The sequence below is a fragment of the Nyctibius grandis genome, chromosome 9 (assembly GCF_013368605.1).
Source record: "Nyctibius grandis isolate bNycGra1 chromosome 9, bNycGra1.pri, whole genome shotgun sequence".
Taxonomy (NCBI): domain Eukaryota; kingdom Metazoa; phylum Chordata; class Aves; order Nyctibiiformes; family Nyctibiidae; genus Nyctibius; species Nyctibius grandis.
In genome coordinates, this window is record NC_090666.1 from 9199213 (window position 1) to 9309210 (window position 109998).

Sequence of the window (109998 nt, forward strand, 5' to 3'; positions counted from 1 at the left end):
GGGGGCTCCTGATGCTGCAATGTGCACTCACCTTGTTGGCTGCTCCCAGCGAGCCCCAGTGAGCCGCTGTCGAGTGCTGGGGAAGCAGCCCCGGGACCGTCTGCATGAAAATCTGCACGAGAAATTAGTGTCTGCAGACCAGCTCCTCAAGTATGGCTTAAATACCAAGCATCCTTTCTTTTGGAAAGCCCAGTCCTTACAGCTGTGGGTGTGCACGCTCCCCTCCCGCTCTGCTCTTCCCTCTAACCCCGAGGGCTACAAATGTTTCGTGTTTCCAACTCACAGCCATGACCAACAGCCCTGAGATGCTCCTGGTTCCCAGAGAGCTGCAAGGCAGCATCTGACTGCAAAGCACTCCGCAAGCCGCCCACTCCCGGGATTTGTATCTATCTCCTGGCCAACTTCTGGGTTGCGGAGCAGTGAGCGTCGCGGCGTGCTCACCCTGGCCGGGCAGCAGGCAGCCTGCGCCCGCACGAGCTGTCACACCAGTCCTGCCTGTGGGAAAAGGGGTGGCTGTTGACTTCAGGTCTCTTTGGCAAGATAAGTATTGATTGCCCTGCTTTCCCCCCTCCATTAACTGGCAAGATTTGATATAAATGAGTTGCCATGCAGAGCTATATACAAAAGGATATTATACGATAGGGAAAAGCCAAAGCCAAGCATTTGGCTGAGTTTAGGCTGTTCTGTGCCTTTCCAAGCACGATAAAATTAACAGTATTATCTCTGTGTGTGTGCTGGCACTTTCAGAAGGCTAATGGTGTCAAAAAGGCAAAAGAGAAACAGGTTTGGGAAGACAGCAGAGTGTTATCCCTAGAAAAGAAGATTTGTGGTTTAATTTGAATGGCATCATGTTGGAAAGACTGCCCTGGATGGAGAGTAAGTTATTCCGAGTGAGGAACTTCCCTGTCCATTTCTATCTGTAGGAAGAGGTTAAGGAGGACAGTGGCAAGGACGCTGCCGGAGAGCAGCACATGGGGACCTGAGGTTGCTTAGCGGAGAATATTTCCTCACTTTTATTTAGCTCCAGGGCATGGATGATCTCTAGCCCTCTGCCCACCACACCTGTCTCAATCTGCCAAATACATTTAGCTCTTCTGGTAGCATAAGCAAACAACTAAAACCAATGTAAAGATCCATGGCAGCAGTTTGGTTTCATTCATGGATGCTTTTAGCAGAGAAGGAAGAAACTGGACACTATCTACCCAGGTTTCTTGCTGAAATTCGGAGTTTCAAGTGAACTGCATCTGGATGAATCTTGATTTCTGAAAAATGGAAATGCAGTAGAAACTCTGTAGTTTGCAAAGCCATAGCCAGATCTGACCTCCCTCCTGATGTCTCCCACCGCAGATTCTCGTGGTTGACACGAGACTCCCCGCCCTGTTACAGCATTTTTTGTGCTCCTGAGCACCGGATTTAATTCTCCTCTCATTCTCTGGCCTTGCCTTCACTGCCACTTCCATCATGTAGTTGATGGCTACAACATCAACTACAACATGTCAGACAAGAAGGTGGGATAAATATCCCAAAGCTGCTTTTGGCTTTGAGGCTTGGCAGCCCTTATGATTACTGCGATTTGCAAGGAACGGGAGGGATCATGAGCTATACAGTGAGAAAACAATGCAGCACTGTACCATTTCAGTGCCAGATTTTCATGAGATGGCTGACACAAATGTCTCGGCGAGTCAGAATCGTGAGAGCCACAGAAACGCAAAATGCAGGAGGAAGCACAATGCTACAGCCCTAGCTCCTGGGAAATGCTGTTTCTGTAAGCACAGCACTGGAGCTCTGTTAGAGCACGCTGACCCCAGTCCAAGGGGAATAACCTCGGGTTACACACCTACGAAGTCCAGATAACCTGGGGTTAGCTTCGTCTGGAGGGCACTGGGCTGGATGCTAGTTACTTAGCCAAGTTAATATTTGGATGCTGGTTTCTGCACTGTTAGGCTAGATCACACGAACTACCCCAGGTCAGCTGTCTTGGGGAGAAGTCTTTTTTTTCCCAGCACTGACTTCTTTGCACTGGATCCCTGCTTGCTAAGGACACCTCACCCCACGTGGGCTGCTACACAGCCATGAGCCTGTCAGTGCTTCGGAGCAGTGTCTGCTGTGCCGACGTTTGGAATCATAGCTCAGCTGCCAAAAATCCTGATAATAACATTCTTTGATCATTTCTTTCCCCATCATTCCTCTCACGTCATCTCTGCGGGGAGGTATCTCAAGTGATGAAAAGTTTGTGGGGAGAGGGGATATTTCTGATCTGAACAAAGGATGCAGTTGGGAAAACCAGGCGGCCTTTGGGCCAAGCCCTTCTCCGTGCTGCCATGTGGCGTGAGGCAGAGGCGGCTGCCGAGGGGCCTGCGGGAGGCCGGCGGTCCCAAAGCTCCACTATCTGCTTCCACTGCAGCAGCAGGTCCGACGGAGGGTATACCCTTCCCCTGCAGATCTGGTCTCGCTTTTGGGAGGGCAGGAGCGGGGTCAAAAGACAAAGCCCAGGCAGAGGCAGGACCTTGCTTCCCCCACCCCTCCCGCAGCCGCCCCTATTCCCGCAGCTGGAGGAGCCTTGTTGGGGCGCGGGGCGGCTGGTGGGGCACCTTCCTGCTGGGGCTCTGCGCCGGGGCACGCTGCCCTGCTCTCCCTTGAAACGCCCGTGAGAACTCCGTGCCCGGTGCTGAGTGGGACGGGGCTGCTGCCCTGCGGGATGGTACCCTGCGGCACCATCTCCCTCCCCAGCACCGCGAGACAGCTTCTGGGAGACCAAGATTGTTGGGTTTTTTTCCTCCTTTTAAATATTCCAAACAAGAACTTACGTGCAGCCTAAGCAAAAAGTTCTGAGGCGGCAACTAGCAGAGAGAAGAGCTCTAACGACTGTGTACGTTTAATGGCAGATCGTAAATGACTGGTGATGTGTCAGCTGGAGGTCTTCAGCAGAGCAAGACTTGATCTAGAAATGGTAGCTGCCACCCGTTATCTGCAATGAAACAAATTGAAATACTTTTGTGTCTTTGCTTGATGCCTTTTTTATGTTCCAGGTTTGGAGATTTTCTGTGTTCCTGCGAAGCAGACTGTGCTGACAAAAAGGAAAACTGCTTGCAGGCGGCTTCGTGTTGCAGCCTGAATGCTCCCGGGCTGCTTTCTGGGGCTTGCTCTCAGCTCAGCTTCTGCTGCCCTGCTTCCGCTGCCCTCAGAAAAGGTGAGGGCCTAAAGACAGAGGCAAGCTCCTTCAGCTCCTGCTCCTTCAGCTCCTGCTCCTTCACCTCTTGCTCCTTTCTAACTCCTTGTGAGGACAGTACAGTCCCGAGGGGACAGCGCTGGCCGACAGTCTGCTTCAGACAATCATGGGCACTGGCAATGGCGCCTGCTGTAACCTCGGTCAGACCAGGTTACCTCTGTTCCATTTATTTTCCTTCCTACCTTTGACCTTATCCACCTAGACTTGTGCTCATAAAGAAAAGAGTGATTTCTTACTGTGTGTTTTCTCTTACGCAGTCTGTGGGGTCGTACAAACTGTATTTTCTGACCAAGTCAGGGAAAAAGATGTAGTTCAGATCAATCCAGATTGTTTTGGCTGGGACAGCCCCTCAAGGCTTGGAGTTATTTCACCCTTTCTAAAAAAATCCATCTATAACCAATGCAACAACAACAACAATTGTTTTGAAGAAAAATAAAAATATTTTGATGCTTTCCCATTTTCTCTGTCACTGTGAGTGCTCTATGAGAGTCACACAAACATCTCAGGACTTCAGACACCTATTTCTCGGACGCTCATTTTGGGGTGGTGTCTGTCCGGCGCAGGTCCTTGGCTCGGCAGCCAGCGCCCGCTCCCAGCACAGCGCGGGGTGCAGCCAGGATGGGATCTGTCTGTGGGAGCCTCTGGGGGGGCTGTGGGTTACCCCAGCATGGCTGCCCCCCGCGCAGCCCCGCTGCACATGCATTATCGGGGCAGAGCTGAAGATGGCAGCAGGAATTTGGTTTCCCTTACCGTGTTTTGTCTCCTTGGGAAGCAGAGCTGTGCGAGGGGCTGCTGCTGAGTGCAACTGGGGCTACGATTCGGGTTTAATTACATCGCTCCTGGGGTCACTGCAGAGAAAGACAAGCTTTTCTCCCCTTGCATTTAACTCTATTATTTCATGCATAAAGAACACTGAAGAAACCCAGAAATCTCCATGTGGTTCTTGAACTGAGGTGATCGCTTTTTCTAGGGATCCCCCATCTGGTGCGGGGGCCATGGGCTGTACCCCCAGGCTCACGAGCCACCTGCTCACCCGTGCTCCTGGCCGAGTGACATCTCCATGCTACCTCCGATGGCTTTCAGGAACGGGCACCATGCGGGTTTGCAGTGCACAGCTAGAAAAATAAAAAAGATTTCAAGATAAATATGCTTTTAGCATGCCGGACGCCTTGCTCGCAGGGGCTGGTTGCTAAGGGACTGGCTGCGGGTGGCTGGGGAGGGGGCCCTGCCGAGAGCCCTGGGTACTGGTGTTTTGCTGCTCACCGAAGGGGGATCGTGGCATGAGATCTGCCCGTTCTATAGCAGTAGGCAAGGGAGGGATGCCTGGTGCTCTGCCAAGTACGCAGTCGTGAGTGCTTGACTCTCAAGCCAACAAGAGAGAGGCCAAGGAAGACAGCAGGAACTTTATTCTGCATCTTAATTTATAGGTGTTTCCTTAGTTCTCTCACAGACCTCATCTGTTTGAGAAATCAGGTTCACATGTCATCTGTAATGTCTCCTTCCACACAAATAGCAACACAGCATCTGCAATTTCCATAAGTATGTTGCACTTTGAAGACGGAGGTACATGGGACACTTCAGCATAGCTTGCTTTTAAGTGCTGCAGGATTTGCCTCATCAACATGAAGGTCTATTCGCCGTTCAGTGCACGCCAGTATTAGTTTCAAGTTGCTCAGATGCATCAAGAGCAGAGGAGCCCGTTGCTCAGGGAAGGCACCGTCAGCTGATGCGTTGCCCAGATCCTCATTTAGAAGGCAGAAGTTGAGAGAAGGCCTCAAAAAAAGGAAAAAAAAAGAAAAAAAAAAAGTAACCCCATAAACTTTATGTAATTTCCTGGGTTTCATTCATTTTGCTGTAATTTTACACGTCTTCACATTAAGTGCTTATATTGTCAGAGGAGCACTCAGGATAAGTAATGTCACTCAGCGAGTCTCAAATGGAAGCCATGTTGGCTGGTGTTGCAAAATGGATCTATAACTGGCTTTTTGTCCCTCAATTTGAGATGATCTAATTAGATTTCTGTGATTTACAGCTAGGAGGAGGGCGCTCATGGTCCTCCTGCTCCCTCTGTGCTCCCGGGCTCGATGTCTTCCCCTCTTCTGAATACCCCGGGTTTTGAAGGGAATTAGTCTCTGAAAGGGGAGTGCACATATTTCCTGCCTAAACTGATTTATACACCAGAAACTGGACAAGGGAAATTTTTTACCCGTCCTTACTGACAGCACGGGATAGCATGTATCACGCATGCCAGCCCTGAATTTGGATATCATGGTGAAACTGCACGTGTAAGAAAAATGAGCGAGGTGTTTGGGGTGAGTTACGGAGACCTGTAAGAATTTAACACCGCAACACGGAGCTGCCTGCGAGGGCGGCAGTGCCTGGTGCCAGCCCAGGCTGCTGCTTGGGAGCCTCCTCTCCACGTGTTTATTTACTCACCGTAGCTCTGACACAAAATCTCCTGCATCTGTGGGTTTCCGTGGGATTCAGCGGGTTTTGGATCAAAGCTGTGACATATAAACGTAAAACGTCTATAAAATCTCACAAGCTACTACCCGGGCAAAGAAAGAATCGGCGGTTAATGTACTATGGCTGATTTAGCAAAAGAGGTGTTGCATCTCAGTATCAAACACGATTAATACTGAGATAACCATGCACATATGGCAGAGGGCCAACACATCCGGCTGTGTGGACGTAGCATGTGAAGGTCCCCGCAGCCCAGTGAGGTGCCCCCGCGCTCTGCCGACCTAAAGCCTCTCGTAATATTTGCAATACGCGGCGCTGTCCCTCTCTCGTGTTGATCTGCTACAGGGTGCGGGTACAAGCTTCTGACCAGCCATGGGGTCCCAGTGACGGCGATTTCAGCATGCAAGGAGCTCCCAGAGCCCCCGGAGCAGAAGGTGCCCTGTGAAAGGGGAGACGGTCACCCCTCGTCTTGCTCATCCCGTAGACACTCACATCGCTAGCTCTGTGAACAGCCCCAGGTAAGCTCCGTCCTGGCCTCGTGAGACAGGGTTTTGGGAAGAAAACCTGCAGGGTCACCTTTGTGCACCCCGTGCCCCGGCCGCTCGACAGGCCCCCGCACTGCGCTCCCCTAAAATTCGGGTAAAACTTACTGCTGGCTATCAGCAGTGGCAGGACAGGCGGACTCCTGCCATGGCCCTGGCAGGTCTCTTGCGGCTTCCTGGCACCCTCTTCCCTCGCTGCATCGTGCTCAAGTCATGAATATATGTATTAACTACAGAATAGTCTTAAGCAAACATTTTTCTTGCAGAGCAATGGCCGTTGTTAAAGACTCCGGGGATGGATGTTTAGGAAAACAAGCCCATTCGAGTGCAGTGCTGGAAATGAGGACGTTCTCATAATAATTTTTTTCCTTGGGTTAAGAGTTTCCAAATAAGCAGGTGAAATGGTCTGAGGTGATTAAAGCAATAGAGAAGATTAGTTTTGTTATATATAATCACCTTCACTTCTCTTTTATGCGTGGAGTGATTTTCTCAGCAGGATGTGTTATCTGTTTTAGGGAACGCTAGACTTCTTTTTTTCCCCTTTTTTTTAAGTGTAAATCAGGTTTTTAATCTTTTTGTGTCAATTTGATAGACTGTTATAGCAATTCTGTTTGGTGGTAGTAGCTTTCCCTCCTTCCCCAAGCACTTCTTTGCCTTTAATTGCCTTAATTGTTCTAATTTGAACAAAAGTGGGATCACACCTTGGCTTGCGGAGATTTGCTGAGGATCTGTGGTGTTCTGCGTGGAGCCGCTCCTGCAGACCCTTCTGTCAGCTCTCACGGGTGGGGTGTGGGGTGTAGGGGGTAGGTGGAAAACCCAGGTGGTGCCTGACCTCGGCAAAAAGAGGGTACAAATGCTGGACCCTGTCTAGGATGGGTTACGGCTTCATCTCAACTCTATGTCACTCCTGCTGCCCCAGGGTGTGGACACCTCCTCTTTCCCCCTGGCTGCCTCCATCTTCTCAAAGACATGAAGTTTTGGGTTAAATGAGGCAACTCTCAAAACACATATGTGCTTTTTTTGACCATTGCAACTTTTTCTAGCGGCAGATGCAGCGCTGGGGCTCTCGCTCCTGCAGGATTTCCTCTCCCTGTGCCTCAGATGAAGGCACCGATTTTAAATTCTGATTTTAAGCAGCGCAAAGCAGCAACAGCCTTATTCAACGGAGCTTGGCTCTGCCACCCTCAGCCCCCTCCTCACTTTGGGAGGAGGACATGGCTGCCTGTAAGGGGATGTTCCCATCTGAACCCTGTGGTGCTTGCTGTCTCGGGGAGCTGCAGACCCTGAGCTGCCGCTCCACTTCGGAAGGGAAAGGTGTAATTTGGCATCCCCATGCATTGTGTTGGTGAGCCAAGATAATTTCACCCTGGTAAAATACGTCTCTCCATCAGTCCCTGGGCCTTGGTGGGGCATCCTCGCCAAAAGACGCAACATGGAGAAATGCCTCCGTCAGTACGGGATGTATTCATGACAGCGATGCAGCCTGTCAGGTACACGACGGGGCGCAGAAGCACCTGAGAAATTATTTCATATAGACCTCGTGGAAAACCGTCCCCGGAGTAGCCTGGATGAGAAGGGCTCCCTCGGGAGCATTCATCTGTCAGGGACATCTTTAGGAGAAGGTGGAGATGGTCGTGGGCTGCCCTCTGCACTCCCCAGCCCTGATGGGGGGACCTGTGGACAGGGACGGGTCCCTGCATTTGGGATGCTGCCCGCACCCGGAAGCTCCGAAATCAAGTAAGAGGCAGAGAGGGGATTTATTTCCAAGAAAATTGTGTCCAGAAGGCACAGGGCAGCCCAGAGAGTCAGTCCTCCTCGCTCATTCCCTCTCCCCAAGCCCCCAACCCAAAAGCTGCCAGGATGAGGGGGACGTGTCTTTGGATTAAGCCACCACGAGGGCACTCGCCAGCTCTGGGGTCACCACCTGCTTTTATAGAAAAGTTAAGCGTTATTGGGAAATAAAGAAGGAAAATGCTAGATGATTATCAGGGAGGAAAAAAGGTTACAGTAAAAAAGGGAATTAAGGGAAAAATAACAAGTTGACCATTATTAGGGAGGGAGATGCAAAGAGATAAGGGGCGGGGGAGGAACAAACATCTCGTACAGTAGATTAGACTTTGGCACGGATGTAAGTATAAAATGCTCCACAAGTCCTGTAATTGAGAAAATCCATCAAACGTCCTGACAGCTGTTCCAACACTTCCAGAAGCGATAAAACTTGAATTTATTTCACTTCTGGAAAGGGGGCAGTATCACCTTCTGGCGGCTTTAATGAAATGCCATAAAATTCGAGGAAAAACTGTGCTGTAAAGTCATAAAAAAGGGCAGTCGGCAGCGGGTTGTTTGTTGAAACACTGTCGGAGGGGACGCGGCGGGATGGACCCGCTCCTGACGACCACGGCACCCAACCTGCGGGTCCGGGGGGCACGCGTTGTGTCCTGCTCTGCTCCCCGAAGCCGGCGTGCCTGCAAGCGGCCGGAGCTGAGCCGAGCATGGCTGGGTCTTGGCCCTGGCCAGGAGGCACGGAGGTCGTGGAATAACCCGCATGTGCCAAGGCTCAGGTAGGGCTGCAGAGGACCCGGGAGAGGCTCGTGCGGCTCCCACCCACTGCCAGCCGGCCCCGACACCTGGGCGAGCTTGGAGCAGAGGAGGGCTGCGAGTGTGGGCACCAAGGGAATTGTTTAAATTTTTTTTTGTGTGTCATTTGGTGACAGGAGAAAAGGTCGTCGCTGCAAAACGCCTCCCCTCGTGCGATAGCTGCTAGGCAGTCAGCTTGTTTTCCTATTTAATTTGTTAATTGAAACTAAATTTGTAATACAAGGTTTATCTTATTTGAAGACTCCCGGACTCTGTAATTTAGCCCTAATTTGTTGGCAGGAGAGCACACCTTTTGCATACATTTTTCTTTCTAGCTCACCATCATCTTGCACATAATTGCTGAAACGGTTTCCTTCCTTCGCCTAATTTTGTGTAAATGCCGCAGGCACCTTGGGAGCCAGTATGACTACCCCCAGCTGGCAAATATTATGGATCTAGGTAATACATTTAAACAAGAGTGGGAGGAGAAGCCTAAAAATAGAAGAGAGGGAAGGAGCGGTGCTGGCCGTGTGGAGGGAGCCCTCTCCTTGTCCCCGCCGCTGGCAGGGGCTGGGAGCGGGGGGCACTGGTCACCCCTTGCCTTCCCCGGGTCACACAAGGGGAAGGTGGCCGGGAAAGCAGAGCAGGAGCCACCTACTTGCTCCCAGTTAGGGCTTAGTAATGCAAAATCCTCCGTGCCAAACAAAAAGCTCTGTGTGAGGCTCTAAAAACGATCTGGCTACCGTGCGCCCTGGTCATCGCGAGCAGCAAACCACTCTGTAAGGCTGGTTTCTGCTCCGTGACCCCCTTCCCGTGCTGCTGGCAGCATGACCGTGGCCACTGCTACGTTCCTGCCAGCACCTCACATTCTCAGGCACCTCCTGTGGCCGATGAACCTTTTGGGGAGTAACTGGCACAGCTGTACGGGATGAGAAATCTGTGCTGTGGTCAGGCTGCGGTTTCCAGCAGCTCGGCTGGAGGATGGATTACGGGAGTTGTGTGGGAGCAGGAGTCTGCGGGAGGGGCTCAAATCGAGGGAGCATCTCACCTCACCTCTTCTTATCGCCGGTGTGCACGAGGTGCGGCTGCTCATGCCCCGCAGCATGCCAAGCACTTTCCACCACAAACCAGAAAATAAAGACAAAACGGGTGGTCTGTGAAAGGACTGCGAAATCCCGAAGTGGGCTTGTCTTTTCAGGCGCGCTGGCGTGTATCGGTCAAACCGGAGAGGCTGAGCCCTGCTGGTAACCCCCGTGCTGTTTGCTCTGCATTCCCAGCCTGAGTCCCCGCTGCTCACAGGTGTGTTGAAACGAGTGAGGGAATGATCGCCTTCAGCCAGCGATGAGGATCCGGAGCCCTTTTCCCCCGATGGGCGACAGGCAGTGCGTGGCCTCGGCTCTCTTGCCGCCCGCTAAAGGCCTGGCTAGTGCGTGCGGGGGGAGCCAGGGCCAGCCTGTGGCGTGTGACTGGGCCCCACGGCCGTCTCCACAGCTCGTGGAAAATAGCTTTCCCAGAATAAGTACTCCGAGGCAGCCTGTGACTTCCAGTAGGAATTGTTTGAGTGTTAGGGAGGGGATTTCCCAAGACTTCGGTGACAGCGTATTAGGGGCTGATACTAACTTAGCCTTGGGAACGAGCGGGGCAGAGCCAACCCCCTCAGCGAGGGACGGCACCGTGCCGGCACTGTGCCGGGGGAAAACCCGGCTCCTGCCCAGCCAGGGGAAGGATCCTCCTGATCAACCCAAAGTCCAGACTTCTGTGTGAAGGTTCCCATGGCAACCGGGCTGCAAAGATTAAATATTTAAAAATATGGAAGCAATGCTGGTGTGCGAGGCGAATGCAAGAACTTTGGGGCAAGAAGCCTCTCCCTGCTCCATTGTGTGGCCGGGTCATGGTCAACAGCAGTGTCCTGCAGCCGTGCCGCTGCCACCTCGCCTGGCGAGGCTTCCCCAGGCTGGGAGCAGCCACCCTGCCCATCGCCCTGCCCGTCGGCATCGCTGCCTCGTGGGACATCTCCCCCCTCTCCACACGATTTTCCTCAACAGAAACTGCGGGGCACAAGGCTGGCCCCTTTTGGCAATTGCTCCCATTGCTACCAGGGCTTCTTAGCAAAGGAGGGGGGAAAATGCAATTTAAGTGAAGACCAAACCTTCCCCAGGCCTCTGCTCAGTGAAACAGCATTTGTGGAGAACTTCAAAGTCATTCCCGACAGTTTGGGGTGGAGGGAGCAGACCGAAGAGTGCTGCTGATTCGCCTTCATTTTACAGCGCTGTTTAGTGAAAAGCAAACGCTCTGTGGGAAGTGATCAGTTTAATGATATTTTAACGGAAAGTTTCTAACCCACTAGAAATCAGTAATCTGTTTTGACCTCCTTGGTTTGTTTCTGATGTACTGCTTTACCCACAGCACACCACACGCGTGGCACTGGCACTGCTCACTGCCGTAAGATCATCCTTCCGACTCCCAACGGTACCCATCCTACAGCCAACCAAAAAACACCACTTACAGCAATGCAGGGTCTTCACTGGGAGCTGCACATTTCAGGCTTTCACCTCTTTTCCCACCGGTCAACATTAATTTACCGATACAGTGATTGAGTAATAGTGGTAATACTAAAGGAAGGTGGTGCCAGCATCTGGGCATCCGCAGAGAAGTACAGATGGCCTCTCCGGACACGGCGGAGCTTTAACGGCACCACAATTGCAGCTCCTGTCTCTGGAAAAGAGATATCTCATTTCTGAAATCACTGGGAAGTTGGGGAAGTGGAGTTTTTAATGGCACCCACCATACCTATATCCACGTTTAACATTTCAGCCTTGTCTCTAAGGTAAAGAAAAGTGAGGTTCATTAGAGCCCTTTTTCTAATTAGCTGCTGCAAACAGATTTTCTTTTATAAATGCCTGAATGTAAAGTTATTTGTGTACCTAATTTCTTTTTTATGTTACATATATTTTTAAGTGTAATTCACTAAGGCTTAACATTTGTAATTCTTGCAGGGGCATTACAACCAACGATGTACATTTATTACAACCCCTTAAATTGCCGCATTTTATTTCCATATGCTTTTGAATTGCTATTGAGCTTGTTTTGTGCTCTTCCCATCGTTAAAGTGTATTTTTTTATTGTACATAAATGGTAAATAATTGATACCTGCCATCTGGTGCTAATCATCCTGCCAGCCCTATGTCTCCACCCTGTCCTTTTACTCCTTGCTAGCTCTCCCCGATCAGCTCTTCCTCTTTCTTTCCCAGTTTTCTCCACGTCTTCACCTCTTTGCTCCCCGGAGGTGCTTGCAGCGATGCAGTGCTGAGAAATGCGCTGCCCTTCGCCTCTGCTCAGCCCAAAGCCTCCTCCTCCTCCTGACGCCTTTCAGGGGAGGCGATTCCCCTGGGGACGCTCATCCCACCCTCCCTGCCCAAGCTCCCCTTGTCCCCACGGTCCGGCCGGTCCCATCATGCAGGGACCACTGGGGATCTCTTAGCTTGAATTAAATCTTTACAGACATTAAAAAAAACCCTCGGAGGCAAATTCTTGGGATGGAGAATTTTTGTCTAAATGGTTAAAAGTTCGGCAACGCTGTGAGTGACCAAAAGCAAGGTTTTATAATGGGAAATGCTGGGGAAAATTAGTAGCCAGCATTATCACCAGCCCAGCCAATAACACCAGCTCGCGCTGTGCAGAAATGTGACCGTCCATGCTGAGCTAATTGTTGATAAAATCCTAGGAGTTATAATTAGCCCCGGTGGGGCTCCTCGTGCTGCTAAACCGAAGCGCGTGCCTCCCTGTTTGCAGGGGGCAGCTGCAGGGCAGGGCAGTGGCCCAGCACTCCCGGGGTGCAGGATGCGGCTCGGCAGTGCAGACCCCGCTGGGCAGCCCCGGCCCCGGAGGAGGGGAGGACGGGGGCGCTTGGGGTGGGAGAATAAAAGAGCGAGTGCTTCACCCTGTCCCCTCTTACTCACCTTCCCATGCGATGGTTGAATTGGGCCGTTACACGACAATTTTGCCATTCTGCCCTTGCCAGAGCACAAGCCCTCCCGCTACCTTTACTGCGTGCTGCAGGAGGTTGCAGGATGCTGTACCCATCCATCCGTCCGTCTGTCTGTCCTGAGCACTGTACGCCAGGCACGGGTGTGCAACTGCTCTGGGCAGCACGGTGGGTGCTGGAGCGCAGCTGCCTGTACATGGTGCCTGACCCCTCCAGCAGCCCCAGGACAGCCCTGGCAGTGTCCCCGGGGACGGGGCAGAGATGGCTCCAGTAACCCGGCGCAGCAGGTACCGATGGTGCCTCTGCGGGCTTTTAGCTCTCCTGCAGCTCCTACGCATGGGCGAGCTGGGCTGATCCCTGTGTGAAACCCCGCAGTCTCTGTCTGCGTGGCCGCAGCAGGTGCCAGGCTGTGGGGACTGCCAGGAGACAGGGGGGCTTTGTGGTGGCAAAGACGGGCAGCAACGGGGCGGTGGGTGGGAGGGAGGAGGTGCGAGGAGAGCAGTGGGAGGTGGCAGAAGGGGAGAGAGGTGGGGAAGGTCTGTGTGCCAGCGCCGGGGCTCAGGAAGCCCCAGCTCTGCAAAGGGGAGGTCGCTGCCGGCCGTGGGTCAGGGGCAGCAGTCTTTGCCTCTGAATATTGGTGACCAGCAGTCCTGGGAGGTGGGAAATACGCTGAAGGCTGAAGGCATCCCTCCTGATGGACTGATGCCTGCGGTATGTTTAGTAATGAACTGAGCTCCTTTCCATACTGCCTGATTTTAATGCACAGGGAACAGCCCTGCTGAATGTGCCTTGAGCAACTAACTCCCAGAGAGCTGCAGATGGGCTTTACTCTGTCCTGAAACCCCCTTTTTGGCAATCTTGCTTCACTGGGATACCAATCGATCAATAATTAAAACATGGGATAATTAAAATCTCATTAAAACCTTCTCTGAGTCCTCGAAGTGAAATATATCAGCTATTCCTCTGGCTACGTCGCTTGTCCCGATTTTGCAATGTCCCCCAAGAAAGGTGATCTGACCATGGCATCTTGTGGCCGTGGAGAGCTGGAGACGACAGCCCCCGTGAGTCCCAGTCCCGGCGGCTCCCTCCGGGGCCCTGATGCATTTCCAGCGTTGGTTGCATCATTTGCAGCGTGGGTGTGCACGGGGATGTGGGCACGTGTGTGTGTGCTGGCTTTTGTTTGGAAAACAGGGCGGTTTTAGCTCCTTACAACCACCAGAAACTGGAAGCCCCGTGTCCCCTCGCAGCTGAGCAATGCACCCACCAGATATGAGCAACAGTCACCGTGAGAGTCCAGAGTCCAGTGAAATCCCACCACAATGGAGGAAGACTAAAGGCATTTTACCTGTTTGCTGCCCTTCTTTTGTGTGTTCGTAAATCTAGTGATGACAACAAAATGGCAGTTTTCCTACAGAAAACACAGACTTTTTCTGGGCATGTAAACGTTAAAACACACCAAGCAGCCTTTGTAGCCAGAGCTCCTTCTGGCAGAGCTTCGCCCCTCTGCCCAGGGAAGCTTTCCTGGGCACATTCAGGCCTCTGAAACACCCTGGCTAAATGGCATTCATTAGTGCGGGGGAATTTCTTTAGAGAAAAAAACCCTGTACTGGAGCCAGGCACCACCAACATGTGATTAATAGCAAGTGGTGGGGTCTGCCCTCGCCAGCGGGGTGGCAGAAATGCTCTTTCACTCCCAAATGTCTTTGGCACAAGATCTGGCAGCTTTTTCTAAGCTTCTCTTGAAAATAAGCTGTCTTGCAGGATTAAAAAATGCTGCTTACAGGAGCAGGTGAAACGCAGCCCTGATGTTTCCAGGTTGTCCAAGCAAGACAATTCCTGACCGCAGCTTTGGCTGGATGCTAATCTTGGCCTCCGGACCACAACCCCCACACCCCCCGGGCACACAGGGGTGTGAGCTGCAGGGTGGGGGGCTGCCACCCGCCTCCACCCGCCCGGCCACAAGCCCACCCCTGCAGGTCCCCTCGCAGGAGCTCGGGCAGCGCAGCCGGGTCCCTGGCGTTGGGGGCACGTCTGTGCCGCCCTGCAGCCCCCGCATCCCTGCGGGCCACGAGCATCCGAAGAAACGGCTGCGGCTGCCAAGGCTGCCGGTGCCCAGAGCTGGCGCCGAGGCTGTGGATGCGTCCAAATCTTCCCACGGCCCAGCGAGGCTCCGAGGCTGGCAGCAGTATCGCTGCCGCCGCGGCGTGCACGGCGGGGGGAACGCGACGGCTCCCCGGCATGAATTTTCTCGCTCGTGTCTGGTGGGCTAATTATTATTGATTGACGTTTTTGGAGTTTTCAGGGCACTTCAAGGGAAGAGCAGAGTGTGGGAAGAGGAATATGTTGACAACTTTTTCACATAATCCTTTCCAGCCCCCTCATTTTTCAGTCAGCCATGGAACGTGTCCAAATCTCTGGGATTTTAATGAAATTAAAAGCAAGCGGACCAAAAAACCCTTGAAAAATACAAGAAAAACCACGAATGGCCGCTTCCCTCCTCTCCAGCCCCTGTGCCGCATGGCTGGGATGGGCGTCCAAGGGGGTCTGGTGGTGATGCTGGGAGGCTGCCCTGGTCCTTGCTCCTGGCACCACACCGGGGCAGCACTCCAGCCCCATGGCACCACGTGGCCACCCTGCTTGGGTGCTCAGGTGATGTTTGGTGTGAGCATCTTCCCCTCCCTCCACGGCCTGACACCAGGTCCTGTGATAAGGGGTATTTATGCAACTGTCCTCTGCCCACACCAAGAGCCGCATGGCATCCTCAGTCCTTTTACAAGGCAGGGAACCGGTGGTTTTGGTCCAGCACCCCTGTGTGCTGAGCTGCCTTAAGCAACGTTCAAGAGCCATAGCTGCTGGTGTGTATTTATCCTAAGCCGCGAGCGAAACCCTGCTGGGAGCTGCACCTCAGCACACGCTGTTCAGGATCCCCAAAGGGCTTCAAGCAGGCCTGTCACAGGAAAAAAACACTCTTTGTATTAATAAGTAGCAGTCTACTTTAGCTTAACTGAGCTGAAGCAAGCAATTTGTATTGCACGTGCTATAAAAATGCAGGTAAAGGTGGTTACAAGGGACAAATGATTGTGTACTGGGATACATGAGCATCAACACGTGCAACGTGTACCTCAGCTGCTTTAAATGCATTTGCACAAGTCTAACCACTGCTGCTGGAGGTAACTCTCACATTATATTATGTATGATGCAAACCAGTGTACAGCAAATGCCTAACTAGCGAGCTGGATTTTAAACTGGCATCAAATTTTCCTTGGAAATGGCAACCTGAACTGCCTGCATGGCTGGGAGGCATCACTGCATCCTCAGTGCTACGGCTGCTGGCGCCGGGCAGAGCCGGCACGACGACGTCTCCGAAAGATGCTCCTGTTCCGTGCTAATGCTGCCGAGGTACAATCCAGACACAGCTGGAGCTCTGGCTCCTACAAGATACTCAAATCTCAGCCTGCAAACACATACTCTTTGTATTTTCCCCAGGCAGCCTGCTTAGCCTTTAGGCTTCCTGGGTTTTGAATTGACTCTGCCTTTTGAGTGGGAGTTTTAAGAAAAAAACCCCAGCGGGTTGAAAGCGAAGGAGCCGGCTGTGCTGACTAACCATTTTGATTAAGGAGAATGTGGGAAATACGGAGGGCAGAGGCAAAGCCTCCGCTTTGCAGGCAGCACATCGGGTCTCAGTAGCAGCACGCGCTTGAAATGGATCCCGATACCTGCTGTCCTCAGCTTAAGGTTATTAATGTTACTTAACCTAAACAAGACCGGACAGGAGGATTTTCCCCCAGCACGGATTAGTGAGTCAGGAGAAAAACGAAATTCAGCAGAAATCCTCTTAGTCATTTTTATCAGGGTTAGATTTTCACATCTGAATCTCAGCTGCCAATTTGCATGGATCATCTCAGATTAGCTTTAGTCCGTGGTTTATTTTTTTGTTCCTAAATAAGCACACTTTTGCAGTGACAAAGGAGACGAACAATTCTTTAGAAGAACGGCTGTGACATCTAAATAACAATGATAAAAAAGTCCCCCCTCCGCACTATGCATTATTCATAGTAGACAACAGGACCAAATGTGTACGCTCCCTGGGCAATTACCAGGAGAACATATTCAAAGACGTATGTTAGTGCCTCTTAGTGAAAGGAGATGTGCAAGTACCCATTATTTACCAGGCACTGTTATAAAATCTGCAAGTTTGACTCCAAGGTTGCAGCTTAATTGACTCCCCCTGGTAGCTCTTGTCATCCATCTAATTCAAGCCACGCGAAAGCGTGGTTGTTTTGTGTGTACACAATACACTGGCTGCTTTGGCACATGCTGGTGGAAGAAATGTGGTTTGCATCAATTAGCCTTATCAATTTGTAGCAAGGAGAGTGGCTGAATGACAGGGCATCTGAGAAGTATGTACAACTTCAGCGCTTCATTCAAAGCAAATCATCACTGAGGTCACCCGTGTTATCATCATGGCTGCATTTGGCCCTGCTCCTCCTGAGCACAGAAGCCTCGATAATCTGCTTAGTTTATTGCCTTCTTGATCCAATAAATATATTTCCTGTGAGAAAACTATTCTGTGGGATTTATTTAAATCAGCCTCCCCAAATTAATCTCTGCAAACTTCCTTCCTCTTCCTCCCACACCAGTTCTCTCTGCGTGCCATAAGCTGCAAGGATCTCTGCACTGATTCCTTTCCGTATCCCCTTCCTGGGCAGGCAGGACCTCTGTGCATGTGGAAATAATTTTCCTCCAGTCACCCAGACCAGTCCAGCTCTTTTTCTCCCCGAAGCACGCGCCTCAGAGATGCATGCCCCTTTAGAAATGAGGTACTGGTGGGTGGTGGCATAGAGGCACCACCAAAAGCACCAGAGGAGGGTGCTTTCCTGCATCCCCTTTCACAGTCAAGATAAAGAAATCTGGGGGTATTTATTTTTAATAGAGGTGTTGTTTGACATCCGTGGTACAACCACTGCTAGAATAGAGACCTGTGTGAGGGACAGGGAGGCTGGTGGGTAACTGGCCGTCCATCCCCACAACGATGACAAAACTCCCCTGGGTAGGGGGTTGATGCCGACAGGCGTCACTGAGGCAGCGACTGAAATGAAAGAGAGCAGCAAAGTCCCTGTTGCACCATCTGCGCTGGGCACTGGCCTGTTTCAGGTGGCTGCTTTGGCCAGGAAAGGGCTCTGCAACAGCACTGGGATCAGACCTGACCGGGAGAAACTTCCTCATGTGCCGCTGAGGGATGTGCCGGGGCAGCCTCGCTGCCGGGAGCTGCAGCGGGGCCAGCAGCAAGGCGTTGCCTGTGTCACTGCTGCACCTCGTCATAACTTATCTGCAGCTCCTCTCCCCTTTGCCTTCCTGTTCAGTCTTGCACCAAGCGATGTTTCCCCTGGGCTGCTGTCCATCAGGAGAGCCAGCCTCTGGCCATACTGGCACCGCAGAGGCCAGGCAGCCCACGGCACCTGGCTCTCCCCAGGCGGGACCCTGGGTTAAAGCAGCAGCAGATGTGCTGAGGATGCGCAGGGGTAGAAACGTGGCACCTCTCTCCTTTTAAAGTGGGAATGCCCCAAAAAAGAAAGGTCAACAGTTAAACCAAGTTTGGGGATGACAGTATCGTGCTATTCCTTAGGCGGTCAAAGAAATGTAAGAATCTGTATGGAAGTGCTCATCCTAATTTTGAATAAGAACAAATTCAACTAAATAGGCATATTTTGGAGAATTCATGTGAAATACGCACACTTACTTTAAGCAGCCCTGCTCTCTGCAGTGCTTTGGGAGGTAAAGCATCACTTCCAGTTTGCCTAGACAGGGAGGAGCGACAGAAGCAGCGATCTGGAGTGCTTTCCATGCGAATCCTTAATGTAGACGTGCTGCAGCACTGCAAAAGGGGAATTGACTTCACTGCAAATGAAGCAAGGTCTTAAGTGCTTTGTTGAACAGCAGCCGAGCTCTTTGGTAATGAACAACAGTGACAAAAGAAATAAAGCAGCAAGCCGTGATAGCCTGGTGTGGTTGCAGTGGAGTAGCTGTTCCGACGGTCGCTGGTGTGTGAGATGACATGTGAATACGAGCTATCTCCGCATGTTGCTGCAGTCTTTCACCAGAGGCTAGTTTAAAAACCTTGAAGACTCAGCAATTAAGAGGACCTCTAATTGAAACGGAATGATGGCAGCATTTTAATTGCCATGCAGCTCCCCTCCAGAGCATCGTGGTCTAGCTGAAATCCGATGTTTCTACAAGCAGGTTTAAAAGCAGGTTTTTAAAATCATACTGAAACAATGTCACGCGTGTGCTTTGCCTCAAGAGCAGTTTGCATCCGTGGGGAAGGGATTAGTTACTCCACAACACCAGGGCCGCACACGGGGGTAGAAAAGACACGTTGCTTCAGTGGGTGACACCTGCCCTGGAAACCATCGTGTTGGAGGACAGGAAAACCCACTGCAAGCGCTGGGCAATTTAAAATGCATTAAAACGTGCTCTGGAGCCCAGAGCTGAGCCTCCTTAAAACAAACCATTGGCTGCTAATGATTAGCAGCTGGACAGGGACAGGGAAAACCCACTGGTGTTGCGCAAGCGGGGATGGTGGTGTTGCGATGGCCCTATGGCGGTGCAGCAGAAGCTCAAGTTGCACCAAAGGAACGAGCAGAACCGGCGGTCGGGATGTTCCTTCCCATTACCCGGGTCACCCTGCGGCTTGGCGGCATTGACACGGGGCTCCTCAAGGAAGGGACGTTCATTCCTCCTACAGCTGGGAAGAAATACCACAGGTAATGCTTACGGTGGTAATAAACGGGATTATGGCAGCAGCTTCACCCCAGCACAGAGTCACTGTAACGCTGCGTGGACGCGGACCCTTTGGGGGCGGAGGGAGATGCCAGAGGTGTTGGGAGCGGTGCCAGCGTCCCCCGTGCGGGTGCCAGCGCAGGAGCCGCTGGCAAATATATGTTGTAACATATTAATACACTTTTATAATTCCTTTCATTTACGAGAGCCCCAAGACATGCCGCAGCAGATAATCCTGCTGATTAGCCGAATCAAGGCTTTGTGAGGAAGAACCGCACGCGGCTCAGGGAGCCGTGCGACACGCACCCCGTGTATGGGATGAGCACCCTCGACAGCGAGCGCTGCTGATTCACAGCCCTGTGGTGCCGGAGGAGCAGCACCCCGCAGGACCCCCGACACAGCTCCCCTTTGCAGCACCCATGGCGGGGAGGCACCGCCAGCACCCTTGTTTTCATCCCCCTCTGCCCCAGCAGCCTGATGCTCTGCCGCGGGAAGGACCTATTAGATAATTGGCTGCATCCCCTGCCAAGGCAGGAGGCAGTCTCCTGACAGAGGCTGTAACAGATATTAGACATACTGCTCTTGATCTCAGCAAAAAAAAGGCCACTGGAGTAAATTTTTTTTAACCCGCTAAGTAAAAGCTTTCTAGCTAATATGAATAGGTTTTATCTGATGAAAATGGTACGTTCATCAGGGAAGAGCTTTTCTTTTTTTTTTCTCCCCCATTAAACTTTTGAAGAAATGTCTTAATTTTTTAAAGCCGTCATTGATTTTTTTGTAAGCAAAAATGGACATGTTCAAGCAGAAAAAAAAAATCCATTTCATTGTAAACCAATTTTCATTTAGGAAAACATTTCAACATACAATTTCCAATTTGGTCTTGTCACATCCTCCTTGTCCCACTGTTACATGGGTCAAAACGTTACTGGAGGTTGATAAAAGTGCAAAAAAGTGAGCTTGTTTTAGCAGTGATTGGAACTTTTATATTTGTTTCCAGACAGTTTTGTCTTGCTGTTTTTCTCTTTTTCCATCAGCCCAAGAGGATAATGCCCTCAGGCAGCCGCATGCTGGTGCCAAGCCCATCACGGGGAGATTTGTCCCTCTCCCTCTTCCCATTTCTAAACGACCTCCTCAACCAGACATGGACTAAGACCCATACTCGCGTGAGCAGGCACCAGCACCAGCACTGGCACCAGCACCACCACCATGATGGTGACCAGCAAGTAACTCCCCTTTAAAACCAATCCCCTTGCCGCAACACTGCCTGTCCCACGCTCACAAAAGCCTTGGTGCCCTCAGCCTTGCCCTGCTCCCACCTGCCTGGCCGGGGGTGTACAGGACGTGGAGCGGGGCGGGGGGCAGCCGGGGCCAGACCCCCAGCAGGGTCCTGCTCCCTCTGGCTTAGAAACACGGGGTCACCAGCACGGTAAGCTGCTCCGTTCGCCCGGATAACATCACCCGCCGGGCTGTCAGATATTGCAACAGCCCCTTGGTGCCGGTAAACACCGGCGGTGCCAGCGCTGCGTCACCGCCTCCCTTGTGGCCCCGTGTGCCTTGTGGCCTTGTTAGCCCCAAATTATGTACAGCCAGCTCCATCTACGAGCCAGGCTCCAGCAGCCAGGGCTGCCCGCTGCCCACTCAGCGCCTCTGCCTGCAGCCTCGGATGTGTTCTGCAGTTGTTTCCATTTGGTACCAACTGAAGGAAAAGAGGGAAGAGGTGAAAAGCAAGGGAACGGGCTCCCGCATTGTTCGTCTCCAAAGGAGGGAGGGAAGCGGCTGCTACAGCCCGCAGGGGCACCGTCTGCCGTGAGTCAGCAACCAGCCAGATTTACTGCCGATTGATTAAATTAACATTTGTTATAAGCCAGGGAAAGGAGAAAGGGGGGAGAAATCCTCTTCATGGCTCTTGAATTATTTATGCCCTGTAAGCCTCCACGCCGTGCTCAGGGCAGGCGGCAGTGACGCAAGCTGCAAGTCCCCGTGCACGGGGACAGGCTGGGCTCCTGCAGGACCCCCTGTCCCCCGACAAATTACAGCAACGCGGGGTGGTACGGGGTGTGCGAGGTGCACTGCTCCAGAGGGCATTTCGCTCCCGTTACGTTGGCTATGAGCTCTGGTTTCCCAATAACAGCATGACGGATGGAAGCAAAGCACCGCTGCATTGTTAATGCCCTCCACTACATCTGCGCAAGAGCAAGGGCAGGTCCGTGTGGGCAGGGGCAGGCAGGGCTGGCTTCGCCCCGCTCGCCTGGCAGGGAGCCGGGAATGGGAGAAAAAACCCAAGCTGAATTCCCACCAATTCAATGTGATGTTGTTTTCCTAAGTGCCAGTGATGAATCTGGATGGAGTCAGCTGGATGCTCTTCGATCTCAGCGAAACCTGTCTACACGTGCAACTCTTCCCTCTCTCCTACTGACTCATGGCCTCTGCCCAAACACTGTCAGGACGCGTTTCCTTTCCGCCGGCTGACCCGCTGTACGGGGACAATGCCGTGAGCCCCTCGTCCCCTCGCAGGGTCACAGGGGAGGGAGAAATGAGGGGGATGGGAGAGTGGAGGAGGGAAAGGAAGAGGCACCGAGGTGCGAGGGTGGAAGCAGGGGTGACATCAGGAGCGGTGCCACCTCCTGTCCTCACCAAGCCCTCCTGAAGCCCAGCCACCGGCTGCGCCTTTGCAGGGTTTCACCCCACAGCCCACGCTGGCACGTGGGGGCTCCCCAGCCCCCCGTAGCCCTGCACAGAGTCCCCAGCCCTCCTAAGCCCCAGGCCACCGCGCAGCTCCCTGGCATCACAGCCGGGCCATGCAGCAGGGCAGGGAGTGCGTCTGTACTGGAGAATAAATTTAGGTATTTAAGCTCCTCATTAGTCAGCTATCAAATATTCATAGTAACAGATAAACGAGGAGAGGAGGGGTAAGCCTATTGCACAAGGGCTGAAAAGGGAAATAACTTTTTACAACCAGCCGATTAAGTTATAAATCTGGAGACATCCAGGATTTATTTAACGTGCTCTCTGGATGGAAGCACGCCGCAGTCTCCAGGGGAAGCCGCAGCTGCGAGCGAGGGCAGAAGGCGTGCAGTTTGTCCAGCCCTGGGATGAGAGTCGGCGGGGCTGGTAAGAGGAGGGGGGGGTCAAGGAGGAGAGGAGCCTGGTGTTGGGGGTACAGGCAGAAGTCAGTGAGGAAATTGAGGAAAGGCCCCCCTGCACAGCCTGCAAGGGGATACGGGGGTGCAGGGCAGTGGGGGGTGGCAGCAGGGCTGATGCCCAGCGAGCCGGGGCACCAGGCAGGTCTCTCCCCTCCCACTGCCCAGCTCCATCCAACCTGCAGGACACTATAACCCTACCTTCTGGGATTTAAGCTGAGGGCTCTGGTTGCTACTGCAGCACAAGATGAAGAAGGTAGCAAAAGCTGAGATGTGGGCTCAGGCCACCAAGCCCCTTCCCACAGGTGCCCAAAGGGCCACTGCCCAAGGACCATTTCCCACCACCATCAGGTAGGAGGCAAAAGGCCTCTCTCGCCAACTCCTGCTGCAAGAAACAGCCCTGCTGTCCTGCCTTGCAATGGTGTGGCTTGAAATATTGCAGGGAAAAAGCCTCGTCCTTGTCACGAAGGGATGAGATGCCGCACTAGGGAGGGCCCACATCTGCCGGCACCAGCCAGAAGATGCTCAGGCAGCCCCTCTGGCCCCGACTGCACCATGGGGGTGGTTTGGGTTTCCCTTCCCCTCCGAGCAGCTGCTCAGCCTGAGCTCAACCTGCAGCGCCTGGAGAGACACCGGCAAGGAGCTGTTTCAGCAGATTTTCAGTTAGTGGCGAGAGGGCGGCGCAGGGAGGGAGCTGCCTGCTGCCCTGCGCCCTGCACTGCTGGCAGGCACAGGTGCCCAGCAGGTTCATGGCAGCCCCAGAGCTCATCAGCAGATTTTCCCCCATCACTGACAGGAAAAGGGGTGGTTGGTGTGGGCAGGCTGTTCTCTCGCTGCACACCCCTTCCCCAGAGCCCTCTCCCCATGCCCGCTCTCCCCAGGGCGCTGTGCCTGCTGCGGGGGCACCGGCTGGCACAGGAGCCCCGCTGCGAGGGGGGCCCTTTGCAAAGCTTATTTCTGCGCAAGGATTCTCCTCAGCCAGGCCAGGATTTCCCTGACCCCCAAAGGCCCAAAGGCATTGTGAAGGTCAGGGCATATCTGCGGAGCGCAGCGCATCCAGCATGGCCAGCGGATGCCTGGACTCCTCTCCCGGTGCAGGTTCCCGGACAACGTTGCGTCTGAAGCTCCAGGTTTTCTGCGTCCCAGGGAGCAGAGCCGGCAGGGAGGGTTGGAGGTGTGCCAAGGGGAGTTCAGTCGCTGATGAAGTTTCCAGTCATATTCTATTTTAATGCTGAGATCCTCCATTTGTTCAGTTCTTAAAGGTGACCCACAAAGGAAAGAACAATTTGGGCTCATGCCCATTGTTCCCTTCCCTGTGCTGAATAAAAAGACCTGGAAGTAGGTATTAGAAATGTGGATCCTTGCTTCACCTCAAGACTCTGGGGATGCAAAAGGACTCGCAAACGGTTTGGTTACAAAAATGGTAACAATGTGAGCTGAGCTGCAGAGGTGACTGGAGCAGTCTGTTTGCTGTACGGTCTTTCTGTTTGTTTTGTTATTAACATCCACCTAATTTCAATGACGAACTGACATTTTGGATAAAAAGGCCTTGTTAAAGCCTCAGCATCCTTCCCCCTGCGCAGCCTTCGCCTCCCGGTACACTTTCCACGACCTCCTCCTCCATCTGCTTCAGCAAATCATATCAACTATCACTTCCATCAGCTAAAACAGCAAAAAGGAAAAATCTTTAATAGCTTTTCCCCTCCAGGACTTTCATCACACAGAAAAGATACGTACGAGACAGCAACCCAAATAAGAGAAACCCAGCCCCAGGCCCCAGGTGCCCCAGGGCTGCCCCGGCTGCACGGGGCTCTTTGCTCTCCCATGAGCCGTGGGCGAAGGCGAGAGCTGTCCTCCCGTGGACACATCCCTTCCTCAGCACAGCCGCCCCTGTGCCCCGTTTTGGGGCAGGATTCATGGCTGCCCTCCCGCTGGAGGTATGAAGCCTGTACATCTTTGTGCCGCCTTTTGTCCTGATCTGTATGCGTGTCCTTGGAGCCGTATCTCTGTCACCCCTGCACGGACACCCCCACCCCTCTCCTCTCACCTTTCTCTTATTTCCAGAGCCACTGTTAAGAGCAGGGGTCATTTCTGACCCCAGACGTATGCCTATACACTTGACAGTAAAAACGCTCAGGGAATTTAATCACTAATAGAAATCCACTCCCCACGGGGCTGACCCCACTCTTCGACACACTGAGGTTTCCTTGTGATGCCCCCACCCTTCCCAGTTCTTGCTGTCAGGCCAAGGCTGCTGCCAGCCCCTGAGTGCCTGTCCCTGGGGATCGTGTGCCAGGCGTTCTGGCAGGGCGGTGGCGCGGGGCTGGGGATGCTGCTGCAGCTCTGCTGTGCTGACTCACGCCCGCCGGATGCTCCTGCAAATCCCTCCGTTTCCTACGCCGCTGGAAGGGTACCAAGAGCATTAGCATTGCGAGCCCAATCTCTGAAAAATAAGACAGCCTGATCCTTGCAGCAGCTCCTGTTACAGCCCACGGCTCCCTTTCCCGTGTCCTCCAGCCACCCGTCTTACCTGGGTCAGGCAGCCTCCCTTCTGTGTGTGCTGCGTGCCCGATGTTCAAAGCAATATCATAGAATCATAGAATGGTTTGGGTTGGAAGGGACCTGAAAGATCATCTAGTTCCAACCCCCCTGCCATGGGCAGGGACACCTTTCCACTAGACCAGGTTGCTCAAAGCCCCATCCAACCTGGCCTGAACACTGCCAGGGAGGGGACATCCACAGCTTCTCTGGGCAACCTGTTCCAGTGTCTCACTACTCTCACAGGAAAGAGTTTCTCCCTAATATCTAATCTAAATCTACCCTCTTTCAGTTTAAAACCATTCCCCCTCATCCTATCACTACATGCCCTTGTAAAAAAATGTAGCCTGTCTTCATAGCAGAGGTGCTCCAGCCCTCTGATCATCTCTGTGGCCTCCTCTGGACTCACTCCAACAGCTCCATATCCTTCTTATGTTGGGGGCCCCAGAGCTGGGCACAGCACTGCAGGTGGGGTCTCAGGAGAGAGGAGTAGAGGGGCAGAATAACCTCCCTCAACCTGCTGGCCACACTGCTTTTGATGCAACCCAGGATATGGTTGGCTTTCTGGGCTGCAAATATGCTTGGGCCTTCTCCAAAAGAAGCCTCCAGACCTGGTAAGCGGCTGTCATAGATTATTTACAGCCTGTTGTTCCCCCTCCCATGCTCCTGTCCTCCAGCAAACGCGGTGATGGCTCCCGCCTCTCTGCCCCATTCCATGGCACTGCCCAGCTGTGGGCGTCACCACGTCCATGCAAGGACCAGACAGATGCCAAAGTGGCCTTCAGCAACGTGAGAAACTCAGATGTTGGCCTTATTGAGGACACTTGCAAGCACGGGGGAGGCGAAGGCTGGGAAGGACTGTCCTGCCTTGCACCCTGGGATGCTCACATCCCATGAGCTCCCCTTCCTTTCAGCCACAGGCAAATGATTTATGGCCTTTGTGCCTCCACTTCCCTGCCTGGGACCCAGACACACATCCCTCCCTCTCCAGGCTGCTGTGACGGTGGCTGTGTTTAAAGCCTGAGGTTCCTGTACACTATGGCAACGGGGCCATACAAATACTGAGGGCTGAGCCACCCTTTGTTTGGGATTTCTGGAGCTCTGTTGTGACTGATGAGCTCTCACCAGACCAAAACCATCTCAAGCAGGCTCTGCCGGGGCCAGGCTCCTCTTGGCGTCAGTAGGATTTGGACCGGGGCCCATCTTTCAGAGGAGGCGAAGCCAAAGCTGCTTCTAAATGGTGCTGCTTCTGCCGATAGCAGCGAGGACAGAGCTGTGTGCAGGTCCACAGCGGCCCGGGTGGAGTCCTCCAGGGATGGAGCTCGACTAAATCTACTTGCTTTAGCTGGCCAGCTCTGTCCAGCATGATGGATGGCTGCTGGGACCACCACCTTCCCTTCGGGACCCCTGGATCCCTGGTGTGGGCAGTGGACCCAGCATGCTCCCTGGCCTGAAAGCCCCAGCTGTTGCTTGGGAAGACAGGGCTTCCTCTGCCCAGCTCCTCTAGCATCACCCGTCATCCCTCCACGTCTTCCTTTCCAGCAAGGTTTGCTGACAGAACAAGGTTACTGCCACCAGGCTCTGCTGGGACCTGGGGACTGAGGGAGACCCAGGTGCATCGGGACCAACTCCGATTGGCATTTGTGCTGTGGGAGACACCAGAAAGACTAGCAGCAAGACCTCATGATCCCGAGGAGGTCTCTGAGACAATACTGCAAATGCCAAATTACCAGCAGTTTAGGCTGTCCCAGGGGGCCTCCCTTTACTGGTGGGCTTCTCAGTGTCTCCCTCCCAGTCTGGGTCCTTACTACAGTGTCAGAGACAAGGGGAAGGTCTGTGGTAAGGAAGCAATTCCTTCATTGCCCACGGCATCTCCTCCCTAGCTTGCCCTCCCTGAGCCCCCGGGGCTGAGCTGCTCCTGGCTCTGGCTCCTGCTCTCCAGTTTTCAGTTTACACAGGGGCCTCTCTGGGCTCTCTCTCACCCGGAGGCTCCTGGGGCTGTCGGACCGCCAGCCAGTCCCCAGGGCTGCCAGAGGGGCAGTGGTTGTCCAGGAATGGCCCCGTCCGGCAGTGGGGAGCCCAGCACCAGCTGCACAGGCTGCTGGCTTTGGCTTTGTGCTTGCCATGTGCCTGGGGTCCTGCTCCAGGCCAGAGGCTCCCGGGCAGGATGGCAGCATCATTAATTGCTAATATTACTCCTCCCTGGATTAGTTCAGCTCCGCCAGGTCTCCCTGCCGCTGCTTCCAGGCATTTCATTGTCTCCCGGCTCCTTCCCGCTCACCCTCTTCTGCCCCAGGGCTGCTCTCCGAATCCACCAAAGCTGCTTCTTGGGTCTTACGCTAATTTTAACAAAGGCTCTTCCTTACCTTGGGGATTTTGCTAGTGTCTCTGCCAAAGCTGCCTTTGAAAGCTTTGCTACTCATGCTCGCTAATGATTTAGTGTTTGGCTTCTGCATGACTTCCTACTGTTCTCCTGGCTCCACCGGTCTCCTGCTTCACTCCTCTTCTTCCTCACTCAGGTTGGGAGCAGGAACCAGTTAATGCTTGATTTCACCCCTGACTGCCGTGTCTGGGAGGCACCAGGGGATCACCCACAGCCCCCTAAGAAGGGAGCAGGAGTCCCCCCCCGAGCTATTCGCAGCCCTCCCAGACATCTCACTTCTCTGCCTTTGTGCCTCGAGATGCCCCATCCCCTCGAGATGCCCTGTCCCCTCATCCCTCCCCACACCCACTCCCTGAAGGTCTGTCCTCTCTGTTGATAATCCATTATCTACATTTAATGCCTTGCTGACGTCCACCCCTTTGTCTGATGGTGAAACCCCGACCAGATGTGAAGCTGCTTCTGTTACTAATGGCAAATCCTTTTGCAATAGCTGGTTGGAAAATGGAGAAACTGTTTTCATGAAATAAAAATTGAAACACTGGACTCATCTTCATTCTGCAGGCTTCACAAAGGAGCAGGGTTTTTGGCATTATTTCTTTTTTTTTTTTTTTTACAGAAAATAACTGTGGCTCAGAAGATGCGTTTGTATTGTCAGCACTCACACTGCTAAATGTTTCCTTTGCTGTCCCAGCGTAGTTACTGCTGCTCTCACGGTCCACTTGTCTCTGGAAAAAAAAAATAGGGGGAAACAGAGGGGAAAAAAAATGCAAATGTTCTGTTGTGTTCAGACTTCAGAAAACTCAGGTCACTGGCATCATTTCCAGAAACAGGATTGCCCTCTGTGCGTGCTGACACGCCTGGGTGGATGTGTGGAAGCGGGTGCAGGCGGCTCAGAGGAAGGTCTCCAGTTAACTCTCAAACTGTGTTTTTATCGCTTGGCATCATTTCCAGAGTCCTGCAAACTTCCTTGCTGCTATAATAAGGTGTCAGGTTGTCCCATAGTGCCACCCCCACTCAAAGTCACCCCCAGCCAAATTATTATTAAAACACAGCAGCGCTGTCTGCTGCTCAGCGGCAGAGCTTTACAGCAGCAGCAGCAGAGCTGTGGTACCCAAACAAAGCCCTGGAGAGCCCACAGACGGAGCTGTGCCACACCGGGCCAGCATCTGAATGGAGACCCCCAGAGCTGGAGGGATGCAGATAAGGTGTCAGCATGTGGCCCCTTTCTGGCAAGCCATCACTAGCACGGCACTTTGGTCTTGCGTTTGGGCTGTGTGCGCTGGGATCTGCATCATCCTTTTTGCTGAGACAGGTGGTGAGAGGAGATCCTGGACTGCAGGAACCCCCAGCACTGTCAGCAAGCTGGGAGAGCGCTGTCCTCCTGACCAAATGCTTATTCCCATCACTACAGATGTGCCTATCTGTGTTTTCCCCTCAGATGCAAGCATTCATTTTTGCAGCTAGTCAGAAATTCACTGACAAATGCCAGTCTGAAATGTTTCATCTCCTGTTCAATGAACTGTCACTGAACCAAAAAAAAAAAGATCTGCAAGGACATGCCTGGGGTCCTGGTGGGTCTGCCCAGAGCCAGGATTTGAGGAGCCTCCCAGGCTTACTCGTGACATTCTTCCACTTGAGGGGAAATCCAGCTAGTTTTTAAGTTTCAGTCTAATTCAGAAAGAATTTTGCTTTTAATTTCTGGATGCGATGGCATATCCTGTGAACTGGAAAGCTTCTGCACCAGCAAAGCTGTGTGTTAGACCCGTCACTTGGGATGAAGTCGAGGAACTTATTTGATACCCCAAAGATTTGAGACAACAAACAGGATATGCCAACCGCAGCCACACAAGGCAGCACGGACACCTACGCTGCCCGAGGGATTCCGTGGGAGCAAAGGCAGCGGGCTGCGATCATGAGATGTCCCGGGGCAGGAAGAGCCGGCAGACAGAGAAGCTGTGAGGGATGGTTGCGGGGAAGCGCGAGAGCCAGCGGCCGAAGGGGCTGAGGGAAAGAGAAGGGAGGGAGGAGGACCACACACCAGCAAAAACAGCCCTGGAGCCGCCAGCAAAGACGTTTTCCCCACATGACTTTTCCCAGGCGTAAGGAAATGTTTCTTTGCACAGGTAGAGGCCGGCAGCAGGGCTGCTTCCCCTTGCCATCATTTTCTCTCTCCAAGGCCCAGAGCCTGCCGGGTGCTGCCTTTTCTGCTCTTCACCACCACCAAGGAGCCAGCGGCCACACGAGGAGTGACTAACGTCAATGAAGCCATGGTTTGTTGAACCACCCAGCTCAAGACTTTTGACCTGAGAGGAAAAAAGCCCTGGAAACGGTCACAACATCTTTGCCTGGCTGTTACCCTGAAGCCGAAGGCAACAGCAATGAACGCAGCTATGGGAACAACCAGGGCAGCCCCTCCTGGACCTCCCGTCCTTCAGTCCCCTCACCTTGGCTCACAGCTGTGTTTTGCCCTTAACAGCAGCACTGGTGGGTCTCACAGGGTGAAATGGGTGCCGCTGGCTGCGTGGTGTCAGCAGGAGATGCTCTCCGCTCCCCTCCTTTTTTTCCCTTCCCATGTTTTTTTCCTGGAATCTTTTGCTGCCGAGGTGCCCTCCCAACTGGCAGGAGCAGAGCTGTCCTGCACGCAGAGGTGCCGCCGGCGCAGGACATGTGCCAGCTGTTGCTCCACCACCGCAGAGTGAAATAAAAATAGGTCAGGAAAGTAGGTTTGGCAGAGCTGAGGACTGGACTTTTCACCTCACTTGCCAACAGCGTGGGAACCGAAAACTGCCAGCACCAGCCAGCGAGTGGGATCAGTGGCCGCCAGGACACTGGGCAGAGTGGGCAGCCCCTACCCTCCCAAAGCCACGGCACCGTACATGGCCCTGCTGCTGCACCCGCCTCCAGCAAAGGCCGAAGATCTCTGCAGGGATGCTTCAGTTCTTGCAGGTTCCCCAGCCGCCAGCTGCAACTGCCTGATTGACAATTGAAGCAAACTCCTGAGCCCAGGGCGAAAGCACTAATTGCAAATACCCACCGGCTCCTCGCTGGAGGGGTCTGCCACCCGTCATGGACGGGGGAACAGAAATCACCGCACAGGGCCCCCAGATACCCGACTTTGCCCTGTTAGTGAGCCAGAAAATCACCCACCACACTGCTGCCTCCCGCAGCAGAAGGTACGCTCCTTTGTTTGAGGCACTTTCTAATGGACGTGCTGCAGAGCCGCCACACGCGTTTCTGTGGTGCCCGCTCCAGAAGTCCTCTCCTGCAGAGCAGTGCTTGCTGGCATGGGGCTCTGAATATTTGAGGAGCGCCATACACTTGGGCTTGGATGGGCTGAGCCAGCTTGCGATAGCAGAGGGTCTGGCAAGTAATAGGATTTTCCTCTCCTTAACCCAATTTTATGCCAGCAAAACTCCTCTACTGTTGCCCATGGAGTCACCCCTGGCAAACTCCGCGTAAGGGAGGGAAGATTCAGGCCTTGTGACCTGCAAAGCAACTCAACCCACGGAGACCGCGGCTGTATTTTGGCAAGTGGGGCTCTTCCACGTGAGGTGGGGGTGGCTGGCTGGGGCTGGGTGGGCAGGAGCAGGACAAAGCCCCGGCTCCCCGCAGCAGCTGGGGCAGGCAGCCCGACAAACATGGACACGGTCGGCACCTATTGAATCCCCTGTCCCCAGCTGCCCCCCGCCCCTGGCTCCCCCCTGTGCAGCTTTTCAGGGGGCTGAAACCGGGGTCACTCCCTCCTCTCTCCTGGCTAATTGCTTTAATGCATACCGAGGCACCCGCCCTGCCTCCCTCCTGCCCGCGGCTCATCATTTATTCACATGGCTGAAGCCCCCCGAGCAGCTCCCTGCTGGCCATCACGCCGCGGGGGCTGATGCGGGGTGGCCGGCCGGCCACGGGGAAGGGTGACATCATTTTCGTGCCACAGCCAGGCGGGGGAAAGGGTCCGGGGGAAAGGCTTAGCCCACTTATCTTCCGACGTACACCTACAATTTTCCCTTTCAATCTCCTTCCAATCTGGCTACTCCCACGTGAGTTACTAATATAGGACACACAACGGGGCTTCTCCCCGCCTGGTCTATCCTCATCTATTTGACTAATTAGCTCGGTTTCGCTGGGGGGGGGGGGGGTGGGGGTAGAGAGGGGGAGAAGGGATGAAAGAGGAGGGGGGAATCTTGTCCAAAATCCACCCTCCTTCTCTGTCTTCCCTAAGCCCAGGCTGGTCGAGGTGAGCACGGCTCCGCTGTTGCCAGCCGGCAGGACCCGCTGCAGGGCTGGTGCTCAGCGGCTCTTATGCCATATCCAATGCCCTGCAAAACTGGGGAGTACATTGGCCCCTTCCCACCTGTCCTGCCAAAATACCTGCCCGCAGCAGCAGCCTTGCAGGTGTTGGGGCAATATCACCCCTGCAATTACAGCCCTGGGCTGGCTGGCGAGGCAGGGTGGGAGGGGAAAGGAGCAAACGGTGGAGGGGTACTAATTCGTGTTTCTCCTGCCCCCTCCTGCAGCCTGTCCCTGCAGCAAGTCCAGGACAGATGGGGGGTTTTGGGGGACATCCCCCCTGGGAGGCAGTCCCTGAGCTCCCAGCACCAGGACCCACCAGCACCAAAACTATCTGCAGCCGGAACCGTGGCACGTGAGAAGCTTCACAAGTTGTTTGGCGGGGAACGAGTGGTTAATTACCATGTGCCACTGCTGTTAACCTCTGCAAATAAGTCTAATTATCACAGATTAATGAACAGAGCACAGGCACATCCGAGGAGCTGTTGCTGAGCGTCTTCCCGGGGCCACATTTCATTATCTTTCTGAGCGCTGCTGTCCTGCCTCCCCCACTGCCCCCCCAGCCACGTGCCCTACTGATGCTCCAGCCGGTCCCTGACAAATGTGACCCCACGGCTCCCACACTGCCACACCAGTGAGAAACCCTGGGATGTGCACCAGGGAAGGCACAAAATTAGGGTCCCCAGCAGTTCCCAGAGCTTGTCCCACGGACATCAGCATGGACCTACAACGGTGCTCGCACACCAAGGCCAACTCCTTGCACGGTGTTATGGGGAGCCCTGCAATGTTTGGGTTGTGTCCACCCCAGAGGCCCCAGCTCCTGCAGGTAATAATCAGACAAGATCCTCCTGTCTCCTTCGGGAAACCAAAAATAAAAAATAAACTACAGCCTGTCGCTAGCTCTCGTGGTTGCAGCTCAAGTGAGCCTTACAGGCTGAGAAAGCAGACAAAGGAAAAAGAAATCACAGATACCATTTTTTTTTTAAAGCCCAGTCCTTCCCCTCCTGCTTTACGAGAGCCCATGGCTGGGCAGAGGGGAGTGCTGGCACATGCCGTGGGATGGGCAGTGGCATGGGCAGCCACCTCTCGGGGCACAGCTGTGGGACCGGGCTCAAGACAGCAGAAATGGCAGCGGCCTGGGGGTGGTACGGGATGCAGCCTCAAAGCCAGGAGCATTAATAAATGATAAGATTTTACGATCATGTCAGGAAAGCTTACACTTTCAGCATTAAAATAAATAATGAAACATCTTTTTTTAGCTACTCTGGCTTATTTTCAGCGCTTGCTGAATGGCTGATGCTTTGTTACGGTTGCTTACCCAGCACTCAAGAGCATCCTTTCAGATTTGAACCTATTGGCCCACACACACTGCTACAACACACGCACACGACTGCCATACCGTGGCTCCCGTGCCGGCACATCGTTGGAGCCTTTTTTCGTTACCCTGCCTGAATTTAAGAAGTTGCTAGCCCTGTCTTCACGTGGTCTGATGCCGGGAGGGGTTTGCCAGTGGATCCGCACGTGGGGCCATGCTGTCTTTGCAACCAGCGTCTTATTGCCCCTGCAGAAGAGCCCCGCTGCCCTCGGCCGCGTTGGGATCGAACGTGTCTCACCGCCTCCCTCGTGGTGGTTTTGCTGCTGAGCAGCACAAATGCGTCCCCGGCTTCGACACGTTGTCGCGGGGAGGAAACCAGCAGATGCAGAAGAAGCTGAATGGGCAAATGAATGTTAAAATAATTGGAGCCACCATTTCAGACTTGATGAGTATGTTGCTCAAATTACAGCTCTGCCTTGAAAACAAAACAAAACAAAAGCGCCGATGAATGTAACATTAATTTAATAATAGTGAAACTTGTAAATAATGTAACACTCATTTAAACGGCTGCTCATGCAAGATCTCTTGAGAGGAGAGTAAGGGGCTTTATAATTTTGGGGCTAGGATGACACATGTTCTGTAAAACACGCTGCTTTATCCATCAGATCCCCCAAGAGCTGGCGGGGCGGTGGGGCCGGCGGGGCCAGGGCCGAGGTGCTCGCAGGCAGCCCCCTGCCCTGCCACCGGCCGCGCGTGTGCCCCCTCCTCCTCGCTGGTCCCCTGGGTTTCCCCAGCACTGTCCCTCCTCATGCCGGGCGCTGGCGGCTCCTCGGGGCCCCCCCAGCCCAGGGACATCTTCGACACACACACACACAGCTCGGATGTCTCTCCTACCTTCGCTGCAGCGTTTATTTCAATGTTTCTCACATCCTTCACCCTCCACAACGAGGTGGAATTAAATTCATAGAAAAAGAACAAACGCAGTCCAGGGCCAAGCTAGTAATTACCATCAAACCCAGAGAAAACCAGGGCAAAGATACTCAATTCGACTCTTTGTCCCTTCCGGTTTTTCAAGTTGCCCGTTATTTTCCTCTTTTTACTGCTTTAACAGCCTATTGCCACTGTCTACAACTTCCTTTCACCAAGGACCTCTGGGTTTTTCCCTGCCTGCTTCCTCTGCTTTATTTATTGACATATTCAATAATTCAGAGAAATCTTATTTTAAATGCACAGGGCAGAACTCGCCCCCAGGTTTAAAAACCAAATCCTGTCACGTTTGGCAAACAGCTGCACGCAGAAGGCAGACATCAAACATATATATATACAAATATGTAAATTCAAAGAATCGATAGATATGGCGTACCCTTTATTTTTATTTTTGATCTGGCAATAAAAGCTCGTGCGTAACATTATCATAATATTTCTGTATCGATTTCCTTGCGGTAAGGAGCATCCTAGGAGACATGCCCCAGGAATAAGCTTTCCTCGTGGAGTGAAGGTCAGCCTGCTGCCACGGGGACTATCCTTACACGACCAAAAATGTTTGATGGAGAGCTGGTTTGCAGGGCTGGGCTCTAACCTAGCACGACCGCTCTTCCTCCTTCTCCTCAACCCAGGAGGTATCTAAGTGCCAGCTAAGGAAAGCCCTTACGCACGGGGCTTTTAGTGCAAGTCCCACGGCACCTGAGTGCTCCCTGAGCAAAGACCTGGGGGCTGAGCGGGTGACATGGGGGCTGAAGCCTGCGGATCAGCACTCGCCATTCATCTGCCCCCTGGTCCGTATTGATCCTGTGCACTAAATTTATTCTGCTCTAATATGCTATTTGGAAGGTTACCTCTCCTCTTTTACAGCCTGTAGTATATTTATTTTTCAGTTCTCCAGTGCCCACCATGTTACACGACCTCACAGATGACCAGCCCTCGCCAGCCATCACCTGCCCAGGTTTGTTTATAGATAATTGAGAAAGAAATGTAAATGCACCAAGATGATTAAGATATACACAGCTGGTGTCACCAGAAACGGGGAAAAGGCGTGAGCACTGGGTACGTATGAGAGAGCAGCCCGTGCTGTTTCACACTGACTCACCCAGGACTGTTTGCCTCCAGATGATGCCAAAGGCAAAGAGGCTGCATTGCAAAACCACCGGGCTATGCCCCTGGGACTTCTTTGTGCATTATCATTTTCATCTCACTGCTGTCGGTTATAAAATAAATGTGTACATCGATACAGTAGTGGCAAGCAAGCGTCTGTTTTGAAGAGACGTTGGCATTGTCTTATAAATGTCAGCAGCTGAACAGCAGCGGGCTCCGTCACCTGCTACCGCTTCTATCGCTTCCCTTTTATTAAAAATAAATATTGACAGTAAAAGCTCTGGCCAAAAAAAAAGCCTCTCCCTCCCCAGAAGAAAGACCTTGCTCTGCTCTTCTTGGAAAATCTTTAAACATGTGCCCTGCGAAATGACCTTACACATCTTCTCCCCTCCTGTGAATGCCGTTGAAGTACGCTTTTAAAACCAGGCAGTAAAAAGCAAGGCTCCTGTAAGCGGCTTAATAGCGGTGTTTCTCACAGCTGCCGCAGCAGCAAATGCTTGAGGTTTCTAAAATATTGCATTTTGTCCAACCCGCCCTGCTCCCGGCCAGGCAGTGCCATGCCATGCTGTGCCGTGCCATGCCGTGCCGTGCCATGCCGTTCCATGCCGTGCACGCACGTGTGGGCAGCGCACACAGCTGCACGGCACGCACGGGGCTCGTGCCACGGGCGGCAGGGATGGACACAGCCTGACACCCATGCCTGATACTTCTTGCCAAAATTCTGGGGCACTGAGTGCGGGGGGCTTTGCTAGCCCCGGCAGACAGGAGAGGGGCTGGAGCTGCTCCTGCAAGGCTTTGGATGTCTTCTCTGGGTGTGGGCAGTAAGGAGAGTTCGGAAGCTGGGCAGGTCTGGAGGGGAGTTATCACAGCTGACCAAAGCACTGCAGATGGCACTGGTATAGTTTTACCATGATAGCAGTTTAAATGATTTTTTCCTTTTTGGTAGGTGGATTAATTTTTAATTGAAAATTATTTTTGAAAGTGGGAACCCCTTTCCTAAGTGATACAGGAGACATAATTTAGAAAAGAGTCCCTTGAAAGCAAATGGGCTTTATTTCAACAGTCCCTGCCTAAAATGCCACTATTTGAGTTTCTGTCTCTTTTTTACTGCTTTCCTTCAGCAGGTGTCTTGAGGAAAGAAGACCAGTGTTGTTTTAGGAGGGTGGCTTACTGTACACAGCCCACTGGGCACGTCAGACTCTCATGCATACCTCGGGTTTCCAGTGGAGATGCTGTTAAACAGACAATGGTCATGCCTGCAGTTTGCATCCCGTTACACCTCTCTATCAGGGAACCAGAAAGCTGCAAGTCTCGACACCTTCACAGAAACCCCAAAGAAAATACATCGTTCGGGAACACGAGCATGTGAACACTGCCACATAAATGTCAATCACTGCAAATCTTAAACATTGGCCATTTGTAAACTATCCGACTGCAAGTCAAATTGTTTTATGGTTAGAGGAGCATTTAATATACTACAAACAGTTTAAAGTTAGCGTTTCGTATTCAGAGTGATTAATGGCACCATATTGTATTTCAATTACGATGAGATACTTCCCCGTAATAAACGATGGCAATAATATTCACATTAAGTCAATAAAAAGCATCTTCAAAGTGTGATGTATAAGTGCCATTATCACAGCCCAACGTGAAAGCATCACACAACAAGTTAGCAACACTGATAACAGAAACCCCAGCACCCAAAGGCAGATGTTTGTGCGGGGCAGAGGCATTGCCCTCTAGCTCAGGAAGCCGTACCAGGTTCCCCGTTGCCTCTAGGTGCAACTTCATAAACTCCAGCCTGGGAGCTGATGAGATGGGTACTGCAAGCACGGGCATCCTACAGTCATTTCCTAGGCACTGTGGCTGATAAGAGCTACACAACAGATCGCACCAAAGCCTTTCATCCTCTCTTTCTTCTTCCATGTGAAACTTCATTAACTGAAAAGGGAAATTATTTTTGCTCATACTGTTTTAACCTGCTTGCTTGCTTTTTAATTGCTAGTACTGATTTAACTTGAGTGCCCAAGAGCATATCGACTGGAAACAGCTGCTTTCCACAGCCTCACACCTAGAATATAGTTGCATTCCCCATCAGGAAGTGGAAAACTGGGAAAAAAAATAATTCAAACCCAAGAAAATATTTGTTTTCAATAAACAGTGAATTGTTTTTGCCTTGGCATCTTAATTTAATTTTGTTTCATTTGACTAAAATGAAAAGACACTTGGCTTAGATCTCAAAACACAACAGCATATATCAAAACTTAGATACAGTATTGAATATCATCTAGAAAAAGATAATGATAAATTAATAACTGTTATGAACAGTGTATTTATAGCCAGCAGAAAATGTAGTAAAATGAGAGGGTGGAAGCAAACCATTTTTGCATCATAGAAATGACAATTCTGTCTCTGTCAAAACAAGACTTTTCACCACTATCAAAACAAAACAGAAAAGCCCAAATGATTCACTTTGACTTTCCTGTTGAAAATTATGTCCAGATTGGCACATTCTCACAAAATCCCTCAATTTCAAAAAAAAAGCTGCATGTTTTTCAGATGAAATTTCACTTCTGCTGGAGACCTTTGCAGCCACTCCTGCTGAAGGGCTTGGGAGAGAAGGTGCCTCTGGTCACACCTGGCACCTCTGTCCCTCCAGTTAAGGATTCGGATCCCTGCCTGAGACCCACACACTCCCCCCTGCTCAGTGGAGGCTGGGCTCAACAGTCCCCCTGTTTCTAAGTTGAAATATAAGCAAGTTGGTCTCCCCACTCCACAAAAAGCAAGGCTCACCCTTTGGTGCTACCACTAAGAAGCAATGCACCAATAACAGTGGTATTTGATAAAACTCTACAAGGACTTTAAAAAAAAAAAGAAGAAGAAGAAGAGAGAGAAAATAAAACATATTTCTTTGCAGGTCAGCTCTAATGCACCTGGTGTGGGGATTGCAAGAGAGTGCGGCAATCTCGGAGGGAGCCATTATCCGTAGATCACTGCCCGAGCAGGCCATAACGGCCTCTCCCCAGCTATTAGAGGCAATTGTTTCAATAACCATTCGTCCTGCAATCAATGGCAAGATAAATGGCAATGTCCCTCTGGACTGCCGCCGGTCTAGGGGGGAGGACACGGCGCTCAGGTGGTGGGTCCCCAGGGGATGAGAGCCCCTGGCCTCGCTGCAGTGGCCTGGCCGGTGAGGACCGTGCCGGTGCTTGCCGCACAGGCGGGGTATTGCCTAGCAGTGTTTCCCCAGGCAGCTCGACCCATGGTGGTTGGTTCCCTTCTGAGGCTGGGCGGCTGTAGCTGCCCGCCACGGCCATGGGTGCATTGCTTCTGGAGTCCTGCATGGAGATGCCTCCACCAACACGCTCTGCAAAGCACTGCTGAGCTACCCACTACCTTGCACCATGACCACACAGCCGCAGCCCTGCACTACAGGCTGCCTCTGTGCTGTTCTATAAATCCCTGACTTTATGACCAGTGGCTTTTATTAAAACAAACACTTAGGCAACTTAGACCTGTCTGGAGACCCCAGCACCGCTTCCCAGTGCCGCAGCAACCAAGGCCTGTGGTGGTCCTGCACAGACACATGGGCTGACCATGCGGGCTAAGCTGAGGACCACGTTGTACTGAGACCCTCCCACAGTGCCTGCTCATTTGGGGGCTCGGGGGATCTTCACCCAGTTTCCTGCAGCCAGCGAACACTACGCCCAGGGACATGCACCCTGTCAGCCGTAAGGATCAACCCACCGCAGTAACATCAATGTAATTTTATTAACTGTCTGCTCTGCTCTGAACGAGAAAATACCAGCTGCTTCAGCAAGCCTGTATTTAATGTTTTCTTTCCCAAGACTGCTGTATTTTGTATTCTTAGGCTTTTCTACCAGCTTGCCCAAAGCAGGAATAAAACATGCATGACAAATACAGGGGCCATGCGCCCTGACACACGCTCTGTCCAAGTCCAATTTAAAGTGGAAATTACCAGCAGAAAACAAACAAACCTCCATAGTTTATCAGTCCTAATCCAGTTAATGCTAACAATGTAGGTTACTAATAACAGTATGTAGTAGATCTCTTCAACACAAACCAAACTTGTACTGCTTACTGTACAGCTGAGAGTCGGAGGCAGACGTAGCAGCAAAACACAAGTTGAGTCTCCAGGTCAAACCAGGCCATGCCCTGATCATACTGCTCCTCGCTTTTCAAGTTTCATATTATTCATTTCTTGAAACACATGCTCCTACTTAAGCCAACGGGAAATTTGCCATTGACTTCAAAGGGACTCGGAGCGAGCTCCTGCAGCGATCGCGCTCCTTACGGAGAAGGACTGTGCATCCCCAGTTTTGGCATGGCACGAGCAATCCCGACGGCTATAAAGTCACGGTCCCACTTAACACCGCAAGCGCTGGGTGAAAGTTTTAGCAGGAATACTCTGCTAACCTTCATCATGGCAAGTCAGGAAAAGCACAACCGAATTTGTGCAGAATTCAGCGAACAGGTTCATAAAAATGATTTAAAAAAAATATATATATGCATACTGTAGTGGCTCTGCCCAGAGAGGGATGAGTCACGGTTTCTCGGGGCACTCTCTGCAGCAGGGCTACACACTTGAAAAATGCAAGAGCGCAGAGGTTCAGCCCCCACAGTCGGCCTCCCCAGCAGCCCCTGGTGAACCAGCGTCTACCCAGGGTGGAGGAGATGAAGGGTGGAAAGTTTGCAGCCGGGTCTTTTCCTCCTCATCCCAACAGGGGAGGGCTCATTCCCCAGCAGAGCTGTACTGACAGCAGGGGCAAGGCAGCATTGTACGTCACTCGTCCAGGCCATGCAAGCCCTTGTGACTCCCCTGTCAAAAACCCAGTGATGTCTTTGTGCGTTGCCATGGATAAGAAGTGATGTCAGAGACCAAGGCAGCCGCTGAGCCCGCTCGCCTGCTTCCAAGAGTCTGCAAGAGCTTCTGGAGAGACACGTGTCTCCCTCCTCCTTTGCTCCTCCAAGGCCCTGCCTCTCCGTCTCTGAGCTCCTGGTTTCAGAAATCAGCAGGGATCCACCAGGCACGATGGGCACCTGCCTTCTGCTTGGCAAAGCTCTGGCAGGAATGACGACACCTAGCATCCCTACCCTCAGCCCCCCACAAACCAGCTCTCAAGGCAGGGTGTTGCAGAACAAGACTCAGATCTTCTTTGCTACCACTTATCACCCATATGACTTCTTAATTTCTTTCCTCAGAAAGAACAACTTCCCAGCTCACCTTCTGCAGGTGACCTCCACTTTATAAAATTATTTCCCCCACCCCTTATAAAATAATCTCATAACATTCCCTGTGGCTTTAACAGTAATAACCAATTACTCACTGTTGGCAGGAATTGCTATGGGTAGGAAGGGCAGGGATGACAAACTGCTGGCCACCCTGCTGAGCACTGCCCCAGAGGAAAGGACAGTTCAGACGAGCTCTCTAAAGTCCCAAATTGAGGTGGGCAGCCAGGCGTCTTCCCCAGCCACGGAGGGCTCTGAAGGAGCAGGTATGATAGCTACAGGCCAGTCCCTGTGCATTAAATTGCAGTTTGAGAAGATAGGGGGGATATTCTGGGTTCTGACTTGCTTTGTGACTTTGGGCTACGCTTTGTCTCTCTCACATTTAACCCATGAGCTCTTGTGTTGTGCAAGCAACACTCCTGGATGAATGGAGCACTCTTGGTGTTACTGCCTTTCTACCAGCAGCCAGGTACCAGCTGACCCAGCGATGCTCCGTGCAACATGGGCTGAACGGGAGATGCTCCACCGAGTGCTGCTCATGCTATAGACAGAGCCATGCAGACCCTCAAGGCAAGTCAAAGCCAAGGAACAAAGACTGTGGTGGAAGAAAGGCCCAAAGATTAATTCTCCCTCTTGAACATTAATTTTCCTTTCAGCAGCCCATAGTTGCCGAGCAGACGAGGGCTGAGCCCCCAGGAGAGCTCAGTTGTGAGTACTTTTTTTTACAGACTATGTCTGCAGGGCCTCGTTCAAAGGTTTGTCTTCAAGCAAGGTAAGAGAGAGGGAGAAGCCCTGGAGGTGCAGCTGGCGTTGGGATGGGAAGGGGGTGCCCAAGGGAAAAGCTGTTTCCATCTTTTTTCGTACACCAGCAGTCCCCGAAGAGACGCTCTTTAGAGGGGGAAATGTGTGATACCCAGGTGATGCCCCTGTGTCGTGCCAGCAGAGCCCAACTGATAAACCATAGCAGGGACTCTGGCCTGGGGTTGTTTGGCTCCAATATCTCTGTACAAAGCCTGGCCACTGCTGTGGGGTATGTATGTGCTTGTGCCAAGCCAGGTATTTTATTCTTCATGCATCTCTGCTGGGGAACATGAAAAGCAGCAGGCGAGCACTGATGGGACACCCACATGCACCCAGCACAACTCACTCTGGCAGGCGAGCTCAGAGCCTTGGCTTGCTTCCCTGCACTCCAGCATTTCCTTACTAGCTCACACATCTGTGCCTGACTGTGAGAGCCATGTCTTCAGCAGCTTCTCCTAAGGAACAGCACTAAGAGAGAAACCCCAAGAGGATGTGAAAACAGCACAGTAAGAGAGTTTTGCAGCTTCCAGCGGAAGACAGGCTTTACTTTCAATGCACTGCATTTCCTGCATCTGTGAGAAGTCGAGGGAACAAACCCCAGCAATGCTGCTCTAACCCGGCTTTCTGGAGAGCCCTCTCCTTCCTGCAGGCACCAAGTGCTGCGGGTGTTTGCTGCGGCACTGCAGAAGAGCCGTGCACAGCAAGCCCCCTTTGCTGCATGTGCTACCTGCGCTGCGATGCCAGCTCTTCTTAAAAGGGTTCTTGCTGGCTAAAGCCAAGACAAACCAACGCTTTGTCCAGAGTAATGTGTGTAATAACACAAGCCAGTCCCTGGTTACCATCTGCTGAACCATGCCAGTACCCTCCTATTTTGTTGTAAGGTTTCCTAGAAATTACACAAGTGTGACCCAACTCGGTCATTAAAAAGCCACCAACCCAGAAATGCAAGACAGAAATGTGTCTTTCTCACATCTGCTGACAGCCACACAGCATCTCCCAAGGCTGCTGGGATCTCATTCCCAGGCCACTCTCTCCAGCAGCATTGCTGCACTGCCAGCAGCAGCAGCCCAGGAGGGTCAAGTGGATGCCTCAGGTGGAAGCCACAAGAGTCCAGCCTGAGCCCGAGACTCAGAGGTCTTCCTTGCAGCTCATTATTATTTATTATTTGTACTGTAGAAGTACCTGAGAGCCTACTAATATGATCAGAGACTGTTTGTGTCAGATGCTGAACACTGACAGAATAGCAATGATAACTGCCCTTGCCAAAAGGTTCAGAAACACACAGATCACTTTGGGCAGAAGCGAGGGACTCAAAAGGCAGCAGAGGGAGGGGTTAGATCCAGATGGGTTCAGAGCTCTCGGTGGAACCCAAATGAGATCACATTTCCCACTGGTAACACCGGGGTTGCAGCTATCTGTCTCTGGAAGCTTTGACCCATCGCCACACTGCTCTGAGCGTAATTGCAGTGCTCTCCTGGACAGCGCTGCTTTGCATTCTGGCTTTGCACCTGGGAAACAGAGACCAATCCTAATGCGAACAGCCACAGCCATAAGATAAGAATGATTACAAGAAATACGAAAACCATGTGAACAAACTACAGCAGATGAAGACTCCTCTGCAAAGTGGAAACAATCCTGTTACAAGCTGTGTGTGCTCGATGCCTTTTCAGGACGTGGGGTCAAAAGCCTCCAGGCCAGATCCGGATCAGGCCCCTTCAGCTATGATGTCTGACCTTCCCTTGAAGCATCAAGCTCTGTTTTTTGTCTCAGTCCAGAGGACTGAGCTGGATAATGTTTCCATTTCGGGATGGCACGTCCCGCTCTCCCACCTTCTTCTGTGTCTGGCCAGTGATCAGTTTGCACAGTCCACTGAGATTTTTGGATGCCCTAAGCTATGATTATGGGTTAAACCTGTTCAGCCCTAATCCTGGAGGGTGCTCATTAGCTGCCCTGCAATTAAGCCCATTGCAATGTCTGCAGGGCACTGACTGGAAAGCGAAGGGGAGCCAAATGGTACAGGTTTTTAGGAAGGAGGGGACGCACGGGAACCTGCTGTGCCACACTCTGGTCCCCCTTTCTGTTGCTGCAGATGGGGGGAGCGGCTTGTGGCTCACTGGAGGCCAGGAGGCACCTTCACCCACACAGGGCCAGCATGGACATGCCCTCACCCTGCTTCACAGCATGTCCCACCCAGGCAGAGCCAAGTGCTCTTGAGGGTGACGGCAGTGAGCTACAGCCAGACGCTAGCAGCCATGCCGCTCCCCAAGACGGAGACGGGAAGGGAAACCACCTCCATGCTTTGAGCCCTTGGGATGCTGTTTCTGGGCTGCACCTGCCAGAAGGAAGCGCGAAATGCTGAACTATCCTCCAGGTCACGAAATGCTGCTGTGCAGGGATGGGAGAAGGATGTGGGGCCAACAATAGAAGCCTTTCTCCAGGAAACTGAGCTCTGAGGAGGAGGTGAGGGGTTGGGAGGGTGGGAGGTATTCAACTGCCAGGGGAACAGGGGATGTCCAGGGCCTGCACAGAGATGCTTCATGCTGGGAAAGCAAGCTGTCTCTCTTTTGGCTGCTTGATGTTTGTTGGGATTTTGGCTCTCATCAGCTGCGGACATGGACACAGACGCACAGACACATTCAGGTATCGGGAAGGGGCAACTCTGAACAGCAGGGTGGCTTCTGAGCTTTTCTGCTGCACCTCTGGCAGCCTTTTTCCAGCCATGCCACCTGGCCGTAAGCCACCACCACGAGTCCTTCGCTCCCCGGCAACAGCTTTCTGCATCCACTCCTGGAGAGGGTGCAGCTGCAAATCCAAGCACGCTCCAGCGGGCTTCTCAGTGCTCTTCCTCCCCTTTGCTCTTGGCAGGGCTTTACAACTAGTGGCAACCTCAACCCCACCAACCTGCAAGTACAGCCTCTTCCTCTCTAGGAGGGACATTGAAGAACCAACACCTTTGAACATCCCTGTCACAGGTTTTAAGCACAGGAAACCTGTATTAGCTCTTGATTTGAGATGGGGAAAGGAAAATGCAGCTGGCAGCCTAACATGCAGATGTGACAGTAGAAGAAAGTGATAGCCTAGACACCTGGAGAAAGTGCTTCAGCCCTTTTGTTGACTGCAGAGAAGATAGTGGACTTTAAAACTGCATCATGAGCTGTGTACAGGGGATCTCAGTGTAGCTGTTTCATTGATACCAGAGGGAGCATATCCAGTGAAATGTTTAAACTATAAATTGATATACTACCTGATGGCTTTACGGCACCTTGTCACTGCCCAAACCAGAGCAACGAAACACAAACCCAACACCCCAAAGCCCCCTGCATATCAGCCTTCCCTGTCAGGTCCCCACTATGCACCCCTCACCATTGTTCCTGGGGGCAGCAGGGCTGGAAATATCACAAGGGAAAGCAACTGGAGTGACCAAAATTGTGATCTGTGCACACCGGTGGCTTGCAGAGACTCAGCCAAGTGCAGGGGGTGATTCTGCGCTTCCAGCTTGGAGAGGGTAGAAGAAGTTCTTGCCAGAGGTGCTGGGGCAGGCAATGAGAAATTCAAGCTCTTCCCAGAAAACAATGAAGTCACCTCTCTTTCTCTAGAAGAGCAGAAGGAACAAGGAAATGTTTCTTTCCTTTCACTAAGACTAAACACTCTCATTGCCCCTTGATGACAAAAATACAACACCTTCCCTTTTCCTACATGCCAAGACCCATCCACGCTATTGCACAACCAGTCATACCACCTCCCTGCATCTTCCTGACATTTCAGCAAGTCACAGGAATGAAGAAGTTTGGGGCTGGCCTAAAAAATCCTCTCCCCGTCCAGGCTATTCGCTTTACCCATTACAGGACAAATCCGTGCTATGACTGAAATGCCCATCCTTACTCCCTGCAGGTCCAGCCTGCACCCTTTGCCTGAATTTTTGTGTAGTCCTCTGTGCCCTTGAGCCCAGCTGTGTAGCAGTGGGGAGGTATTGCTCCTCCTCCACGTCTGATTGCGTTGCTCTCCGTGATGGGTGGTGTGGTTGGGCTGGCGCAGGGACAGTGGCTATCTGCCAAGAGTAAGGTCAGTACAAGCCTGGGGAAACAAAAGAGAGTGGGTTAGAAAGTGCCTTCCATTACCTCTGGGTTAGCACAGGTAGATGCTACCTCAGGTGCTGGACCGACAGCTTTATACCCAGTGTATCACCACACTCATTTTTTGTCTAGACTTTTCTACTTCTGCCAAGTGACAGCCCCATTCTGCTTTCTTGACTGACCTCCAAAGCAGAATATCGAAGACAATGAAAATGCAATGTCTGCCTGGAAACCACCCAGGCAAGCAGCCAGATCTGTAGCCCAGCTATCCACCTCAAGGCTCACAGCCAAAATCCTGCCCTCAGACACAATTCCTCCTGAAGCCACCCAGAGCAGCAGACCAGCATCTGCTCACCGGATCTGGACATCAGTTACAGTGCAACCTGGGCACAGGCTGGGCTCTTCGCTGGTATAAAGCAGCTGAGCTCCACAACTGAGAACAACCTTCACCCTGAGGGTGGAAAAGTGTCTGTTCCTACAGGACATGCGTTCAGCAGAAAGTTCAAGATAAGACAGACAAGTAGAAAGATTTTAATTGATGATTCAAATGAAAGTTACTCAGTAGCAAGCAGAGGGGACTCTTTATCACAGCAGAGGGGACTCCTGGGCTGCCTGTATACGCCGAGCTTTGCAATAAATGAAAGCATGAGCAACCCACCGCTTACCCAAGCCAGGTCTCCTCTCACGCCAGCGTTAGAGGGGAGCTTGAACATCACAGCATGAAACATTCTAGTTACTAAAATAGTAGTTACGCTAAACAAGGCCAGAAGTATAGCACCAAAATGTTTTTCAGCCACAGGAAGTACAGAATTTGAAGATAAAAGTGTACGCTCAAGCAGTTCGTATCATAAACCTTCACTGCTTTTGTCCTCTGCATATGCATACGGCCTTGTTCTGACAAGCTCTTAAGGATAAATGCTTATCGAAAGCATTTTCTGAAACAGGTATTTCTTGCCTAACCCTCTCAGTACGGGAGCTGTGTTACGATACCCAAGTGCTGCTTCTTTCCAGATCTGACCACCTTAGCCCAGTTCTCTCCTCTCCCGTCTTTAAGCTTTCCCTTCCCAAGGTGCCCAGGAAAGGTGTCGCTTTGCCAGACCGAGGCATGCTTGGAATCGGTAACGACGGCTTGTAGGACCTCTCCAGCAGTGCTCACTGCGCTAACCTTCCCTCTCATCTTCCCTCTGACACATACATTTGCACATTTATGGGTATATTTATGAAAAAGAGCAGTTTATTATTCACATCCAGCCTCACACCTAGCTTTTCTGCTAAGCTAAAGGTGCCAGAGAGAGTCCCGTTTGAGACAACCTACGGCTCCCTAGGTGCAGGCTGGGAAACAGGCATCGTTTTCACAAGCAGCTCACAGCAGACAGCCATCTTCACGTGAGCTGCCCCTGGACCATCCAGACCCGCAGCCTCAGGGTCAAAGCCTGAGCAACAGCTCCCACAAGCCATGTTGCTGCTTCTGCAATGCAAGTACCCCAAAAAAAAGGATTTTTGCAGAGCTGAGACCATTTATTTGAGAAAACTGCCTATGTCCAGTCTCTCCCGATTACTACAGTTCCTTCAGCAACAGTTCACTTCCCCCTTTCCCTATAGATTTTGACTCCTTAAACTAGGGTTGTGGGGCTTATTCCATTTTTTTTCCTAACGTTACAGCAGTGTTGCTTGCCAGCACCTACAAGAATTTGGGGCTTGGTGCTGCCATTATCTGAGCTTTTTTAAGATGTTTATTCTGAGCAGCTTTCTTCAAACATGGCTTTCAAAATTGTTAACATGGACCCAGTCTTGGAAAAGGCAATTTGTCTTCATCACCAAGAAAGAAAACATACCATGAACTAATTAGCACTGATGAGTTTTGCTGCCTCATATTTGACATCAATCTGAGCAGGACACCTGGGATGAGTTGTGTGTCTACTAGTGGCATTGCACCAATTTACACCAGCTGAGGCCTGGCCCAGGCACTCTCATCTGGTTGTGGAAGGAACACAATAGTGAGTAGAAACATCTTAGTCACTTAAAGTCAAGAAAAGTGTGATACAACTGCTCTAAAACCAGAGAGCTTAATAACCCCTGGCAGCATCTGCCTGCCCTGATACCCAGTCCAACTCACACAGCTAACAACCCACCACAAAAGAGCACCAGGGAAATGTTTGTCCAGCAGCCTGGTATCTAGATATGGCCCCGGGAATCCAAGTGATGGGACTACAGGGCCCTCCGAATTTGAGAGCGACAGAGAACGTATTTCTTCCGTTACTAGACTCCCCCCTCCCAAACCTTTAGATCACACTCAGCTCTGCAAGCCTTCCAAAAGCAGAAATGCAACTGTGCCCAGTGCCAGAGCAATTCCGGGGAAGCTCTGCACCGCACTAACCATTTAAGGTCAAACAGCTCATTAGCCAACCCAAACTAGCACTCAAGGAGGATTCAGCCCACAGCTAAGCCTGGTTAAATGCCACGATAGATGCGTTAGCAAGCGCACAGGCATTTCTGGAGCTAGCCTGGCTGAAGGAACACCCAGCACTGCTTGTGCCCCCGAGGCTGGGTTGCTGTGGTCTCCCCGCACAGGCACCGAGCGTGTGCTCCTCATGCTGCCCGCTCCTGCTCAGGGTATATTCCCACTCTCCCTCCTCCCAACACCCTCATCAGCCGTGCCATCTGTGACTGAGAAACAAGTGCTGTGCTCGGCCTGGCCACCCTCAGTCCCCCGGGGACGCGAGCGCCGGCGGCTGGGCAGCGGCACGCGGCTGGACGCAGCGCGGCAAGGGCGGGCTGCTCGGGAGGCACCGAGTGCTCGGCCGCTTCCCCATCCCCTCCGGTGCCCGCGCCGCGGCAGAGCAGCCCCGCGGCGGGCAGAGGGGCAGGGGCGGCAGGGACAGCTGCAGCCGCCCCACTCAGTCTCTCGCCAGCAGCCGTTTTCCGCCGAAACCGGTGACCGCGGCCGGGCCGCAGCACACAGACCCTGCACCGCGCCGCCTCTGCCGCTGCCGCGTGCCCCGCCGGCCCCTTATATAGCACCCTAAAAATAGCTCGCCGCGCGCCGCCTCGCGGGCCGCGGGGAGGAGGCGGGAGCCGCGTTGTCGCCCAATCGGCGCCGCCGCCGGCGGCCCGGTGCCGCCCCCCGCGCCCTGAGAGGCGTCGGCATTGGGCGACAGTGACTTCGGCGCGCCGCGGGCCCGCCCTCCCCGCCCCGCCGTTTACCCTACATGGTCACGCGCTGCCTGAGTGGGCCGCGCGGCTGCGCGCGGGGGGGGCCGGGGGCGGGGCGGCCGGGAGGCGGCCGGGAGGCGGTGGCAGCCGAGGGGAGGGGGGGTGCCGGGCCGGGCCGGGTTTGCCGGGGGAGGGTGAGAGGAAAACGGGGCGGGGGGCTGGGGGGAACGTGGTCTCCCGAAAATAAAGAGGGGGGGGGAGGGCGGGCGCGAGCGCGCATGGCCGCGGCGCGGGGCTGCGCGGTGCGCGGCGGGGACGTGCCCCGGTGCGGCGGCCGCGGGGTGCTCGGTGCGCGCCGGCGCCGCTCCTCGTCCTCGGCCCGGCCCCCGGCCCTCGCCGTCCCCTCCGCGCTGATTCCGCTCTCTCTTTTTTTTTTAAAGTGTGACTGAAACAAAACAAAGCCAAAGGGACGCTGGATCTATCATTGGTTGATTTTGCTCCTTTTTTTTTATGATCAAAAACAACCCCCCACCCGAGCAAACAAACACACACAAAAGCAGAAAGAAAGGGTCTTGCTCAGCAGCAGCATGGATGTCTTGGCTAGTTATAGTATATTCCAGGAACTCCAGCTTGTCCACGACACCGGCTACTTCTCAGCTTTGCCATCCTTGGAGGAAAACTGGCAGCAGGTGAATCATTTAAATTACTCCTGTAAATCTCTTAAGCGCAGACAGTCGATGCATTGGGGCTGCATTTCTGACTTTATTTTTGTTCTTTAATTCAGGGTTGGGTTTTTTTGGTGGTTCTTTTTGTTTGGTTTTGGTTTTTTTTTTTCCGCGTGGGTAGACCTTTAAATCTCTGTATTTTTTGCCATGACAAACTGAGCAGTCCATTCAAATCTGTCTGCCTTCAGCCCTTTCTGAGCACGCCTGGCACCACCTGAGATCCGGTGGCATTCTTTAGGGTTTCGTTTTTATGATGACGACTATTTTTATTTTATTTTTGAGCTTAGATTTATTTAATTTTTTTGTTCTTTTAACAAGGCTGATCACCTTCCAGCCAGGTGCTTGACAACTGGCAGCTGGTGGAAACAGAATAGATCATTCTTATTTTCAGGTAATTAGTATATGTCAATAAAAATCGTAGCTTAAATCAGAGATGGGGATGGGCAGGTGTGTGGAAGCACTAACAAAAGCTTTTAGGCTAAATTCTATAACTAGGGAGGTGACTTATTTTTCATTCTTTTTTTTTCTTTTTTTTTTCAGAAGGTAGAGAGAAACACACACTCCTTGCTGTATCTTAAAACAATGACGCCTTAGGCTGGTTCCAGTAAACCAGCGTGTTTTGAGGCACTGTAGGGTTACTATGCGGACAGCATTAGGGTACTTTAAAGATGGAAATCAAGTATTATGAATGCATTAACATGATGACTGGTGGTGTGAATAAATAAGGCCAAAGAGAAGAGCAGGTTACAGAGAAAAGAGTTGTATAAAATTAACTATGAGCCCAAATGCGTAGATCTATAAATAATTATCAGCTGGGGTACTGAGGGAAAAGGAAAGACAGGATTCCTTGATACGGCAGGTCATTGTGAGACAGTCCTGTTTCTTGATGTGGTTTTCTGGCAGAGGTGATACGCCAGGCGAAATTCTGGAAACTAGTGTCTCTTTAAAAGAAAAAAAAATCAGCTGGTGGGTAGGAATAGTGGAGTGTGGCTGGGATGACATGTGGTGCCAATGCAGCGCACGGGTCTGTGGCACTATCCGTGTAAGAATAACGAGCCACTGGATTTCATCTTGCCAGCATTCACCTTAGTCTTGGCTAGCGTAAGGGTAACGTGTGTTAGGTCTCCAGTAAGTGACAGTTCGGGACGTTCATTTAATTTTTCCTTAGAAGTGTGTGTGGGGAGAAATGTGGACGGTAGGGCTTCAGGGGAGCGCTCGGGCTGTAGCGTTGTCATCCAGCTGGACTGGGGCTGGATCTTTAAAGGTTTACCTTAGTAAGATTGTTTTGGTGTTACGTGCACACACAGGAGAGGTTTATTGACAGCTACACTGTGAACACATGCAGGATTTAATTTGCAAAATGACCATTCCAACTTTGCTTTATCCTCTGAGGGGGAGGGGATGCTTTTTGTTATTAATATTCAGCTCGCACATCCATGATGGTCACATCTGCTTTCCTTTTTTATATTTTTAACATGCTTATTAAACTGAAGAGGTTAATATAATTTCATTTTAAAAATTAATTTCATAGTATCATTGTTGGATCGGTTGCATATTCAGTTGCATTTTAGTAACAGTCCAGACAGTCCAAAGCGAGATAATCTGTTGACATAGCCAGCATGCTTCAGGCAGTACTGTGTGTGATACTCTGTCTCCTGCTGCCTTCTTTTATGTGTGGAAGAGCAGCAGTTTGTTTTGTACAGTACAATGTACCCACCCAAGCCCGCTGTTACTATTGCAAAATTTAAACTCACACTCTTCTGGTTAAACCCCACTGATTCTCCACGTAAGTTTGAAAAGAGAAGTTGAAAATAATTTATGACATTTTCCCTTATTTCCCCTCAAATCCTCCAACCAGTGCCTGATGTTTCATAATACATCCTGTATTTACAGTTTGTTTTTATTCCCCTGTTGCTGCCTGGACTCTCCTTGCAAACAACGGGGAGCAAACCCGATGTATCGATGGTGGGAGCAGCTGAAGCTGGCTGTACAGAGCATGCTGTCACACAGGCTTGGCAGACCCACTGACACAGAGACCCCAATTTCATTCTGAATCACTGCAGATGTAGCTAGGTCTCCGGGCTTTATTTATTTTAGGCAAACCGTAACAACTCTGGGACAAGGGATATGCGTGCATGTGTGTGTGTTTCTAAATGTATCCCTTAAAAATGTCAGGCTGCAGTTGAGACCCCAGGGAAGAGAGCTGACAGGGCAGTGACTGATCCCTGCAGGAAGTGTTAGGATTGGGAAGCAGCAGCTTTAATTTTGAGTGAAAACACTTGAATGGGTCTTGCCTCCACTCCCATGAAGAGCTCCAGTGCCATACCCGAGCTCCACAGAGGCTCCAGAGCAGTGCTTCTCCCGCAGCAAAGCAGCGCCCTGGGAGATACTTCAGAGTCTCTTAAAAGGGGGGAAGTAGTTGTGTGGGTCAAGAGCAGGCTTCCTTATCATGTTGTGAGCTCCAGTTGTTTTGTGATTAGCAGCTACTAGTGCTTGATGTGGAGAGGTTAGTCCATGCCAGTTCCTGCTCCTAGAAATGATGCCTACCGTGATATCATAAAAGATGCACTTGCCACACTGAAAATCAGAGTGTGCCTTGGGGTGAAAGTGCTGACACAGTCCTGTCTTCCTTTTCTCCTGAGTCTGGACCAGACTTTTGTAGCTGCTGGCTGAGGGCTACACAGCTGGGGCAGTTGCTCATATTTCCGATTGTGAAACACCCATCGCTCACAGAGGGCACTGACAGCGCAGGCAGGTTGCTAAATGCTTGCATGCAGTCAGCTGATCTCTCCCGTTTTTCCTTCCCACTGCAAGAGAAATGTGAGCAAGTTTGGTGTCTGTGCTTTTGACAATTAGCATTGGAGTCGAATGAGAGCAACCCAGCAATATGGACAAAACAAACAGATTTTGTGTAGGAAGAGATTGTCATCTCTCGTGTAGGATTCTTTTTTAGGAGGAAAAAATACAAACAAAAAACCCCCCTCACTGTGCCCTGGACATAGTTTACATTGTAAAAGTGGAAATACCTGAAGTGGAAGCTGGAACTGAATCAGTGGTGTGTTTCACATTATTTTAAAACACATGTTGGGAAGGGAGGGCTTGGTTTTTAGGCAGCATGAGTTTAGCTTAACTATGTCAGCTATGGGTGTACTCCTTCAGGCAAAACACTTTTGAGATCAGGAGGGTTTTTTCTTGGAGTGGAGGTCAGGATCTAATGAGTAATTCGTAGCACAACTTCGTCGGGAGAGAGGGAGCTTTGTTTGGTCTTTGTTTAGCTCTTCCACCAGCATTGAGCCGCTACAGCACTGGGAGAAATTAAAGCAAGAGGTGGGCTCTGTGCATTGGAAAATGAGGCGTTCGCTGTTCGTCAGCTAGCTGATGTCTCAGCGTCTGTATGTTTCTGCCTGGTGCTTCATCCTGGCTCTGGCTGAACCGTCCTAGTTGCTCTCTGTCCCTGTGAGCTGACTCTGCAGTTCAGGACCAGGGCAGGGGGGAGATTTCAGCACCTGCGTGGCTGCTGTGGTGCAGCGGGAGGACCTCTGGCCACATATGCCATTGCTCGGGGGTAGCTGTCTGATGTGGCATCCCCAAGATTGGAACCAGACTGCTGGGAGAGACAGCACGAGGCCGAAGAGTGCCTCGTTACTCTGCAGAGGAAGGAAGTGGGTAGGAGGCTGTTCTTGAGGGAAGCGACTGTGAGGAGTGTAGCCCATGCAGCTGCACATGGTCCCACTCCAGAGCACAGGAGCACAAAGAGCAGGTAGATGCACAGGGTCACCACGTGTGTAGCTGATGCAGGTGTATAAAATCAGCAGGACTTAGGTGCCAAACCCTGGCTTGTTCTAAAAGAGCCAGCCTTTCCCACATGTGTCATTGGGCAGAACAGGTCTAATTGGCTGGCAGAAGTGGAAATGGCATTATATCGTTCGCCTGATAACCATTGCCCGATAACATTTCCTCTTGCCTTGGCTGACCCGGTTGCTCTCAGCTGCAGCAAACAATAATCCTTCCAAGGGAGATGCACGTTTCCTGTAAAGCAGAGGATCAAGGAAGCCTTTGTTTTGCTCTTGACCCTGTCGAGGAGCCTTCTTTGCATATTTTTAATCAAGTCTTCAAGTCTCAGTTTCCCCCTTTCTGAAGTGACTGACAACAGTGATGCTAAGGCATGGTCTTTGTGGGACTGGGAGGCTGAGTTTTGACCTGTTCTGGCAAAGGACTTTAGGATCCCTGTGCCGTGTGAGGGCAGAGTATCCCGAGGTGACTAATCTAGCAGAACTCTTACATCTTAATGCTGACTTCTATTTGGCAGACTGGGTCATTTTCAGGCCTATAGGAAAAATTTCCACTGCTACTGGAAAGGAATAAATCACACTGGAGAACATTCCTGCCTCCCCATCATCTCCATTGTTCTCGTTTAATGGCATAGTTGGCCACTACATAAACTAAACCATCTCTTTTAATATTGCTATTTCATCTTGGTTCCAGTCACAGTGTAACACATTTCTTAAGTGCTTATAGTACATCATGCCTCTTGAGAGTAACTTGCAGAAATGGTTGACTTCCAAGAACAGCCACATGTGTAATGCAGTGTATTTCAGACTGTGAGAGCCAGTCCATTTATACCTGCAGGCTCTCGGTTTGCTCCATCTGCTGAAAGCATGCTCCTGTCACCCTACAGAAAGAGATGGAGAAAGAGAGGAAAGACAAACTTGAAACTGCTGTCTCTATTGTTTCATGATTCCTTAATTACAGAATCTGTTGCTATAAGTTATTATTTCATGGCATTATGAAAGTATAGAGCCCTGCAATCCATGTTACAGGTCTTAAATAACTGATTATGTGTGTGACTTGTGTCAAGTAATTTTGAAATGGGGTAAATACCTTTAAGCAATGAACAATCATAATGTGGGTACTCAACTAGAAAATATTTTCTCTCGTTTTTTTGGGGATGCTTCAACCTCCCCTCCCCCAAGCCCACACGTTTCTGTATGTCCTATTGAATAGGCAATGCATAGATTAGAGTAGGCTACGTTAAAATTATATATAGCTAGTCTGCAGTGTGATAATTCCATGTGGAAATGGCAGAATGTCTTCAGTTCCACACAGTAATTTCACACTTAAGTTCTCCAGGGTGGAGGCAAATGGTATCTTTTGGATATTGTCATATTTTTTGAGGCCTTGTCAAATGCCTCTCCACTGAGAAACATCCAATGATGTGTTGCTTCTCCATTCTGCATTGGGAAACATTATAGGGAAGTGAGAAGGAAGCTGCTTCTGTTTGACTCTGTGGCTACATATGAACAACCTTGATTGCAACTGTCCTTGTAAAACAAAGGGGTTTTGCTCACTGGCTGAGCAGCGTTGGTGTTCAGTACATTAAGCAATGGGGTAATAGTATACCTCATCTCCTATCAAGTTTGTCATGTTCTGCAGAGAGGAAGACAAATTTTAGGCTTTTGATCACCATGCTCAAAAGCTCATAAAAAGTTATTCACAGGTATTGTAATTGGTGTCAGTTTTTGTTTTCAATGGTAAACCTGAATTCTGGAGAGTTAATAAAGGTGTTTTCAAGAACGGTGCTGAGTCCCTCTTGCTTTCCTTTCTGTTTCCCTGCACTCTCAATGGCCTCCTGCCCATTCCCTTACGTATTTGTCTACAATGCCCCCACCACTTCCAAACGCTCAGGAGCTGGGTGCACAGAGATTGGTGTGTATATCAGAAAAAGTTCACGTATCGCTGCGTTCACCAGGTTGTATTTGCCATCCCTGCTCTGGCAGCAGCTGGTGAAGAAAGCTGCTTGGGTGTTCAGGTTGTTAGGCTGCCTCTGAGAGCAGGGTTCATGTCTCATTTCCCTTCTTAGAAGAAATCGTTTCAGCCTTTATTCTCAAAGATAGACATCTTGGATTTCATCAGGACACCAAACCTTTGCTTCTCAGTTCTTTGGTTACAAGATGAGTCGGCAGCCCTTTTGTTCTCATAGGGCTGCTGAGAGGATTCATATTATGGGTTTGTGGTGCCCGGGCACAGGGGCTGGGGCAGCAGAGGGTTGCACTAGGCTGTGGGGAGACGGGCAGCCAGCCCTCTGAAGCTGCTGGCCCAAATCCTGCCATGCCTGTTGGGGTTGCAGAGGCAAGTGCTGAAAGTGCAGGACAGCTCCTGCGCAAGGAGCCCTCGGAGGGGTGCGGCGTTGCCTCTCCAAGAAAATCAAAATAAGGATCCAAAAGGTAGGCTTAAATCCCCCTTCCCAGAGGTCTGCGTTGTCTTTGAGACAGCCTGTGCACAGCACTAATTTGACTCCTTCTCTAGGTTTTTAGAAGGTGTGGGAGTTGGATGTAGGAAGGTCAGGCAGGAAGGCATGGGATTTTTTTTGTTTAAAAGCTTTAATATATCAGCTCTGATATGTTAAGCTGCTCTGATGCTCTTAATCCTTTTAAAGCAAGTACCTGTCCTCTCTGTGTTCTTACACATGAAGGATCCTTTCCAATCCAGAGCACTTCTGCTCAGTGCAACTGTGTATTCATTACATGTGTTATTGTTTGGAGAACTATTAAGATGCATGTGGTATACTTTACAACGTACACTGAAGAGTCTGAGTCATTTGTGCACAGACTGCGTATTAATGCTTGCTGAAGGTCTAGCAGGCATACGTATTTGTCATGACAGTTTTGAACATGGTGCTTATAGACCATGTCTCACATGTCCTAGTTCTCTTGGTTGTTTCCCAGCATTGTGGACACAAGTACAAAGCTGGGGTTTAAATCATGCGTAGGGGTCAACAGCTCCTGCTCTGCAAGGGATAGAGAAGTAGGCAGTGACACAGGCGAGCTTGGGAGAGAGTGTGATTGATGGGGAAGGATGCGAAGGAGAAGGACGCTGGCTTGTGAGAGGCTCTTCTGAGACATTCCAATTAGTGTCCTGATTTACAAATCCTGCCCTTAAACCTGCAGCCTCCCAAGGTCAGTTTTAAAGGGACGCTGGCATAGGGTTGACGTTTGACCGTGATGGACCTTTGTAAACCAACATGTTCTGACAAACTGCAATCAATGGAAGTATCTCCATCTGTATAATTAAAAAAGCCCTGGAAGCAGGGTTTGTGTTTTTTGGACAGGATTGTCTTGCCCGCCTGCTGCCTTTGCAGCTCTCACGCTGCAGCGTTCTTCCCGTGCAACTGAAGTGAAGTGACTGGAAATCAAAGTGAAAATGACTGTTTGTTTGGATTGTGCGGTGAGGAAAAATGCATGCGGCATGACAAGTAAATTAGATTTAAAAAATGCTTTCACTACTAATAGGCTACTATGCTGTTAGGCATTTGGTTTTAATCCTGACTCTCAAGTGGGCAAAGTTCATTTTCAAGCATAAGGAGAGTTCTTGCGTTTGTAAACATTTGCAATTTCTGCTGACTTGTCTTCGCTCCAGCCCAGGAGGGGAATCAGCATTGCGCTGAATTGCTTTGTGCTGGCGGGGGTGAAGTAGGGGACTGCCTTTAATCGCTTGCCTTTATTCTCCACCAGGGCTGGATGGAAAACAAAGGTTCCAGTGAGCAAAGGCCGTGGTGAAAAATGTTCAGTGGGTGGAAATGTAGAAGGGGTGAGAGGTGCTCCTGTCTGCTTGCTTTTTACACGCAAAATGGACATTGGCCACATCACAGCACTTAGGTGTGATGTTAGAGACCCAGATTTGAGTCACTGCTTTGCTTGATTCAGGTCTGCCTTTCCAGATTACACCTCGGATGTGTGAAATTTCAGTGGATGACGTGATGGCTCCAAAACCAATATATTCCAATAAAACACTTTAGATTGGACCAAAATGGGGTTTTTTTTGAGAATGTTTGGTAGAAATATTTCAACCAGTTCTACTTTCTAGAAGTTTTCCTGAGGGCCTGGCCCTGTTTTCAGTGTGAGAGACTTGGTTTGGCTAACATCTTTGGCTTTGTTGTCAATTTTAGCCTTCTGTTTCAGGGCTTGTGCCCCTAAACCTCAATTCAGTTTCCCCAGTTATTAGCAATTTGTCTAGTAAAAGGTATCCAGACTCTGCATCCTGTGACTCGTGCATCTTTTGAGAACTGTAGCCACAACCCTCCGTGATGCCATAAGCAATGTCAGGTTACTTCTGGTCTCTGACCTGGCGGCCTGCTCTCCCTCCCTCTGGGTGGCGGTCTGGCAAGACGTGTTGGTGCATGAGATGCACAAGAGTGGTGCAGTCACACGTTTTCCTTGGCTCCTCGCAATTGTTGGTCACTCTTCTCTATCCTCTGCTCAGCTTCTGCCAGCGAGGTGCCGTGCCGGTTTGTTGGTGAGGGATCAGTGCACTCACCCTCCCTTGGCACCTCTGGCTTACCGCTGGGTCTGAGGTGCCCCACATCCCAGGGTGCAGGGCAAGGTGAGCAGCTCAGGGGCTTTGTTCTTTTTCTGTGGCTGCACAGCAGTTTGAAGGGTGCCAGCCCTGCAGAGCTTGCTGCCTGCTTCAGACTGGTGAAAAGTACTAAATAATGCTGGTTTGGGGTTTGGTCTTTTTATTTTCTTTCTCTTAGCCTCCCCTGTCAGCCTAGAAAATTTATGCTGCTCTGAAGAAAACATTCCACTCATCTGCAAGCTACTACAGCTGCCATGTGAGTAATAAAGTATGGAAAGGAGGAAGGGAGAAGAAAGATGGGAGCTGGTGTTTTCATATGGAAAGCATCAGCCCAGAAGTGGCTTTGTTTCCGACACGTGGACAGTAGAGAGGCTGTGTTTGCTGCTCAATGGAGGATCTGTGCCAGTGAAAAGAAACCTCCCTCATTAGCGACTATATGAGATACGGAGGGACTTCAGTGTCTCTTGCTTTTATTTTTAAATTTGTCTGCATTTTAAAATAATAAGGGGAAAGCAAAAGACACTGGACTGACTTGATTTGAGAATACAGCCAGTTTGGGCAGAACAGCTCTTTTCTGTCCCCATCTGACTCTGCTGTCCCAGTTCACTCTGGTGGTGTCACAGTCCTACCCCAGCTGTTCATAAGCTGTGCCAGCACCTCAGAGTGGTTGTGAACATCTGAAGGTTGCTGTACATCAGCTTCTTAGCAAGGTGCGTGTTCCTTCTGTTTGGTTTTGGTTTCTGATCTTTTGGGGTAGTGTAAAGTCATGTTTGTAGGCTTTCCTGCACAATCGAGGAAACCAGGAGCTTGGTTTTGGTGCTGAGAAAGGTAGTTCTAATGTAACCAGAAGCCTCTGAGAGTTGGGGCTTTAAGAAACGTGTCGGGGTTGCAGTCAAATAGTGAGAGTAAGGGGTGTTTCTGTCTGATCAGACCAGAGGAAGGAAGCACTTACAGTTTCAGAGGTCTCCAATATCATGGAAGAAGAGGCAGACTGCTGTTAAGTGCTGACGTCACCCAGGAGAAGAGATGCTTCTCTTGCAGGTTTGAGAATTTCAGGGTAAGTGGATGTCACCTGGGGTAGTTTCCTACTGTCTACTGCAGGAACACAGCGTAGACTCCTCCTACCGGCACATCCCTTAGCTCTCCTGTGTTTTTAAAGTGAAAAGAAAGATTGTTGTATACAGCGTTTGAAAACGGAAGGGCCTGGTTTAATCTGTGAGTTTTTTTCTAGAGGGAATGAGTCTTTTGGTGTTTGATTGTACAGTTAAGGTCAGGAGGAGCTTTGCTGTTTCTTCTATTGATTACAGGATGAAACCTTCCAGACACAGGCTGAAATCTCTGTCTCCAGTGCTTCCCTGGATGAAGATGTTTGCTTGAATCAGTGCCTGAGGACCTGGGGTGATTTGGGGGTTAAAGAAGATAGTGCCTTGCTCTTGCTCACTTTGCATGCCTCCAGGACAGCCTGGTCCCATGCCACCACACTACTTCTGAGTTGGCTGCAAAGCTCATGCTCTCTCTTCAGGCTGGCCTGATTTTCTGCTCACTCAAGAGAGTTTTGTGTTTTCTGAGAGTGACTCCTTTATTAATCTTTCTTGGATGCTGGCAAATGAGTTTCAGGGCACGCAGTTTAAATACTCTTTGCTGAGTGTGCCTAGCTCGTAGTTTGTTTAAAACATGAATAAGCCCCAGTTATTTGAGGGAGAGCAGAAGAGTGCCAGTGCAGAGTTACTTTCTGGTGTGAAGGACTTTGTAAACAGCTGACTTCCCAGCATAGTTTCTCAGTGCTGAGAAGAATAGCAGTAAGTGCACAGAGCCCTACAAAGGCTGCACTGGGATTTCTTTTTTCGACATGAGAAATTTGTGTTACATTTCTTTGAAGAGCACATTTGAGGTAGAGCAAGGGAAGCAAGCCATGGGTGGTTTCTTACTCCCACATACCTCCAGTGCACGTGACTTTCAGAAAATGCTGAATGCTCATCTTCCAAGTCTTGAGTGCCTGTCGAGCTGGATGGACACTGAGTGGATGCCCTAGGTTGAAGACGACTCCTCAGTGGGACTGTCTCACATGGATTATCTTTGTGCAGTGAGAGCTATACCAGCTGCAAGGTCTTGTAATTCAGTCAGTGTTTTGTTTGAGCAAGCTGCATCTCTGGTCAGACGTTGTTGCACTGTGGTATAAGATGGGAATTTCTGTCTCCTTTCCATTTCTTTATGTTTAAGTGGAAAAGGTCAAAGAAACCTTTGACATTCAGTTCTGAATGCTTTTTCTCTTTGTAAATGGGAAGAATAGTACCCACATCACGTTGGGGATGTCAGACCACTCAGTGAGTCAGATCCTGGGCTGCTGCAAATTGATGCAGATCTGCCAAAGTCACAGTGGCGATACACAGGTTTACACTGGCCCAGTGTCCACGAAGTCACTTGACACCTTGCAGGAGAATGGTCTATACAAATCCCAGGTCTTGTCAGGATGTGGAATAAATGTCAGGATGTGGGCAAATAACAGCACACCCATTTTAATGGTTTGATTAAAACAATATTGCTGCTCTATGGCTCTCATAAATGCACTTCCACTGGTGTCAGGGGGAGGAGATATTCTCAAGTGCCATAATGAGAGAGGACGTTTTTTAAAATGTTGCACAACAGGCCACTAAGTTGTGCTCTAGCTATATTGGTTTATTTCAGTTTTATAGTGAGCGTGGCCGTAGGCATGCTATAAATACCATTTCTCCCCCCACCTTCAGCTAATAAATAATGGAAACTGTACTGGAAAGAAATTTTCTTTCCATGAAAGAGTGGGAGGTCCTGAGCTGCCCTCTGTAAAACAAAGGATGTAGCATGGTTTGTTTTCTTTGGGTTTTCAAATGAAGAAAACGTGGGGGTGGGAGGAAAAGAGAAGATGTTTCTAAGCACTAAACGTGCTCTCCCTAACACTGCAAGGTAGGATGATGTCTGGTGTGGGCATTGCTTCCCCCAGGACAGTAATACCCATCTGTGAAATGAAGACAGATGAGAGACATTTCTGAACAGTCTCAGTGCATGGGAAGAATGAAGGATCCCATTCTGATTTACCCTTGGGCTTTCATATCCAGCAGTGGAAACCAACCTGAAATTGGGTGTAAATGAGCATCTGAAGAAGCCTTCTGTGTAATTTCATGGGCTATGTCATCCAAGGGTCAGTCTAAATTATTATTATGGCCCTTTTTGTCCTTAAAATCTGCTTCTGTAAGTCAGTCTTCTTTGAGACCTTTTTGCTCTGTTTTAATGATGTCAAAAAGCTGTGGTGTAAATGTGAGTCATGAAGGGTCCCTGCGTGTGCACATATGGGTGGCCAGACACACACGTTTCATTTTGAGAATCCATCACATGCGTACTGTGTGTCAGGCTGGAAATGTGTCTCAGAGGAGAGACCAGGTTTGTGGAGGTGGGAGCTTCCTCCTGCGCTGACTAGAATCAAAAGTGAGTCCATTGTCATGTCCATGTCATGTCATGTCATGTCATGTCATGTCACAGAGAGTGTGGGGCCACATTCTGACTGCAGCTTGGCCTCTAAGGTTAGAGAAGGGTCAGGGAAGACCTTGTGTTCAGCAGTGGGGTCTTACTGGCTAATTTTGAAGGCAGATGAGGTTCAAGAGCAAGGTACACAGGATGAAAAGGCATGTTTGGTCACTGCCTTCATCCAGCAACAATAAACTGTGCATATAAGCAGATCTTGTCCAGAAACAAATTAGCTTGGAAATTCGCACTGTTAGATCATGAAATTCTTCTGCCCAGGTGCCGTTTCTTATTGTATGCCTCAGCGGTGCTTTCCAGTCTCATTTGAAATCCACCTAGTGTGAGGCCGTGCTTTCCTTGGAAGCATGTGCTAAAACCTGATTTAGGGGGGTAATGTCTAACAGGCTGTTCTCTCTCCTACCCGTGTCTAATTCCTTCCCCTCCCATATTGTCTCTCTTCTCCATGAGCAAGTCCATTGCTTTGTTTGGGTTTACCCCGTTCGTAGCTGCATGGTCTGTGACGCTTTTTCCCATCTTTATCTATATTAACTCTTTCAAGGATTTTTATCTAAATGTGAAATGAGACCCCTGCCCATTGACTGGAGATTATAACACTCACAGTGGAACAGATGTGATAAATAGTAATAAATGTGCATGTCCCATTCAGTTTTGTCATACTTTCGATATCTGTGTTCCTTCCAATTTTCCTATATATCAGATGCTGAGAATGTGTCCTCAAAGCTATGTTGGTCTTCTCTGTGTTTTATCTGTTCTAGGTCTCTTTTCAGCCTTACTGGATCTCTGTTTTGTATTGAGTGTGCACGTTGTGTCACTGTTTCTTCCATAAATGCATTAATTTGCCTTTTTCCAAATTCAATCTCAAGGATTTAATTTCTGCCCCTGTGTGATTTTCTTTATATACTGCCTCTCTTTGCTGGCATCACAAAAAAATTTAGCATTTCCTCCTTAAGCCCTTTTCCCTGCTTTTCTTCACAATGAAAGCTTTTTGTCAGTTTCCTTAGTTCTCCAATTTGTTTTTATTAAGCATGGTTTTATAGTGAGGGCTGTGATCCATCAGAATAAACAGAAACAGAAAAATTGATGCCAAATTTTTGTTTATTTGTTTAACGAAACAGATCAGACTTCAAACGGGATGAAGTGAAGTCGGTGCTGATGACTTGACTTGATGGTAGCTGGTTCTAAGTGCTGGCTATTGACAGCGAGTCGTGGAAGGTCTCAGCATTTTCAAGAGCCTAAAACCACAAATACAACCGTGGGGTTGAAAATCACGTGATGGTATTAGTATTAGGAAGAGATGGATTGCTGTGAGTTGCTGCCCTTTGTTCAGGAAACAGTATCTATATGCTGGTTAGTTAGTTGGTTGAAGACCACTGGTTTTGTGGTTGATGGATGTGAGGTGGGTGTTTAACCTGGATCATGGTTAAAGGGTAAAGGCCCCTTGAATTTCGGTGCCCACCTTGCACACCTCTGCCCTTCTCTTCAGCAAAGGATGCTGCTCTGACGTGGGCAGGGAGCAGGCCTGCCTGAAACACTGCGGGGTCAGCGGCGGGGTCCCACCACCGTCCGTCTGGAAGGTTCCCCCCTCTGCCACCACCCACCAGGGTGGGTGGCTGTGGTGGCCTTGAGCAGGATGGCTCCCTGCCACCCTGGCCCCACCACCTTAAAGGAGGATTTGCCAAAGCCACTAGCATAAAGCAAAGGAGCCTGCCTGAGCTGGGGGGGCGTTAGCTGCTCTGGACTGCAAGGTGCTCTTTGGTTCGCTTGGAGGGTCGCCCCGGGCTCTGGACCTTCCTGCCGTGTTTGTCCGCTGTGCTGCTTTTAACTTGTCTCCGCTCCTTTGGGTCAGCTTGGGCTGCTCGCACAGCAAAGAAATATTTCTGGTGTTTCAGAAGATGGGTGATTCCCTTTCCTTCCTGTGCAGGAGGAAAGCTGCTTGCCCCATACAGGGTCTGCCCCACAAAACAGTGGGGCCTCGCCAAATAGCAATGAGGTGCACAGCTGGCGGTGGACAGCAGGGCTTTGCTGGTTTTTGCTTGGTTCTGCCTCTGTGAAAACTTCTCACAGGAACTGTAATCTTTCTCCCCTTTATTCAGCAAGCTCTTAAGCTGTGGGTATCAGTGAGGGGGTTTTGTGTGGAATGCGAGGACTGTAAAGAAAGAGGTCCTAAACCATGTTCTGTTGCTAATGATCCTGCAGACCAGCATGTAAAAAGTCGAATGTTTTAACAGAAATTAAGGAGTGAAAACAAAGAAGGGACCTGCTACAATGAGGCACCACGTGGCACCATCCTTATGACTTGATGGTGTGATTGCACTAGTCTGCATCCGGGGTGTGTTCTTCCATCTAATAACTTCCTGGAAGATTGGAAAATAGAGGGGTATGCAGAAAATCAGCTGTCCATCCAGATGTTAATCAGTACAAAAGTCAAAGTTCAGAAATAAGATATGAATGAGGAAATTGTGGGAAAGCAGTATGCTCTGCGCCTACCTATATTTCAGTACCAGGGACTGTGATGGCAAATTTGTGCAGTCTAGAGCAGCAAAAATCCTCAGCAGTACCCCAATAAGTCAGAGTACCTGACACCCACAGTCTTGGGAGCAAAACTTGCAAGTTGCCTTTTTGAAGCTCAAATTCTCCAAAAGCAATGACAGAGCTGCTTCAGCAGAGAAAAATACATACCCTTTCATCCGAGACCCAGAGGTTTAGAGCATTCAGACGTCTGTCTGATTTGATGGTTGGGCGTTGAACAGGTAAGGTGTTTCACAGCCTTAGAGAGTAGGGAAGCTGTAGCGTGCCCATTTTACAGGCTGGGAAACTGGGACACCCAAGCGCTCAGTTGTGGGAGAGAAGAAGTGATGAGCAGAGCTTGAAAAGGATACCAGCTCCCTGATCTCCATTTTAATTCAGTTCTTTCTGCAGTTGTCTTCCTTGGCAGTTTAACTGGTGGAATGTGGTCTAACAGAGGAATTTTTGTCTGCAAACTTGACAGGAATATTTTTCTGGGCCAGATCCTTGCTTAGTGTAAATTAAGATCACTCCACTAGCTACGATTACGGTGCTAGCGATGCACTCCTCCCTCTGAGAATCTGGCCCTGGTTTGCAGACAGTGGGCAGTGTCATATAATTTGTTCTCTTTAATTTTAGTCTGTCTAGACACTTCTCCAGCACCCCTTTCTGGGAGGACTTTGTGCCAGCAGCTCTGGAGCAGCATGGCACTTCTCTGGTGAGAAACGCTTAGCAGACACAGCGTGGAGGTGGCCTGGTGTGCTCAAACTCAGCATTTCACCTCCCTGGTGCAGGGTTTGGCTTTGATAGTCTCAGTGTTTTTTGGTAGAGAGGTGGCAGAGGGGATTCATGGCAGGATTTCTTCCCTGTGGAGGGGGAGCGAGTCTGTCGTTTTCCCTGGTTTTGATGATGCATTGTTCCAGCTGAATGCTGGAGAAAGATAGCTGGTGCTGATGCAGCGTTTCTCTGGTAGTTTTTCTTTCCAGCAATGGATGACACACATCTCTGTGGGTAAGAAGGTCTTTCTCCTGGTTTTAAAGGCTATTTGCTGGTCTTGTGCTTATTATTACGGTCAGTCCTTCCTCCCATGCCGTAAGTATTTACCACTCAGCCTTTAGCTTCTCTGCTATGTTTTCTTCCACGCTGAGTCACCTGGCGTAGGGGTGGTACCTCTCCAGCCTTCTTCAGACTCATGAGGAGGCACACACAGGACCTAGTTTTTACAAAATCGTCATATTTGCTGTCCGTGCTTAAGCAGGTGATTAGCTAGGACCGTTTCTCTTCCCCTTCCTTTCTCTTGCCAATTCCTGAGTTACTCACCAGGATTGTCTGTAACTGTGCTTGTCAAGAGCCAAACACAGAAAGGCCATGACTCTGGCTGGGGCTCAGGAGCAGCAGTGATGTATACCCTTTTACTACTGTTACTTCTGCTTGAACCCAAATGCACGTAACTCAACCCCTGATCCTCATAATCATTTTACAAAATTTGCTAATCATAAAGTCCTACCTTCTGTTGTTAACCAGCTGCATTTATGTGCCTGTACCCAACCCCCAAAAGGAAGAGTCTTCATGGCTGCAGAAAAAAAGCCTGAGGATAGGGATCCTAAAGTCATTAAAAACAAAATTTCGTTTTGAGAAAACCATAAAGAATACACTGTTTCTGGGATTCCACCTGAGCTTGATCAATACTAATGAAGCAGAGCTCTCCCAAAAAAGCAGCTTGCGTGGAAATGGGTAAGAGATTCTTTGTGCAATCTTAATGATTTTGAGAGAGACGTTTCCTCTGTGAATTGCTGTAGGAGTTTGCATCCCTTCCCCCACGCTCAGCAGAGGCAGGAACATATGACTATCCTCACGTGAGGTAGCTCAGTGTTAATAATGCTGCTGTATTGATCAAATTGGGCTGCTTTGTCACCAGAGACACCAGGGACATCTGGGAGGATTTACTCTGACTCCTAAGGCTGTGCCTCCTAAAGTGCATTTTCCAGTCCTTTCACTAGGCAAAGGTTGTGTTGTGCTTTTTGTCTTAGCCTGCAGGAGCGACGCTTTCAAAAGATTCCATGGAGCCCCACCGTCCGCTGCTTCTATCATTTCTGCTCTCAGGGTTCCCACCTCACTCCCACTCAGAGCTGGATGTGTCTCAAGTTCAAAAATGCATTGCGGCGAGATCCAGTTGTTTGGCCTTGGAGAGTGCCTGGAGGAGCAGCCGCTGGCTGCTGGAATGTGGATAAACACAGGGTGATGGGAACAGGAGAGGCTTCCTCTTTGCTTAGAACGTGAACAAAACATCGGTAAGAAAGCAGCGTAGAAGGAAAAACACGTGCAGGGTGGTTTTGTTCCCCCTCACGGCTGATACTCATGACCTTGTTAAAAAGATCGGCCTGCTTCAGAGACTGCACGTGGTCATTTTTAAGTGTAGGGAGAAACCGAATGTGGCTTTTATTTTTCCATCTGATGAATTGCTAATTGCAGGTTTTACTTACAGAACACTCTGAGTAGTCTGAGAAGAACACGATCACCTTGATATTATATTTATGAGTAAAAAAGGTAAGAGGCAAAGAAAGCTCTTAGCTCGCATGTAAAGAAGACTTTTAATGCAGTTTTTGCTTCCAGGAATGCACCATTACTCGTGACGGGGAAGGGACATGTTAACAGGCTTGACAGGAGGACTGAAATGCCTAGGGGTGCTGAGGGGCTTGTGGGGGCAATTTGACATCATCCTTCTTTGACAGGTATTGAGAGCTCAGTGTGGGGTAGTGATGGGACATCTGCAGAGCAGGGAAGAGTTAGAGACATTTGAAATGGAGGAAACCCCCTGAACCTTGCTCTGGTGGTGGTGGGGAGCACCTCTGGCACGCTCTGAGCAGAGCCCATGTGTTCAGAGGTGCTGCGATGTATTCTGCAGGGGCTCAGGGTCGCAACCAAGTTACGAGTCATGCCTGGAAAACTCTGTCCTTAATGCATAGGCTGCCAACAGCTAACGCAGCATGGTTTGAGTGCATTTCTCTCTCTTTCTGAGTCCCGGTTCCTGGACTGCTGGATCTGAAGCAGATCCCTCCAGCATCCCTGGCCACCACAAGGCATTTTGGCTCTTGCTTAAGCTCTGATATCATGCAACCACTTGGGAAGCACAGCTGCTTGGGAAGTGCATCTGCTTGGGAAGCAGAGCCGGCTGGAGGCGAAGCAGCAAAGTGCTCCCAGGAATGTTCCCTGTGAAGCAGAGGCTTGGCCTGCGGTCTCTTGTGCAGCTCCTCCTCTCCCAGCATAAAGGTTACTTTTGTATGTCTATAACCAAAATAAAATTGCAGCTCCTGAAAGCTATAATTTGTACTTGGGGGAACATAATGTTTGTGTTTAGCTATTGCAGGGATTGTACCAAAGCACGGTGACAGAAGTCTGAAGTGTTTGGGATGATGATAGCTGGCAACAGACTCCGCCTTTGGGGGCTACTAAAAACAGCTTTAGTTAAGCGATATCGATGATAAACAAAATGCCAGGGAGCATTGGTTGTACTGTGAGGAAGAGGACCCCCTCCTGCAGCGGGAAAGGCTGTCCTTCCTCAGTTCCCGCTCTTCCCCTTCCCACAAACCAAGCCAAGAGAGCCTGGCTGTGGTCTTCCAAGCCGTGACATTGGAGACTTCCATCCCATCTGAGAAAGACAATAGAGGGAAGGAGTGGTATACAGCCAACCCACAAAGGCAGGCTTATCTCAGGAGATGCTATATACGCCTAAATAGAGTAGAAAAGGGAAATGGGGGAAAATAAGACACTTAAGGTAAACTAACTACGTTTTTTTAAACATCTGAGTTGGAAATATGCCAGATAACATGTCCACTGTTGAGATTATAATGACTACAATATGTTTCCTCTTTTCCTTGTTGGTAAGTGGGTTTTGTTTGTTTCCTTTCTTGAGAGTGGTGAGGGACTGCAGTTCCCTGCTGTGCATGTTCGATAGTGAGCTGGAGCTGTCTATGGCGATTTAATGGGTAAGGCTGTAGTGCTGTGAACATGACATCTTCCAACTCCCGGCATCATCATTTGGGCCTTTTTTGTCTCAGGGAAAGACGCAGTGTTGAGTTTCATTCGGTTTGCTCAAGGAGGATACTTAGGGATGGGGCCGGAAAGCCAAAGGCCTCACGGAGAGCCTCTCAGCAGCACGGGCGCAGGCAGAAGGGATGCTAAAAGCCTTGCCAGCAGAGAGATGCCTTTGTCTGGTATCATCTCCAAAAGGTGATGCTGAGTCTTGTGTTCGGTGATGTACCTGGAATTAATTTGGGAACCCTCACAGTTAATTTTAGGGGGAAAGGTGCCAACATAAACTTGAGGCTGGGTTTGGTGGTTTTGCACTGTATTCTCCAATAAGTTTCCAGGGATGTTTTGCCAGGAGAAAAAGAAGGCTTAAGAGAGAGCATGAAAAGGGACAGCGACTTGCCTTGACTGCAAGGCTGCTGCCCAAGTAAAGAGTGTTGCTGAGGAGATGCAGCACGAAGAAACAACAGAAGGAGAGGGTGCTTGTAGGGGAAGAGAGGCTGAAAAGAAGAGTCTCTCTGAGGTCCTGGAGTCAGAAAGTTTTCTGAGCAGGGCTCAAACAGGTCCCGTCCCATCCTTTACCTCCTTCAGGAAGAGCAGAGCTTCTCCTGGCCTCTGTTTCTGCTGATGCTTCATCACAGCACCCAGCCTCTGCTTTTCACCAGTCTGCTTAGAGTAACAGAGTACCACCCTTTGGGCCTTTCTGCATTGTAGTCTCTGCAGACTTGGGAGTCTGCAGGTACCCATACAGGGCATTTCTAGAAAGGCATGGCGTGATGGCACATCATATAGTTAGCTCCTCTAACAACAGACAGTCTTGTGCACAGAAACATCTTGAATCAACCATGGTGGCTGCTTGGATGCTGGGAAGTCATCGTATCTTCCAGGAATACCAAGACATTGCATTCCTTCTAGGCTATTTTCTGGCTGCTTTGCTATTAATAACTTTGTCCTGAAATAGCACTTTCATATTGCAGCATATTAAAATCCATAACAACTGGGTGGGTGTCCACAGTCAACAGACCGAAGAAAGTGAGCCAGCATGAGAGCCGTGGCTGTGTAAATTGGCTCACAGAGGTGTGCTGACTCTGAGCAGCTGGTGATCTGACCTGCCGAGCTTTCTTAGGTCAATAAATGGCAGGGCTCTTAATGGGATCTCCCAGTTTCCCATGCCATGCTGCAGCCGGTAGCTGTGCAGCCTGCTGGAAACCGCGCTGACACGGGACTGATCTCGTGATCCTTTCACAAGGAGTAAGCAGTGCCTCGTCCAGTTCTGACAGCGCTAATGATATCCTCAAAAGGCCCTGCCAGATCTCCTTTTTGTTTGATCTAATGCGTTTTGGGGATACAGGTCTCCTCAGATGCCTGTGGGCAGCTGCCTGGGTTGCTGCTGAGTGGTTGGGCCAATATTGGCGGGCGCTTTACCAATGTGCTCTAGCAAATTGCTTTTGGAGAGGACTGTGCTGCTTTTATCAGGGTGCGTAGCAGGCCACGTGTACTGCCTGTGAGATTTGAGGCTCATCAAAATCCCCGGTGGCTAGAGTCTGGAACAAGCGCCTTGGCAGAGCAGTGTAGAAAAGAAAAGCAGTGGAAAAATACCCTTGGCTGTAAGGGAGCATCCTTTGGAGGGCACCTGGCTTTTGAGTGAGAGGCAAGTTTACCTGCAGTGGGACATTCAAGTGTGAAGGCTGTTGTTTCTGTGCATAGATGATGAAAACTCTGGCCTAGAAGTGGCAGAAACCAGTCTGTGAATACCTCTATATAGACTGCCCAAATTAAAAAAAAAAAAAAAAAAGGAGAAGAAAGAAACAAATCCAAGCATCAGGATGTCTGAAGTTGGTTTTGTTTTTAAATTCTTCACATTTTTCCATTTGGGTCACATTGTTCCTAATAAAGTAGACGAGATTTGTAATATAAAATAACCATCTCCAGCCGTCAAAGAACATGTCAAATTCTGCTTCACGTAAGCCAGAGAGTTAAATGGTGCTAATCAAGAGCAGAATTTTATGGAGTTAGAGTGTTGGCAAGGTCCTCAGCTGATGTAAACAGGAACCATGAAATCAGGGCTGCTCTGTGCTGATTTACCCCAGCTGAGAATCCGGTTGTGCTTCCCATTGCTTTGTTTTTGGTCTGATTTTTTTTTCTCAGTCCAATGGTGAAACTAAAGTCTGTTGTCTTCTCTTTTCCTTGCCCAGACTGGCATATTTATCACGGTAGCACATGCATCTTCTTGCTCTTGTAAGATAACAAATTGCCCAAATGATTAAAAAAAAAAAAAAACAAAGAAAAAAGCAGCCAATGTTTTTTTGTAAATGTTCTTGGACAGTTGCTGTGCTCACGTTAAAGTTTAAACTTCAGCCAAACAGCCCACTGCTCCCCGCATGGCTGGAGGCAGGCTTTGGTCCTGTATGTTTATTATCATTTAGAAATGGGATAAATGCTCTTTTATTCTTTTTTGTTCTGCCCTTATTCTACAACACATTCCCCTCCTTCCTCCCGCTTCCTGTTTCCCAGACAGGTCCCCACCTCTTCCTCCCCACAGCCAAAAATAATACAAAAGGGAACATACAAAAGGTTTTTTGAGCCGTGAGATGTGATAATGAATGGGCATCATGTACAGGGTAGAAACAGTAGTCCCAGCACAAACATGTTGGTCACACAAAGTCAAGATGAGGAATTGCATGTTTTTGGGTTAGGAATTCAGTGTTATGCATCCTCTTGTTTAATATGTTTTTAGATCAGAGCAGAAGAGATGACTCACAACCCAGGACTCTTATGAAATGTACCATATATTGAGCGTATCGATCACATATCTTCTCCAGGTTTGATTTAATAGGCTAATTGTGAAGAATTGTGCTTACGAATATGCTGTTGCCTGAGAGTGCATGGACACAACTGGTGTATACATCTGTCTCAGCTGCTGAGGAGGATATGTTAAGCTATCTCTGGCTGTTAATGAAACATCTCTAAAGAGTAGATTTTTTCATTCATGATCCTATCCAGAGTAATTACAAGGAATCCAGTTCTGCTGTGTAACCCCACTGCAATACTTTGTAAGGATGAATCTTAATTGAGGATCGAGACGTAAAATATTGCTCTGCTTTGTACGTTCCACAGCCGTCAGCATTTGCTTTTGCATATCCATTTCCTGTGAGAAGTTTACCACACTCTGGGGCATGCTTTGAACCTGATCCTTTGATTTCAGTGGGAGCTAGGACTAGCAATTCAAGGAGCTAATTGTGCCTTTTTGCTATTTATAATGCTAAATTAAAGCTGCTTCCAAACCGGATGGCAACAGGTTAAATACACACTTGAGGAAGTTTGGAGAAAAGTTTGCAGTGAGGGCCACTAGCCAGCTCACTCAAAGCCATCCAACGTTGTTATACAAATAAATGATCTCTTCAGAAAGATTTTGAAACACACTTATGTTACACATATAGAATTTCTCACATGGTCATTGTATGGCTACTTGCTGTCTGGATTGCATGGCAGCATGCAGGGCATGTGCTGGTGTACAAGCACACATGGGTTATATCATATTTTGATACTAGCACAATGGGCTGGCTGCACTTTTGAATTCTTGATTTGGCTATCCTTAATCCTTTGCTGACATTGATGCTATTTTTTGTTGTTGTGACTGGTTGCAGATATTTTTTCTATCTTTATTAAACAGTCAAAAAACAACAAAAGCCCTCCAAAGCCCTGGTTCAGTGTTTGCAGGTTTCTTTAATCCTTTTCTTTTTTATCTAGATGCCTATCAAATTCAGCCACGCTTAGCTGCAGTCCTTTGTTCAATATCTCACAACCAGTGCACTGAAATTCTCTATGCTTAGAGCCCAAATACCACAGATTTTTAGTGAACAAATTTGGCTTGTCCATTTAAAAGAATATTTATTAGATAAGATACATTTCATTATCACTAAGTTTGGGAACAATCTTGATTTTGACTCCTTGGTTAGAGTTATGGGTTCCGACGTTTTTTTCTGTTCAAGATATTTGTTTTACCACTCATTTCTGCTGGTGAAAATTGCTGATTTGTGGCAAAATTGGTTTTGATCCTTTGAGCTTTAGAGGCTGATCAAAGTCTTTGATAACCCTGGTTACATAATGCCCCAGAGCAACAGGAAAATGGCTTGTGTTTATATGAAAGTAGTGATTCTGTCCTTTAAGTAAATCCGCAGAACTTTTTTACATTGAAATGTGTCTTCACTGAATGTGGTTGAGGCTTCTGATTTCAGCATCTTTTATGCTCTGAAGAAAAATGCTGTGGAGAACGTGCCGGGAGAAAGCCATCTGGGTCATGGTAGGAGAGTGTTTGTTGAGAGTGCTGTTGTGCATGAATAACAGTGAATGGGCTGGTTTGGCTAAATACATTTCCTTAAAGGTTCATTCTTTGGGCTGAGACCAAGGGGGAAAATGGGCACAGGCCATTATTATGTTGAAGAAATTTGCAAACAGAGGCTTGAGTCCTGTGTAGCGTAGTCAAGAGTTAATAGACTTGTCCATTGCAGACTCGGGTGGCTGGTGAGACCCATTCAGCCGGTGTTAGAGAGGACTAGCCTGATGGCTTGGGCGTATGGTGAAGTTACCACAGGAAAACAAGTCTTTGCGTATCAGATGATCTTTGCTGACTGTGTGTGTGCCAGCTTTTTGCTCTTGGCAAAAGTCTGTTGAGCATACAGTTAATTTGATTTGCTTCACGTACACAAGGGATTAAGAACATACATGCAGATATTTACCACAAGTTAGCTGTGATTGTGTCTTACTGTTGTACCTGAAAAGTGGTTTTAGCTGTCTTTTTGTTTCAATGAACTATATAACACATAGGCGAGAGGTGCTGGCACATGACTAGGAGTTTTGTCTTAAATCCTTTGCAATAGAAGTGGTTTGCTATCGCCTGAAACTTTTTCTTACTATTCATTCATTTCAGACTGCAGTTTTCCCATTTTCCCAAGGGTATTTTGCAAAACTACTTATTTTAATACTAAAATTCTGTTTATTTTATGCTGTCCCAAATGTTAAGCTTCTGATGTGCTGCAGCTTTTTGACAACTAGCAACTACCCAGTAGAGATTGCCAAGAGGAAAAGCTGGAGGTTTTGGCAGCTGGGTGGGAACAGATGACAATCTTGGAATAGATGGGCAAGAGGATTGGGTTTTGTTGTTGTTCAGGAAGTAATGAAGGCTTTTGCCAGTGGGAAGATGATGCATCTTTCAAACCTTGTTTTAGGGTTAAGGGCAAAAATAGCATGGCATTTCAGAGAAGGCAGGTGAGTTTTGACTCTCTTACTCCTCTCAACTTCAGGTCTGCCCCATAACATCCAGTTCAATATCTGCCTCTGGCATTAGCAATGCAAGCGCCACCATAGCTCAAAGCTTTTGCTGTTGTGCTGAAGAATGAAACACTTGACACCGGGCGCTGGACCTGGTGCCGCTGTTTACTCTGAGCTTGAGTGAACTGCGGTGGCAGTGACCTTAGAATTATTGTTTTGGGTTGCCTTCAGGTTGAGGATGCTCTCTCTTCCTTTGTAGTCTTGAGACTTTCACAATTATTTGAAGTTAGAGATGAGGCCCCTTTTTTTACGTGCCAGTGGAAAGCAATGGGGTCACGATGGAGGTTGGAATTTGACCTTCACTATTGCATGTATAATTCTGCTTTGCTCATATAAATTGTGCTGCAAAGAGAATCCGCTATTGTAAACAGAGCTGGTAGATCAGACCTGCTTGTCAGCCACATTTGACATTTTCATTCTCTGTCACAGCCTAAGTATCCAACTTCGTAATTAGGTTTTGGATAACTTCCAAGATCGGTGCTTGATGCCCAATTATATCTGCAGTAAAATGGCACTTGGAAGTAACTAGCACTTCCAGATAAGAACTTCCCATGATTTGCTAGAAAAATTCAAAATCAAGATGTTATAGAATACTTCAGCATCAATAAAACAGAGGAACCCAGTGAATGTGTTGATAAGGTGTCTTCCCTGACTTTCTGTGCTCAAATCATTGTAAGTGTTTGGGCTTTGTTTTACCCTTGGCAGAACTCTGCTGTTGCCACATTGTCCTGTCTTTAGCTGTGCAAAATGCCCAGGAGTTTGAGTGCTATAAAGACTTCACAGCACAGGCAGGTGCTTCTGAAGTGACCTGTGATTTTCCAAGAGCCTGTATATATGGGTCAAATTCTTATACGCAACATGGCTGCCAGTCGAGACCAGTTCTTTGCAATTCATTGGGTCAAGTTTAAATTTATACCCTGGGAACTGTAGAGTTCATTTTGGGTCATCAGTTGGAATTAGGTTTTCCAGAGCTGTCTGGACCTGAATCCAGATGCCAAACTTGTGTCCCTGCAGAGGCCCCTGGCCTACGGGCATGTCTTTCCCCCATCATTCTCTAAAGGGGAGACAGAGATGTCGGGTACCTACACTGCCTTGATGCTTGGCACATTGATAACAGTGGTAGTCCCAGCTAGAGCCTTCTTGCTGGTTGCTCTCTGGGGGAGGGTGATGAAGTCAAACATCAGCATCATGAGTGGTGACTCCAGCTCCTTCATATCTGGATTATGAGTGTTCTAGGTTGCACTTTAACCTGGATGGCTGACAAGCACCCTAAAACCTAGGCTGTCTGAGCCAAACTGAGTATCTGCAAGTCTGGGAGGGATTGGAAAGTCTGGGGTTTGTCTTGTTATTGTTGAAGTTAGTGGCAAAACCGTCTTTGATTTCTGCTGGCTGCAGAATTAGGCGAGTGCTAAGCTCTGCTGAAAATGGTACATATGTATCACACCTCTACTATCAGAGGCACACTCTGGGTTTCTCTTGCATTGTATTTCACAGGGGTGATCATACTTAATGTGTTTGGTAAATAATCTTTATTTTCAGTAGATGAGCTTTAGATGAGCTCCAGAGGTAAGAATACAGGTAGATTAGAGGTCACACCTTTCTGAATTGACAGACATACTGAACACTGAATTTCCCTGGATCAGTACTACTGCAAACTCTGGAAGGACTAGCAAGAAGTAGGTCCTTACCACGCCCAGGAGAGCACTACAGTGGCTGCCTTGTACTGTCTGAAGGATCTGATGCTGCATGTGGAAGTGTCATGGTGTGCAGTTTACATATATTCTGCCACTGTACGTGCCTCAGAGGACTGAGGTGATAGTATAATGTGGGGAGTGAAGAGATGTTATGAGTTACCTGTGTGTAGGCAGGAAACACACAGCGTTTCTTGCAGGTGATGGAAATGTGCCTCTGTTGGGAAAGTGAGCCTTTTTGCAATTGTAGCCAAAATTGAAAAATCAGACTGAGGCCTTGTAGAGATTGTCCACGTGCCAGACTGCCATCCTTTTCTAGCTGGTTTTCTGCAAGTACATGGGGTCTCGCAAAGTCACATCCTATTATTTGTCAGCCGTGAATCATCATTTCTTTTAACTGGCTAAATTGAGGGGCAAGATGCAAGGAGAGTGACCCTCGTTAATCAGGGCAGATGGGTTGAAGTACTGGGTCACTTTTTATCCCTAGCCTGTGAAACCGGCTTGACAGCAAACAGCAATCTTCTGGATCTTCTTCTTGTGTTCCTGAAGGGAGCCATCTTCCTCTTCCCATTGCAATTTTTGAAGACTTTATTGCTGTAAATCCTACTGGCACTGGGTAAGAAAGTTTAATACCCACCAAGTAGTCTGCAACCTCGCAACCAAGGGATAGACTTAATGTCGCATGTGACATGTATTACATCCATTACACACAGCACCCCCTCTCTTGTGTGAGTGGTTAAGGAGAAGCTGGGCATCCAACAGAACTATGACAAGAGCGTGACAAGGGCAGCTCATCCCTGTCTTAGGTATCCTTGGACCATTTTCCTACCAGGCTGGTCATGGAAGTAGATCTACAGTGGTTCACCATCATCTGAATCCAGCAGTTTGGGTTCATATCTCTGTGGATAGTGAACAATATCCTGCTGCTCCCACAAACAATTGGTAGTTTTTGATGCGCTCGCTGGCATATAACTTTGTGAGTTATTATCCTGCCCCTCCTGATGGTCCACTAGGCTGGAGTGGGGACCTTGATGGTCTCAGCCTGACTGGTTTCTCCAGGTCAGAGCTCAAGACGAGGCAGTGGAGGGGCTTAGTTGGCCTAAAAGTCATCTTGCCAGGGCAGGAGTGAAGAAAGCAGGCTGGTTTCAAAACCCTGCCTCACCACTCCCTGGGTGATTTGGACCAGGAGGAGTGAAGGTCACATAAGGTACTTGGCAGAAGCTGGGAAGTGCATATGGGGAAAGATGCTTTGTTTCTGCCGGCCATTGCCTGCTCTGGCAAATGCAGCAGCAGGTAGGGCCCTGGCAGGGGGTAAAGGAAGGGCTGTGGCCGTAACCCCTTGCCAGGCTTTGTCTGCCATGCAGATTAGGTGGAGGGCTTTTCTGGCTCAGCGTTGCTAGGCTCTTCCCCCCTATTGACTTGGTGGAGAGGCTGAGGGGGGCGGGAGGAAGGGACTGCATTATATTGTTTCTTTGAGTTGTTTTTTTTCCCCCTCGATGGGGAGATGGGCTTGATCCACTGGTTTTGGATTTCAGAGGCAGAAGGCAAGACATGACCAGCTGGTGTCTTGAAATGGCACAGGTGCAATGGCTGCGGGAGGGGGGAGCCAGGAATAATTACAGGTTTCTGAAGCATCAGGCTTTGCCTGAAAAGGGCTCATCGAGAAACTGCTCTTTATGGAAAATTAATAGTGAAGCTGGAAAAAACTGTCAGGCCCACTATTGTTGTTGTGGGGTAGTGATGCCTTAAAGGAGCAGCACCTCTGCTTGCCTCCCCTCCACGGGCAGCCCGGAGCCAGGGCGCAGCTTTCTGATCCCACAGCAATTGAAATTTCATGTCACTGTCATCAGATTTAATGGCCTTGAGTCCCTGTCTCTCTTGTTTTTTTTCCTTTTTTCCCCTTTCCACCCCTAATTTGTGATTATGCTTGCTCTTTCCTTTGGAAGCCTTTTATTTATTACGCCCCTAAACCTGTTTCTGCCCCGCTGGGTGAAGGCTAAGTGGGCCAGAAAGCCCAAATTACATGATGTGGGGAATTCAAAAGCATCCCCTCTCCTGGTGATGGGGGTTATTCCTGAAAGACAGCGGTGCACATTGGAAAGCTGCTCCCAAAACTGTTAGGATTCATCTGGAGAGAGACCAGATACCCAGATGAAGCCGTTCCTCATGGTCCCAGAAATGCACTTTAAAAAGAAAACAGAAAGGTTGCTTAAGGCAAGTACTAACTGATAAGTGTCCCACCGCCAGGCCTGCGTGCAGACACATCGTACATACAGTGTCATGCCCCTGAAAATAACCTACATGCTAAAGTGTAGCACGTCTCACTTGCATATATTGCCCTTCTGTTGCTTTTTGTCCAAGTCCGTCTCTACAGCTCAGGTCTATAATCAGCTATTATTTTAAAAAGAAACAACAGATAACTGTCTGGCAAATTCAGTTGTGAACTCTGAAAGTCATCCCACCGCATTGTACTGCAACCAGCAGTGCTGCTTGCTGGGTACATTGAAAGTAATAATCTTGAGTCACCTGGCAGCTCCGGGAGAGCTGTGAGTGGGGCCTCTTTACGCTCCTGTTGATGGGACCTTTGTCCCCAGAAGGCAGGAGTCTCTGTCTCTCCTCGATCATAAGAAGCTTTTGTTTCTTGATCAGATGCTGGACTCTCCAGGTTGAGACGTAGTTGGGTCACCAGCTCCCATAGGCTGAAAATTTTTGCCTAAAATCCCTTTCTTAATATCTCTAGAAGTGTTCTCTGAGGAGTAGTTTGTAGAGGTTTCTAAAAAGTATTGGTTAGAATGTCTCTTTCTCCAAGTCCTGTAAAATCGCAGTGGTGGTATTAAACCAGCTACCCTTTCAGGCAGCGAGAAATGAAAAATAGCACTAATAAACTCCATTAAAAGCTCCTGAAACTACAGCAAACGGTTTTCTATAAACAATAAAAATTTATAATGCTGGTTATGGGGAACACTGGGCAGCATGATGGTGTCAGGCGGCTTTATTGGGGCTAGCTCAGGACACCTCATGATAAGGTACATTCAAGTAGGAGGCTTACCCCATCATCGTGCTGATGATCACTGCTGTGGAGATGCGGGAACACGTTTTTATGTGGCAGCCTCTTTGATTGCAACTTCACCTACTTTTTAATGAAGTGTGTGTGTGTGTTTGTGTCCAAGTCTGGTATCGTGTACACAGGAAGCCCTGTTTGACCAGATGTGCTAAAAACCTTCTAAAACTGACAGTAGGTCCCTTTTTTTCCGTCACATCTTTCCTTCTCTCAGGCCCTTTAAACAAGCTGTGCTGTCACTGGAAGTTTTTCTCTATCTCCTGTCTTAAAATGCTACGCTTCAGAATTGTGCTGTTTTAGGAACAGATTGGGCCCCAGCCAACTATGCGGAGTTAAATTTGGAGCTAAAGTTAATGTTTGTGAAGGAAGAGGAAGCAGTTCTTTGGAGAGGTGACTTTTTGTTTGTATGTGGCCAGGCGATGGGGCCATTAGGATAGTTTCATATGGAAGTGACTGTTGGCCGGATTACACTTAAAACTGGGAGGGGCCTGGTATCCATGGGACAATGTACAGACTTCAGTGAAAACGTAGTGGATGCTTTCTGGTTGTCATATCTTCACTTTTACCGTAATATCTGCTACTGTACATGGATATTCCCACACTCTGTCTTGGACAAGCATCAAACAAGTGCCACATCCTCATGTCTCCCAAAATGTGACCATCTCGCGAGAAGCTGCTGGTGTGCATGAGTGCTGTCTCTGAATGGCTCTGGACCACGTTGTTCTCCTGCCCTAGGTGGGAGCTATGCTGTAATCACTCTCTAACAGTGGTTTCTCTCCCTCCCCTCTCCCTTCCCCTCCTGCAGACATGCCTGGAGTTGGAGCGATACCTTCAGACTGAACCGCGGAAGATCTCTGAGACCTTTGGTGAGGATTTGGACTGCTTCCTTCATGCCTCCTCAGCCCCAGATGCAGAGGACGATATCAGACGGCTGGACCCCATCCTTTTACCAGTGGAGACGAGTACATGTGACAAAAGCGCCAACATGGACATTATCCTCTCACGGGACAAGCTGCTTTCTGAGACATGCCTCAGCTTGCAGTCCACCAGCTCTTCCACAGAAGGCTACACAGCCGTCAACCAGGCCCAACTCAATGCAGTAACCTCATTAACGCCCCCTTCCTCTCCAGAGCTCAGCCGCCACCTTGTAAAAACCTCACAGACTCTCTCAGCGGTGGATGGCACGGTGACGTTGAAATTGGTGGCCAAGAAAACTTCACTCAGCTCAGTGAAAGTGGGTGTAGCAACAGCAACCGCGGGGACGATAAAAAGCGGCCAAAGTGACAGTGAACAAGGAAGTACGGGGGCAGAAGCATCCCCAGAAAACAAGAAGAGGGTTCATCGCTGTCAATTTAATGGGTGCCGGAAGGTTTATACAAAGAGCTCCCACTTAAAGGCTCACCAGAGGACTCATACAGGTACTTGTGTAGGATGCTTCTCTCATCTTGTCCTCCCGCCACCTAACTGTAACCATCTCCTTTTATTCTCATTCAGAAAAGCAAAAAAATCTCTTTTGAAAGTCCAAGCTTCTATCTATGAAACAGGGCAGTGGAAAAATGTGGTAGGCCAGCAAATGTACCCATTATTCAATAGAACGGAGGAGTTCCCCGTCTACCATTAACCTGTTGGGGTTTCATATGTCTTATGGGGCTTGATGCAGAGTAATTTTAGGACACCTAAGGGATGTAGATGTATCATTCGTGTTAAAACCATGGGTTTTCAGCACTCACTTCCCTAAGACAACTTTAAAAATGTTGATTTTAGTCAAATGTTAATTGCTTCAAATAGAAAATAGCGTGGGTAGGATTTTGTTTCCTTTTTTATGGGGGAAAGAGAAAAAATGTATTTCAGATCTGAGGTATGCGGTTTAGGAATAATGTGTGTGTGAGGGAGCATGTGTGTAGATGCTGACGTGTAGGTCTGCAGATGCACGTACCCTTGAGATACTCACGATCTTGGACTTCTCTGGTGATAAAGTGCAGTGAGAACAAATGAAAGAATGACATGGAGTTTGAATGGAATAGTGTACGTAGAGAGGGAATAGGATGTATGGAAAGATGTCAAGCTGTTATTTTGGGTAATATTTACTAATGTTGCGTGCAAGCTCCACTGTGTAAGCTTCTTGAAGCATACTGAATTGGCTTAGGGTAGGCTGTTCAGGATCCCCACTCTCCTGTCGTTTGTTCATAGTCCCCAGTAGCTTTTTGGCTGGTATTCATTGGCAGTAATAGCTGTGCAGTTCGCACGTGTTGCTGCTTTGTTCTAAGCTTCACGTGTGATGAGAGATGATAAATTCCCATTAGCACTGTCTTATCATGTGATTATTCTTGTTTCCAGAGGGATTGCTGTAATCAGTTTTCTCAATTTTACTGTAAAATGTGCGGTCTCTTACGATAACTGCACATTTAATTCATGATCTTATCATGCAGGCAGATTCCTAGAAGCGAGGTTGTTCTTGCAAGGTAGAAAATAACATGTTAGACCAGTGCAGTAAATCAAACAAATGTGTGGGTTGTTAAGAGAGCTGCATCCATCAAACACTAGGCAGCCCTGTAAAAGTTACATGGTCTGAAGTATAAATCATATTAAGACCTAAAAGGCATTGGTTTTGATCTTTTTATATGGGCTTTCTAGTGCTTTTACTGAGGATAGCCAACTTGCCAGGAGTGTCCTCACTTGTGATCCAGGGGTTTGAAAGCCGGTGAAAGTCGTGCAGTCATTTTAAAATCTGCAGCAATGTGGTCAGGAGGCTCCTTGTTGTGCCAGAGCTGCTGTGAAGCTGGCCCCCGCCGGGGCTGTCTGGGGCCACATCCCAGCCAAGGCCTCCCAGCAGGCAGTCGGTCTCCCATGAAGACACACATGCAGACCATGAGAGCCGCTGACTCAGTGGTCTTATCTGTTCAGATGTGACCCCTGTGTTCCTCCTTGAGCTGGAAGTGATGGGTCTTACACGGCTCTTCCTGAAGTTAGTCAGGGATGTGACACAATTGCTTAGAAAGGGTGAACTTGAGGAGTTTTTCTGCTTTTGTCACTCAGTAGATGGGGACAAGGAGTCCTGAGAGAGCACTTGCAAAAAACACTATTCTTTCAACACCTCCACCCTTTGGAGTAAAAATCTTGCAAGATTTTGCATGCTTTTGAACCCAGCCTTAAGTCTGGTTGAATTTTGTATCTGAGGTCAAAACCTTTCCCCTCGGTGACATCAGCATGTGAAATCTTGCATTTTACAATTAATCCATGACAAGAAACATTTCTCACTGGCCCTGTGATACTTCTGTTGAATAGCCTTAGACTGTACAAAGCACCGTTGACGTGTATGTGTGTGCCCATCCACAGCAGTGCTCCACATGGTGAGAAAGGCAAGTCCACCTTTGCTGGCAGATGGGGAAGACCTGTATCAGAGGATGAGACTGCAGCTGCCTGAGCGCAGTGCCCACACCTCCCACCTCCAGCACCTCACCTAGTGGGTTCAGCTACCCCTCCGATCTTGCCAGTTAAAACATCAGAGGTTTAACCAGCCCCTAAACCATTTACTAGTTTATGGGAGTGTTCCTGTTTCCATCCACCAAGTCCTAAGCAGATAGCACAGGTTGTTAGGAAATGAGGAAGGCAAAAGACAAGAGAGAATACAAACCTGGATAAGGAGTTCTCCTGTCTTTGTAGCCATACAACCACACTGCACCCAACCACGTCCTAGCTGTGCATAGCTGTGTAGAAAGCATGGTTTCACTTTGTGATGAAAACTGGATGCAGGTTTGTTGTTAAAATACATCTTTGATGCAGAACCTGGGAGAAGGAAAGGCCAAGGAAACCTGGCTCACATTTTCCTCTGTGGAAAGCAGATTGTCTAAGTACCTTTGAATATTTACATCTTGAGAGCAATCTGAGGGGAGGGGTGTGATGGGCTTATCTAACTAGCTTATTTGAGTCCAAAGCACAGTCATTCAGACCCCTTCATCCTGCTTAAGTGCTCTGTTCCCTTAAAAATCACTGACCGTTGGATGCCTTAAATCAGAGCTGGTACAATCAAGACATGAAATCTGTTCACGCTGACCTCTGCAGTGGGGTTTCCCCACAGGGAGCTCTTGCCTCTGGTAAAAGAGAGGGACAGAGGAATAGCTATGGAAATTTGGGACTGAGTTATAAATGGCAGGGCTGCCTCCTTTCCCATGCACGCCTTCAGGGCTAGGGACAAGGAGCCCTTTTCTCCATCCGTGCTTTGTTTTTTTCACCCTGTGAGCTGAGTGTGCTGTGGGTTGTGAATGCACCCAGCAGTGCCAATGGCTAGTAGCCACTTGGCTTAGTCAGTGGCTGAGCCAGAGGGTCTGAAATGATTGTGAGATATTTTCCTTTGGCTGGTAGTTTGTTAGTATGTCATGCAAGAGCACTCTGCCAGTGTGGGCTCTGTGTGAAAGGGTGTGAGTGCCCGGACAGACAAAGAGCTCTCAGTGTGGGGTTCACAGGCAGGGAGGCAGATGCGGGCTGGTCACCCAACTTGCACGTGCAAAGTCCACTTGCTGGATCAAAGGGATTTACTGCAGTGCATGAAAACAAGAAAACCATGGGCTGGGGAGCTGGGGGGTGGAAGGCGGCGGAAGGAGGTTGCATTCCTTTTGTTTGTATGTAAGGCTGACCAGACAGACACTGGCTGGCGTTCCTCGCTGCTGCATGATGAGCCAGGCTGGGCTGGAGGCAATACAGACTGATAGCAGCTTGCTAGCTTGGAGACGATCTTCTCTTAGGGCTTTGCTTTGCTGGAGAGCCCAGAGACAGTCAGACCCCACGTTGCACTTGGTGCATCCCCCACATTACTCTCCCACATCTCATCCATAAGAGAATCAGGACAGCGCTGTAAGGCCCATCAATGGTTGAACTGGTTATGAAACCACCTTCTGGATGACCTTCGGAGAGGGAAAAACAATCATCTGTGTGGGAGAGAATTTAATCTGGAAGGGAAAGGGAAAAACATTGTCTGGATAGAAAGGGAAATGAAAATATTTGACTGAATTCAAAGTAAGCTGGGGCATCTAAAGCGAAGGGTGCGTAAAGGAGCTAAGAGCAGTGGTGGGACTGACTGTCAGAAGGCAGCAAAGAAGCCACTCAGGAGAAATAGCAGCTGGGCCTGTAAACAGGAGGAAAAGGTGAGCTGTAGGTTTGGAAAGACCATGCTGCCAATGTGAGGGTGAGGTAAAAACATCTAAAGAAGGAGCCACCAGGACTGGGACAGTAATCCAACCCTAGCACATTCTCTTACAGTTATTCATGGAGCAGACATCAGTGCAAACAATGACATTTTGTCTGTTTTGAGAGACAGAAATTTTCGTCCAGCCTTTACACATGTATGGAAATGAATTGCCAATGCAGTGGAGAGTGGAGAGGGAAGGAATTGCAATGAGCCAAAGCCCATGTATAGTCATCAGCACTTCCTAAATTAGAAAACAGGATATTGCTGGTGAGTGTCTGGATGCAAATAAGTCTAAGGGTGAGCTGGCCTGTGACCTATGGAAAGATTAGTCATGGGATGTGGCTGTGTCTCCCAGATCAAAGACCTCTGGAGGAGATTTCTATCTCCTGACAAAACCATTCGTGTCAGCCTTCTTGCAGTAACGTACAGGGGAAGGTATGAGATGGCGTGGGTGCTTTCTGACCAGAGATAAAGCATCACATAGAAACTGACCAGGAAATCCTTAAGATTGGGATAGTGATAAAAAATGTCCCTTAGGGGGTTCTGCTGGGGTTTGCATTTTATGAGTATAAGAAGGTTTTTTTTTTTTTTCTTTATCCATCTAAAACCAGGATCTGATACCACCTAAGCTCAAGTCTGAGAAACAGGAGTTGGGCACCCCACATCTATATTTAGGTTTCTAAAGCCTAAACAAGTGGAAAATACCCATGTAAATAGAAGTTACGAGTCTACATGTGATCTTAAGATAGCACTTATTTAAGTGGAGTTTGTTTTACATTGTCAGGACATCTTATTTTAAATTATATAGTTCTTTGATCCAAAGTGCTGGGTGAGAGTAACTAGAACAAACAAATCCACCCTGCAGGAAAACAAATTACTACATTTGCAAGAAAAAGACGAGAGACACTAGAGTATTAGAAAGAGCATTAATGAACAGGAACATTTTTGAGATGGGATTTAAAATAACAAAGAGCCTTCCCAAAGTGTTGGAGATAGAAGAGGAAACATCCAGAATTTGGAAATGATCGGAAAAGACCAAATTGAGGAGAGTAGGCTCAATGATAGATAAAGAAGATTAGTAGAAAGTAAAGGAATAACAGAGAAAATAAAGACTATCTGTGTCAGTGATACCACATGAATGGGAAGTTGCATTGCTGTATTGTGTTAGTGCGGTAGCACCCATGAACAGAAAGCCAGTGAAGAGAAAGAAAAGGCAAATAGCCAAGCACAGCACCAATTCTGCAAGATGCATGATTTTGAATAATGACTTAGGGAAAAGCATTTGGGAGAGCAGTGTAGGCAGCGTAGGAGAAATGAAAGCCAAAGCCAAAGATTTTTTGTTGTACATAAACCCATGGCTTCATAGTGAGTCCCCAGTTCTGTGTGCAGGGCTGCAACCCAGCAAGGGAACACGGAGGGACACAGAGGATGCTGAAGCTCCCATGGCAGCAGCTGAAGCAACAGCTGAATTTGCCACTGGAAAAGCGAGCAAGGGAATTGAGGGAGGAGGGGTGTATGAGCAAGACCTTCATTTAGGGCTGGATTTGTTCTGGGGTACAGTTGCATTGCTAGATTGGAAAGATGTGGTTTGTTGTGGAGCTGGGTTTTTTTTGAAGTTTTTTGGGTAAAAACATAACAAGAGTTTATCAAAGCTGATTAAAATAAGCCCAGCCTGATCATGAGCTCTTTACACCTTTCTGGTTTTGAAGCCTTTTAGCTGTTTGGCAAGTTTGGAGGGGAGTGTTGTGATTTCACTGTGGAGGGCCAGAGCCTCACTTCATTATTACAGCGAGAGCTTAGGCTGAGGAAACGAGCTTTGTGAACCTCCCAGGCAGCAGGAGGACGGGCCCTGCCAAAAGCAGCCCTTGCCATTTAAAACACCAGTGGTGTTCATCCATTGCTTCATTGCAAATACCTGAATTCTCAGTCCCGTGTTCCTGCTCCATCATTTGCCAAATCAATAGCACAGGACAGTCTTACTGTTTGGCTTTGAAAATGTACATAGGTATTGTTCGTTCGTTTGTTTGTTTGTTTGCCATGTGAGATGACTTTTGGCACAAGGGAGACCTAGAAAGTAATGTTTTCTGTCTGTTCAGCAGCTGCAGGAGGGAGAGGGCAGGCGCCTCCAACTGTTACGGCAGGCTGCCTTGGTAAGACACGGAGGAGCCATCTCTAGTTTGTCATCTAGTGTTTTCTTTATACTCATTTACCTCAAGCCCCGTGATGCACTCAGCAAGGGGGCAAATGATAGGGATAACAGAGAAAGACTTGAAGAAAACCCCTCAACTTGTCTTCTGCCGATTTCCCTTTGTGTTGCTGCTGTCCCACACTGGATACAAATGGCAGGTTAATGGCAAGAAGCTGTGATTTTCTTGTCCATTTGTCCAAAGCACTGGCACTTCTGAAGTATTTGAGGTCACACCAGGCCTGAATCAGAGATGTGTGCTCAGAGATGCTGTTTTAGGCTACGATGGGCTTGCTGGACAAGAAGGGCCTGAGCAGTCTGGGAGAGCTGAAGTGCTCTGGGCAGGAAAAGCCAAGTGTGCTACTTCTCATCTCAAAAGCAAGTGCCGAGTTAGGCTCTTCCTAAGCACAGCATGGGCGTTTGAGTCTGGGTCACATCTGGGCAAGCAGCCAGGAGCCTGGATGGACCTCTCCTAATCCAGAGCCTGCCTTTCACACCCCATGCAGACACGATCCCACATACCTACGTACCAGCAGCAGCAGCAACTTGCAAGCAGGAGCAGATGAACTGGAAGGCTTTGTGGAAGCTGACCTAAATACAGCGGAGGCATCCACGCTTCTGCCAAGGGTGGTGGGGTCCCAAATAAAACCATGAGCACCATGGCATAGGTGGTGCCCACTGCATAGCACAGACCAGTTGCGGGTAGGGAGACCAGCCAGGCATGTGTTAGCACTAGGAATAATGGCTGAAAAAATATACTTAAAGATAGCTAAAGGGCAAGCTTATGATGCAGAGAATGCAGCGTGGATTTAATGAATAAAATTGTCTCTTTGTGTTTTGCTGCAGTTTTGCAGAAAGTGTATTTGTGTCTTCAGAAAACTTCTGTCTAACACCACTCTCAAAAGCCAGTTGGTTACCACATGTCAAGCAGTGAATGGTAATGTTCTGCAGCAGATTGAAATGAATGAGAGACAAGGATGTCAAGTGAGGGCAGTTTCAAAGACTAGTGCAGCCATTTTGGAAAGGGGAGGACAAAATACTGCGTGGGACCTGCTTTATCCACAGGTCTCTGAGAGTAACCAAAACCTTTGTGTCACTGCAGAACCAAAATCTTTCCGTTGGTCAGCTTTATACATGATGATAAGAAGGCTTAATAAGAATTAAAAGCCTTTAAAACATTGCAAGCCAGTTCGCAATCCCAGCAGTCCCCATTTGTAGATAGGCACCCCGATGTTGCATTGGGTAGATTTGCTCCTGAAGGTGTCTGGCCTTCAAAATGCAGGACTGAAAACTGGGGCTGCAAAAACTGAACGCTGAAAAGACATTTGCAGGCATGCTAGCAAAGGTAACGATGTCAAGCATGTGTTTCAAGATAAAAGCTGATCCCCAGCTGAGTTCTGAAAGAAAAGTGTCCTCACTGTATGGTAGTGCACATTCAGAGGCTTAGCAGGGATTTATTCCTTCCTCCTGTACATCTGGACTCTTACCACTGACAGAGAGAACTTAATAGATCAGTTGGACAATTTTGCAGTGTCATTCTAGTTTTTTATGATGACCATAAGTAATCATTAGTGCACTAGAAGCTTGTATTAGTTCTTGGAAATGAATGTTGTAAAAATACAGACATGCACATCTGCATGTACTTTTGTTCAATATGTAACTGCATGGAACTGTATTATGGTTAATTTTGCATAATCTTTCATTTGGACGTCTTCTTGTTGGTCACCTGTAACTTTGCAAAGCTTTTCCTTCTTCAGAGTGAAATTTTCCACATTTGGTCTTTTTCCAGTGTGGTTACTGTTTGTTATTTTAGAAGTTGGAGGGAAAATATTTGTTTTTTAGGAGAATGTGGCATGTGTGTTGGGGAGGGACAGGGAGAAAAGAACTGTCCTCAGTTCAGCAAGTATAGCTAAAAACTTGGCCTACGTAACGGAAAATAGTCTTCGAGCAGAAGACTTCTATCTGTGAATATCTGGATGAAAATTAGCTTGAATGGACTAAGCTACTATCTCTTATAAACTGACTTTCATATGAGTGTGGCAAATGTAATACAATTTTATCATTAATTCTTTGCAAAACCCATGGAATCCCAAAGGTGATTCTTTTCCTGGGCTTTGCTTGGCTTTGAATGTGTGTTAGGAAATGTGTTTCATACAGAAAACCTCTTTATTTTGTAAGATTTTCTCCCTGAAGATGCAGTGTCACCCAGCAATGGAATTTCATAGCACGTTTATGTCCTCCTTTAGTTACACTCATCTGGCAGCATGAATGACCTGGGTCATTTCCAACTGGGTGCCTGTACCTCCCTTAGAGCTAAGGACAGGTAATTATTTGTGCCTTTTCCAAAATCCAGATGAGGAAACTTCCTAGCCGGTAAAATTAATTATCTTTACTCGCTGCCTTTTGCTCTTGAGACCAGGCTGCTTGGTTCACCAAGGTTTGCCCAGCAACGTTGCTAAGACCTTTTTAATGAGCTCCGCTCAGTGTGAAGCAGCAAAGAGCTCCTGCGCTGCTGGGCACAGCTTGCCACCTCCAGCCCCAGGCCAGGGAGAAAGCACCAGGAAGGATGGGGTCTCCCTCAGAAACATCACGTGCCTGCCACCATGTAGGTAGCCCTGCCCTGACACCCGGGCAGCCTTCACTGGGAGAACATGCCGGTGTATTTTTCATGCCCAAGCACATGATTTTCCTTCTGCCTCCACCCCCAAATCAAATCAAATATCTGAATGAATGAAAGCATCCTGGGTCATCTTCTGTTTTTCTTTATGTTGTTGACAAAACTGGGAAACAGAAAGGAACGTATATTATTTTCCCCTTGTGTTTTATTCCTGTGCTGTCTCTGCCACTCTGCATCTTTTTTTTTTTTGTCATCTTTCTCTGATTTTTCGGTGGCAAAAGGGAGAAAATGAAGTGACACATAAATGGTGAAGAACATCAGCACTGTAATAGGTTGAATAAGCAAAAACCCGCATTCATTAGCAAAAATATGGAGCAAAGCCATTTAAAATGTTAGCATTTGGAAAAGGGGGTGTCTATTCCTCTTAAATTTTTTTCATCGGTTTTAGTCCCTGATACATCTGTCTTATATTTTGCCTGGAATATTTACCTTTATGTTTTGCTTGGAATTTTTCAGAAGCTGTTGGCCTAAAACATGGGTGTCCAAAGAGCACATCTTTGATACACTGCTCTGGATTATGTAAATATGTGCCACGTCCCATGAAGGGCTGCCTTCATTGTTCACCCCCTGGGTTAACCTACAAAAAACAAAGGGAAAAAATATACTTCAGGATCCTGGAAAAATTTGACCCAGTGAACTGCTGAATTCTTTTCCTTTTTCATCTGTTCCTTGTGCTGCTGCTGCCTTGCCTTGCGTCTTTGAGCTTGCAGAGCTCTCCTGAATCTGAAACTAAAAGCCCTTATTAGAGGAGATTTTTTTTAAAGTTCTTGCCGCTCCTCTGGGGACCAAAGTAATGGCAGCTTGAAGCAGCGGAGAATGTGTAATTAGGGCAAACAGCGATGCCTCGCATGATGGGGAGAAACAGGAGGAGAGGAGGGGAAGCGCGCAACAGCCCGGCGTGCACAGGCTGTTACTAGGAGACCCCGGCACGAAGCGCGTGAGATGCAGGGTGCTAATGGGCCAGCCCGCCGCCTGGGTACCAGCCCGACCTGCTGCACAGCTGCTTCTGCCCTCCCGTTGCCAAGCAACTCCATCCTTATTTTTTTCTTTTCTTTTCTTTTTTTTTTTTTTTAATTTTCCTCCCCCCTACACTTATTCTGGAGGCTTAATTGGGTAGTTTTGCTGCCGGTGTTGCTGCTGGGTGCCCGCCTGGGCCTGCCGCTCTGCTGCTGTCCCCAGGGCCCAGGGCTGGGGGAGGATGTGCTGGCAATTAATGGGGCAGAAGCGTAGGTTGTGCGCCCGGGCTGGCGCCGGTGTCCGTCCCCTGGCCCTGCTCCCCGCCAGCCAGGAGCTTCCTTCAGAGAGGAGCTACAGAGAAGGGGCTTGAAAGGGGAGCAGCGTTTCGAAGGATTTATTGTTCTCGATGAGAGTCTTGCATAGACCCAGGGAGATAAAGCGTGGTGTTCCTCCCCACCTTCAGTGCTCGGCATGTATGGCAACAGGCATTCGTTAAATGCGTCCTCTTAAGTACAGTAGAAAATGGAAAATTTCCATTTCTTTGGGTGTTGCTACATGCTTTGCTTTTCTCTGCTTTTCAGCTAGGCAAGTGGGCTTTGTAGATGTGTGTTAGGTGCTTGTGTGTGTGCGTAAGACATAATGCTGCAACTATTCATTTCTTTTTGTGTCCTGAATGGCTACATGCCGAAGACTACTGCTGGCTCAGTCGATAAACTTTGGCAAGGCCCTTAGGGAGTAATCTGGAGCTTTGAAGTTTGTAGAAAGACTGGACATTGGGTCTGGTTCTTAACCTCTTTTCCCCCATCTCTAATATAGACGTGATCAGAGCCATCTCTCTATAAGGGCACTGTTGACCTTTTTGGATGAAAGAGGCTGTACATCGTTCATGGAAATGTACTGCTTTTACACTTGATCATCCCTGCCCATCTAAAAATAGGTACAACCTTCTCACATTGTGTTTTTCACAATCCTGTCACATTCCTCTTCTGCCCCATACTGTCTCCTGCCAGCTTTTCTCTTGTGCTTTGTCACCCTTTCAAAGGCTTTTCCATCTTTCCAGCAGGTGGCAAAACTGTGAATAAAATGCCTTTTTTTTTTTCTTTTTTCTCTTTTTGGGTGGAAAGCGTTGGTGAGCCACTTAAGCCCTGACCACTGCCCCCACCTTGCATTCCTTTGTAATAATAAAAATAATAATTAGGCTTTCTATTCTCCAACAAAAATCAATTAGGAGTATATTGAGGAATGAAAGGCTCAGAAAAGTATCTGAAATTGATTTTTGTAATTAGTTTTACTGGTTGATGGGTTGCACGCATGTACGCTTAGATGTTAGCATTGATCTCCAGAGGATGTGTATATTAAATAGCCTGCTCTTCCTTTTTGCTAAAGAAATGAACTTATTAATCTTAGAAAGAGGGTGATGTTGTGTGCTGAACTGCAGCTGCTCACTAGCTTTTTGGTAACCTCACCAGCAGAGCAGCTGCCTGAGCCACGTGATGGTAACTTGCCGAATCTAGTGTGAAAGTGGGGATATTTAACAAGCAGCAGGTCTTGGGCTACTCCTCTTCTGTGTCTCATGTTTGACGAAGGGTGTGTATATAATGAGGGAGGACAGGCACGGGTGTTAAGGAGACCTGTCTGGTTAGATTTAATTTTTTCAGGAGTCCTTAAAACTGAATGCCCTTCTGCAAAATGCTTCTATTAAATATCACGTAGCTCTTTCCGTAGGAAGAGAGGAGTGACCGGTAACACTTGCTGTTGTGCCATGTACTGTGTGCTGATGTTCAGCTAATTAGAAGAATTATGGCTCAGCTTCATTGGTATGCCAGGTATGTAGCTTGTAAAGCTCTCAGAGACCCTTGGAGATGAAGAGCGCTACATAAATATAAAATATTGTTAATGTGATGTTCCACATTAGGCGTCCCATTGTGCTGTGGCAGACTTCCATAATAAACTGCAAAGCAAATACGAATGCCTGCCTGGCATTTCTCTGCAAGGCGATCTGGGGGGTTTCTTCCCACCAAAAACCACATTGGCTCTGGCATTTCTGAGCGACTTGCGTCTGCCCTGACAACATCCCCATGGGCACTGGCCTCTGAAGGATGCCTTGGGTCGTCCCGCAGTGACACCGCTGCTCGCTGTAACGGCACAGTCACATTCACCAGCCCAGGAACAGCAGGTCCCAAAAGGATTTCTCAGAAAGAGTGGCAAGGAAAGTTATTAAAACAGTCTCTTAAAAAGCCAGTGGCACTACTTGATTCTTCACACATTTCTTTGCGTGGCTCAGGCCCCCAGAGCTTCCTTATAGGAGAAATCCAGGCGAGAAATCTTGCATTTAATTCCTCTTTCAGCTGTAATTTGCAGTTTCTCTGGTTCTCCAGGAACACCAGTCTTCGAGCTAGCGTAGCTAAAGCTGTCTTTCAATACATATTTTTAGACATTGGGGCTTTTAGAACTAGTTTCATTTTGAATAGTTTTTAAATCACGGATTTTAAAAAGGAAGGAAATGTTTTGTGTTTCTTTCATAAAACTTTTTTTTTGGATTCTGAAACTATATGTAAATAATTCATGGTGGATTAGAACACGTGGTGATTTTTAATAGGGTGTTTCTGTTGTTTTCTCAAAGACACTTTTGCATGCTAGTTTTGCGTAGTTACGTAACATGATACTAAGGAGCTCTTAAAACATAGTACAACAAATGTTTTATTTGAATGGCCTTCAAAATGTGCATACAGACAGGATTTGGGGGTTTTCCCTCAGTTTCTGTAAGCATTTTTGGCTAAATTGGTCATACTGACAAGGGGAGTCCTGTGACTGTACCGTGTTTTAGCACGGACAGATACCAGCAAGGATTTTGACTGTGATTCTCCTCTGAAGTTCATTGCAGGACTGGAGGCTTAAACTACTTGATTGTTTTACTAAGTGCAGTGTAATCAACATATGTTTGTGTTGTGGTATTTAAGGTGGGGTGCAGGGGAGGGATAACGGAATAGATGCGGATGGATAATCATGGTATCTTTGTTTACTTTTAATTCTGTAAAGTTACAGGGTGAAACTCAAGCCTTAATGGGCATTTTTCCAATTACTTTGATGGAACCAGGATTTCACCCCACAGCATTGCCTACTCTGTGATCTTATTGTGCACATCCCAAAATCTGGAGGGTTTTCTTCCCAAAGTCCCTGCTCTTGAAAGCCAGGGAATAGAGAGCAAACTCCCTTCTCTGGATTTCATAATAAATGTTTCTAGCCTGCAAGGCTGCAAAGAGAAGTTTAAAATCATGGCCCTAGGTTATCTAAAAAGCAGAAGGCAAATGATCTCTAAATATTATTGTTTTCTTCTTTAAAATCTCATTATTTCTATGGGAGACTGGACTCGTGAGTTTTTAACCCTTGGGGTTGGCAATAAATAATGCAGATATAAGATGTGTAATATGCCCAGCATCCATTGCGTGCTGTAGCTTTGTGATCATGACAGTCTCCTCAGCTGATCTCGGTTATGTACCTCTGCATCCTGTAACCTAATGTTTCTACTAATCACTCTCTGCTGAAACAGCCGCTGTGAGATGTCTGTAGCAAACACTGCCTTGCTCCTTGTACAAAAGAAATATCCCAGGGACCTAGAGAGTGCCTGTGGGATGTAGGTGTCAAGGACAGGGGGTCTCTGGATTTTGAGAAGAAACAACATCCCCACTGATGTATTTTGTGAGGGAGTATTTATTGCGAAGGCTCGTATAGGGTTTACAATCTAAGTATGTGTTGGAGAGAAAACCTCATGTTCTCTGTCTTGTGCCTGGAGAGCAAAGATACATCTGCCTGCAGCTGAGCTGCTTGCCTAGCCCCCTGTACCATCAAAGGAGAGAAATTCACCTCTGATTCCAGTCTGACTGGGGCCTGGTGTGTCACGCTCTGCACATGGCTTTGCCTCTCCATTAACTTGAAAAAGAGCCATAGGTGGCTATTTCAGATGATGGCTTTTGATATCTAAAGTTGCATGAGATGAAACTCACCAAGACTGCCCGAGGCTGGAAAATGGAGGGAAAAGTCCCAGGGACTTTTGTGGTATCTCCGTCATAGAACCAGCCCAGCTCTATCAATCCTGTTTTGCTGGGAACCTGGTGTGTATTTACCACGGTAGTGTTGCTGGGATTGTGTGCTTGGCTCTTTCATCTTTTCAAATGAGAAATTTTTGGCTTTCAAGAGAAAGCTATACCAATCATTTGTTTATTTTTGTAACTAGATGCCTAATATTTAGAGTCTTGCCTTTGTCACCAAAGGAATAGTCACCTGATTTCAGGGCTGCCAAAGTCTGATGGCTTTTTGTTATGACTCATAAATTCTAGCTGCACTATTGCATGTTTCCCATAAATTTGCAAAGGTCTTTGTCTTCCAGTTACCAGATTGGACCAGGCTGGATGAAATAAAGAGGATGGAGGGCCAGACTGTACTGAAGTGTGCATTGGGAGGTACTTTTAGAAGAAGAGCTAGGTTGTGTGAGGTGCCATAAACAGAAGGGGAATGGAGAGTCTATTCCCCAAGCATCCCAGTCTCAGGGTATGAAAATATGCTCCAGGAAGATGACAAGATTACAATGGGCTATGGACTGCAGGGCAGAGCCACAATGAAGAGAGGCTGCTTCACAGTGTAGTCGTAATGGACTGAAACCCTACAGTATATCTGAAGGGCTAATAGTGTTTCTGTACCACTAACTCTTCTGATTATAAGGTATTTCTAGATCAGTAGGTTTCAGCACAGTGCTCTGTGCGCCCGCAGGCATGTGCAGGCTATTTCTTGGGGATCCTCAGCAGGCAAATAAGGATGTGTCTCTGTGAGTGTTTTCTGGTGATCAAGTGTCGCCGTTTGAGGTGAGTCTTCTGGTTGCCCCTGTTCCCTGTGCTTTGGTTCAGCCTGGCCAGAGCACAGACTTGGTTTTGGATGGCCTGTCCCAGGAGGTGCTCTACAAGTGCACAGCTGGCACGCTTCACCTACGGACGGGTTCAGGCCACAGGACCAGGCTGTGGCTAGCCAGAAATAACACCCTTCAAATGCTCGCGGTGTGGATGTTGGGTCCTGCGTACCCACTGTTTCACTCTACAGCTCGCCTTTGCTGTGTTGCACTGCTCTCTGTTGCACATGCAGCCCCAGGAAACTGGAACGTGGTCAGTAAGCTTGAAATCATAGAACGTTAGGGGTTGGAAGGGACCTCTGGAGATCATCGAGTCCAACCCCCTGATCACTAGGTAGTGGCCTCTACCTCCCAGGGAAAAAACCAGAAAAAGCTGAAAGCCACTATTCTGGGTCAGTTCTAGATTTTCCAGGAGCAAATGGTGCATTGTTTTAACACTAGTGCTCATTTCAGAAAATTGCATAATTCACTGCTTGAACGTATGTCTGCCTTGCTGGCTGCCTGCCCTTCCCAGGTGCGTTTGTGGATGTGTGAAAGCTGAACCGGCCCCACGGTGTGGAGCACGTTCTGAACTGAAACAGCTGAGTATTTAGCAGCTGTATAGCTGGGTATCGGCTTCTTTTCAGATGTGCGTTGGCTCCTCTGTTGAGTGCATTTGTATAAATGTGAATTTATGGATTTGTTTAAGTACTGCACAGATCCTTATGTTGAATAAAGGTGACAAGGAGTAGAGCCTCCTTCCTGGGAGTGGCTCGCAGGCACAAGTTTTAAGTGTGGTTATTAATTTTGAGGAATTAGAGCCTGAAAAAAGTCGGTGTGGCATAGCTCCATGATGTTCCTATTTTTAATTGGATTTTGAAGCTAATAATTAATTTGTTAAAAAGGGGGAGATCCTCACCCTGTAGTAGTGAGTTTTGACATTGCCTTCAGCAGAGGAGGATTTCACCATCTATCCTTTTATTCTTGCTAATCCTCTGCAACCACAGGAGAACAGCCTGGCACATGGAAAGGATCCTTCCCATTTCTTCTCCCTGCCATTGCCAGTAGTGAGGTAGGAGGACGCTTCCCCCCTTCTCCATTCCCGTGCTTCCTACATATGTGCACCTTGGCAAGACACGCTTTCATTTCTTCTTCGGGTAAGGTGAAAGCAGCCATTAAAGGAGCAGTTTGTTCTTAGTCTTCATGTGCAGAGATACGGAGGTCTTTCTCCTCCTGCTCTCTCATGTTTTTGAGTAGCTGCAGGAAATCAAACCTCTTTGAGGTCTCTGGGTCAAGGAGCTGTCTGACATGGCTTTAAAGGTCACCATGCTCCTTTGCATTTGACTTGTGCTATGTGGAGCACTGTATGCCAGCATGCTGTCTGGAGCACAAAGAGGTACTGTCTGACATTTTGTGGAACAGGGCTTGGGTTACAGAGGAAAAGCATCTGAAAACAAAACCCAGCTCAGGGCTGTGCAAGGCCAGACCAGGAACACTTGAGAGAGAAGCGCCTGCAGCAAGTAACAGAGATATGTGGCATCCCGTGGGTTTACCAGTAATCGTGCTTGGCATTTCTGTCTCTTGTAACCTATATATAGCACTGTGCATTTTCAAACCTCTTGACAAATGTTAACAAACCAAACTCAGCTTCAGTCCTAATAGCCCTTGTTTCACAGAAAGCCCAAGATGTTTTTCCTTCACCTTTCTGCTCTGTAGGCAACTGTATCCTTCAGACTGGCTGTACCTGCTAGAATGGGCTGAGCAGTCATCTTCTGCGTTTGCTTTGCAGAGTGTGTAGCAAACATACGCTGCAAGGCAGTTTGTCTGCCTTGCTGCCTCCACTCTAAGGTAGGCACTAGAGAGCGTCAGAGAACCGAGGAAGCTAAATTATCATCAAGGCTTGTTTACTGACAGCTTTTAGAAATAATGCATGAACTATTCAGACAAAACCAGTGCGCCATCATAGACATGACCAGGGCTGGGGAAATCCCTTTTCTCTGAGAAGGCGAGAGCAGATGCAGTATGCCAGGTAGGATGTCAAGGGTCAGGGGCGAGAGCACTGCAACTGCGGCTCTACTGTCTGGAGCCAGCACTGGTGACAGTGTTTGAATTACAGTTGAGTAACCAGCCCAGAAACAAGACACCAGCACTTGGCTCACTAACAAGAAGTTTCTTACTTTTTTTTTCCCTGAAGAAATCCTGTTAAAAAAAGAACAAAAGGCAAGTCCGCAGAGATGACCAGGCAGGCACCATCTAAGTGGGGTGGTGTTACTGTGGGCTCAGTCCATTGTCCTGTTGGGCTTTTTCCCGTGGTGGACTGTGGCACACAACAGAGACTCTAGGCTGGCCTTTTTGTGTTCAGGGACCGAGGGACAAATGGATATTTTTGTGAAGTCTTGCCGGCTGCTGCCCCCTCTTCATTGCTTCACCCCAATGAATCCTTTAATTGATCTACTGAGCCAAAAGAAACTTCTCAGAGGCCAGTAAAATGGCTCAACTCCAGTTAATGTCTCAGCCCACTCTGCTGTTCTCTCTGGGGAGGATGACCACTGTGCAGCAGAGCTGCCTGTGCAATAAGAAGTCTGCAGAAACTCACTCACCAGACAGCAGCTTTTTTCCCATGTATTTTGATGCAGTTCTCTTGCCCTTTTCACTTTTCTTGCTCTTTTGGCCTCTACAATTTGTCACCTTGAAATACATAGGTCTCCCATGACCAGATCTCACTCCCTTACTTGCTGAGTAGACATGCTAAATATAGAAATCTGCGTCTCTGCACTGAGAAATTTGTCTGCTGTGGCCAAGTGATTGTTTCACGTGACTGGCATAGAGAGGTCATACAGACTGCAACTTCACTTTGGTTGGTGGTGGATTTTTTAAGATCACCTTCTTAGCAATTTTAAGAACAAATAAATAAGTAATAATCCCTTCTCTGTTTATAATTCCTGGCTTAGAAGCTTGGTAGTGAAAGTGATTTCTTGTCTGCATTTTATCCCAACTCCCTCCTCTTCTAATGCATCCGTACAGTGCTGACTGCGTGGGGAATAGTGACATGGAGCTTGTACAGGAGGAGATGCACTGGAGCATTTGTTCTGGGGGAGATGATAAATTTGCATGCACACGAATACATGTGCACTGAATAAGAAAAGGGGAGGCATGAGACCTTGGAATTCTTCATGAGAAGGTGTTAATGACTCTACAGATGTTACACCATGGCAGACTTTGATCCACAGAGACTGGTTTGCATTAGAAGATAGGTAGACATGAACACAGCAGACCAGAAGCTCTCCTGTCTTATCACTGCACCATTTCACTGCCTTCATATTTTGGGGCAGAATAACAGCTGATACAGGTGTAGCGCAAAAAGCCAGAAGGACCAGCTGATTTAAAGAAGATGACGTCTGTCCTCTCACACTCATTGTCCTGATGCATAATTTATTGAACTAAGGAACAGTTTTTGTTGTCAGAAACAACTAGAGAGGATGCAGTCCTAAGGGGCACCGGGCATGAAAGCTTGAGGGGAACAGATGTGAGTGTGGCCACACAAGGGGTAAATGGCAGCTGGGGGGAAGCATGCAATGCAGTGGTGGTGGTTACTGTGCAGTGGTGCACACCTGCAGTGTGTTCAGGTGTTAGTACAGCCACTCGCAGGCACCACAGTAATTCATCTGGCAAGGGTAGAGTGAGCTGAAAAGCTGACTGAAAATCAGGCTTCAGCCACACAGCAGGACAGGCATCTGGGGACATTCTGAGGGCTCCTTTGAAGAGTAATTGACTGGTTTTGCTATAGATGGGAAATAAGGTTGTGCAAGAATTTTAGCATTGGTAACATTTGGGCTGGATCCATCCTGAGTACAGTGCATCATAAGCCCTAAGTTGTTTCCATCCCACACTGGCCATGAATTGTGTGATGGGCTAACCTGCCCAAGTGGGACAGAGGTTAAGTGGGAGGACGCAGGGCTTGCAAGTTGAGTGCTCAGTAATCCTGCTGCCACGCTGACTGTTCTCTCCTCCCCTCTGCAGGTGAGAAGCCTTACAAGTGCTCGTGGGAAGGGTGCGAGTGGCGTTTTGCACGGAGCGACGAGCTCACGAGGCATTACAGAAAGCACACGGGTGCAAAGCCCTTTAAATGCAACCATTGTGACAGGTAATGCAGCCTCCTAACACCGTGTTCAAGCAACATGTGGACTTCGTGAGTGGCATGGAGCCCTCAGCTTCCTGAGACAAGAGACCTGGCTTCTAGCAGAAGGGCCCCTTCTGGCCTCCTGTCCCACTGCCTTGATCCCAGAGCCAAGGAGGGACCCTCCACTCTGCCCCTGTCCTCTCTGCCTCAGTGGCCAGGCGGGCTGGCGGAGGGGGAATACTTCCTAAGCAGCCTAAGCTGTTTCCATCCCACAGCACAGAGAAAGATGCGGGACCAGGTGTGGGTCTGACTGAAACCTGCCTGTGTCTGTTGTGGGCACAGGATTCAGTCCATAGGGCAGCTCTTGTTAATACTCTTAAAGCAGAGAAGACATCCAGAGGGCCCTAGCCCAATTCATTGATGGACCTCTTGACAAAGCATCTCCACAGCTTTGTCTACTGGTCCTATGAGCCTCGTGCCCTCACAAAGGCAGAGCTCCCTCTATTTGCTCTGCTTCAAAGACTACCCCAAGCACCACTGCTGGCTGCCCGCATTTTTGCAGGATGGGCCTCACAAAACCCATGGGCCTCACAAATACTTGGGTGTACAACAGGGGCGATGGGGAGTGTGTGTGGCTGTTGTGCCACAAGTACCCCAAATCTATAGGAAACCTCTAGGAAAAAAGCATTTAATTTCTGTATGATCGTTGTCTGCTCTTACCGCTGAGCCCAGGGCTCCATACTTCCCCAGATGTAACAGGAGAGTCAATAAAAGACAGCAAAGGGCATCATTTTCAAAAGCACAAGAGTCATTTAGGCACATCTTACAATTCAAGTTCATGGGGTTGTTCTGTGTAGGGTCAGTGATCTCTGCACATTTCTGCTAATGAGTGAATCTTTTCATACAGTTTTAGATCTCAACCTTGACGTCTATTTGATGTGGGAATTACTCTGCACCTTCATTCTGTGTGGGCTCAGATTTAAAAACCGGACAGGTGCCCAGAGCCAGGGTTCCTGAAGAGCCTGTCATGCAACAGTGCTCCTCTGGGCACTCAGAAATGAGGGGCCAGTTTTGCCTGGTGAGCTGAGCATCCAGCAGCTCCCAGTGAGAGCCATGGTTGTTGCTGCTCACTGCTGGCTCCTTTTTGCAGTCCTCACCGCTTTAGCTGCTTGGATGAATGATGAGCTTGTCTGAAAAATCTGGTCATCCTTGCTTGGTGCTGAGCCTTTTTGAAAGCTGAGTTCTTTGAATTTAGAAAAAAAAACTAAAAGAAAACCCTCCTCCCCATCCCCAGTCCCAATTGATAAGAAATTAGGGTGGAGCAAAAGCAATTACCCCTGTAATGACTCTTGACAGCACTGACAGGATCGAACAAAGAGCACTTCTCCCGCTCGAACCCCCGCAGCTGGAGATTGGCAGTGCCCTGGGTGAAACCTGGATCCACTACTGAGTAATCAAATAATGTGCTTGCATCTGAACATGTTATCCAGCTAATCCTGTTTATATATATTTTTAAAAGAGGCTTAAGAAAATTACCCATCTTTTTAATGCAGCACTAAGGTTCTCTGCTCTGATAAGGAAATGTTTTGTAATACGATAAAGGCTGTAGGAAGCCTCTGGGTACACCAGACTAGCAGAGAAGATGTGTGGAGAGAGGATGTGTGGGACATAAACAAGGGACCCCATCCTTTTATGGGAAGGAAATTCGATCATTTTCACATCCTGCCTTTCCAAGACCTTCATCTCCTTAAGTGCTCTTCTCCCCTCTTCCTGTCCCCCTTCCTCCACGGAGGGCTTCCTCTTGGATTATCTTTTGTTTTATCCCTGGATTATCTTTTGTTTGCTCAGAATGAGGGACAGGATAAGCCAAGTAGGGACCTCTGGAGTTCTGCTTTTGTATAAGCACCTCTGTGAAGGAGAACAGTTGTATTCTCTGTTTTAAATATAAGGCATCACCTTTTTCTTTCCTCTGAAGAACAAACTGACCATCCTGGCCCCACAAACACACGAACACACACATGCACACAAAGCCCCAGGGTTTCTGTGTCAGGACAGACAATATTTTTAGCAGAGGTCTAAAGAAATATAGTCAGTGTTGTCAACTCCTCAGTTTCTTTCAGCCCTTTGTTAAGTATTCATTCTTCTCCCTCTACATATTATCTCTTCCTACCTAGGTTTTTTCTTTGGCAGCCAACTCAGTCACTGCAGTCAAGAGATATATTCCTGCAATCATCTAATACATTTTCTGCTCTTCAGCTGAATCTGTAGATGGAGGAAACATATTTATTAATAAGTTAAGAGCACTGGACATTGCTCACTGTTAAAACTTCATGCACATACCATCTGTGTGTAGTGGTAGGAGACAGATTTGTCTTTGCTCTCCCAGTCAGTTGTTGCAAGCTTGTAGAGTGACAGTGCCTGTTCTTCGTTTGGTCCACTCTGCCATACCACTATTTTTCCTTCTTTTCTCATTCACAGATCTCTCTATTACCACCTATTGCAGATGTCACCTCAAGCAAGCACTGGAACATGTGCCTAAATCTGTCCTTAGCTATTTAGGCAGACTTTTAATGTTAAAGATGCTCCTTCCTGAGCCAGGGTTCCCAGCTGGAGAACAGTTTCTCAGTATTTGAACTGCTACCCTTTATTGCATCCACCATTATTGACAGGAGTTGTGGTCACTCCCTCAGACATCCTGGCTTGCTAAACTTTAAGGAGCATTTTGGAGCTCTTTTAACAACACTGGCATAGCACAAAACATATGCCTGTTCTTGTTCAGAGGTGAAGGCCATACCTTGGCAATCAGAGCATGAAAGTGGTGATTCATATAGCAAAGAAGGGGAATGTTGTGCACACAATCTGGCTGCAGTTCCCTTCCCAGGCTGTTTTCAGATGCATTTGTGTCTCTGACCTTCTAGGCGACATCAAAGGGGTATTAATGTCCTCTATGTACAGGTCAATTTTAAAACAAAAGACATAAGAAGACGTGATTCTCTTCTGCTGTCCCAGCCCTATCCCAACACCATGCAGCCCATAGATCACATTGTTAGTTATAGCTGGCAAACTACCACTGGTTTGAGTAGCACCATATGTACTGCAAATGGTGTGTGGTTTGGTGGCAGCAGGGGAGAAAGGAGAATCAGCTAAAGTGGTGTGGAAAGCAGTGTACAAGTCCCTAGTGCCTTCCAGACACCAGGGATATGCTGGTTATTAGCATTCCCCAGGAATTTTGCTCTTCAGAAACATAGGCTAGGGTTATGTTCCTCACACAGTGCAAGCCCTCAGCACTCCAAGGGGAAGAGGAGGACAGGGTGGTGGCTGTTGGGGTATATATTCCTCTGTGTGTCTGTGTGTGCGCACGCGCATGCGGTTTCCTTTTTGACAAGCTAAGAGCGCACTTAGCTGGAATGAACACATCTCACAGTGGAGAATCGACAGCTGGTAAGAAAGATGGGTGAGCAATATATTCTCATCATAGTTACCTTCTCTCTTCCTCCTGCAGAGGCTTCAGTGCCGAGCAGTACTGTGTTGTTAAGGAGATAGAGCAAAAAGAGAAAGGAAGGAATCGTGTTTGGGAGCAGGGAATTTATGTATCACGCATCACTGTATGACTTTCAGAATTAGGGTATCTTATTCTAGCATAAACTGTCCTTTCTAGGAAGAGCTGGACTGGGGGAGGTATGATGGGGAAGATTGTGATGGGCCCACATACAATGTGCAGAGCTGGTCTGGTACTGGAAGAGGTGTAGAACCAGAGGTGTGGAGCAAGGTCTTGTCTCATGGGCAGGACTAGAGACCAGCAAGCTGCTGTTTCTTAAGTTGTGAAGAAAGGAGTTTCCCTTGACAGCTTATCCTGTGGAGCCTCTTCCACTTCTGCCTCTAGTCCCAGAAGGAAAAAAAAAATGTGTCCACTGATCAATAGCTTTTTTTTGACAGTGTGATTTAGCTGCAAAATTTTGTAGGGACTGTTTTACTGTTGAAAATAAATGTCCGCATCCACCAGCCTTACCAAGAGATAGAACTAACCAAATTAGTCAGCAGGAGAATGTGAAGAATTAGTATTGTACGATTTTATTAGCTATAAACTAGCTAATACGATGCCTTTTTATTAGCTATAAAAATATTTTAGGACTGAAAAATACACTAGATGCTAATAGCTAATACTGTGGTTACTGATCTGAAACTGTCTATCGAATCTATTGGATTTTTAACAGATCTTGCTGTGCTGTGACTCAGCATACTGCTTCCTGGGTTGCATCTATAATACAGACAATCAGAGAGGAAAAGCCGTGCTTGGGTGGTGGTCTTATGACTAGTCCTAGACTGAAGTGCCAGCTGGTGCATGTCTTTTTGGCAGCCACTCAAGCTGTTGTTTTGTTTTGGCAGCCCTTGTAGCCAGAGCATGCTGCTTTCTCAGTTTAGACTGACGAGAGAGATGTTGGTCCAAGGGTGTATTTTGGCAGTCTAAGGACAGAAAATTCTAGCTGTGCTGAGCCTGCTGTGTTGAAAGCCGAGTGTCCATTGTCAGATTCGTGTCTGTCTCACTGTGCTTCATGTAGGAGCTAGGAGGAATGCAGCCTCCATCCTATTTTGAAGTCTTTCTTTTTAATTTTTGCCACTCTGAAGGTATTAACCCCCTTGTAAGCTGCGACAAATCAGTAGAGAACAGCTGACTTGAGCAGAGCTGTGCTCATCCACGGATGAGTATCTAGCTTTTCTTGTGAAAGTTGCCTCCTTATGAGGTTTCTTTGTCTTGAAAATGCACCTCTTGATCACTCATCTCTGTGTATAGATGCAGATAAATTGTCCGTGCAGGGGAATACTGCCAGCAGGACAGAAAAGATCCCCTATTTAAAATGTCTTCATTTTTATACCTCTTCTCTTTCTCAGCCTTTCTCTGCTTTAAGGTGTTTATCCTCTGGGTGTTTGCCTTTAGATTGAGTGGGGGTTTTTTAATCTTTGGGTTTTGGCTTTTTTTCACTGAGTAGTTCAATTCATTCTTTTACCATCTTCTTTCTAAAAAATACAAAATATTCAGCTACTGCTTTTTTGGAAGTACATTCATTGCCCTTGTATGAGCTATCCAGATTCTCACAATAAGCCATTTGGATGTTCTTTAGACCAGTATTGGTGGCTTTTCTGTACTCTAAATCTGTGGGGCAGTGAAAAGACATTCCAGGCAAGTCAGTTCTGGAAGTAGCTTTTCACGATGCCCTCGGAGCCTACAAAAAGAGTTTACTCAAAAGCCACAGATATGTAGGGTTTTGTGTGATATTTATAGTAGATGTTTTTTGCTATTAGTAAAAATAAATAAGCCAGTGTCTTGTGGCTTAGGGTGGAAAGAAGGCAAGCCAAGATTTGAAGGGAACTTGGAAACCTCCCGTTTTTTAGTGCTCAACTTGAAGTATCTAGCAGCAGTTTAATTCCTGAGAGTGTCCGAGTCCTGCCGCTCTGAGAGTCAGGCTCCATTTTAGGGCTTTGGGGTAGGCAGCCAGAACCACTGCCCGCGTGTCCTGCGGTTTGCTCTCTGATGCCATACATATCTTTAATGACACTGTCATGGTGGGTGTGAAATGGGTCAGTGCTTTCAATCCCATTTCTAATGGGTATGAAGTTGAAAAAATATTCTTGCTTATTGTCAGTCTTGATAAAATGGGGTATATATTGAATGACAGGGAAGAAAAGCACTTGTCCTCCTGAGAACTTATTCCCCTGGTCACTCTGACAATATCTTCTTGGTCATGTGAAGTGCCTGAATTTGGGCTACTGTTCCTGCTGCTATGAGTGCCCTGCAGCATGTCTGCTACAAGGCAGCTATTCTAGAACAGTAATTCCTGATTAACTCATTGTGGGGTTGATCTTCTTTTGGAGTAATGTGTTTTATTCTGAGTATCTTAACCCACTTCCCAAGTGGATTAAGTCATTTCAGAAGAAGGCGGTCATAAGCCTTTAGAGAGGGAGTTAATCAAGAATAGATGCTTCATTTCAAATTCATGCCCTACCTTATTCTCAATTAACTGCATGTTTAGACCAGCCCTAAAACTCAACTAGTTCTCTAGGGTCGCCGCTCTAAGTCCATCTCATCAACACCCATCTACATGTTACGATGGTCAAAACATTACATTTTCTTATGAGACGGAGAAAAATGGCTTTGTGGATAAAGAACAGAAGCTGAAAGGTGTAGTCCTGGCATTTTTTTTCTGGTTTTACCACATTTCTTGTGTGATTTACAATTTCCTTGCCTTCTCTGTCTCTCAATTTTCACTCTTGCAAAATAGGCATAATACCTTATCTTCTGTCAATGTCCTTCAGGGAGATAGCATTCATCAACATTCCACATATTGCCACCTAGATTCCCAGCAGAGAGAAAGGGGGAGATATGTAGCCTGATGGATTGTCAGCCTCCAAACTCTGAACCAGCTTTCCTTCCAATTTGGAGTTAGAAATGCGAATTCAGCTTTCAAAACTGGCATCGTACTTCAGTGCTTGTTGCAGGCACTGGGCACTTCAGAAAGCTGGTGGTTTTTTAAACTGGTGTTGCTGAGTACTTGAGCAAAACTGACTTGTTTTATTTAATTTTTTTTGTATGCACGCACACACACACTTACACGAAATAGTTGATTTTATACTACAGGTGTATAGATGAGCACTCTTCTGTGATGTTTGACTCAGTGAAAGAAGAGGGAGGGAGAGGAAAAGAGAAAGGAGAAGAGTAGTCTAGTTAGGTGCCAAAGAGCCAGGAGAGTTGGCCATTTGTGGTCACAAAGGTCAATCACACAGCGTTTGGTGGCGATCCATGGATAACCTAAGGAATGTCTCTAAACTTGTATTTATATTTCCTCCTGTACATAAGGAGGAAGGAGCAGGAACCCTGTTTTCCCAAATCCTGTATTTATTTCATTTCCCACTTGCTTTATTTTGCAGGTGTTTTTCCAGGTCTGATCACCTCGCCCTCCACATGAAGAGACACATCTAAATATCAGTCAGCTTGGCATGGATATCATTTGAGCTAAGTGTTGTGAGATGAAAGTGGAACTCAAGTTACAACGTGCTGCCTTGCAGGAGAAGAGAACTTGATCACGTGTAATCCTCTGTACAGAGACCACACGCTCACACTGTCATGCACCCAATTATACTTCAATACGTACATCAGTTCTGTATGCCTTGCCCCAGCTGGATGGAAGAAGATGCAGGCAAGGAAATGGTATTAGAGGTGAAGTCAATGAGAAGGAACAATTGCTTAGAGTACTTCATTCCTCTTGGATTTGTTTCCTGTTTTTGTCAATGGAAATCAAAGAAAATGGAGGAGGCTTCCCTGCAGGTGGACGGCCGTAGGAGGGGCTTATTTAACTTGCTTCTCAGTGCAACTCAGTAGGAGAATATGTCGTCTTGAAGTTGCATATTTGTAGCACTAACTTTCTTTTTAAATAGATGGGGGGAAAACAATGACCTAGAAAACCAAATCCCAGTTTGGTAGCCAAAATTAACCTCTTGGTTCATTTGTTCTTTGTCTGAGAATTCCTAATGTTCAGTGCGTCAGACCTCTCACAGACACTTTGACCTGTCTTGGTTTTGGTTCTTCTTCCTAGAACTGAGCTATTGAGATCCTTTTAAGTCAATACCAGTGGCCTTAATGGCAGTAGACTGTGGAGTGACACTTGTGACACAAATATCCTCTTTTTGGCCTGAGTTTATGTAGACTTCACGGAGGACTGTATTTTTGTTGGTTGTTTTTATTTTAATTTTTTTTTTGGCTATTGCACAACATATGCACTAGGGACTCTGGAAGCTGCTGCCATGATGGCTAAGTGGCCAAGGGATAAACCCCTGCGAAACAGCACCTAATATCTCTGTAGGCCTCACCTTATTGCCATAGCTAGGACTTCTTGTTTATTTGTTGAACAAAAAACTCTAAAAGCTTATTTGGAAGCTTAAACATTTTTTCTCTTTTCTCCACGAACAAGTGATCTTCAGAACTCCTTGTCTTCACCTGGATATCGGTCTGGGACTGGCCACACAGGCATGACTACAGGATTCCTTCCACATCATGTGAGCATGTTAGCCACAACCCACAGTGACTTAGTGATGAATTATGTTGCTTTTTCTTGCTGTTCTTCTATTAACCAATTTAAAACATCAGACTTTTGTTTGTGTAAAGAGCACCTGCAGACATTTTAATTTAAAGCTAATGTTTGTTGAGCATCTTACACACAAAAAAAACCAAGCCAAAAATCCTGCTCCAGTCTCTTGAGTGGGAAATTGAGAACCTCTTCCAAGTACAATGGCTTCACTCAGCATTAGCCTTTTAAAGAAATTATCGAAGTCCTCCTTTTCCATTCTTCAAGTTGATACTGTAGCCCACTCCTATATGAAAAAATGTAACAGTGTGAACGGTGAAGGAAGGGTTGGATTTTATGTACAGCAGTGAGGCTTTTCCAAATCATTGGTCTAAAGTATTACTAACCTAGAGGTCCATTTTGGTCTGCTGTGTGAACCATCAAGGAGAAGTGGAGGTCTCATGCTCACGCATCAGTCCTATTGATAATTTGATTTCGTTGGCTCAAAGTGGATTAAAGTCTTCATTACAAAAGAAAAACAAAAAAATGTTATCTTACCATAACTTGCATTTGAAACTATTTGGCACTGGCCCTGACTCCAAAGACTGCATTTAGGACCATAAAAATGGCCTATGCAAGCAGGCAGGTGGTCATTAGGTTGTATATTTTGTATATTCTGGGACCATCCCTACAAGATGTGTCTAGAAATGAAACAAAATGGCACGTGGTCCACAAATGGTTGCTGCTCTTTTATACTGTATTAGCCAACTGCCCTTCTTTGACTGTTTTGACTCATTGACTGTTAAATATTTCCCTTAATCTATGTTTTGGGAGGTAAAACTGTACTCTTAGAGGAAAAACGAACAAACAAGAAACTTGATAGATGTTTAAGAGTTGTCACCGGGATCCTTGGCACTTGAATTCTCAACATTTTGCAACCTTTGGTTCCAGTGAGAGATTGAATTTACTCGAAAGATGCTGGTTTTCCTCACAGTTTTCACAAAACACTGTGACTGTCAACTGAACTCTTTGGGGACAGGGGGGAAATACGATGTCTGGCCCATATGGCATTAAATATGGACTAAAATCTAACCATCTTTTAGGGACAATGATGTAACATTCATGATAAGAGCATGAGAGAGAGCAAGAGAGAGTGAAAGAAAGAAAAGACAGAAAGAGAGAGAGAGAGTGAAAACTGAGTTTATTCCAAAGATTTAAAACTAACTATACTCTTTATGTGTATATATATATGCTTTTATATATATGTATACATTTAAAAATTACAGAGCACTGCTTGCTGACAATCTCGTATTCTCTACTTCTGTATTTGCATACTTTTTATGGCCATTCCACCCAGCTGTTCCACTGGGACTGAGGGCCCTATAATCCAATTTGTGTTGGAATATATAGAGCATCCTGCCAGATGTCTAATGGGAACTGAAACCTCAGCTGTGTGAAACTGTAGAGCATCCAGTCAGTGCATTAGATTAAAAAAAGGATAAGAGAATCCTAGGATTTCATTACTGTAGTGTCCTAAAGTGTGTGCTCTCAAACCCACCACTATGATATTCATTGGCTATGAACCTGCATAAGTATCCTTCTTTGACCTCTGAACACACCTGCCTTTAGACGTGCTGTCAGTAGTCTACAAACCTTAATTATTAAGTGACAGTTTAAGTAGCAGACTCTATTTAAAATGGAAAAAATCATGCAAAACTGTTTATTTGCTTCCAGTTGTCATTTATGGTCTTGTTGACATCTTATTTAAATATGGCAGAACCCCATGGAAAAAACCATCCTGAAATGTCTGATTATTTTGTTCTAGAGGCAGACCGACATCTAGATCATGGATCAAAATAGCCTAAAAACATAGAGAAAAGGGGGATAAGAGACTTAACCAGATTTCAGATGTCTCAGGCTCTCTCTGTAGCAGGTCTTGAACTTTGAAGCCAAATCTTGAGCTTTGGGACTATATCTTCTGTATGTAAAGGGACATATTTTTCACCTGTATACATAGTGTACTCAGTCACTCTCTGGACTTCAGTTTTTGGGTGCTCATACGCAAGTGTCTTAGTCATTACTAAAATTATGAAACACAGCTGGTATTTTGTAGAAGGAGTCTCCATTTTCGAAAGACATAATTAGTGACACATTCCAGGATTCGTTTTTTACAATTACAAGTTTTTTTTCTTTGCAGGTATTTTAAGCTGTGCACTTCAAACTTGTGTAATCTGTTATAGCTAAATCCCTTTTGGGCCTGTGTCTCCTTGATAAAGTTGTACAGTTGTCCTCTATTTGTAAACTATGAGTAGAAACAGAACAATGAGGAAAGGCTAATCCTCTCTGTAAGGCTTCTTGGAAGCAAACCCATAAATAGATGATTTGGTGACAGTGAGGACTGAGTTATCCAGCTGTAGAAAGGAGAAGCTTAACCTTGTTTCCTTCATACTAGATTTATGCCTATTTGCAAAAGAGAAGCCATTGTAAGAAAGTCAGGTTGTGGTTTCCAAGGCCGTGGACTATAGGATGAGAATAAATTGAGACAAAAGTCTCACAAAATAGTGTATGTAGAGGAAGCAACTAAAGCAAATGTGAGGTTTTTTGAATAGCTAAAGAATATTTTGGAACAGAGCAGTCAATCATAGAATCATGCAGGTGGGAAGGGACCTCCAGAGGCTGTCTTGGACAACCTCCAACTAGAGCTGGTTGCTCAGGGCCATATCCAGCTGAGTTTTAAATATCCCCAAGGTTGGAAATTCTACAACCTCTCTGTGCAAGCTGGTCCAATATTTGACCAGCTTTATAGTAAAAAAAAATAATTAAAACCCCCATATGTCAAGTAGGGATTTTCCATGTTCCAACTTGTTTTCATTGCCTCTTCCCCTATGTACCTCCAAGAAGAGTCTGGCTTCTTCTCTACAGCCTCTGCTAGGTATTTGTAGACAGCAATAAGATCTACCCTTACCCTTCTCTTCCTAAGGTTGAACCTCGTCTCTCGGCCTCTCTTCATCCATCATGTGTTCCAGAACCTGATCTCCATGGTGGCTTTCTGCTAGACTCGCTCCAATATGTCAATAATTTTCTTGTAATGGGGAGACCAAAACCAGACAGAATATTCCAAATCAAGACGTACTTCGTATGTTACAGTGTTGATATAATTTATTTATTCTGGATTTTTCCGTTACCTAATTGAGACAAGCTATACTCTATGACAAGATTCTATTTTGAAAACTGGCTTATGAAAAATCATTTAAGAAGCACCAGTATGAAGATTTTTCTAATCAGATTTGCTGAATCTGTGTATAAAAATATGCTTATAGAAATATGCTTTCTATACTGCCAGCTTGGGGCCCGGCAAGCAAAATTCTGTCTTTCCAACATAATCATTGCTGGTTTACCTTAAACTAAAAAAATTTATTGTTTCACTCGTATGTCAAATATGAAGACACATGATGCTGTATGTTAGTCACTTTTTAGATCAAAACAACACTTCTGTGCATCTTTGTTTTGTTTGTTTTTCCCCTTAGGAGATAAAGAGCAACCTAAAATATCACATGTATTTTATAAAGACTGATTAACAGAAAAGGAGATTCCAGAGTCCAGACTATTTTTCATTATCCCAGAGTTGTTCTTTTTCAATAGCCAGTACTCAGTCTAGAAAATGCTATTACCTGAATAAATTGGCAAATGAAGAAGAGAAAAGTACGGACTGAAATACTAGATTCTTTCAATGTCTTGAACAAGGCCCTGAGCAGTCTGATCTAACTAAACTGTTTTTTAAACAGAGGGTTGAATTAGGTGACCTCCAGAGGTACCTTCCAACATTAATTTTTCTGTGTTTCTATGATTCATTTCAGAGCTCTCACTGATTAAATGTGTACTGGTTCTCGTTCTTCCCAGTCTTGTGCTGGCGGAACAGACTGTAAGACAGGTCTGTAGGGTTTCTCTCAAACTCTGATAGTTTCATCCTTATTAAACTTTATAAGGCTTCTTCATGAGGGGGAGACTTAGAGAGGAGGAAACCTTAAAAAAAACAAACCCCTTAGCAAACCAGTTTGTAGCAATATCATACCATGAGATGTGTCACAGCTGCAGGGACCAACCAGATAGATATTAGGGAAACA

General features: G+C 48.1%; 1 protein-coding gene across 1 annotated transcript; it reads left to right on the top strand.

Annotated features, from left to right (window-relative positions):
- The first annotated feature begins 48771 nt into the window (after positions 1 to 48771).
- KLF7 (KLF transcription factor 7) lies at positions 48772 to 104801 on the top strand. Its single transcript, XM_068407957.1, has 5 exons — positions 48772 to 48798; positions 49045 to 49293; positions 78620 to 79232; positions 97718 to 97841; positions 104742 to 104801. The coding sequence occupies exons 2-5, from the start codon at positions 49192 to 49194 to the stop codon at positions 104791 to 104793; spliced, it is 891 nt and encodes a 296-aa protein (XP_068264058.1). The 5' UTR covers positions 48772 to 48798; positions 49045 to 49191; the 3' UTR covers positions 104794 to 104801.
- The last annotated feature ends 5197 nt before the right edge of the window (positions 104802 to 109998 follow it).

Coding starts and splice junctions, on each gene's coding strand:
- KLF7 (XM_068407957.1), top strand. CDS start 49,192: ATGGATGTCTTGGCTAGTTATAGTATATTCCAGGAACTCCAGCTTGTC. Junction 79,233..97,717: donor TCACCAGAGGACTCATACAG/GTACTTGTGTAG, acceptor TCCCCTCTGCAG/GTGAGAAGCCTTACAAGTGC. Junction 97,842..104,741: donor AAATGCAACCATTGTGACAG/GTAATGCAGCCT, acceptor TTTATTTTGCAG/GTGTTTTTCCAGGTCTGATC.